Source organism: Vicugna pacos, unplaced genomic scaffold, assembly GCF_048564905.1.
Source record: "Vicugna pacos unplaced genomic scaffold, VicPac4 SAC-SAT, whole genome shotgun sequence".
In the NCBI taxonomy this organism is placed as follows: Eukaryota; Metazoa; Chordata; class Mammalia; order Artiodactyla; family Camelidae; genus Vicugna; species Vicugna pacos.
In genome coordinates this window covers 42,596,245-42,736,610 of record NW_027328721.1, presented here as the reverse complement: position 1 = coordinate 42,736,610, position 140,366 = coordinate 42,596,245, and positions in this window count along the sequence as shown.

Genomic DNA, 140,366 nt, shown 5'->3' with positions numbered 1-140,366 from the left:
TCCTAATGTCTCTGTGCCAGGGAATGCTAGGGGTGATTGCAGGATATCCCAGTGTCAGAGCCTGCCTCCCCAAGGTCAGGGAAGTTATTTCTCGGACTTCCCCGAACAGTGGACACCTGTGACTGAAGAGAGCTTCGTGGAGTTGTCTCTCGAGATCCCCCACGCACTGACAATTGTTCCGGAATCCTGAGCGTGGGGAGGTTCCACCAACGGTCGGCAGCGCGTGGGTTCAAACGGAATGCCTAAGCTCGTCTCCCCTGAGGCTTTTCTTAATGTCTCTGTGCCAGGGAATGCTAGGGGTGATTGCAGGATATCCCAGTGTCAGAGGCTGCCTCCCCAAGTACAGGGAAGATATTTCTCGGACTTCCCCGAACAGGGAACACCTGTGACTGAAGAGAGCTGCGTGGAATTCTCTCTCGAGTTCCCGCACGCACTGACAATGGTTCCGGAATCCTGAGCGTGGGGAGGTTCCACCAACGGTCGGCAGCGCGTGGGTTCTAAAGGAATGCCTAAGCTCGCCTCCCCTGAGGGTTTTCCTAATGTCTCTGTGCCAGGGAATGCTAGGGGTGATTGCAGGATATCCCAGTGTCAGAGGCTGCCTCACCAAGGTCGGGGAAGGTATTTCTCGGACTTCCCCGAACAGTTAACACCTGTGACTGAAGCGAGATGCGTGGAGTTGTCTTTCGAGCTCCCCCACGCACTGACAATGGTTCCGGAATCCTGAGCGTGGGGAGGAACCACCAACGGTCGGCAGCGCGTGGGTTCTTACGGAATGCCTAAGCTCGTCTCCCCTGAGGGTTTTCCTAATGTCTCTGTGCCAGGGAATGCTAGGGGTGATTGCAGGATATCCCAGTGTCAGAGGCTGCCTCCTCAAGGTCAGGGAAGATATTTCTCAGACTTCCCCGAACAGGGAACTCCTGTGACTGAAGAGAGCTGCGTGGAGTTGTCTCTCGAGCTCCCCCACGCACTGACATTGTTTCCGGAATCCTGAGCGTGGGGAGGTTCCACCAACGGTCGGCTGCGCGTGGGTTCTAACGGAATGCCCAAGCTCTTCTCCCCTGAGGGTTTTCCTAATGTCTCTGTGCCAGGGAATGCTAGGGGTGATTACAGGATATCCCAGTGTCAGAGGCTGCCTCCCCAAGGTCAGGGAAGGTATTTCTCGGACTTCCAAGAACAGGGAACACCTGTGACTGAAGAGAGCTGCGTGGAGTTGTCTCTCGAGCTCCCCCACGCACTGACAATGGTTTCGGAATCCTGAGCGTGGGGAGGTTCCACCAACGGTCGGCAGCGCTTGGGTTCTAACGGAATGCCTTAGCTCATCTCCCTTGAGGGTTTTCCTAATGTCTATGTGCCAGGGAAGGCTAGGGGTGACTGCAGGATATCCCAGTGTCAGAGGCTGCCTCACCAAGTAAGGGAAGTTATTTCTCGGACTTCCCCGAACATGGAACACCTGTGATAGAAGAGAGCTGCGTGGAGTTGTCTCTCGAGCTCCCCCACGCACTGAAAATGGTTCCGGAATCCTGAGCGTGGGGAGGTTCCACCAACGGTCGGCAGAGCGTGGGTTCTAACGGAATGCCTAAGCTCGTCTCCCCTGAGGTTTTTCCTAATGTCTCTGTGCCAGGGAATGCTAGGGGTGATTGCAGGATATCCCAGTGTCTGAGGCTGCCTCCCCAAAATCAGGGAAGGTATTTCATGGACTTCCCCGAACAGGGAACACCTGTGACTGAAGAGAACTGCGTGGAGTTGTCTCTCGAGCTCCCCCACGCACTGACAATGGTTCCGGAATCCTGAGCGTGGGGAGGTTCCACCATCGGTCGGCAGCGCGTGGGTTCTAACAGAATGCCTAAGCTCGTCTCCCCTGAGGGTTTTCCTAATGTCTCTGTGCCAGGGAATGCTAGGGGTGATTGCAGGATATCCCAGTGTCTGAGGCTGCCTCCCCAATGTCAGGGAATGTATTTCTCGGACTTCCCCGAACAGGGAACACCTGTGATTGAAGAGAGCTGCGTGGAGTTGTCTCCCGAGCTCCCGCACGCACTAACAATGTTTCCAGAATCCTGAGCGTGGGGAGGTTCCACCAACGGTCGGCAGCGCGTGGGTTCTAACGGAATACCTAAGCTCGTCTCCCCTGAGGGTTTTCCTAATGTCTCTGTGCCAGGGAATGCTAGGGGTGATTGCAGGATATCCCAGTGTCAGAGGCTGCCTCCCCAAGGTCAGGGAAGGTATTTCTCTGACTTCCCCGAACAGGGAACACCTGTGACTGAAGAGAGCTGCGTGGAGTTGTCTCTCGAGCTCCCCCACGCACTGACAATGGTTCCGGAATCCTGAGCGTGGGGAGGTTCACCAACGGTCGTCAGCGCATGGGTTTTAACGGAATGTCTAAGCTCGTCTCCCCTGAGGATTTTCCTAATGTCTCTGTGCCAGGGAATTCTACGGGTGATTGCAGGATATCCCAGTGTCAGAGGCTGCCTCCACACGGTCAGGGAAATTATTTCTCGGACTTCCCTGAACAGGGAACACCTGTGACTGAAGAGAGCTGCGTGGAGTTGTCTCTCGAGTTCCCCACGCACTGACAATGGTTCCGGAATCCTGAGCGTGTGGAGGTTCCACCAACGGTCGGCAGCGCGTGGGTTCTAACGGAATGCCTAAGCTCGTCTTCCCTGAAGTTTTTCCTGATGTCTCTGTGCAAGGGAATGCTAGGGGTGATTGCAGGTTATCTCAGTGTCCGAGGCTGCCTCCCCACGGTCAGGGAAGGTATTTCTCGGACTTCCCCGAACAGGGAACACCTGTGACTGAAGAGAGCTGCGTGGAGTTGTCTCTCGAGCTCCCCCACACACTGACAATTTTTCCGGAATCCTGAGCGTGGGGAGGATCCACCAACGGTCGGCAGCGCGTGGGTTCTAACGGAATGCCTAAGCTCGTCTCCCCTGAGGGTTTTCCTAATGTCTCTGTGCCAGGGAATGCTAGGGGGGTTTGCAGGATATCCCAGTGACAGAGGCTGTCTCCCCAAGGTCAGGGAAGTTATTTCTCGGACTTCCCCAAACAGGGAACACTTGTGACTGAAGAGAGCTGCGTGGAATTGTCTCTAGAGGTCCCCCACGTACTGACAATGGTTCCGGAATACTGCGCGTGGCGAGGTTCCACCAACGGTCGGCAGCGCGTGGGTTCTAACAGAATGCCTAAGCTCGTCTCCCCTGAGGGTTTTCCTAATGTCTCTGTGCCAGGGAATGCTAGGGGTGATTGCAGGATATCCCAGTGTCAGAGGCTGCCTCCCCAAGTTCAGGGAAGATATTTCTCGGACTTCCCCGAACAGGGAACACCTGTGACTGAAGAGAGCTGCGTGGAATTCTCTCTCGAGTTCCCGCACGCACTGACAATGGTTCCGGAATCCTGAGCGTGGGGAGGTTCCACCAACGGTCGGCAGCGCGTGGGTTCTAACGGAATGCCTAAGCTCGTCTCCCCTGAGGATTTTCCTAATGTCTCTGTGCCAGGGAATGCTAGGGGTGATTGCAGAGATATCCCAGTGTCAGAGGCTGCCTCCCCAAGGTCAGGGAAGGTATATCTCGGACTTCCCCGAATAGGGAACACCTGTGACTGAAGAGATCTGCGTGGATTTGTCTCTCGATTTAACCAACGCACTGACAATGGTTCCGGAATCCTGAGCGTGGGGAGGTTCCACCAACGGTCGGCAGCGCGTGGGTTCTAACGGAATGCCTAAGCTCGCCTCCCCTGAGGGTTTTCCTAATGTCTCTGTGCCAGGGAATGCTAGGGGTGATTGCAGGATATCCCAGTGTCAGAGGCTGCCTCACCAAGGTCGGGGAAGGTATTTCTCGGACTTCCCCGAACAGTTAACACCTGTGACTGAAGCGAGATGCGTGGAGTTGTCTCTCGAGCTCCCCCACGCACTGACAATGGTTCCGGAATCCTGAGCGTGGGGAGGAACCACCAACGGTCGGCAGCGCGTGGGTTCTTACGGAATGCCCAAGCTCTTCTCCCCTGAGGGTTTTCCTAATGTCTTTGTGCCAGGGAATGCTAGGGGTGATTGCAGGATATCCCAGTGTCAGAGGCTGCCTCCTCAAGGTCAGGGAAGATATTTCTCAGACTTCCCCGAACAGGGAACTCCTGTGACTGAAGTGAGCTGCGTGGAGTTGTCTCTCGAGCTCCCCCACGCACTGACATTGTTTCCGGAATCCTGAGCGTGGGGAGGTTCCACCAACGGTCGGCAGCGCGTGGGTTCTAACGGAATGCCCAAGCTCTTCTCCCCTGAGGGTTTTCCTAATGTCTCTGTGCCAGGGAATGCTAGGGGTGATTACAGGATATCCCAGTGTCAGAGGCTGCCTCCCCAAGGTCAGGGAAGGTATTTCTCGGACTTCCAAGAACAGGGAACACCTGTGACTGAAGAGAGCTGCGTGGAGTTGTCTCTCGAGCTCCCCCACACACTGACAATGGTTTCGGAATCCTGAGCGTGGGGAGGTTCCACCAACGGTCGGCAGCGCTTGGGTTCTAACGGAATGCCTTAGCTCATCTCCCTTGAGGGTTTTCCTAATGTCTATGTGCCAGGGAAGGCTAGGGGTGACTGCAGGATATCCCAGTGTCAGAGGCTGCCTCCCCAAGGTCACGGAAGTTATTTCTCGGTCTTCCCCGAACAGGAAACACCTGTGACTGAAGAGAGCTCCGTGGAGATGTCTCTCGAGCTCCCCCACGCACTGACAATGGTTCCGGAATCCTGAGCGTGGGGAGGTTCCACCAACGGTCGGCAGCGCGTGGGTTCTAACGGAATGCCTATGCTCGTCTCCCCTGAGGGTTTCCCTAATTTCTCTGTGCCAGGGAATGCTAGGGGTGATTGCAGGATATCCCAGTGTCAGAGGCTGCCTCCCCAAGGTCAGGGAAGGTATTTCTAAGACTTCCCCGAACAGGGAACACCTGTGACTGAAGAGACCTGCGTGGAGTTGTCTCTCGAGCTCCCCCACGCACTGACAATGGTTCCGGAATCCTTAGGTTGGGGAGGTTCCACCAACGGTCGGCAGCGCGTGGGTTCTAACGGAATGCCTAAGCTCGTCTCCCCTGAGGGTTTTCCTAATGTCTCTGTGCCAGGGAATGCTAGGGGTGATTGCAGGATATCCCAGTGTCAGAGGCTGCCTCCCCAAGTAAGGGAAGTTATTTCTCGGACTTCCCCGAACATGGAACACCTGTGATAGAAGAGAGCTGCGTGGAGTTGTCTCTCGAGCTCCCCCACGCACTGAAAATGGTTCCGGAATCCTGAGCGTGGGGAGGTTCCACCAACGGTCGGCAGCGCGTGGGTTCTAACGGAATGCCTAAGCTCGTCTCCCCTGAGGGTTTTCCTAATGTCTCTGTGCCAGGGAATGCTAGGGGTGATTGCAGGATATCCCAGTGTCAGAGGCTGCCTCCCCAAGGTCAGGGAAGGTATTTCTCTGACTTCCCCGAACAGGGAACACCTGTGACTGAAGAGAGCTGCGTGGAGTTGTCTCTAGAGCTCCCCCACGCACTGACAATGGTTCCGGAATCCTGAGCGTGGGGAGGTTCCACCAACGGTCGACAGTGCGTGGGTTCCACGGAATGCCTAAGCTCGTCTCCCCTGAGGATTTTCCTAATGTCTCTGTGCCAGGGAATGCTAGGGGTGATTGCAGGATATCCCAGTGTCAGAGCCTGCCTCCCCAAGGTCAGGGAAGTTATTTCTCGGACTTCCCCGAACAGTGGACACCTGTGACTGAAGAGAGCTTCGTGGAGTTGTCTCTCGAGATCCCCCACGCACTGACAATTGTTCCGGAATCCTGAGAGTGGGGAGGTTCCACCAACGGTCGGCAGCGCGTGGGTTCTAACGGAATGCCTAAGCTCGTCTCCCCTGAGGCTTTTCTTAATGTCTCTGTGCCAGGGAATGCTAGGGGTGATTGCAGGATATCCCAGTGTCAGAGGCTGCCTCCCCAAGTACAGGGAAGATATTTCTCGGACTTCCCCGAACAGGGAACACCTGTGACTGAAGAGAGCTGCGTGGAATTGTCTCTCGAGTTCCCGCACGCACTGACAATGGTTCCGGAATCCTGAGCGTGGGGAGGTTCCACCAACGGTCGGCAGCGCGTGGGTTCTAACGGAATGCCTAAGCTCGCCTCCCCTGAGGGTTTTCCTAATGTCTCTGTGCCAGGGAATGCTAGGGGTGATTGCAGGATATCCCAGTGTCAGAGGCTGCCTCACCAAGGTCGGGGAAGTTATTTCTCGGACTTCCCCGAACAGTTAACACCTGTGACTGAAGCGAGATGCGTGGAGTTGTCTCTCGAGCTCCCCCACGCACTGACAATGGTTCCGGAATCCTGAGCGTGGGAAGGAACCACCAACGGTCGGCAGCGCGTGGGTTCTTACGGAATGCCTAAGCTCGTCTCCCCTGAGGGTTTTCCTAATGTCTCTGTGCCAGGGAATGCTAGGGGTGATTGCAGGATATCCCAGTGTCAGAGGCTGCCTCCTCAAGGTCAGGGAAGATATTTCTCAGACTTCCCCGAACAGGGAACTCCTGTGACTGAAGAGAGCTGCGTGGAGTTGTCTCTCGAGCTCCCCCACGCACTGACATTGTTTCCGGAATCCTGAGCGTGGGGAGGTTCCACCAACGGTCGGCAGCGCGTGGGTTCTAACGGAATGCCCAAGCTCTTCTCCCCTGAGGGTTTTCCTAATGTCTCTGTGCCAGGGAATGCTAGGGTTGATTACAGGATATCCCAGTGTCAGAGGCTGCCTCCCCAAGGTCAGGGAAGGTATTTCTCGGACTTCCAAGAACAGGGAACACCTGTGACTGAAGAGAGCTGCGTGGAGTTGTCTCTCGAGCTCCCCCACGCACTGACAATGGTTTCGGAATCCTGAGCGTGGGGAGGTTCCACCAACGGTCGGCAGCGCTTGGGTTCTAACGGAATGCCTTAGCTCATCTCCCTTGAGGGTTTTCCTAATGTCTATGTGCCAGGGAAGGCTAGGGGTGACTGCAGGATATCCCAGTGTCAGAGGCTGCCTCACCAAGTAAGGGAAGTTATTTCTCGGACTTCCCCGAACATGGAACACCTGTGATAGAAGAGAGCTGCGTGGAGTTGTCTCTCGAGCTCCCCCACGCACTGAAAATGGTTCCGGAATCCTGAGCGTGGGGAGGTTCCACCAACGGTCGGCAGCGCGTGGGTTCTAACGGAATGCCTAAGCTCGTCTCCCCTGAGGTTTTTCCTAATGTCTCTGTGCCAGGGAATGCTAGGGGTGATTGCAGGATATCCCAGTGTCTGAGGCTGCCTCCCCAAAATCAGGGAAGGTATTTCATGGACTTCCCCGAACAGGGAACACCTGTGACTGAAGAGAATTGCGTGGAGTTGTCTCTCGAGCTCCCCCACGCACTGACAATGGTTCCGGAATCCTGAGCGTGGGGAGGTTCCACCATCGGTCGGCAGCGCGTGGGTTCTAACAGAATGCCTAAGCTCGTCTCCCCTGAGGGTTTTCCTAATGTCTCTGTGCCAGGGAATGCTAGGGGTGATTGCAGGATATCCCAGTGTCTGAGGCTGCCTCCCCAATGTCAGGGAATGTATTTCTCGGACTTCCCCGAACAGGGAACACCTGTGATTGAAGAGAGCTGCGTGGAGTTGTCTCCCGAGCTCCCGCACGCACTAACAATGTTTCCAGAATCCTGAGCGTGGGGAGGTTCCACCAACGGTCGGCAGCGCGTGGGTTCTAACGGAATACCTAAGCTCGTCTCCCCTGAGGGTTTTCCTAATGTCTCTGTGCCAGGGAATGCTAGGGGTGATTGCAGGATATCCCAGTGTCAGAGGCTGCCTCCCCAAGGTCAGGGAAGGTATTTCTCTGACTTCCCCGAACAGGGAACACCTGTGACTGAAGAGAGCTGCGTGGAGTTGTCTCTCGATCTCCCCCACGCACTGACAATGGTTCCGGAATCCTGAGCGTGGGGAGGTTCACCAACGGTCGTCAGCGCATGGGTTTTAACGGAATGTCTAAGCTCGTCTCCCCTGAGGATTTTCCTAATGTCTCTGTGCCAGGGAATTCTACGGGTGATTGCAGGATATCCCAGTGTCAGAGGCTGCCTCCACACGGTCAGGGAAATTATTTCTCGGACTTCCCTGAACAGGGAACACCTGTGACTGAAGAGAGCTGCGTGGAGTTGTCTCTCGAGTTCCCCACGCACTGACAATGGTTCCGGAATCCTGAGCGTGTGGAGGTTCCACCAACGGTCGGCAGCGCGTGGGTTCTAACGGAATGCCTAAGCTCGTCTTCCCTGAAGTTTTTCCTGATGTCTCTGTGCAAGGGAATGCTAGGGGTGATTGCAGGTTATCTCAGTGTCCGAGGCTGCCTCCCCACGGTCAGGGAAGGTATTTCTCGGACTTCCCCGAACAGGGAACACCTGTGACTGAAGAGAGCTGCGTGGAGTTGTCTCTCGAGCTCCCCCACACACTGACAATTTTTCCGGAATCCTGAGCGTGGGGAGGATCCACCAACGGTCGGCAGCGCGTGGGTTCTAACGGAATGCCTAAGCTCGTCTCCCCTGAGGGTTTTCCTAATGTCTCTGTGCCAGGGAATGCTAGGGGGGTTTGCAGGATATCCCAGTGACAGAGGCTGTCTCCCCAAGGTCAGGGAAGTTATTTCTCGGACTTCCCCAAACAGGGAACACTTGTGACTGAAGAGAGCTGCGTGGAATTGTCTCTAGAGGTCCCCCACGTACTGACAATGGTTCCGGAATACTGCGCGTGGCGAGGTTCCACCAACGGTCGGCAGCGCGTGGGTTCTAACAGAATGCCTAAGCTCGTCTCCCCTGAGGGTTTTCCTAATGTCTCTGTGCCAGGGAATGCTAGGGGTGATTGCAGGATATCCCAGTGTCAGAGGCTGCCTCCCCAAGTTCAGGGAAGATATTTCTCGGACTTCCCCGAACAGGGAACACCTGTGACTGAAGAGAGCTGCGTGGAATTCTCTCTCGAGTTCCCGCACGCACTGACAATGGTTCCGGAATCCTGAGCGTGGGGAGGTTCCACCAACGGTCGGCAGCGCGTGGGTTCTAACGGAATGCCTAAGCTCGTCTCCCCTGAGGATTTTCCTAATGTCTCTGTGCCAGGGAATGCTAGGGGTGATTGCAGAGATATCCCAGTGTCAGAGGCTGCCTCCCCAAGGTCAGGGAAGGTATATCTCGGACTTCCCCGAATAGGGAACACCTGTGACTGAAGAGATCTGCGTGGAGTTGTCTCTCGATTTAACCAACGCACTGACAATGGTTCCGGAATCCTGAGCGTGGGGAGGTTCCACCAACGGTCGGCAGCGCGTGGGTTCTAACGGAATGCCCAAGCTCTTCTCCCCTGAGGGTTTTCCTAATGTCTCTGTGCCAGGGAATGCTAGGGGTGATTACAGGATATCCCAGTGTCAGAGGCTGCCTCCCCAAGGTCAGGGAAGGTATTTCTCGGACTTCCAAGAACAGGGAACACCTGTGACTGAAGAGAGCTGCGTGGAGTTGTCTCTCGAGCTCCCCCACACACTGACAATGGTTTCGGAATCCTGAGCGTGGGGAGGTTCCACCAACGGTCGGCAGCGCTTGGGTTCTAACGGAATGCCTTAGCTCATCTCCCTTGAGGGTTTTCCTAATGTCTATGTGCCAGGGAAGGCTAGGGGTGACTGCAGGATATCCCAGTGTCAGAGGCTGCCTCCCCAAGGTCACGGAAGGTATTTCTCGGTCTTCCCCGAACAGGAAACTCCTGTGACTGAAGAGAGCTCCGTGGAGATGTCTCTCGAGCTCCCCCACGCACTGACAATGGTTCCGGAATCCTGAGCGTGGGGAGGTTCCACCAACGGTCGGCAGCGCGTGGGTTCTAACGGAATGCCTATGCTCGTCTCCCCTGAGGGTTTCCCTAATTTCTCTGTGCCAGGGAATGCTAGGGGTGATTGCAGGATATCCCAGTGTCAGAGGCTGCCTCCCCAAGGTCAGGGAAGGTATTTCTAAGACTTCCCCGAACAGGGAACACCTGTGACTGAAGAGAGCTGCGTGGAGTTGTCTCTCGAGCTCCCCCACGCACTGACAATGGTTCCGGAATCCTGAGGTTGGGGAGGTTCCACCAACGGTCGGCAGCGCGTGGGTTCTAACGGAATGCCTAAGCTCGTCTCCCCTGAGGGTTTTCCTAATGTCTCTGTGCCAGGGAATGCTAGGGGTGATTGCAGGATATCCCAGTGTCAGAGGCTGCCTCCCCAAGTAAGGGAAGTTATTTCTCGGACTTCCCCGAACATGGAACACCTGTGATAGAAGAGAGCTGCGTGGAGTTGTCTCTCGAGCTCCCCCACGCACTGAAAATGGTTCCGGAATCCTGAGCGTGGGGAGGTTCCACCAACGGTCGGCAGCGCGTGGGTTCTAACGGAATGCCTAAGCTCGTCTCCCCTGAGGTTTTTCCTAATGTCTCTGTGCCAGGGAATGCTAGGGGTGATTGCAGGATATCCCAGTGTCTGAGGCTGCCTCCCCAAAGTCAGGGAAGATATTTCATGGACTTCCCCGAACAGGGAACACCTGTGACTGAAGAGAACTGCGTGGAGTTGTCTCTCGAGCTCCCCCACGCACTGACAATGGTTCCGGAATCCTGAGCGTGGGGAGGTTCCACCATCGGTCGGCAGCGCGTGGGTTCTAACAGAATGCCTAAGCTCGTCTCCCCTGAGGGTTTTCCTAATGTCTCTGTGCCAGGGAATGCTAGGGGTGATTGCAGGATATCCCAGTGTCTGAGGCTGCCTCCCCAATGTCAGGGAATGTATTTCTCGGACTTCCCCGAACAGGGAACACCTGTGATTGAAGAGAGCTGCGTGGAGTTGTCTCCCGAGCTCCCGCACGCACTAACAATGGTTCCAGAATCCTGAGCGTGGGGAGGTTCCACCAACGGTCGGCAGCGCGTGGGTTCTAACGGAATGCCTAAGCTCGTCTCCCCTGAGGGTTTTCCTAATGTTTCTGTGCCAGGGAATGCTAGGGGTGATTGCAGGATATCCCAGTGTCAGAGGCTGCCTCCCCACGGTCAGGGAAATTATTTCTCGGACTTCCCCGAACAGGGAACACCTGTGACTGAAGAGAGCTGCGTGGAGTTGTCTCTCGAGTTCCCCACGCACTGACAATGGTTCCGGAATACTGAGCGTGTGGAGGTTCCACCAACGGTCGGCAGCGCGTGGGTTCTAACGGAATGCCTAAGCTCGTCTTCCCTGAAGTTTTTCCTAATGTCTCTGTGCAAGGGAATGCAAGGGGTGATTGCAGGTTATCTCAGTGTCCGAGGCTGCCTCCCCACGGTCAGGGAAGGTATTTCTCGGACTTCCCCGAACAGGGAACACCTGTGACTGAAGAGAGCTGCGTGGAGTTGTCTCTCGAGCTCCCCCACGCACTGACAATGGTTCCGGAATCCTGAGCGTGGGGAGGTTCCACCAACGGTCGGCAGCGCGTGGGTTCTAACGGAATGCCTAAGCTCGTCTCCCCTGAGGGTTTTCCTAATGTCTCTGTGCCAGGGAATGCTAGGGGTGATTGCAGGATATCCCAGTGTCAGAGGCTGAATCCCGAAGGTCAGGGAAGGTATTTCTCGGACTTCCCCGAACGGATAACACTTGTGACTGAAGAGAGCTGCGTGGAGTTGTCTCTCGAGCTCCCCCACACACTGACAATTTTTCCGGAATCCTGAGCGTGGGGAGGATCCACCAACGGTCGGCAGCGCGTGGGTTCTAACGGAATGCCTAAGCTCGTCTCCCCTGAGGGTTTTCCTAATGTCTCTGTGCCAGGGAATGCTAGGGGTGATTGCAGGTTATCCCAGTGTCAGAGGCTGCCTCCCCAAGGTCAGGGAAGTTATTTCTCGGACTTCCCCGAACTGGGAACACCTGTGACTGAAGAGAGCTGCGTGGAGATATCTCTCGAGTTCCCCCACGCACTGACAATCGTTCCGGAATCCTAGCGTGGGGAGGTTCCACCAACGGTCGGCAGCGCGTGGGTTCTAACGGAATACCTAAACTCGTCTCCCCTGAGGGTTTTCCTAATGTCTCTGTGCCAGGGAATGCTAGGGTTGATTGCAGGATATCCCAGTGTCAGAGGCTGCCTCCCCAAGGTCAGGGAAGGTATTTCTAAGACTTCCCCGAACAGGGAACACCTGTGACTGAAGAGAGCTGCGTGGAGTTGTCTCTCGAGCTCCCCCACGCACTGACAATGGTTCCGGAATCCTGAGGTTGGGGAGGTTCCACCAACGGTCGGCAGCGCGTGGGTTCTAACGGAATGCCTAAGCTCGTCTCCCCTGAGGGTTTTCCTAATGTCTCTGTGCCAGGGAATGCTAGGGGTGATTGCAGGATATCCCAGTGTCAGAGGCTGCCTCCCCAAGTAAGGGAAGTTATTTCTCGGACTTCCCCGAACATGGAACACCTGTGATAGAAGAGAGCTGCGTGGAGTTGTCTCTCGAGCTCCCCCACGCACTGAAAATGGTTCCGGAATCCTGAGCGTGGGGAGGTTCCACCAACGGTCGGCAGCGCGTGGGTTCTAACGGAATGCCTAAGCTCGTCTCCCCTGAGGTTTTTCCTAATGTCTCTGTGCCAGGGAATGCTAGGGGTGATTGCAGGATATCCCAGTGTCTGAGGCTGCCTCCCCAAAGTCAGGGAAGATATTTCATGGACTTCCCCGAACAGGGAACACCTGTGACTGAAGAGAACTGCGTGGAGTTGTCTCTCGAGCTCCCCCACGCACTGACAATGGTTCCGGAATCCTGAGCGTGGGGAGGTTCCACCATCGGTCGGCAGCGCGTGGGTTCTAACAGAATGCCTAAGCTCGTCTCCCCTGAGGGTTTTCCTAATGTCTCTGTGCCAGGGAATGCTAGGGGTGATTGCAGGATATCCCAGTGTCTGAGGCTGCCTCCCCAATGTCAGGGAATGTATTTCTCGGACTTCCCCGAACAGGGAACACCTGTGATTGAAGAGAGCTGCGTGGAGTTGTCTCCCGAGCTCCCGCACGCACTAACAATGGTTCCAGAATCCTGAGCGTGGGGAGGTTCCACCAACGGTCGGCAGCGCGTGGGTTCTAACGGAATGCCTAAGCTCGTCTCCCCTGAGGGTTTTCCTAATGTTTCTGTGCCAGGGAATGCTAGGGGTGATTGCAGGATATCCCAGTGTCAGAGGCTGCCTCCCCACGGTCAGGGAAATTATTTCTCGGACTTCCCCGAACAGGGAACACCTGTGACTGAAGAGAGCTGCGTGGAGTTGTCTCTCGAGTTCCCCACGCACTGACAATGGTTCCGGAATACTGAGCGTGTGGAGGTTCCACCAACGGTCGGCAGCGCGTGGGTTCTAACGGAATGCCTAAGCTCGTCTTCCCTGAAGTTTTTCCTAATGTCTCTGTGCAAGGGAATGCAAGGGGTGATTGCAGGTTATCTCAGTGTCCGAGGCTGCCTCCCCACGGTCAGGGAAGGTATTTCTCGGACTTCCCCGAACAGGGAACACCTGTGACTGAAGAGAGCTGCGTGGAGTTGTCTCTCGAGCTCCCCCACGCACTGACAATGGTTCCGGAATCCTGAGCGTGGGGAGGTTCCACCAACGGTCGGCAGCGCGTGGGTTCTAACGGAATGCCTAAGCTCGTCTCCCCTGAGGGTTTTCCTAATGTCTCTGTGCCAGGGAATGCTAGGGGTGATTGCAGGATATCCCAGTGTCAGAGGCTGAATCCCGAAGGTCAGGGAAGGTATTTCTCGGACTTCCCCGAACGGATAACACTTGTGACTGAAGAGAGCTGCGTGGAGTTGTCTCTCGAGCTCCCCCACACACTGACAATTTTTCCGGAATCCTGAGCGTGGGGAGGATCCACCAACGGTCGGCAGCGCGTGGGTTCTAACGGAATGCCTAAGCTCGTCTCCCCTGAGGGTTTTCCTAATGTCTCTGTGCCAGGGAATGCTAGGGGTGATTGCAGGTTATCCCAGTGTCAGAGGCTGCCTCCCCAAGGTCAGGGAAGTTATTTCTCGGACTTCCCCGAACTGGGAACACCTGTGACTGAAGAGAGCTGCGTGGAGATATCTCTCGAGTTCCCCCACGCACTGACAATCGTTCCGGAATCCTAGCGTGGGGAGGTTCCACCAACGGTCGGCAGCGCGTGGGTTCTAACGGAATACCTAAACTCGTCTCCCCTGAGGGTTTTCCTAATGTCTCTGTGCCAGGGAATGCTAGGGTTGATTGCAGGATATCCCAGTGTCAGAGGCTGCCTCCCCAAGGTCAGGGAAGTTATTTCTCGGACTTCCCCGAACAGGGAACACCTGTGACTGAAGAGAGCTGTGTGGAGTTGTCTCTCGAGCTACCCCACGCACTGACAATTGTTCCGGAATCCTGAGCGTGGGGAGGTTCCACCACGGTCGGCAGAGCGTTGGTTCTAACGGAATGCCTAAGCTCGTCTCCCCTGAGGGTTTTCCTAATGTCTCTGTGCCAGGGAATGCTAGGGGTGATTGCAGGATATCCCAGTGTCAGAGGCTGCCTCCCCAAGATCAGGGAAGGTATTTCTCGGACTTCCCCGAACAGGGAACACCTGTGACTGAAGAGAGCTGCGTGGAGATGTCTCTCGAGCTCCCCCACGCACTGACAATGGTTCCGGAATCCTGAGCGTGGGGAGGTTCCACCAACGGTCGGCAGCGCGTGGGTTCAAACGGTATGCCTAAGCTCGTCTCCCCTGAGGGTTTTCCTAATGTCTCTGTGCCAGGGAATGCTAGGGGTGATTGCAGGATATCCCAGTGTCAGAGGCTGAATCCCGAAGGTCAGGGAAGGTATTTCTCGGACTTCCCCGAACGGATAACACTTGTGACTGAAGAGAGCTGCGTGGAGTTGTCTCTCGAGCTCCCCCACACACTGACAATTTTTCCGGAATCCTGAGCGTGGGGAGGATCCACCAACGGTCGGCAGCGCGTGGGTTCTAACGGAATGCCTAAGCTCGTCTCCCCTGAGGGTTTTCCTAATGTCTCTGTGCCAGGGAATGCTAGGGGTGATTGCAGGTTATCCCAGTGTCAGAGGCTGCCTCCCCAAGGTCAGGGAAGTTATTTCTCGGACTTCCCCGAACTGGGAACACCTGTGACTGAAGAGAGCTGCGTGGAGATATCTCTCGAGTTCCCCCACGCACTGACAATCGTTCCGGAATCCTAGCGTGGGGAGGTTCCACCAACGGTCGGCAGCGCGTGGGTTCTAACGGAATACCTAAACTCGTCTCCCCTGAGGGTTTTCCTAATGTCTCTGTGCCAGGGAATGCTAGGGTTGATTGCAGGATATCCCAGTGTCAGAGGCTGCCTCCCCAAGGTCAGGGAAGTTATTTCTCGGACTTCCCCGAACAGGGAACACCTGTGACTGAAGAGAGCTGTGTGGAGTTGTCTCTCGAGCTACCCCACGCACTGACAATTGTTCCGGAATCCTGAGCGTGGGGAGGTTCCACCACGGTCGGCAGAGCGTTGGTTCTAACGGAATGCCTAAGCTCGTCTCCCCTGAGGGTTTTCCTAATGTCTCTGTGCCAGGGAATGCTAGGGGTGATTGCAGGATATCCCAGTGTCAGAGGCTGCCTCCCCAAGATCAGGGAAGGTATTTCTCGGACTTCCCCGAACAGGGAACACCTGTGACTGAAGAGAGCTGCGTGGAGATGTCTCTCGAGCTCCCCCACGCACTGACAATGGTTCCGGAATCCTGAGCGTGGGGAGGTTCCACCAACGGTCGGCAGCGCGTGGGTTCAAACGGAATGCCTAAGCTCGTCTCCCCTGAGGGTTTTCCTAATGTCTCTGTGCCAGGGAATGCTAGGGGTGATTGCAGGATATCCCAGTGTCAGAGGCTGCTTCCTCAAGGTCAGGGAAGTTATTTCTCGGACTTCCCCGAAGAGGGAACACCTGTGACTGAAGGGAGCTGCGTGGAGTTGTCTCTCGAGCTCCCCCACGCACTGACAATTGTTCCGGAATCCTGAGCGTGGGGAGGTTCCACCAACGGTCGGCAGCGCGTGGGTTCAAACGGAATGCCTAAGCTCGTCTCCCCTGAGGGTTTTCCTAATGTCTCTGTGCCAGGGAATGCTAGGGGTGATTGCAGGATATCCCAGTGTCAGAGGCTGCCTCCCGAAGGTCAGGGAAAGTATTTCTCGGACTTCCCCGAACAGGGAACACCTGTGACTGAAGAGAGCTGCGTGGAGTTGTCTCTCGAGCTCCCCCACGCACTGACAATGGTTCCGGAATCCTGAGCGTGGGAGGTTCCACCAACGGTCGGCAGCGCGTGGGTTCAAACGGGATGCCTATGCTCGACTCCCCTGAGGATTTTCCAAATATCTCTGTGCCAGGGAATGCTAGGGGTGATTGCAGGATATCCCAGTGTCAGAGGCTGCCTCCCGAAGGTCAGGGAAAGTATTTCTCGAACTTCCCCGATCAGGGAACACCTGTGACTGAAGAGAGCTGCGTGGAGTTGCCTCTCGAGCTCCCCCACGCACTGACAATGTTTCCGGAATCCTGAGAGTGGGGAGGTTCCACCAACGGTCGGCAGCGCTTGGGTTCAAATGGAATGCCTAAGCTGTTCTCCCCTGCGTGTTTTCCTAATGTCTCTGTGCCAGGGAATGCTAGGGGTGATTGCAGGATATCCCAGTGTCAGAGGCTGCCTCCCCAAGTTCAGGGAAGGTATTTCTCGGACTTCCCCGAACAGGGAACACCTGTGACTGAAGGGAGCTGCGTGGAGTTGTCTCTCGAGCTCCCCCACGCACTGACAATGTTTCCGGAATCCTGAGCTTGGGGAGGTTCCACCAACGTTCGGCAGCGCGTGGGTTCTAACGGAATGCCTAAGCTCGTCTCCCCTGAGGATTTTCCTAATGTCTCTGTGCCAGGGAATGCTAGGGGTGATTGCAGGTTATCCCAGTGTCAGAGGCTGCCTCCCCAAGGACAGGGAAGGTATTTCTCGGACTTCCCCGAACAGGGAACAACTGTGAATGAAGAGAGCTTCGTGGAGTTGTCTGTCGAGCTCCCCCACACACTGACAATGGTTCCGGAATCCTGAGCGTGTGGAGGTTCCACCAACGGTAGGCAGCAAGTGGGTTCTAACGGAATGCCTAAGCTCGTCTTCCCAGAGTGTTTTCCTAAAATCTCTGTACCAGGGAATGCTAGGGGGGATTGCAGGAGATCCCAGTGTCAGAGACTCTCTCCCCAAGGTCAGGGAAGATATTTCTCGAACTTCCCCAAACAGGGAACACCTGTGACTGAAGAGAGCTGCGTGGAGTTGTCTCTCGAGCTCCCACACGTACTGACAATTGTTCCGGAATCCTGCATGTGGCGAGGTTCCACCAACGGTCGGTAGCGCGTGGGTTCTAACGGAATGCCTAAGCTAGTCTCCCCTGAGGGTTTTCCTAATGTCTCTGTGCCAGGAAATGCTAGGGGTGATTGCAGGATATCCCAGTGTCAGAGGCAGCCTCCCCAAGATCAGGGAAGGTATTTCTCGGACTTCCCCTAACAGGGAACACCTGTGACTGAAGAGAGCTGCGTGGAGTTGTCTCTCGAGTTCCCCCACGCACTGACAATGGTTCCGGAATCCTGAGCGTGGGGAGGTTCCACCAACGGTCGGCAGCGCGTGGGTTCTAACGGAATGCCTAAGCTCGTCTCCCCTGAGGGTTTTCCTAATGTCTCTGTGCCAGGGAATGCTAGGGGTGATTGCAGGATATCCCAGTGTCAGAGGCTGCCTCCCCAAGGTCTGGGAAGGTTTTTCTTGGACTTCCCCGAACAGGGAACACCTGTGACTGAAGGGAGCTGCGTGGAGCTGTCTCTCGAGCTCCCCCACGCACTGACAATGGTTCCGGAATCCTGAGCGTGGGGAGGTTCCACCAACGGTCGGCAGCGCGTGGGTTCTAACGGAATACCTAAACTCGTCTCACCTGAGGGTTTTCCTAATGTCTCTGTGCCAGGGAATGCTAGGGGTGATTGCAGGATATCCCAGTGTCAGAGGCTGCCTCCCCAAGGTCAGGGAAGTTATTTTTCGGACTTCCCCGAACAGGGAACACCTGTGACTGAAGAGAGCTGCGTGGAGTTGTCTCTCGAGCTCCCCCACGCACAGACAAAGTTTCCGGAATCCTGAGCGTGGGAAGGTTCCACCAACGGTCGGCAGCGAGTTGGTTCTAACGGAATGCCTAAGCTCGTCTCCCCTGAGGGTTTTCCTAATTTCTCTGTGCCAGGGAATGCTAGGGGTGATTGCAGGATATCCCAGTGTCAGAGGCTGACTCCCCAAGGTCAGGGAAGCTATTTCTCGGACTTCCCCGAACAGGGAACACCTGTGACTGAAGAGAGCTGCGTGGAGTTGTCTCTCGAGCTCCCTCACGCACTGACAATGGTTCCGGAATCCTGAGCGTGGGGAGGTTCCACCAACGGTCGGCAGCGCGTGGGTTCTAACGGAATGCCTAAGCTCGTCTCCCCTGAGGGTTTTCCTAATGTCTCTGTGCCAGGGAATGCTAGGGGTGATTGCAGGATATCCCAGTGTCAGAGGCTGCCTCCCCAAGGTCAGGGAAGATATTTCACGGACTTCCCCAAACAGGGAACACCTGTGAATGAAGAGAGCTGCGTGGAGTTGTCTCTCGAACTCCCCCACGCACTGACAATTTTTCCGGAATCCTGAGCGTGGGGAGGTTCCACCAACGGTCGGAAGCGCTTGGGTTCTAATGGAATACCTATGCTGTTCTCCCCTGAGGGTTTTCCTAATGTCTCTGTGCCAGGGAATGCTAGGGGTGATTGCAGGATATCCCAGTGTCAGAAGATGCCCCACAAGTTCAGGGAAGGTATTTCTCGGACTTCCCCGAACAGGGAACACCTGTGACTGAAGAGTGCTGCGTGGATTTGTCTCTCGAGCTACCCCACGCACTGACAATGTTTCCGGAATCCTGAGCGTGGGGAGGTCCCACTAACGGTCGGCAGCGCGTGGGTTCTCACGGAATGCCTAAGCTCGTCTCCCCTGAGGATTTTCATAATGTCTCTTTACCAGGGAATGCTAGGGGTGATTGCAGGATATCCCAGTGTCAGAGGCTGCCTCCCCAAGTTTAGGGAAGGTATTTCTCGGACTTCCCCAAACAGGGAACACCTGTGACTGAAGAGAGCTGCGTGGAGTTGTCTCTCGAGCTCCCCCACGCATTGACAATGGTTCCCGAATCCTGAGCGTTGGGAGGTTCCACTTACGGTCGGCAGCGCGTGGGTTCTAATGGAATGCCTAAGCTGGTCTCCCGTGAGTGTTTTCCTAATATCTCTGTGCCAGGGAATGCTAGGGGTGATTGCAGGATATCCCAGTGTCAGAGGCTGCCTCCCCAAGTTCAGGGAAGATATTTGTCGGACTTCCCCGGACAGGGAACACCTGTGACTGAAGAGAGCTGCGTGGATTTGTCTCTCGAGCTCCCCCACGCTCTGACAATGGTTCCGGAATCTTGAGCGTGGGGAGTTTCCACCAACGGTCGGCAGCGCGTGGGTTCTAACGGAATGCCTAAGCTCGTCTCCCCTGAGGGTTTTCCTAATGTCTCTGTGCCAGGGAATGCTAGGGGTGATTGCAGGATATCCCAGTGTCAGAGGCTGCCTCCCCAAGGTCAGGGAAGGTATTTCTCGGACTTCCCCGAACAGGGAACACCTGTGACTGAAGGGAGCTGCGTGGAGTTGTCTCTCGAGCTCCCCCACGCACTGACAATGGTTCCGGAATCCTGAGAGTGGGGAGGTTCTTCCAAAGTCGGCAGCCCGTGGGTTCTAACGAAATGCCTAAGCTCGTCTCCCATGAGGGTTTTCCTAATGTCTCTATGCCAGGGAATGCTAGGGGTGATTGCAGGTTATCCCAGTGTCAGAGGCTTCCTCCCCAAGGTCAGGGAAGTTATTTCTCGGACTTCCCCGAACAGGGAACACCTGTGACTGAAGAGAGCTTCGTGGAGTTTTCTCTCGAGCTCCCCCACGCACTGACAATGTTTCCGGAATCCTGAGCGTGGGGAGGTTCCACCAAATGTCGGCAGCGCGTGGGTACTAATGGAATGCCTAAGCTGTTCTCCCCTGCGTGTTTTCCTAATGTCTCTGTGCCAGGGAATGCTAGGGGTGATTGCAGGTTATCCCAGTGTCAGAGGATGCCCCCCAAGTTCAGGGAAGGTATTTCTCGGACTTCCCCGAACAGGGAACACCTGTGACTGAAGAGAGCTGCGTGGAGTTGTCTCTCGAGCTCCCCCACGCACTGACAATGTTTCCGGAATACTGAGCGTGGGGAGGTCCCATTAACGGTCGGCAGCGCGTGGGTTCTAACGGAATGCCTAAGCTCGTCTCCCCTGAGGATTTCCTTAATGTCTCTTTGCCAGGAAATGCTAGGGGTTATTGCAGGTTATCCCAGTGTCAGAAGCTGCCTCCCCAAGTCAGGGAAGGTATTTCTCGGACTTCCCCGAACAGGGAACACCTGTGACTGAAGAGAGCTGCGTGGAGTTGTCTCTAGAGCTCCCCCACGCACTGACAATGTTTTCGGAATCCTGAGCGTGGGGAGGTTCCACCAACGGTCGGCAGCGCGTGGGTTCTAACGGAATGCCTAAGCTCGTCTCCCCTGAGGGTTTTCCTAATGTCTCTGTGCCAGGGAATGCTAGGGGTGATTGCATGATATCCCAGTGACAGAGGCTGCCTCCCCAAAATCAGGGAAGATTTTTCTCAGACTTCCCCGAACAGGGAACACCTGTGACTGAAGAGAGCTGCGTGGAGTTTTCTCTCGAGCTCCCCCACGCACTGACAATGGTTCCGGAATACTGAGCGTGGGGAGGTTCCACCAACGGTCGGCATCGCGTGGGTTCTAACGGAATGCCAAAGCTCGTCTCCCCTGAGGTTTTTCCTAATGTCTCTGTGACAGGGAATACTAGGGGTGATTGCAGGTTATCCCAGTGTCAGAGTCTGCCTCCCCAAGTTCAGGGAAGGTATTTCTCGGACTTCCCCGAACAGGGAACACCTGTGACTGAAGAGAGCTGCGTGGAGTTGTCTCTCGAGATCCCCCACTCACTGAGAATACTTCCGGAATCCTGAGCGTGGGGAGGTTCCACCAACGGTCGGCAGCGCGTGGGTTCTACCGGAATGCCTAAGCTCGTCTCCCCTGAGGATTTTCCTAATGTCTCTGTGCCAGGGAATGCTAGGGGTGATTGCAGGATATCCCAGTGTCAGAGGCTGCCTCCCCAAGGTCAGGGAAGATATTTCTCGGACTTCCACGTACAGGGAACACCTGTGACTGAAGAGAGCTGCGTGGAGTTGTCTCTCGAGCTCCCCCACGCTCTGACAATGGTTCCGGAATCCTGAGTGTGGGGAGGTTCCACCAAAGTTCGGCAGCGCGTGGGTTCGAACGGAATGCCTAAGCTCGTCTTCCTTGAAGGTTTTCCTAATGTCTCTGTGCCAGGGAATGCTAGGGGTGATTGCAGGATATCCCAGTGTCAGAGGCTGCCTCCCAAAGGTCAGGGAAGGTATTTCTCGAACTTCCCCGAACAGGGAACACCTGTGACTGAAGAGAGCTGCGTGGAGTTTTCTCTCGAGCTCCCCAACGCACTGACAATGTTTCCGGAATCCTGAGCGTGGGGAGGTTCCACCAACGGTCGGCAGCGCGTGGGTTCTAACGGAATGCCTAAGCTCGTCTCCCCTGAGTGTTTTCCTAATGTCTCTCTGCCAGGAAATGCTAGGGGTGATTGCAGGTTATCCCAGTGTCAGAGGCTTCATCCCCAAGGTCAGGGAAGGTATTTCTCGGACTTCCCTGAACAGGGAAAACCTGTGACTGAAGAGAGCTGTGTGGATTTGTTTCTCGAGCTCCCCCACGCACTGACAATGTGTCCGGAATCCTGAGCGTGGGGAGGTTCCACCAACTGTCGGCAGCGCGTGGGTTCTAACGGAATGCCTAAGCTTGTTTCCCCTGAGCGTTTTCCTAATGTCTCTGTGCCAGGGAATGCTAGGGGTGATTGCAGGATATCCCAGTGTCAGAGGCTGCCTCCCCAATGTAAGGGAAGGTATTTCTCCGACTACCCCGAACAGGGAACACCTGTGACTGAAGAGAGCTGCATGGAGTTGTCTCTCGAGCTCCACCACGCACTGACAATGTTTCCGGAATCCTGAGCGTGGGGAGGTTCCACCAACGGTCGTCAGCGCTTGGGTTCTAACGGATTGCTTAAGCTCGTCTCCCCTGAGGGTTTTCCTAAAGTTTCCTTGCCAGGGAATGCTATGGGTGATTGCAGGATATCCCAGTGTCAGAGGCTGCCTCCGCAAGGTCAGGGAATGTCTTTCTTAGACTTCCCCGAACAGGGAACCACTGTGACTGAAGAGAGCTGCGTGGAGTTGTCTCACGAGCTCCCCCACGCACTGACAATAGTTCTGGAATCCTGATTGTGGAGAGGTTCCTCCAACGGTCGGCAGCGCGTGGGTTCTATCGGAAAGCCTAATCTGGTCTCCCCTGAGGCTTTTCCTAATTTCTCTGTGCCAGGGATTGCTAGGGGTGATTGCAGGATATCCCAGTGTCAGAGGCTGCCTCCCCAAGCTCAGAGAAGGTATTTCTCGGACTTCCCCAAACAGGGAACACCTGTGACTGAAGAGAGCTGCGTGGAGTTTTCTCTCGAGCTCCCCCATGCACTGACAGTGGTTCCGCAATCTTGAGCGTGGGGAGGTTCCACCAACGGTCGGCAGCGCGTGGGTTCTAACGGAATGCCTAAGCTCGTCTCCCCTGAGGGTTTTCCTAATGTCTCTGTGCAAGGGAATGCTAGGGGTGATTTCAGGATATCCCAGTGTCAGAGGCTGCATCCCCAAGGTCATGGAAGATATTTCGCGGACTTCCCCGAACAGGGAACACCTGTGACTGAAGAGAGCTGCGTGGAGTTGTCTCTCGAGCTCCCCCACGCACTGACAATGGTTCCGGAATCCTGAGCGTGGGGAGGTTCCACCAACGGTCGGCAGCGCGTGGGTTCTAACGGAATGCCTAAGCTCGTCTCCCCTGAGAGTTTTCCTAATGTCTCTCTACCAGGGAATGCTAGGGGTGATTGCAGGATATCCCAGGGTCAGAGGCTGCCTCCCCAAGGTCAGGGAAGTTATTTCTCGGACTTCCCCGAACAGGGAACACCTGTGACTGATGAGAGCTGCGTGGAGTTGTCTCTCGGGCTCGCCCACGCACTTACAATGGTTCCGGAATCCTGAGCGTGGGGAGCTTCCACCTACGGTCGCCAGCGCGTGGGTTCTAACGGAATGCCTAAGCTCGTCTCCCCTGAGGGTTTTCCTAATATCTCTGTGCCAGGGAATGCTAGGGGTGATTGCAGGATATCCCAGGGTCAGAGGCTGCCTCCCCAAGGTCAGGGAAGGTATTTCTCGGACTTCCCTGAACAGGGAAAACCTGTGACTGAAGAGAGCTGTGTGGAGTTGTTTCTCGAGCTCCCCCACGCACTGACAATGTGTCCGGAATCCTGAGCGTGGGGAGGTTCCACCAACGGTCGGCAGCGCGTGGGTTCTAACGGAATGCCTAAGCTTGTTTCCCCTGAGCGTTTTCCTAATGTCTCTGTGCCAGGGAATGCTAGGGGTGATTGCAGGGTATCCCAGTGTCAGAGGCTGCCTCCCCAAGCTCAGGGAAGGTATTTCTCCGACTACCCCGTACAGGGAACACCTCTGACTGAAGAGAGCTGCATGGAGTTGTCTCTCGAGCTCCCCCACGCACTGACAATGTTTCCGGAATCCTGAGCGTGGGGAGGTTCCACCAACGGTCGTCAGCGCTTGGGTTCTAACGGATTGCCTAAGCTCGTCTCCCCTGAGGTTTTTCCTAATGTCTATGTGCCAGGGAATGCTATGGGTGATTGCAGGATATCCCAGTGTCAGAGGCTGCCTCCGCAAGGTCAGGGAAGTTCTTTCTTGGACTTCCACGAACAGGGAACCACTGTGACTGAAGAGAGCTGCGTGGAGTTGTCTCTCGAGTTCCCCCACGCACTGACAATAGTTCCGGAATCCTGATTGTGGGGAGGTTCCACCAACGTTCGGCAGCGCGTTGGTTCTAACGGAATGCCTAAGCTGGTCTCCCCTGAGTCTTTTCCTAATGTCTCTGTGCCAGGGAATGCTAGGGGTGTTTGCAGGATATCCCAGTGTCAGAGGCTGCCTCCCCATGGTCAGAGAAGGTATTTCTCGGACTTCCCCAAACAGGGAACACCTGTGACTGAAGAGAGCTGCGTGGAGTTGTCTCTCGAGCTCCCCAACGCACTGACAGTGGTTCCGGAATCCAGAGCGTCGGGAGGTTCCACCATCGTTCGGCAGCGCGTGGGTTCTAACGGAATGCCTAAGCTCGTCTCCCCTGAGGGTTTTCCTAATGTCTCTGTGCCAGGGAATGCTAGGGGTGATAGCAGGATATCCCAGTGTCAGAGGCTGCCTCCCCAAGTTCATGGAAGGTATTTCTCGGACTTCCCCGAACAGGGAACACCTGTGACTGAAGAGAGCTTCGTGGAGTTTTCTCTCGAGCTCCCCCACGCACTGACAATGGTTCCGGAATCCTGAGCGTGGGGAGGTTCCACCAACCGTCAGCAGCGCGTGGGTTCTAACGGAATGCCTACGCTCATCTCCCCTGAGAATTTTCCTAGTGTCTCTGTGCCAGGGAATGCTAGGGGTGATTGCAGGATATCCCAGTGTCAGAGAATGCCTCCACAAGTTCAGGGAAGGTATTTCTCGGACTTCCCCGAACAGGGAACACCTGTGACTGAAGAGAGCTGCGTGGAGTTGTCTCTCGAGCTCCCCCACGCACTGACAATGGTTCCGGATTCCTGAGCGTGGGAAGGTTCCAACAACGGTCGGCAGTGCGTGAGTTCTAACGGAATGCCTAAGCTCGACTCCCCTGAGGGTTTTCCTAATTTCTCTGTGCCAGGGAATGCTAGGGGTGATTGCAGGATATCCCAGTGACAGAGGCTACTTCCCCAAGGTCAGGGAAGGTATTTCTCGGGCTTCCCCAAAAATGGAACACCTGTGAATGAAGAGAGCTGCGTGGAGTTGCCTCTCGAGCTCCCCCACGCACTGACAATGGTTCCGGATTCCTGAGCGTGGGGAGGTTCCACCAACGGTCGGCAGCGCGTGGGTTCTAACGGAATGCCTAAGCTCGTCTCCCCTGAGTGTTTTCCTAATTTCTCTGTGCCAGGGAATGCCAGGGGTGATTGCAGGATAACCCAGTGTCAGATGCTGCCTCCCCAAAGACAGGAAAGGTATTTCTCGGACTTCCTCGAACAGGGAACACCTGTGACTAAAGAGAGCTGTGTGGAGTTGTTTCTCGGGCTCCCCATCGCACTGACAATGTGTCCGGAATCCTGAGCGTGGGGAGTTTCCACCAACGGTCGGCAGCGAGTTGGTTCTAACGGAATGCCTAAGCTTGACTCCCCTGAGGGTTTTCCTAATGTCTCTGTGCCAGGGAATGCTAGGGGTGATTGCAGGATATCCCAGTGTCAGAGGCTGCCTCCCCAAGGTCAGGGAAGTTATTTCTCGGACTTCCCCGAACAGGGAACACCTGTGACTGAAGAGAGCTGCGTGGAGTTGTCTCTCGAGCTCCCCCACTCACTGACAGTGATTCCGGAATCCTGAGCGTGGGGAGGTTTCACCAACGGTCTACAGCGCGTGCGTTTAAAGGAATGCCTAAGCTCGTCTCCCCTGAGGGTTTTCCTAATGTCTCTGTGCCAGGGAATGCTAGGGGTGTTTGCAGGATATCCCAGTGTCAGAGGCTGCCTCCGCAAGGTCAGAGAAGGTATTTCTCGGACTTCCCCAAACAGGGAACACCTGTGACTGAAGAGAGCTGCGTGGAGTTGTCTCTCGAGCTCCGCCACACACTGACAGTGGTTCCGCAATTCTGAGCGTGGGGAGGTTCCACCAACGGTCGGCAGCGCCTGGGTTCTAACGGAATGCCTAAGCTCGTCTCCCCTGAGGGTTTTCCTAATGTCTCTGTGCCAGGGAATGCTAGGGGTGATTTCAGGATATCCCAGTGTCAGAAGCTGCCTCCCCAAGGTCAGGGAAGATATTTCTCGGACTTCCCCGAACAGGGAACACCTGTGACTGAAGAGAGCTGCGTGGAGTTGTCTCTCGAGCTCCCCTACGCACTGACAATGGTTCCGGAATCCTGAGCTTGGGGAGGTTCCAACAACGGTCGACAGCGCGTGGGTTCTAACGGAGTGCCTAAGCTCGTCCCCCTGAGGGTTTTCCTAATGTCTCTGTGCCAGGGAATGCTAGGGGTGACTGCAGGATATCCCAGTGTCAGATACTGCCTCCCCAAGGTCAGGGAAGGTATTTCTCGGACTTCCCCGAACAGGGAACACCTGTGGCTGAAGAGAGCTGCGTGGAGTTGTCTCTCGTGCTCCCCCACGCACTGACAATGGTTCCGGAACCCTGAGCGTGGGGAGGTTCCACCAACGTTCGGCAGCGCGTGGGTTTAACGGAATGCCTAAGCTCGTCTCCCCTGAGGGCTTTCCTATTCTCTCTGTGCCAGGGAATGCTAGGGGTGATTGCAGGATATCCCAGTGTCAGAGGCTGCCTCCCTAAGGTCAGGGAAGGTATTTCTCGGACTTCCCCGAACAGGGAACATATGTGACTGAAGAGAGCTGCGTGGAGTTGACTCTCGAGCTCCCCCACGCACTGACAATGGTTCCGGAATCCTGAGCGTGGGAAGGTTCCAACAACGGTCGGCAGTGCGTGAGTTCTAACTGAATGCCTAAGCTCGTCTCCCCTGAGGGTTTTCCTAATTTCTCTGTGCCAGGGAATGCTAGGGGTGATTGCAGGATATCCCAGTGTCAGAGGCTACCTCCCCAAGGTCTGGGAAGGTATTTCTCGGGCTTCCCCGAAAATAGAACACCTGTGAGTGAAGAGAGCTGCGTGGAGTTGCCTCTCGAGCTCCCCCACGCACTGACAATGGTTCCGGAATCCTGAGCGTGGGGAGGTTCCACCAACGGTCGGCAGCGCGTGGGTTCTAACGGAATGCCTAAGCTCGTCTCCCCTGAGTGTTTTCCTAATTTCTCTGTGCCAGGGAATGCTAGGGGTGATTGCAGGATATCCCAGTGTCAGAGGCTGCCTCCCCAAGGTCAGGGAAGTTATTTCTCGGACTTCCCCGAACAGGGAACACCTGTGGCTGAAGAGAGCTGCGTGGAGTTGTCTCTCGTGCTCCCCCACGCACTGACAATTGTTCCGGAACCCTGAGCGTGGGGAGGTTCCACCAACGGTCGGCAGCGCGTGGGTCTAACGGAGTGCCTAAGCTCGTCTCCCCTGAGGTCTTTCCTATTCTCTCTGTGCCAGGGAATGCTAGCGGTTATTTCAGGATATCCCAGTGTCAGAGGCTGCCTCCCCAAGTTCAGGGAAGGTATTTCTCGGACTTCCCTGAACAGGGAACACCTGTGACTGAAGAGAGCTGCGTGGAGTTGTCTCTCGAGCTCCCCCACGCACTGACAATGGTTCCGGAATCCTGAGCGTGGGAAGGTTCCAACAACGGACGGCAGTGCGTGGGTTCTAACGGAATGCCTAAGCTCGTCTCACCTGAGGGTTCTCCTAATGTCTCTGTGCCAGGGAATGCTAGGGGTGATTGCAGGATATCCCAGTGTCAGATGCTGCCTCCCCAAGGTCAGTGAAGTTATTTCTCGGACTTCCCGGTACAGGGAACACCTGTGACTGAAGAGAGCTGTGTGGAGTTTTTTCTCGAGCTCCCCCACGCACTGACAATGTGTCCGGAATCCTGAGCGTGGGGAGGTTCCACCAACGGTCGGCAGCGCGTGGGTTCTAACGGAATGCCTAAGCTTGTTTCCCCTGAGCGTTTTCCTAATGTCTCTGTGCCAGGGAATGCTAGGGGTGATTGCAGGATATCCCAGTGTCAGAGGCTGCCTCCCCAATGTAAGGGAAGGTATTTCTCCGACTACCCCGAACAGGGAACACCTGTGACTGAAGAGAGCTGCATGGAGTTGTCTCTCGAGCTCCACCACGCACTGACAATGTTTCCGGAATCCTGAGCGTGGGGAGGTTCCACCAACGGTCGTCAGCGCTTGGGTTCTAACGGATTGCTTAAGCTCGTCTCCCCTGAGGGTTTTCCTAAAGTTTCCTTGCCAGGGAATGCTATGGGTGATTGCAGGATATCCCAGTGTCAGAGGCTGCCTCCGCAAGGTCAGGGAATGTCTTTCTTAGACTTCCCCGAACAGGGAACCACTGTGACTGAAGAGAGCTGCGTGGAGTTGTCTCACGAGCTCCCCCACGCACTGACAATAGTTCTGGAATCCTGATTGTGGAGAGGTTCCTCCAACGGTCGGCAGCGCGTGGGTTCTATCGGAAAGCCTAATCTGGTCTCCCCTGAGGCTTTTCCTAATTTCTCTGTGCCAGGGATTGCTAGGGGTGATTGCAGGATATCCCAGTGTCAGAGGCTGCCTCCCCAAGCTCAGAGAAGGTATTTCTCGGACTTCCCCAAACAGGGAACACCTGTGACTGAAGAGAGCTGCGTGGAGTTTTCTCTCGAGCTCCCCCATGCACTGACAGTGGTTCCGCAATCTTGAGCGTGGGGAGGTTCCACCAACGGTCGGCAGCGCGTGGGTTCTAACGGAATGCCTAAGCTCGTCTCCCCTGAGTGTTTTCCTAATGTCTCTGTGCAAGGGAATGCTAGGGGTGATTTCAGGATATCCCAGTGTCAGAGGCTGCATCCCCAAGGTCATGGAAGATATTTCGCGGACTTCCCCGAACAGGGAACACCTGTGACTGAAGAGAGCTGCGTGGAGTTGTCTCTCGAGCTCCCCCACGCACTGACAATTGTTCCGGAATCCTGAGCGTGGGGAGGTTCCACCAACGGTCGGCAGCGCGTGGGTTCTAACGGAATGCCTAAGCTCGTCTCCCCTGAGAGTTTTCCTAATGTCTCTCTACCAGGGAATGCTAGGGGTGATTGCAGGATATCCCAGGGTCAGAGGCTGCCTCCCCAAGGTCAGGGAAGTTATTTCTCGGACTTCCCCGAACAGGGAACACCTGTGACTGATGAGAGCTGCGTGGAGTTGTCTCTCGGGCTCGCCCACGCACTTACAATGGTTCCGGAATCCTGAGCGTGGGGAGCTTCCACCTACGGTCGCCAGCGCGTGGGTTCTAACGGAATGCCTAAGCTCGTCTCCCCTGAGGGTTTTCCTAATATCTCTGTGCCAGGGAATGCTAGGGGTGATTGCAGGATATCCCAGGGTCAGAGGCTGCCTCCCCAAGGTCAGGGAAGGTATTTCTCGGACTTCCCTGAACAGGGAAAACCTGTGACTGAAGAGAGCTGTGTGGAGTTGTTTCTCGAGCTCCCCCACGCACTGACAATGTGTCCGGAATCCTGAGCGTGGGGAGGTTCCACCAACGGTCGGCAGCGCGTGGGTTCTAACGGAATGCCTAAGCTTGTTTCCCCTGAGCGTTTTCCTAATGTCTCTGTGCCAGGGAATGCTAGGGGTGATTGCAGGGTATCCCAGTGTCAGAGGCTGCCTCCCCAAGCTCAGGGAAGGTATTTCTCCGACTACCCCGTACAGGGAACACCTCTGACTGAAGAGAGCTGCATGGAGTTGTCTCTCGAGCTCCCCCACGCACTGACAATGTTTCCGGAATCCTGAGCGTGGGGAGGTTCCACCAACGGTCGTCAGCGCTTGGGTTCTAACGGATTGCCTAAGCTCGTCTCCCCTGAGTTTTTTCCTAATGTCTATGTGCCAGGGAATGCTATGGGTGATTGCAGGATATCCCAGTGTCAGAGGCTGCCTCCGCAAGGTCAGGGAAGTTCTTTCTTGGACTTCCACGAACAGGGAACCACTGTGACTGAAGAGAGCTGCGTGGAGTTTTCTCTCGAGTTCCCCCACGCACTGACAATAGTTCCGGAATCCTGATTGTGGGGAGGTTCCACCAACGTTCGGCAGCGCGTTGGTTCTAACGGAATGCCTAAGCTGGTCTCCCCTGAGTCTTTTCCTAATGTCTCTGTGCCAGGGAATGCTAGGGGGGTTTGCAGGATATCCCAGTGTCAGAGGCTGCCTCCCCATGGTCAGAGAAGGTATTTCTCGGACTTCCCCAAACAGGGAACACCTGTGACTGAAGAGAGCTGCGTGGAGTTGTCGCTCGAGCTCCCCAACGCACTGACAGTGGTTCCGGAATCCTGAGCGTCGGGAGGTTCCACCATCGTTCGGCAGCGCGTGGGTTCTAACGGAATGCCTAAGCTCGTCTCCCCTGAGGGTTTTCCTAATGTCTCTGTGCCAGGGAATGCTAGGGGTGATAGCAGGATATCCCAGTGTCAGAGGCTGCCTCCCCAAGTTCATGGAAGGTATTTCTCGGACTTCCCCAAACAGGGAACACCTGTGACTGAAGAGAGCTGCGTGGAGTTTTCTCTCGAGCTCCCCCACGCACTGACAATGGTTCCGGAATCCTGAGCGTGGGGAGGTTCCACCAACCGTCAGCAGCGCGTGGGTTCTAACGGAATGCCTACGCTCATCTCCCCTGAGAATTTTCCTAGTGTCTCTGTGCCAGGGAATGCTAGGGGTGATTGCAGGATATCCCAGTGTCAGAGAATGCCTCCACAAGTTCAGGGAAGGTATTTCTCGGACTTCCCCGAACAGGGAACACCTGTGACTGAAGAGAGCTGCGTGGAGTTGTCTCTCGAGCTCCCCCACGCACTGACAATGGTTCCGGATTCCTGAGCGTGGGAAGGTTCCAACAACGGTCGGCAGTGCGTGAGTTCTAACGGAATGCCTAAGCTCGACTCCCCTGAGGGTTTTCCTAATTTCTCTGTGCCAGGGAATGCTAGGGGTGATTGCAGGATATCCCAGTGTCAGAGGCTACTTCCCCAAGGTCAGTGAAGGTATTTCTCGGGCTTCCCCAAAAATGGAACACCTGTGAATGAAGAGAGCTGCGTGGAGTTGCCTCTCGAGCTCCCCCACGCACTGACAATGGTTCCGGAATCCTGAGCGTGGGGAGGTTCCACCAACGGTCGGCAGCGCGTGGGTTCTAACGGAATGCCTAAGCTTGTCTCCCCTGAGGGTTTTCCTAATGTCTCTGTGCCAGGGAATGCTAGGGGTGATTGCAGGATATCCCAGTGTCAGAGGCTGCCTCCCCAAGGTCAGGGAAGTTATTTCTCGGACTTCCCCGAACAGGGAACACCTGTGACTGAAGAGAGCTGCGTGGAGTTGTCTCTCGAGCTCCCCCACTCACTGACAGTGATTCCGGAATCCTGAGCGTGGGGAGGTTTCACCAACGGTCTACAGCGCGTGCGTTTAAAGGAATGCCTAAGCTCGTCTCCCCTGAGGGTTTTCCTAATGTCTCTGTGCCAGGGAATGCTAGGGGTGTTTGCAGGATATCCCAGTGTCAGAGGCTGCCTCCGCAAGGTCAGAGAAGGTATTTCTCGGACTTCCCCAAACAGGGAACACCTGTGACTGAAGAGAGCTGCGTGGAGTTGTCTCTCGAGCTCCGCCACACACTGACAGTGGTTCCGCAATCCTGAGCGTGGGGAGGTTCCACCAACGGTCGGCAGCGCCTGGGTTCTAACGGAATGCCTAAGCTCGTCTCCCCTGAGGGTTTTCCTAATGTCTCTGTGCCAGGGAATGCTAGGGGTGATTTCAGGATATCCCAGTGTCAGAAGCTGCCTCCCCATGGTCAGGGAAGATATTTCTCGGACTTCCCCGAACAGGGAACACCTGTGACTGAAGAGAGCTGCGTGGAGTTGTCTCTCGAGCTCCCCTACGCACTGACAATGGTTCCGGAATCCTGAGCTTGGGGAGGTTCCAACAACGGTCGACAGCGCGTGGGTTCTAACGGAGTGCCTAAGCTCGTCCCCCTGAGGGTTTTCCTAATGTCTCTGTGCCAGGGAATGCTAGGGGTGATTGCAGGATATCCCAGTGTCAGATACTGCCTCCCCAAGGTCAGGGAAGGTATTTCTCGGACTTCCCCGAACAGGGAACACCTGTGGCTGAAGAGAGCTGCGTGGAGTTGTCTCTCGTGCTCCCCCACGCACTGACAATGGTTCCGGAACCCTGAGCGTGGGGAGGTTCCACCAACGTTCGGCAGCGCGTGGGTTTAACGGAATGCCTAAGCTCGTCTCCCCTGAGGGCTTTCTTATTCTCTCTGTGCCAGGGAATGCTAGGGGTGATTGCAGGATATCCCAGTGTCAGAGGCTGCCTCCCTAAGGTCAGGGAAGGTATTTCTCGGACTTCCCCGAACAGGGAACATATGTGACTGAAGAGAGCTGCGTGGAGTTGTCTCTCGAGCTCCCCCACGCACTGACAATGGTTCCGGAATCCTGAGCGTGGGAAGGTTCCAACAACGGTCGGCAGTGCGTGAGTTCTAACTGAATGCCTAAGCTCGTCTCCCCTGAGGGTTTTCCTAATTTCTCTGTGCCAGGGAATGCTAGGGGTGATTGCAGGATATCCCAGTGTCAGAGGCTACCTCCCCAAGGTCTGGGAAGGTATTTCTCGGGCTTCCCCGAAAATAGAACACCTGTGAGTGAAGAGAGCTGCGTGGAGTTGCCTCTCGAGCTCCCCCACGCACTGACAATGGTTCCGGAATCCTGAGCGTGGGGAGGTTCCACCAACGGTCGGCAGCGCGTGGGTTCTAACGGAATGCCTAAGCTCGTCTCCCCTGAGTGTTTTCCTAATTTCTCTGTGCCAGGGAATGCTAGGGGTGATTGCAGGATATCCCAGTGTCAGAGGCTGCCTCCCCAAGGTCAGGGAAGTTATTTCTCGGACTTCCCCGAACAGGGAACACCTGTGGCTGAAGAGAGCTGCGTGGAGTTGTCTCTCGTGCTCCCCCACGCACTGACAATGGTTCCGGAACCCTGAGCGTGGGGAGGTTCCACCAACGGTCGGCAGCGCGTGGGTCTAACGGAGTGCCTAAGCTCGTCTCCCCTGAGGTCTTTCCTATTCTCTCTGTGCCAGGGAATGCTAGCGGTTATTTCAGGATATCCCAGTGTCAGAGGCTGCCTCCCCAAGTTCAGGGAAGGTATTTCTCGGACTTCCCTGAACAGGGAACACCTGTGACTGAAGAGAGCTGCGTGGAGTTGTCTCTCGAGCTCCCCCACGCACTGACAATGGTTCCGGAATCCTGAGCGTGGGAAGGTTCCAACAACGGTCGGCAGTGCGTGGGTTCTAACGGAATGCCTAAGCTCGTCTCACCTGAGGGTTCTCCTAATGTCTCTGTGCCAGGGAATGCTAGGGGTGATTGCAGGATATCCCAGTGTCAGATGCTGCCTCCCCAAGGTCAGGGAAGTTATTTCTCAGACTTCCCGGTACAGGGAACACCTGTGACTGAAGAGAGCTGTGTGGAGTTTTTTCTCGAGCTCCCCCACGCACTGACAATGTGTCCGGAATCCTGAGCGTGGGGAGGTTCCACCAACGGTCGGCAGCGAGTTGGTTCTAACGGAATGCCTAAGCTTTTCTCCCCTGAGGGTTTTCCTAATGTCTCTGTGCCAGGGAATGCTAGGGGTGTTTGCAGGATATCCCAGTGTCAAAGGCTGCCTCCCCAAGGTCAGGGAAGTTATTTCTCGGAATTCCCCGAACAGGAAACACCTGTGACTGAAGAAAGCCTTGTGGAGTTGTCTCTCGAGCACCCCCACGCCCTGACTTTGGTTCCGGAATCCTGAGCGTGGGGAGGTTCCAGCAACGGTCGGCAGCGCGTGTGTTCTAACGGAATGCCTAAGCTCGTCTCCCCTGAGGTTTTTCCTAATGTCTCCTTGCCAGGGAATGCTATGGGTGATTTCAGGATATCCCAGTGTCAGAGGCTGCCTCCGCAAGGTCAGGAAAGGTCTTTCTTGGACTTTCCCGTACAGGGAACCACTGTGACTGAAGAGAGCTGCGTGGCGTTGTCTCTCGAGCTCCCCCACGCACTGACAATTGTTCCGGAATCCTGATTGTGAAGAGGTTCCACCAACGGTCGGCAGCGCGTGGGTTCTAACGGAATGCATAAGCTCGTCTCCCCTGAGGGTTTTCCTAATTTCTCTGTGCCAGGGAATGCTAAGTGTGATTGCAGGCTATCCTAGTGTCAGAGGCTGCCTCCCCAAGGTCAGAGAAGTTATTTCTCGGACTTCCCCAAACAGGGAACACCTGTGACTGAAGAGAGCTGCGTGGAGTTGTCTCTCGAGCTCCCCTACGCACTGACAATGATTCCGTAATCCTGAGCGTGGGGAGGTTCCACCAACGGTCGGCAGCGCGTGGGTTCTAACGGAGTGCCTAAGCTCGTCTCCCCTGAGGATTTTCCTAATGCCTCTGTGCCAGGGAATGCAAAGTGTGATTGCAGGCTATCCTAGTGTCAGAGGCTGCCTCCCCAAGTTCAGGGAAGGTATTTCTCGGACTTCTCCGAACAGGGAACACCTGTGACTGAAGAGAGCTGCGTGGAGTTGTCTCTCGAGCTCCCCCACGCACTGACAATGGTTCCGGAATCCTGAGCGTGGGGAGGTTCCACCAACGGTCGGCAGCGTGTGGGTTCAAACGGAATGCCAAAGCTCGTCTCCCCTGAAGTTTTTCCTAATTTCTCTCTGCCAGGGAATTCTAGCGGTGATTGCAGGATATCCCAGTGTCAGAAGCTGCCTCCCCAAGGTCAGGGAAGGTATTTCTCGGACTTCCCCGAACAGGGAACACCTGTGACTTAAGAGAGCTACGTGGAGTTTTCTCTCGGGTTCCCCACGCACTGAAAATGTTTCCGGAATCCTGAGCGTGGGGAGGTTCCACCAACGGTCGGCAGCGAGTGGGTTCTAACGAAATGCCTAAGCTCGTCTCCCCTGAGAGTTTTCCTAATGTCTCTGTGCCAGGGAATGCTAGCGGTGATTGCAGGATATCCCAGTGTCAAAGGCTGCCTCCCCAAGGTCAGAGAAGGTATGTCTCGGACTTCCCCGAACAGGGAACACCTGTGACTGAAGTGAGCTGCGTGAAGTTCTCTCTCGAGCTCCCCCACGCACTGACAATGGTTCCGGAATCCTGAGCGTGGGGAGGTTCCATCAAAGGTCGGCAGCGCGTGGGTTCTAACGGAATGCTTAAGCTCGTCTCCCCTGAGGGTTTTCCTAATGTCTCTGTGCCAGGGAATGCTAGGGGTGATTGCAGGATATCCCCGTGTCAGAGTCTGCCTCCCCAAGGTCAGGGAAGGTATTTCTCGGACTTCCCCGAACAGGGAACACCTGTGACTGAAGAGAGCTGTGTGGAGTTGTCTCTCGAGCTCCCCCACGCACTGACAATGTTTCCGGAATCCTGAGCATGCGGAGGTTCCACCAACGGTCGGCAACGCGTGGGTTCTAACGGAATGCCTAAGCTCGTCTCCCCTGAGGGTTTTCCTAATATCTCTGTGCCAGGGAATGTTAGGGTGATTGCAGGATATCCCAGTGTCCGAGGCTGCCTCCCCAAGGTCAGGGAAGGTATTTCTCGGACTTCCCCGAACAGGGAACACCTGTGACTGAAGAGAGCTGTGTGGAATTGTCTCTCGAGCTCCCCCACGCACTGACAATGTTTCCGGAATCCTGAGCGTGGGGAGGTTCCACCAACGGTCGGCAGCGCGTGGGTTCTAACGGAATGCCTAAGCTCGTCTCCCCTGAGGGTTTTCTTAATATCTCTGTGCCAGGGAATGCTAGGGGTGATTGCAGGATATCCCAGTGTCAGAGGCTGCCTCCCCAAGGTCAGGGAATGTATTTCTCGGACTTCCCCGAGCAGGGAACACCTGTGACTGAAGAGAGCTGCGTGGAGTTTTCTCTCGAGCTCCCCCACGCACTGACAATGTTTACGGAATCCTGAGCGTGGGGAGGTTCCACCAACGGTCGACAGCCCGTGGGTTCTAACGGAATGCCTAAGCTCGTCTCCCCTGAGGCTTTTCCTAATATCTCAGTGCCAGGGAAAGCTAGGGGTGATTGCAGGATATCCCAGTGTCAGAGGCTGCCTCGCCAAAGTCAGGGAAGTTATTTCTCGGATTTCCCCGAACAGGGAACACCTGTGACTGAAGAGAACTTCGTGGAGTTGTCTCTCGAGCTAACCCACGCACTGACAATGGTTCCGGAATCCTGAGAGTGGGGAGGTTCCACCAACGGTCGGCAGCGCGTGGGTTCTAACGGAATGCCTAAGCTCGTCTACCCTGAGGGTTTTCCTTATGTCTCTGTGCCAGGGAATGCTAGGGGTGATTGCAGGATATCCCAGTGTCAGAGGCTGCCTCCCCAAGGTCAGGGAAGGTATTTCTCGGACTTCTCCGAACAGATAACACCTGTGACTGAAGAGAGCTGCGTGGAGTTGTCTCTCGAGCTCCCCCACGCACTGACAATGGTTCCGGAATCCTGAGAGTGGGGAGGTTCCAACAACGGTCGGCAGCGGGTCGGTTCTAACGGAATGCCTATGCTCATCTCGCCTGAGAATTTTCCTAGTGTCTCTGTGCCAGGGAATGCTAGGGGTGATTGCAGGTTATCCCCGTGTCCGAGGCTGCCTCCCCAAGGTCAGGGAAGGTATTTCTCGGACTTCCCCGAACATGGAACACCTGTGACTGAAGAGAGCTGCATGGAGTTGTCTCTCGAGCTCCCCCGCGCACTGACAATGGTTCCGGAATCCTGAGCGTGGGGAGGTTCCACCAACGGTCGGCAGCGCGTGGGTTCTAATGGAATGCCTAATCTCGTCTACCCTGAGGGTTTTCCTTATGTCTCTGTGCCAGGGAAAGCTAGGGGTCATTGCAGGTATCCCAGTGTCAGGGGCTGCCTCCCCAAGGTCAGGGAAGGTATTTCTCGGACTTCCCCGAACAGGGAACACCTGTGACTTAAGAGAGCTACGTGGAGTTTTCTCTCGGGTTCCCCACGCACTGAAAATGTTTCCGGAATCCTGAGCGTGGGGAGGTTCCACCAACGGTCGGCAGCGAGTGGGTTCTAACGAAATGCCTAAGCTCGTCTCCCCTGAGAGTTTTCCTAATGTCTCTGTGCCAGGGAATGCTAGCGGTGATTGCAGGATATCCCAGTGTCAAAGGCTGCCTCCCCAAGGTCAGAGAAGGTATGTCTCGGACTTCCCCGAACAGGGAACACCTGTGACTGAAGTGAGCTGCGTGAAGTTCTCTCTCGAGCTCCCCCACGCACTGACAATGGTTCCGGAATCCTGAGCGTGGGGAGGTTCCATCAAAGGTCGGCAGCGCGTGGGTTCTAACGGAATGCTTAAGCTCGTCTCCCCTGAGGGTTTTCCTAATGTCTCTGTGCCAGGGAATGCTAGGGGTGATTGCAGGATATCCCCGTGTCAGAGTCTGCCTCCCCAAGGTCAGGGAAGGTATTTCTCGGACTTCCCCGAACAGGGAACACCTGTGACTGAAGAGAGCTGTGTGGAGTTGTCTCTCGAGCTCCCCCACGCACTGACAATGTTTCCGGAATCCTGAGCATGCGGAGGTTCCACCAACGGTCGGCAACGCGTGGGTTCTAACGGAATGCCTAAGCTCGTCTCCCCTGAGGGTTTTCCTAATGTCTCTGTGCCAGGGAATGTTAGGGTGATTGCAGGATATCCCAGTGTCCGAGGCTGCCTCCCCAAGGTCAGGGAAGGTATTTCTCGGACTTCCCCGAACAGGGAACACCTGTGACTGAAGAGAGCTGTGTGGAATTGTCTCTCGAGCTCCCCCACGCACTGACAATGTTTCCGGAATCCTGAGCGTGGGGAGGTTCCACCAACGGTCGGCAGCGCGTGGGTTCTAACGGAATGCCTAAGCTCGTCTCCCCTGAGGGTTTTCTTAATATCTCTGTGCCAGGGAATGCTAGGGGTGATTGCAGGATATCCCAGTGTCAGAGGCTGCCTCCCCAAGGTCAGGGAATGTATTTCTCGGACTTCCCCGAGCAGGGAACACCTGTGACTGAAGAGAGCTGCGTGGAGTTTTCTCACGAGCTCCCCCACGCACTGACAATGTTTACGGAATCCTGAGCGTGGGGAGGTTCCACCAACGGTCGACAGCCCGTGGGTTCTAACGGAATGCCTAAGCTCGTCTCCCCTGAGGCTTTTCCTAATATCTCAGTGCCAGGGAAAGCTAGGGGTGATTGCAGGATATCCCAGTGTCAGAGGCTGCCTCGCCAAAGTCAGGGAAGTTATTTCTCGGATTTCCCCGAACAGGGAACACCTGTGACTGAAGAGAACTTCGTGGAGTTGTCTCTCGAGCTAACCCACGCACTGACAATGGTTCCGGAATCCTGAGAGTGGGGAGGTTCCACCAACGGTCGGCAGCGCGTGGGTTCTAACGGAATGCCTAAGCTCGTCTACCCTGAGGGTTTTCCTTATGTCTCTGTGCCAGGGAATGCTAGGGGTGATTGCAGGATATCCCAGTGTCAGAGGCTGCCTCCCCAAGGTCAGGGAAGGTATTTCTCGGACTTCTCCGAACAGATAACACCTGTGACTGAAGAGAGCTGCGTGGAGTTGTCTCTCGAGCTCCCCCACGCACTGACAATGGTTCCGGAATCCTGAGCGTGGGGAGGTTCCAACAACGGTCGGCAGCGGGTCGGTTCTAACGGAATGCCTATGCTCATCTCGCCTGAGAATTTTCCTAGTGTCTCTGTGCCAGGGAATGCTAGGGGTGATTGCAGGTTATCCCCGTGTCCGAGGCTGCCTCCCCAAGGTCAGGGAAGGTATTTCTCGGACTTCCCCGAACATGGAACACCTGTGACTGAAGAGAGCTGCATGGAGTTGTCTCTCGAGCTCCCCCGCGCACTGACAATGGTTCCGGAATCCTGAGCGTGGGGAGGTTCCACCAACGGTCGGCAGCGCGTGGGTTCTAATGGAATGCCTAATCTCGTCTACCCTGAGGGTTTTCCTTATGTCTCTGTGCCAGGGAAAGCTAGGGGTCATTGCAGGTATCCCAGTGTCAGGGGCTGCCTCCCCAAGGTCAGGGAAGGTATTTCTCGGACTTCTCTGAACAGATAACACCTGTGACTGAAGAGAGCTGCGTGGAGTTGTCTCTCGAGCTCCCCCACGCACTGACAATGGTTCCGGAATCCTGAGCGTGGGGAGGTTCCACCAACGGTCGGCAGCGCGTGGTTTCTAACGAAATGCCTAAGCTCGTCTCCCCTGAGATTTTTTCTAATGTCTCTGTGCCAGGGAATGCTAGGGGTGATTGCAGGATATCCCAGTGTCAGAGGCTGCCTCCCCAAGGTCAGGGAAGGTATTTCTCGGACTTCCCCGAACAGGGAACACCTGTGACTGAAGTGAGCTGCGTGGAATTCTCTCTCGAGCTCCCCTACGCACTGACAATGGTCCCGGAATACTGAGCGTGGGAAGGTTCCACCAAAGGTCGGCAGGGCGTGGGTTCTAACGGAATGCTTAAGCTCGTCTCCCCTGAGGCTTTTCCTAATGTCTCTGTGCCAGGGAATGCTAGGGGGGATTGCAGGATATCCCCGTGTCAGAGTCTGCCACCCCAAGGTCAGGGAAGGTATTTCTCGGACTTCCCCGAACAGGGAACACCTGTGACTGAAGAGAGCTGCGTGGAGTTGTCTCTCGAGTTCCCCCACGCACTGACCATGTTTCCGGAATCCTGAGCGTGGGGAGGTTCCACCAACGGTCGGCAGCGCGTGGGTTCTAACGGAATGCCTAAGCTCGTCTCCCCTGAGGGTTTTCCTAATGTCTCTGTGCCAGGGAATGCTAGGGGTGATTGCAGGATATCCCAGTGTCAGAGGCTGCCTCGCCAAGGTCAGGGAAAGTATTTCTCGGACTTCCCCGAACAGGGAACACCTGTGACTGAAGAGAGCTGCGTGGAATTGTCTCTCGAGCTCCCCCACGCACTGACAATGTTTCCGGAATCCTGAGCGTGGGGAGGTTCCACCAACGGTCGGCAGCGCGTGGGTTCTAATGGAATGCCTAAGCTCGTCTCCCCTGAGGGTTTTCCTAATGTCTCTGTGCCAGGGAATGCTAGGGGTGATTGCAGGATATCCCAGTGTCAGAGGCTGCCTCCACAAGGTTAGGGAAGGTGTTTCTCGGACTTCCCCGAACAGGGAACACCTGTGACTGAAGTGAGCTGCGTGGAGTTGTCTCTCGAGCTCCCCCACGCACTGACAATGGTTCCGGAATCCTGAGCGTGGGGAGGTTCCAACAACGGTCGACAGCGCGTGGGTTCTAACGGAATGCCTACGCTCATCTCGCCTGAGAATTTTCCTAGTGTCTCTGTGCCAGGGAATGCTAGGGGTGATTGCAGGTTATCCCCGTGTTCTAGGCTGCCTCCCCATGGTCAGGGAAGGTATTTCTCGGACTTCCCCGAACATGGAACACCTGTGACTGAAGAGAGCTACGTGGAGTTGTCTCTCGAGCTCCCCCGTGTACTGACAATGGTTCCGGAATCCTGAGCGTGGGGAGGTTCCACCAACGGTCGGCAGCGCGTGTGTTCTAACGGAATGCCTAAGCTCGTTTCCCCTGCGGGTTTTCCTAACGTCTCTGTGCCAGGGAATGCTAGGGGTGATTGCAGGATATCCCAGTGACAGAGGCTGCCTCCCCAAGGTCAGGGAAGGTATTTCTCAGACTTTCCCGAACAGGGAACACCTGTGAATGAAGAGAGCTGCGTGGAGTTGTCTCTCGAGCTCCCCCACGCACTGACAATGGTTCCGGAATCCTGAGGGTGGGGATGTTCCACCAACGGTCGGCAGCGCGTGGGTTCTAACGGAATGCCTAAGCTCGTCTCCCCTGAGGGTTTTCCTAATGTCTCTGTGCCAGGGAATGCTAGCGGTGATTGCAGGATATCCCAGTGTCAGAGGCTGCCTCCCCAAGGTCAGGGAAGTTATTTCTCGGACTTCCCCGAACAGGGAACACCTGTGACTGAAGTGAGCTGCGTGGAATTGTCTCTCGAGCTTCCCCACGCACTGACAATGGCTCCCGATCCTGAGCGTGGGGAGGTTTCAACAACGGTCGGCAGCGCGTGGATTCTAACGGAATGCCTAAGCTCGTCTACCCTGAGGGTTTTCCTAATGTCTCTGTGCCAGGGAATGCTAGGGGTCATTGCAGGATATCCCAGTGTCAGAGGTGCCTCCCCAATGTCAGGGAAGGTATTTCTCGGACTTCTCCGAACAGATAACACCTGTGACTGAAGAGAGCTGCGTGGAGTTGTCTCTCGAGCTCCCCCACGCACTGACAATGGTTCCGGTATCCTGAGCGTGGGGAGGTTCCACCAACGGTCGGCAGCGAGTGGGTTCTAACGAAATGCCTAAGCTCGTCTCCCCTGAGGCTTTTCCTAATGTCTCTGTGCCAGGGAATGCTAGCGGTGATTGCAGGATATCCCAGTGTCAGAGGCTGCCTCCCCAAGTTCAGGGAAGTTATTTCTCGGACTTCCCCGAACAGGGAACACCTGTGACTGAAGTGAGCTGCGTGGAGTTCTCTCTCGAGCTCCCCTACGCACTGACAATGGTTCCGGAATCCTGAGCTTGGGGAGGTTCCACCAAAGGTCGGCAGAGCGTGGGATATAACGGAATGCTTAAGCTCGTCTCCCCTGAGGGTTTTCCTAATGTCTCTGTGCCAGGGAATGCTAGGGGGGATTGCAGGATATCCCCGTGTCAGAGTCTTCCTCCCCAAGGTCAGGGAAGGTATTTCTCGGACTTCCCCGAACAGGGAACACCTGTGACTGAAGAGAGCTGCGTGGAGTTGTCTCTCGAGCTCCCCCACGCACTGACAATGTTTCCGGAATCCTGAGCGTGGGGAGGTTCCACCAACGGTCGGCAGCGCGTGGGTTCTAACGGAATGCCTAAGCTCGTCTCCCCTGAGGGTTTTCCTAATGTCTCTGTGCCAGGGAATGCTAGGGGTGATTGCAGGATATCCCAGTGTCAGAGGCTGCCTCCCCAAGGTCAGGGAAGGTATTTCTCGGACTTCCCCGAACAGGGAACACCTGTGACTGAAGAGAGCTGCGTGGAATTGTCTCTCGAGCTCCCCCAAGCACTGACAATGTTTTCGGAATCCTGAGCGTGGGGAGGTTCCACCACCGGTCGGCAGCGCGTGGGTTCTAACGGAATGCCTAAGCTCGTCTCCCCTGAGGGTTTTCCTAATGTCTCTGTGCCAGGGAATGCTAGGGGTGATTGCAGGATATCCCAGTGTCAGAGGCTGCCTCCCCAAGGTCAGGGAAGGTATTTCTCGGACTTCCCCGAACAGGGAACACCTGTGACTGAAGAGAGCTGCGTGGAATTGTCTCTCGAGCTCCCCCACGCACTGACAATGGTTCCGGAATCCTGAGCGTGGGGAGGTTCCAACAACGGTCGGCAGCGCGTCGGTTCTAACGGAATGCCTACGCTCATCTCGCCTGAGAATTTTCCTAGTGTCTCTGTGCCAGGGAATGCTAGGGGTGATTGCAGGTTATCCCCGTGTCCGAGGCTGCCTCCCCAAGGTCAGGGAAGGTATTTCTCGGACTTCCCCGAACATGGAACACCTGTGACTGAAGAGAGCTGCGTGGAGTTGTCTCTCGAGCTCCCCCGCGCACTGACAATGGTTCCGGAATCCTGAGCATGGGGAGGTTCCACCAACGGTCGGCAGCGCGTGGGTTCTAATGGAATGCCTAATCTCGTCTACCCTGAGGGTTTTCCTTATGTCTCTGTGCCAGGGAAAGCTAGGGGTCATTGCAGGTATCCCAGTGTCAGAGGCTGCCTCCCCAAGGTCAGGGAAGGTATTTCTCGGACTTCTCTGAACAGATAACACCTGTGATTGAAGAGAGCTGCGTGGAGTTGTCTCTCGAGCTCCCCCACGCACTGACAATGGTTCCGGAATCCTGAGCGTGGGGAGGTTCCACCATCGGTCGGCAGCGCGTGGTTTCTAACGAAATGCCTAAGCTCGTCTCCCCTGAGAGTTTTTCTAATGTCTCTGTGCCAGGGAATGCTAGGGGTGATTGCAGGATATCCCAGTGTCAGAGGCTGCCTCCCCAAGGTCAGGGAAGGTATTTCTCGGACTTCCCCGTACAGGGAACACCTGTGACTGAAGTGAGCTGCGTGGAATTCTCTCTCGAGCTCCCCTACGCACTGACAATGGTCCCGGAATACTGAGCGTGGGGAGGTTCCACCAAAGGTCGGCAGCGCGTGGGTTCTAACGGAATGCTTAAGCTCGTCTCCCCTGAGGGTTTTCCTAATGTCTCTGTGCCAGGGAATGCTAGGGGGGATTGCAGGATATCCCCGTGTCAGAGTCTGCCTCCCCAAGGTCAGGGAAGGTATTTCTCGGACTTCCCTGAACAGGGAACACCTGTGACTGAAGAGAGCTGCGTGGAGTTGTCTCTCGAGTTCCCCCACGCACTGACAATGTTTCCGGAATCCTGAGCGTGGGGAGGTTCCACCAACGGTCGGCAGCGCGTGGGTTCTAACGGAATGCCTAAGCTCGTCTCCCCTGAGGGTTTTCCTAATGTCTCTGTGCCAGGGAATGCTAGGGGTGATTGCAGGATATCCCAGTGTCAGAGGCTGCCTCCCCAAGGTCAGGGAAAGTATTTCTCGAACTTCCCCGAACAGGGAACACCTGTGACTGAAGAGAGCTGCGTGGAATTGTCTCTCGAGCTCCCCCACGCACTGACAATGTTTCCGGAATCCTGAGCGTGGGGAGGTTCCACCAACGGTCGGCAGCGCGTGGGTTCTAATGGAATGCCTAAGCTCGTCTCCCCTGAGGGTTTTCCTAATGTCTCTGTGCCAGGGAATGCTAGGGGTGATTGCAGGATATCCCAGTGTCAGAGGCTGCCTCCACAAGGATAGGGAAGGTATTTCTCGGACTTCCCCGAACAGGGAACACCTGTGACTGAAGTGAGCTGCGTGGAGTTGTCTCTCGAGCTCCCCCACGCACTGACAATGGTTCCGGAATCCTGAGCGTGGGGAGGTTCCAACAACGGTCGACAGCGCGTGGGTTCTAACGAAATGCCTACGCTCATCTCGCCTGAGAATTTTCCTAGTGTCTCTGTGCCAGGGAATGCTAGGGGTGATTGCAGGTTATCCCCGTGTTCGAGGCTGACTCCCCAAGGTCAGGGAAGGTATTTCTCGGACTTCCCCGAACATGGAACACCTGTGACTGAAGAGAGCTGCGTGGAGTTGTCTCTCGAGCTCCCCCGTGCACTGACAATGGTTCCGGAATCCTGAGCGTGGGGTGGTTCCACCAACGGTCGGCAGCGCGTGTGTTCTAACGGAATGCCTAAGCTCGTCTCCCCTGCGGGTTTTCCTAACGTCTCTGTGCCAGGGAATGCTAGGGGTGATTGCAGGATATCCCAGTGACAGAGGCTGCCTCCCCAAGGTCAAGGAAGGTATTTCTCAGACTTTCCCCAACAGGGAACACCTGTGAATGAAGAGAGCTGCGTGGAGTTGTCTCTCGAGCTCCCCCACGCACTGACAATGGTTCCGGAATCCTGAGGGTGGGGATGTTCCACCAACGGTCGGCAGCGCGTGGGTTCTAACGGAATGCCTAAGCTCGTCTCCCCTGAGGGTTTTCCTAATGTCTCTGTGCCAGGGAATGCTAGCGGTGATTGCAGGATATCCCAGTGTCAGAGGCTGCCTCCCCAAGGTCAGGGAAGGTATTTCTCGGACTTCCCCGAACAGGGAACACCTGTGATTGAAGTGAGCTGCGTGGAATTGTCTCTCGAGCTCCCCCGCGCACTGACAATGGCTCCGGAATCCTGAGCGTGGGGAGGTTCCACCAACGGTCGGCAGCGCGTGGATTCTAACGGAATGCCTAAGCTCGTCTACCCTGAGGGTTTTCCTAATGTCTCTGTTCCAGGGAATGCTAGGGGTCATTGCAGGGTATCCCAGTGTCAGAGGCTGCCTCCCCAATGTCAGGGAAGGTATTTCTCGGACTTCTCCGAACAGATAACACCTGTGACTGAAGAGAGCTGCGTGGAGTTGTCTCTCGAGCTCCCCCACGCACTGACAATGCTTCCGGTATCCTGAGCGTGGGGAGGTTCCACCAACGGTCGGCAGCGAGTGGGTTCTAACGAAATGCCTAAGTTCGTCTCCCCTGAGGCTTTTCCTAATGTCTCTGTGCCAGGGAATGCTAGCGGTGATTGCAGGATATCCCAGTGTCAGAGGCTGCCTCCCCAAGTTCAGGGAAGTTATTTCTCGGACTTCCCAGAACAGGGAACACCTGTGACTGAAGTGAGCTGCGTGGAGTTCTCTCTCGAGCTCCCCTACGCACTGACAATGGTTCCGGAATCCTGAGCGTGGGGAGGTGCCACCAAAGGTCGGCAGAGCGTGGGATCTAACGGAATGCTTAAGCTCGTCTCCCCTGAGGGTTTTCCTAATGTCTCTGTGCCAGGGAATGCTAGGGGGGATTGCAGGATATCCCAGTGTCAGAGTCTGCCTCCCCAAGGTCAGGGAAGGTATTTCTCGGACTTCCCCGAACAGGGAACACCTGTGACTGAAGAGAGCTGCGTGGAGTTGTCTCTCGAGCTACCCCACGCACTGACAATGTTTCCGGAATCCTGAGCGTGGGGAGGTTCCACCAACGGTCGGCAGCGCGTGGGTTCTAACGGAATGCCTAAGCTCGTCTCCCCTGAGGGTTTTCCTAATGTCTCTGTGCCAGGGAATGCTAGGGGTGATTGCAGGATTTCCCAATGTCAGAGGCTGCCTCCCCAAGGTCAGGGAAGGTATTTCTCGGACTTCCCCGAACAGGGAACACCTGTGACTGAAGAGAGCTGCGTGGAATTGTCTCTCGAGCTCCCCCACGCACTGACAATGTTTCCGGAATCCTGAGCGTGGGGAGGTTCCACCAACGGTCGGCAGCGCGTGGGTTCTAACGGAATGCCTAAGCTCGTCTCCCCTGAGGGTTTTCCTAATGTCTCTGTGCCAGGGAATGCAAGGGGTGATTGCAGGATATCCCAGTGTCAGAGGCTGCCTCCCCAAGTTCAGGGAAGGTATTTCTCAGACTTCCCCGAACAGGGAACACCTGTGACTGAAGAGAGCTGCGTCGAGTTGTCTCTCGAGCTCCCCCACGCACTGACAATGGTTCCGGAATTCTGAGCGTGGGGAGGTTCCACCAACGGTCGGCAGCGCGTGGGTTCTAACGAAATGCTTAAGCTCGTCTCCCCTGAGGGTTTTCCTAGTGTCTCTGTGCCAGGGAATGCTAGGGGAGATTGCAGGATATCCCAGTGTCAGAGGCTGCCTCCCAAAAGGTCAGGGAAGTTATTTCTCGGGCTTCCCCGAACAGGGAACTCCTGTGACTGAAGAGAGCTGCGTGGAGTTGTCTCTCGAGCTCCCTCATGCACTGACAATGTTTCCGGAATCCTGAGCGTGGGGAGGTTCCACCAAAGGTCGGCAGCGCGTGGGTTCTAACGGAATGCCTAAGCTCGTCTCCCCTGAGGGTTTTCCTTATGTCTCTGTGCCAGGGGATTCTAGGGGTGATTGCAGGATATCCCAGTGTCAGAGGCTGCCTCCCCAAGGTCAGGGAAGATATTTCTCGGACTTCCCCGAACAGGGAACACCTGTGACTGAAGAGAGCTGCATGGAGTTGTCTCTCGAGCTCCCCCACGCACTGACAATGATTCCGGAATCCGGAGCGTGGGGAGGTTCCACCAACGTTCGGCAGCGCGTGGGTTCTTACGGAATGCCTAAGCTCGTCTCCCCTGAGGGTTTTCCTAATGTCTCTGTGCCAGGGAATGCTAGGGGTGATTGTAGGATATCCCAGTGTCAGACGGTGCCTCCCCAAGGTCAGGGAAGGTATTTCTCAGACTTCCCCGAACAGGGAACACCTGTGACTGAAGAGAGCTGCGTGGAGTTTTCTCTCGAGCTCCCCCGCGCACTGACAATGATTCCGGAATCCTGAGCGTGGGGAGGTTCCACCAACGGTCGGCAGCGCGTGGGGTCTAACGGAATGCCTAAGCTCGTCTCCCCTGCGTGTTTTCCTAATATCTCTGTGCTAGGGAATGCTAGGGGTGATTGCAGGATATCCCAGTGTCAGAGGCTGCCTCCCCAAGGTCAGGGAAGGTATTTCTCGGACTTCCCCGAACAGGGAACACCTGTGACTGAAGGGAGCTGCGTGGAGTTGTCTCTCGAGCTCCCCCACGCACTGACAATGGTTCCGGAATCCTGAGCGTGGGGAGGTTCCACCAACGGTCGGCAGCGCGTGGGTTCTATCGGAATGCCTAAGCTCCTCTCCCCTGAGGGTTTTCCTAATGTCTCTGTGCCAGGGAATGCTAGGGGTGATTGTAGGATATCCCAGTGTCAGAGGCTGCCTCCCCAAGGTCAGGGAGGTATTTCTCGGACTTCACCTAACAGGGAACACCTGTGAATGAAGAGAGCTGCGTGGAGTTGTCTCTCGAGCTCCCCCACGCACTGACAATGGTTCCGGATTCCAGAGAGTGGGGAGGTTCCACCAACGGTCGACAGCGCTTGGGTTCTAACGGAATGCCTAAGAATGCCTTATATCGTCTCCCCTGAGGGTTTTCCTAATGTCTCTGTGCCAGGGAATGCTAGGGGTGATTGCAGGATATCCCAGTGTCAGAGGCTGCCTCCCCAAGGTCAGGGATGTTATTTCTCGGACTTCCCGGAACAGGGAACACCTGTGACTGAAGAGAGCTACGTGGAGTTGTCTCTCGAGCTCCCCCACGCACTGACAATGGTTCCGGAATCCTGAGCGTGGGGAGGTTCCACCAACGGTCGGCAGCGCGTGGGTTCTAACGGAATGCCTAAGCTCGTCTCCCCTGAGGTTTTTCCTAATGTCTCTGTGCCAGGGAATGCTAGGGGTGATTGTAGGATATCCCAGTGTCAGAGGCTGCCTCCCCAAGATCAGGGAAGGTATTTCTCGGACTTCACCTAACATGGAACACCTGTGAATGAAGAGAGATGCGTGGAGTTGTCTCTCGAGCTCCCCCAAGCACTGACAATGGTTCCGGATTCCAGAGCGTGTGGAGGTTCCACCAACGGTCGGCAGCGCTTGGGTCCTAACGGAATGCCTAAGCTCGTCTCCCCTGAGGGTTTTCCTAATGTCTCTGTGCCAGGGAATGCTAGGGGTGATTGCAGGATATCCCAGTGTCAGAGGCTGCCTCCCCATGTTCAGTGAAGGTATTTCTCGGACTTCCCCGAACAGGGAACACCTGTGACTGAAGACAGCTGCGTGGAGTTGTCTCTCGAGGTCCCCCACGCACTGACAATGGTTCCGGAATCCTGAGCGTGGGGAGGTTCAACCAACGGTCGGCAGCGCGTGGGTTCTAACGGAATGCCTAAGCTCGTCTCCCCTGAGGGTCTTCCTAATGTCTCTGTGCCAGGGAATGCTAGGGGTGATTGCAGGATATCCCAGTGTCAGAGGCTGCCTCCCCAAGGTCAGGGAAGGTATTTCTCGGACTTCCCCGAGCAGGGAACACCTGTGAATTAAAAGAACCGCGTGGAATTGTCTCTCGAGCTCCCCCACGCACTGACAATGTTTCCGGAATCCTGAGCGTGGGGAGGTTCCACCAACGGTCGTCAGCGCGTGGGTTCTAACGGAATGCCTAAGCTCGTCTCCCCTGAGTGTTTTCCTAATCTCTCTGTGCCAGGGAATGTTAGGGGTGATTGCAGGATATCCCAGTGTCAGAGGCTGCCTCCCCAAGGTCAGGGAAGGTATTTCTCGGACTTCCCCGAACAGGGAACACCTGTGACTGAAGAGAGCTGCGTGGAGTTGTCTCTCGAGCTCCCCCACGCACTGACAATGTTTCCGGAATCCTGAGCGTGGGGAGGTTCCACCAACGGTCGGCAGCGCGTGGGTTCTAACGGAATTCTTAAGTTCATCTCCCCTGAGGGTTTTCCTAATGTCTCTGTGCCAGGGAATGCTAGGGGTGATTGCAGGATATCCCAGTGTCAGAGGCTGCCTCCCCAAGATCAGGGAAGGTATTTCTCGGACTTCCCCGAACCGGGAACTCCTGTGAATGAAGAGAACTGCGTGGAGTTGTCTCTCGAGCTCCCCCACGCACTGACAATGGTTCCGGAATCCTGAGCGTGGGGAGGTTCCACCAACGGTCGGCAGCGCGTGGGTTCTAACGGAATGCCTAAGCTCGTCTCCCCTGAGGATTTTCCTAATCTCTCTGTGCCAGGGAATGCTAGGGGTGATTGCAGGATATCCCAGTGTCAGAGGCTGCCTCCCCAAGGTCAGGGAAGATATTTCACGGACTTCCCCGAACAGGGAACACCTGTGACTGAAGAGAGCTGCGTGGAGTTGTCTCTCGAGCTCCCCCACGCACTGACAATGTTTCCGGAATCCTGAGCGTGGGGAGGTTCCACCAACGGTCGGCAGCGCGTGGGTTCTAACGGAATGCTTAAGCTCATCTCCCCTGAGGGTTTTCCTAATGTCTCTGTGCCAGGGAATGCTAGGGGTGATTGCAGGATATCCCAGTGTCAGAGGCTGCCTCCCCAAGATCAGGGAAGGTATTTCTCGGACTTCCCCGAACCGGGAACTCCTGTGAATGAAGAGAACTGCGTGGAGTTGTCTCTCGAGCTCCCCCACGCAGTGACAATGGTTCCGGAATCCTGAGCGTGGGGAGGTTCCACCAACGGTCGGCAGCGCGTGGGTTCTTACGGAATGCCTTAGCTCGTCTCCCCTGAGACTTTTCCTAATGTCTCTGTGCCAGGGAATACTAGGTGTGATTGCAGGATATCCCAGTGTCAGAGGCTGCCTCCTCAAGGTCAGGGAAGGTATTTCTCCGACTTCCCCGAACAGGGAACACCTGTGACTGAAGAGAGGTGCGTGGAGTTGTCTCTCGAGCTCCCCCACGCACTGACAATGATTCCGGAATCCTGAGCTTGGGGAGGTTCCACCAACGGTCGGCAGCGCGTGGGTTCTAACGGAATGCCTAAGCTCGTCTCCCCTGAGGGTTTTCCTAATGTCTCTGTGCCAGGGAATTCTAGGGGTGATTGTAGGATATCCCAGTGCCAGAGGCCGCCTCCCCAAGGTCAGGGAAGGTATTTCTCGGACTTCCCCGAACAGGGAACACCTGTGACTGAAGAGAGCTGCGTTGAGTTGTCTCTCGATCTCACCCACGCACTGACAATGGTTCCGGAATCCTGAGCGTGGGGAGGTTCCACCAACTGTCGGCAGCGCGTGGGATCTAACGGAATGCCTAAGCTCGTCTCCCCTGAGGTTTTTCCTAATGTCTCTGTGCCAGGGAATTCAAGGGGTGATTGCAGGATATCCCAGTGTCAGAGGCTGCCTACCCAAGTTCAGGGAAGGTATTTCTCGGACTTCCCCGAACAGGGAACACCTGTGACTGAAGAAAGCTGCGTGGATTTGTCTCTCGAGCTCCCCCACGCACTGACAATGTTTCCGGAATCCTGAGCGTGGGGAGGTTCCACCAACGGTCGGCAGCGCGTGGGTTCTAACGGAATGCCTAAGCTCGTCTCCCCTGAGGGTTTTCCTAATGTCTCTGTGCCAGGGAATTCTAGGGGTGATCGCAGGATATCCCAGTGTCAGAGGCTGCCTCCCCAAGGTCAGGGAAGTTATTTCTCAGACTTCCCCGAAGAGGGAACACCTGTGACTGAAGAGAGCTGCGTGGAGTTGTCTCCCGAGCTCCCCCACGCACTGACAATTGTCCCGGGATCCTGAACGTGGGGAGGTTCCACCAACGGTCGGCAGCGCGTGGGTTCTAACGGAATGCCTAAGCTCGCTTCTTCTGAGGGTTTTCCTAATGTCTCTGTGCCAGGGAATGCTTGGGGTGATTGCAGGATATCCCAGTGTCAGAGGCTGCCTTCCCAAGGTCAGGGAATGTATTTCTCTGACTTCCCCGAACAGGGAACACCTGTGACTGAAGAGAGCTGCGTGGAGTTGTCTCTCGAGCTCCCCCACGCACTGACAATGTTTCCGGATTCCTGAGCGTGGGGAGGTTCCACCAACGGTCGGCAGCGCGTGGGGTCTAACGGAATGCATAAGCTCGTCTCCCCTGAGGGTTTTCCTAATGTCTCTGTGCCAGGGAATGCTAGGGGTGATTGCAGGATATCCCAGTGTCAGTGGCTGCCTCCCCAAGGTCAGGGAAAGTTTTTCATGGACTTCCCCGAACAGGGAACACCTGTGACTGAAGAGAGCTGCGTGGAGTTGTCTCTCGAGCTGCCCCACGCACTGACAACGGTTCCGGAATCCTGAGCGTGGGGAGGTTCCACCAACGGTCGGCAAAGCGTGGGTTCTAACGGAATGCCTAAGCTCGTCTCCCCTGAGGGTTTTCCTAATGTCTCTGTGCCAGGGAATGCTAGTTTGATTGCAGGATATCCCAGTGTCAGAGGCTGCCTCCCCAAGGTCAGGGAAGTTATTTCTCGGACTTCCCCGAACAGGGAACACCTGTGACTGAAGAGAGCTGCGTGGAGTTGTCTCTCGATCTCCCCCACGCACTGACAATTTTTCCGGAATCCTGAGCGTGGGGAGGTTCCACCAAAGGTCGGCAGCGCGTGGGTTCAAACGGAATGCCTAAGCTCGTCTCCCCTGAGGGTTTTCCTAATGTCTCTGTGCCAGGGAATGCTAGGGGTGATTGCAGGATATCGCAGTGTCAGAGGCTGCCTCCCCAAGGTCTGGGAAATTATTTCTCGGACTTCCCCGTACAGGGAACACCTGTGACTGAAGAGAGCTGCGTGGAGTTGTCTCTCGAGCTCCCCCACGCACTGACAATGGTTCCGGAATCCTGAGCGTGTGGAGGTTCCACCAACGTTCGGCAGCGCGTCGGTTTTAACGGAAAGCCTAAGCTCGTCTCCCCTGAGGATTTTCCTAATGTCTCTGTGCTTGGGAATGCTAGGGTTGATTGCAGGGTATCCCAGTGTCAGAGGCTGCCTCCCCAAGGTCAGGGAAGTTATTTCTCGGACTTCCCCGTACAGGGAACACCTGTGACTGAAGAGAGCTACGTGGAGTTGTCTCTCGAGCTCCCCCACGCACTGACAATGGTTCCGGAATCCTGAGCGTTGGGAGGTTCCACCAACGGTCGGCAGCGCGTGGGTCCTAACGGAATGCCTAAGCTCGTCTCCCCTGAGGGTTTTCCTAAAGTCTCTGTGCCAGGGAATGCTAGGGGTGATTGCAGGATATCCCAGTGTCAGAGGCTGCCTCCCCAAGGTCACGGAAGTTTTTTCTCGGTCTTCCCCGAACAGGGAACACCTGTGACTGAAGAGAGCTGCGTGGAATTGTCTCTCGTGCTCCCACACGCACTGACAATGGTTCCGGAATCCTGTGCGTAGGGAGGTTCCACCAACGGTCGGCAGAGCGTGGGTTCTAACGGAATACCTAAGCTCGTCTCCCCTGAGACTTTTCCTAATGTCTCTGTACCAGGGAATGCTGGGATTGATTGCAGGATATCCCAGTGTCAGAGGCCGCCTCCCCAAGGTCAGGGAAGATATTTCTCGGACTTCTCCGAACAGGGAACCCCTGTGACTGAAGAGAGCTGCGTGGAGTTGTCTCTCGAGCTCCCCCACGTGCTGACATTGGTTCCGGAATCCTGAGCGTGGGGAGGTTCCACCAACGGTCGGCAGCGCGTGGGTTCTAACGGAATGCCTAAGCTCGTCTCCCCTGAGGGTTTTCCTAATGTCTCTGTACCAGGGAATGCTAGTTTGATTGCAGGATATCCCAGTGTCAGAAGCTGCCTCCCCAAGGTCAGGGAAGGTATTTCTCGGACTTCCCCGAACAGGGAACACCTGTGACTGAAGAGAGCTGCGTGGAGTTGTCTCTCGAGCTCCCCCACGCACTGACAATGGTTCCGGAATCCTGAGCGTGGGGAGGTTCCACCAAAGGTCGGCAGCGCGTGGGTTCTAACGGAATGCCTAATCTCGTCTCCCCTGAGGGTTTTCCTAATATCTCTGTGCCAGGGAATGATAGGTTTGATTGCAGGATATCCCAGTGTCACAGGCTGCCTCCCCAAGGTCTGGGAAATTATTTCTCGGACTTCCCCGTACAGGGAACACCTGTGACTGAAGAGAGCTACGTGGAGTTGTCTCTCGAACTCCCCCAGGCACTGACAATGGTTCCATAATCCTGAGCGTGTGGAGGTTCCACCAACGTTCGGCAGCGCGTCGGTTTTTACGGAATGCCTAAGCTCGTATCCCCTGAGGGTTTTCCTAATGTCTCTGTGCCAGGGAATGCTAGGGTTGATTGCAGGATATCCCAGTGTCAGAGGCTGCCACCCCAAGGTCAGGGAAGTTATTTCTCGGGCTTCCCCGAACAGGGAACACCTGTGACTGAAGAGAGCTACGTGGAGTTGTCTCTCGAGCTCCCCCACGCACTGACAATGGTTCCGGAATCCTGAGCGTGGGGAGGTTCCACCAACGGTCGGCAGCGCGTGGGTTCTAACGGAATGCCTAAGCTCGTCTCCCCTGAGGGTTTTCCTAATGTCTCTGTGCCAGGGAATGCTAGGGGTGATTGCAGGATATCCCAGTGCCAGAGGCTGCCTCCCCAAGGTCAGGGAAGGTATTTCTCGGACTTCCCCGAACAGGGAACACCTGTGACTGAAGAGAACTGCGTGGAGTTGTCTCTCGAGCTCCCCCACGCACTGAAAATGGTTCCGGAATCCTGAGCGTGGGGAGGTTCCACCAACGTTCGGCAGCGCTTGGGTTCTAACGGAAAGCCTAAGCTCGTCTCCCCTGAGGATTTTCCTAATGTATCTGTGCCTGGGAATGCTAGGGTTGATTGCAGGGTATCCCAGTGTCAGAGGCTGCATCCCCAAGGTCAGGGAAGTTATTTCTCGGACTTCCCCGTACAGGGAACACCTGTGACTGAAGAGAGCTACGTGGAGTTGTCTCTCGAGCTCCCCCACGCACTGACAATGGTTCCGGAATCCTGAGCCTGGGGAGGTTCCACCAACGGTCGGCACCGCGTGGGTCCTAACGGAATGCCTAAGCTCGTCTCCCCTGAGGTTTTTCCAAATGTCTCTGTGCCAGGGAGTGCTGGGGTGATTGCAGGTTATCCCAGTGTCAGAGGCTGCCTCCCCATGGTCAGGGAAGGTATTTCTCGGACTTCCCCGAACAGGGAACACCTGTGACTGAAGAGAGCTGCGTGGAGTTGTCTCTCGAGCTCCCCCACGCACTGACAATATTTCCGGAATACTGAGCGTGGGGAGGTTCCACCAACGGTCGGCAGCGCGTGGGTTCTAACGGAATGCCTAAGCTCGTCTCCCCTGAGGGTTTTCCTAATGTCTCTGTGCCAGGGAATGCTAGGGGAGATTGAAGGATATCCCAGTGTCAGAGGTTGCCTCCCCAAGTTCAGGGAAGTTATTTCTCGGGCTTCCCCGAAAAGGGAACAACTGTGACTGAAGAGAGCTACGTGGAGATGTCTCTCGAGCTCCCCCACGCACTGACAATGGTTCCGGAATCCTGAGCGTGGGAGGTTCCACCAACGATCGGCAGCGCGTGGGTTCTAACGGAATGCCTAAGCTCGTCTCCCCTGAGGTTTTTCCTAATGTCTCTGTGCCAGGGAATGCTAGGGGTGATTGCAGGATATCCCAGTGTCAGAGGCTGCCTCCCCAAGGTCAGGGAAGTTATTTCTCGGACTTCCCCGAACAGGGAACACCTGTGACTGAAGAGAGCTGCGTGGAGTTGTCTCTCGAGCTCCCCCACGCACTGACAATGGTTCCGGAATCTTGAGCGTGGGGAGGTTCCACCAACGGTCGGCAGCGCGTGGTTTCTAACTAAATGCCTAAGCTCGTCTCCCCTGCGGGTTTTCCTAATATCTCTGTGCCAGGGAATGCTAGGATTGATTGCAGGTTATCCCAGTGTCAGAGGCTGCCTCCCCAAGTTCAGGGAAGTTATTTCTCGGACTTCCCCGAACAGGGAACACCTGTGACTGAAGAGAGCTGCGTGGAGTTTTCTCTCGAGCTCCCCCACGCACTGACAATGGTTCCGGAATCCTGAGCGTGGGGAAGTTCCACCAACGGTCGGCAGCGCGTGGGTTCGAACGGAATGCCTATGCTCGTCTCCCCTCAGGTTTTTCCTAATATCTCTGCGCGACGGAGTGCTAGGGTTGATTGCAGGATATCCCAGTGCCAGAGGCTGCCTCCCCAAGGTCAGGGAAATTATTTCTCGGACTTCCCCGAAAAGGGAACACCTGTGACTGAAGAGAGCTGCGTGGAGTTGTCTCTCGAGCTCCCCCACGCACTGACAATTTTTCCGGAATCCTGAGCGTGGGGAGGTTCCACCAACGGTCGGCAGCGCGTGGGTTCTAACGGAATGCCTAAGCTCGTCTCCCCTGAGTGTTTTCCTAATGTCTCAGTGCCAGTGAATGCTAGGGGTGATTTCAGGATATCCCACTGTCAGAGGCTTCCTCCCCAAGGTCAGGGAATGTATTTCTCGGACTTCCCCGAACAGGGAACACCAGTGACTGAAGAGAGCTGCGTGGAGTTGTCTCTCGAGCTCCCCCACGCACTGACAATGTTTCCGGAATCCTGAGAGTGGGGAGGTTCCACCAACGGTCGGCAGCGCGTGGGTTCTAACGGAATGCCTAAGCTCGTCTCCCCTGAGGGTTTTCCTAATGTCTCTGTGCCAGGGAATGCTAGGGGTGATTGCAGGATATCCCAGTGTCAGAGGCTGCCTCCCCAAGTTCAGGGAAGGTTTTTGTCGGACTTCCCCGAACAGGGAACACCTGTGACTGAAGAGAGCTGCGTGGAGTTGTCTCTCGAGCTCCCCCACGCACTGACAATGGTTCCGGAATCCTGAGCGTGGGGAGGTTCCACCAACGGTCGGCAGCGCGTGGGTTCTAACGGAATGCGTAAGCTCGTCTCCCCTGAGGGTTTTCCTAATGTCTCTGTGCCAGGGAATGCTAGGGGTGATTGCAGGATATCCCAGTGTCAGAGGCTGCCTCCCCAAGGTCAAGGAAGGTATTTCTCGGACTTCCCCGAACAGGGAACACCTGTGACTGAAGAGAGCTGCGTGGAGTTGTCTCTCGAGCTCCCCCACGCACTGACAATGGTTCCGGAATCCTGAGCGTGGGGAGGTTCCACCAACGGTCGGCAGCGCGTGGGTTCTAACGGAATGCCTAAGCTCGTCTCCCCTGAGTGTTTTCCTAATGTCTCTGTGCCAGGGTATGCTAGGGGTGATTGCAGGATATCCCAGTGTCAGAGGCTGCCTCCCCAAGGTCAGGGAAGTTATTTCTCGGACTTCCCCGAACAGGGAACACCACTGACTGAAGAGAGCTGTGTGGAGTTTTCTCTCGAGTTCCCCCACGCACTGACAATTTTTCCGGAATCCTGAGCGTGGGGAGGTTCCACCAACGGTCGGCAGCGCGTGGGTTCTAACGGAATGCCTAAGCTCGTCTCCCCTGAGGATTTTCCTAATGTCTCTGTGCCAGGGAATGCTAGGGGTGATTGCAGGATTTCCCAGTGTCAGAGGCTGCCTCCCCAAGTTCAGGGAAGGTGTTTGTCGGACTTCCCCGAACAGGGAACACCTGTGACTGAAGAGAGCTGCGTGGAGTTGTCTCTCGAGGTCCCCCACGCACTGACAATGGTTCCGGAATCCTGAGCGTGGGGAGGTTCCACCAACTGTCGGCAGCGCGTGGGTTCTAACGGAATGCGTAAGCTCGTCTCCCCTGAGGGTTTTCCTAATGTCTCTGTGCCAGGGAATGCTAGGGGTGATTGCAGGATATCCCAGTGTCAGAGGCTGCCTCCCCAAGTTCAGGGAAGTTATTTCTCGGACTTCCCCGAACAGGGAACACCTGTGACTGAAGAGAGCTGCGTGGAGTTTTCTCTCGAGCTCCCCCACGCACTGACAATGGTTCCGGAATCCTGAGCGTGGGGAAGTTCCACCAACGGTCGGCAGCGCGTGGGTTCGAACGGAATGCCTATGCTCGTCTCCCCTGAGGGTTTTCCTAATATCTCTGCGCGACGGAGTGCTAGGGTTGATTGCAGGATATCCCAGTGCCAGAGGCTGCCTCCCCAACGTCAGGGAAATTATTTCTCGGACTTCCCCGAAAAGGGAACACCTGTGACTGAAGAGAGCTGCGTGGAGTTGTCTCTCGAGCTCCCCCACGCACTGACAATTTTTCCGGAATCCTGAGCGTGGGGAGGTTCCACCAACGGTCGGCAGCGCGTGGGTTCTAACGGAATGCCTAAGCTCGCCTTCCCTGAGTGTTTTCCTAATGTCTCAGTGCCAGTGAATGCTAGGGGTGATTGCAGGATATCCCAGTGTCAGAGGCTTCCTCCCCAAGGTCAGGGAATGTATTTCTCGGACTTCCCCGAACAGGGAACACCAGTGACTGAAGAGAGCTGCGTGGAGTTGTCTCTCGAGCTCCCCCACGCACTGACAATGTTTCCGGAATCCTGAGAGTGGGGAGGTTCCACCAACGGTCGGCAGCGCGTGGGTTCTAACGGAATGCCTAAGCTCGTCTCCCCTGAGGGTTTTCCTAATGTCTCTGTGCCAGGGAATGCTAGGGGTGATTGCAGGATATCCCAGTGTCAGAGGCTGCCTCCCCAAGTTCAGGGAAGGTTTTTGTCGGACTTCCCCGAACAGGGAACACCTGTGACTGAAGAGAGCTGCGTGAAGTTGTCTCTCGAGCTCCCCAACGCACTGACAATGGTTCCGGAATCCTGAGCGTGGGGAGGTTCCACCAACGGTCGGCAGCGCGTGGGTTCTAACGGAATGCGTAAGCTCGTCTCCCCTGAGGGTTTTCCTAATGTCTCTGTGCCAGGGAATGCTAGGGGTGATTGCAGGATATCCCAGTGTCAGAGGCTGCCTCCCCAAGGTCAAGGAAGGTATTTCTCGGACTTCCCCGAACAGGGAACACCTGTGACTGAAGAGAGCTGCGTGGAGTTGTCTCTCGAGCTCCCCCACGCACTGACAGTGGTTCCGGAATCCTGAGCGTGGGGAGGTTCCACCAACGGTCGGCATCGCGAAGGTTCTAACAGATTGCGTAAGCTCGTCTCCACTGAGGCTTTTCCGAAATTCTCTGTGCCAGGGAATGCTAGGGGTGATTGCAGGATATCCCAGTGACAGAGGCTGCCTCCCCAAGTTCAGGGAACGTATTTCTCGGACTTCCCCGAACAGGGAACACCTGTGACTAAAGAAAGCTGCGTGGAGTTGTCTCTCGGGTTCCCCACGCACTGACAATGGTTCCGGAATCCTGAGCGTGGGGAGGTTCCACCAACGGTCGGCAGCGCGTGGGTTCTAACGGAATGCCTAAGCTCGTCTCCCCTGAGGATTTTCCTAATGTCTCTGTGCCAGGGAATGCTAGGGGTGATTGCAGGATTTCCCAGTGTCAGAGGCTGCCTCCCCAAGTTCAGGGAAGGTGTTTGTCGGACTTCCCCGAACAGGGAACACCTGTGACTGAAGAGAGCTGCGTGGAGTTGTCTCTCGAGCTCCCCCACGCACTGACAATGGTTCCGGAATCCTGAGCGTGGGGAGGTTCCACCAACGGTCGGCAGCGCGTGGGTTCTAACGGAATGCGTAAGCTCGTCTCCCCTGAGGGTTTTCCTAATGTCTATGTGCCAGGGAATGCTAGGGGTGATTGCAGGATATCCCAGTGTCAGAGGCTGCCTCCCCAAGGTCAGGGAAGGTATTTCTCGGACTTCCCCGAACAGGGAACACCACTGACTGATTAGAGCTGCGTGGAGTTTTCTCTCGAGATCCCCCACGCACTGACAATTGTTCCGGAATCCTGAGCGTGGGGAGGTTCCACCAACGGTCGGCAGCGCGTGGGGTCTAACAGAATGCCTAAGCTCGTCTCCCCTGAGGGTTTTCCTAATATCTCTGTGCCAGGGAATGCTAGGGGTGATTGCAGGATATCCCAGTGTCAGAGGTTGCCTCGCCAAGGTCAGGGAAGGTTTTTCATGGACTTCCCCGAACAGGGAACACCTGTGACTGAAGAGAGCTGCGTGGAGTTGTCTCTCGAGTTCCCCACGCACTGACAATGGTTCCGGAATCCTGAGCGTGGGGAGGTTCCACCAACGGTCGGCAGCGCGTGGGTTCTAACGGAATGCCTAAGCTCGTCTCCCCTGAGGGTTTTCCTAATGTCTCTGTGCCAGGGAATGCTAGGGGTGATTGCAGGATATCCCAGTGTCAGAGGCTGCCTCCCCAAGGTCACGGAAGGTATTTCTCGGACTTCCCCGAACAGGAAACACCTGTGACTGAAGAGAGCTACGTGGAGTTGTCTCTCGAGCTCCCCCACGCACTGACAATTGTTCCGGAATCCTGAGCGTGGGGAGGTTCCACCAACGGTCGGCAGGGCGTGGGTTCTAACGGAATGCCTAAGCTCGTCTCCCCTGAGGGTTTTCCTAATGTCTCTGTGCCAGGGAATGCTAGGGGTGATTGCAGGATATCCCAGTGTCAGAGGCTGCCTCCACAAGGTCAGGGAAAGTTTTTCCCGGATTTCCCCGAACAGGGAACACCTGTGACTGAAGAGAGCTTCGTGCAGTTGTCTCTAGAGCTCCCCCACGCACTGACAATGGTTCCGGAATCCTGAGCGTGGGGAGGTTCCACCAACGGTCGGCAGCGCGTGGGTTCTAACGGAATGCCTAAGCTCGTCTCCCCTGAAGATTTTCCTAATGTCTCTGTGCCAGGGAATGCTAGGTGTGATTGCAGGATATCCCAGTGTCAGAGGCTGCCTCCCCAAGGTCAGGGAAAGTATTTCTCGGATTTCCCCTAACAGGGAACACCTGTGACTGAAGAGAGCTCCGTGGAGTTGTCTCTCGAGCTCCCCAACGCACTGACAATGGTTCCGGAATCCTGAGCGTGGGGAGGTTCCACCAACGGTCGGTAGCACGTGGGTTCTAACGGAATGCCTAAGCTCGTCTCCCCTGAGGTTTTTCTTAATGTCTCTGTGCCAGGGAATGCTAGGGGTGATTGCAGGATATCCCAGTGTCAGAGGCTGCCTCCCCAAGGTCAGGGAAGTTATTTCTCGGACTTCCCCGAACAGGGAACACCTGTGACTGAAGAGAGCTGCGTGGAGTTGTCTCTCGAGCACCCCCACGCACTGACAATGGTTCCGGAATCCTGAGCGTGGGGAGGTTCCACCAACGGTCGGCAGCGCGTGGGTTCTAACGGAATGCAAAAGCTCGCCTCCCCTGAGGGTTTTCCTAATATCTCTGTGCCAGGGAATGCTAGGGGTGATTGCAGGATATCCCAGTGTCAGAGGCTGCCTCCCCAAGGTCAGGGAAGGTATTTCTCGGACTTCCCCGAACAGGGAACACCTGTGACTGAAGTGAGCTGCGTGGAGTTGTCTCTCGTGCTCCCCCACGCACTGACAGTGGTTCCGGAATCCTGAGCGTGGGGAGGTTTCACCATCGGTCAGCAGCGCGCGGGTTCTAACGGAATGCCTAAGCTCGTCTCCCCTGAGAGTTTTCCTAATGTCTCTGTGCCAGGGAATGCTAGGGGTGATTGCAGGATATCCCAATGTCAGAAGCTGCCTCCCCAAGTTCAGAGAAGGTATTTCTCGCACTTCCAAGAACAGGGAACTCCTGTGACTGAAGAGAGCTGCCTCGAGTTGTCTCTCGAGCTCCCCCACGCACTAACAATGGTTCCGGAATCCTGAGCGTGGGGAGGTTCCACCAACGGTCAGCAGCGCGTGGGTTCTAACGGAATGCCTAAGCTTGTCTCCCCTGAGTGTCTTCCTAATGTCTCTGTGCCAGGGAATGCTAGGGGTGATTGCAGGATATCCCAGTGTCAGAGGCTGCCTCGCCAAGGTCAGGGAAGTTATTTCTCGGACTTCCCCGAACAGGGAACACCTGTGACTGAAGAGAGCTGCGTGGAGTTGTCTCTCGAGCTCCCCCACGCACTGACAATGGTTCCGAAATCCTGAGCGTGGGGAGGTTCCACCAACGGTCGGCAGCGCTTGGGGTCTAACGGAATGCCTAAGCTCGTCTCCCCTGAGTCTTTTCCTAATGTCTCTGTGCCAGGGAATGCTAGGGGTGATTGCATGATATCCTAGTGTCAGTGGCTGCCTCCCTAAGGTCAGGGAAGTTATTTCTCGGACTTCCCCGAACAGGGAACACCTGTGACTGAAGAGAGCTGCGTGGAGTTGTCTCTCGAGCTCCCCCACGCACTGACAATGGTTCCGGAATCCTGAGCGTGGGGAGGTTCCACCAACGGTCGGCAGCGCGTGGGTTCTATCGGAATGCCTAAGCTCGTCTCCCCTGAGGGTTTTCCTAATGTCTCTGTGCCAGGGAATGCTAGGGGTGATTGCAGGATATCCCAGTGTCAGAGGCTGCCTCCCCAAGGTCAGGGAAGTTATTTTTCGGACTTCCCCAACAGGGAACACCTGTGACTGAAGAGAGCTGCGTGGAGATGTCTCTCGAGCTCCCCCACGCACTGACAATGGTTCCGGAATCCTGAGCGTGGGGAGGTTCCACCAACGGTCGGCAGCGCGTGGGTTCTATCGGAATGCATAAGCTCGTCTCCCCTGAGGATTTTCCTAATGTCTCTGTGCCAGGGAATGCTAGGGGTGATTGCAGGATATCCCAGTGTCAGAGGCTGCCTCCCCAAGGTCAGGGAAGGTATTTCTCGGACTTCCCCGAACAGGGAACACCTGTGACTGAAGAGAGCTGCGTGGAGTTGTCTCTCGAGGTCCCCCACGCACTGACAATGGTTCCGGAATCCTGAGCGTGGGGAGGTTCCACCAACGGTCGGCAGCGCGTGGGTTGTAACGAAATGCATAAGCTCGTCTCCCCTGAGGGTTTTCCTAATGTCTCTGTGCCAGGGAATGCTAGGGGTGATTGCAGGATATCCCAGTGTCAGAGGCTGCCTCCCAAAGGTCAGGGAAGGTATTTCTCGGACTTCCCTGAACAGGGAACACCTGTGACTGAAGAGAGCTGCGTGGATTTTTCTCTCGAGCTCCCCCACGCACTGACAATTGTTCCGGAATCCTGAGCGTGGGGAGGTTCCACCAACGGTCGGCAGAGCGTGGGTTCTAACGGAATGCCTAAGCTCGTCTCCCCTGAGGGTTTTCCTAATGTCTCTGTGCCAGGGAATGCTAGGGGTGATTGCAGGATATCCCAGTGTCAGAGGCTGCCTCCCCAAGGTCAGGGAAGGTATTTCTCGGACTTCTCCGAGCATCGAACACCTGTGACTGAAGAGAGCTGCGTGGAATTTTATCTCAAGCTCCCCCACGCACTGAGAATGTTTCCGGAATCCTGAGCGTGGGGAGGTTCCACCAACGGTCGGCAGCGCGTGGGTTCTAACGGAATGCCTAATCTCGTCTGCCCTGAGGGTTTTCCTAATGTCTATGTTCCCGGGAATGCTACGGGTGATTACAGGATATCCCAGTGTCAGAGTCTGCGTCCCCAAGGTCAGGGAAGGTGTTTCTCCGACTTCCCCGAGCAGGGAACACCTGTGACTGAAGAGAGCTGCGTGGAGTTGTCTCTCGAGCTCCCCCACGCACTGACAATGGTTCCGGAATCCTGAGCTTGTGGAGGTTCCACCAACGGTTGGCAGCGCGTGGGTTCAAACGGAATGCCTAAGCTCGTCTCCCCTGAGGTTTTTCCTAATGTCTCTGTGCCAGGGAATGCTAGGGGAGATTACAGGATATCCCAGTGTCAGAGGCTGCCTCCCCAAGATCAGGAAAGTTATTTCTCGGACTTTCCCGAACAGGGAACACCTGTGACTGAAGAGAGCTGCGTGGAGTTGTCTCTCGAGCTCCCCCACGCACTGACAATGTTTCCGGAATCCTGAGCTTGGGGAGGTTCCACCAACGGTCGGCAGCGCGTGTGTTCTAACGGATTGCCTAAGCTCGTCTCCCCTGAGTGTTTTCCTAATGTCTCTGTGCCAGGGAATGCTAGGGGTGATTGCAGGATATCCCAGTGTCAGAGGCTGCCTCCCCAAGGTCAGGAAAGGTATTTCTCGGACTTCCCCGAGCATCGAACACCTGTTACTGAAGAGAGCTGCGTGGAGTTTTTTCTCGAGCTCCCCCACGCACTGACAATTGTTCCGGAATCCTGAGCATGGGGAGGTTCCACCAACGGTCGGCAGCGCGTGGGTTCTAACGGAATGCCTAAGCTCGTCTCCCCTGAGGGTTTTCCTAATGTCTCTGTGCCAGGGAATGCTAGGGGTGATTGCAGGATATCCCAGTGTCAGAGGCTGCCTCCCCAAGGTCAGGGAAGGTATTTCTCGGACTTCCCCGACCAGGGAACACCTGTGACTGAAGAGAGCTGCGTGGAGTTGTCTCTCGAGCTCCCCCACGCACTGACATTTGTTCCGGAATCCTGAGCGTGGGGAGGTTCCACCAACGGTCGGCAGCGCGTGGGTTCTAACGGAATGCCTAAGCTCGTCTCCCCTGAGGGTTTTCCTAATGTCTCTGTGCCAGGGAATGCTAGGGGTGATTGCAGGATATCCCAGTGTCAGAGGCTGCCTCCCCATGGTCAGGGAAGGTATTTTTCGGACTTCCCCGAGCAGGGAACACCTGTGACAGAAGAGAGCTGCGTGGAGTTGTCTCTCGAACTCCCCCACCCACTGACAATGGTTGCGGAATCCTGAGCGTGGGGAGGTTCCACCAACGGTCGGCAGCGCGTGGGTTCTAACGGAATGCTTAAGCTCGTCTCCCCTGAGGGTTTTCCTAATGTCTCTGTGCCAGGGAATGCTAGGGGTGATTGCAGGATATCCCAGTGTCAGAGGCTGCCTCCCCAAGGTCAGGGAAGGTATTTCTCGGACTTCCCCGAACAGGGAACACCTGTGACTGAAGAGAGCTGCGTGGAGTTGTCTCTCGAGCTCCCCCACGCACTGACAATTGTTCCGGAATCCTGAGCGTGGGGAGGTTCCACCAACGGTCGGCAGAGCGTGGGTTCTAACGGTATGCCTTAGCTCGTCTCCCCTGAGGGTCTTTCTAATGTCTCTGTGCCAGGGAATCCTAGGGGTGATTACAGGATATCCCAGTGTCAGAGGCTGCCTCCCCAAGATCAGGGAAGGTATTTCTCGGACTTCGCCGAGCAGGGAACACCTGTGACTGAAGAGAGCTGCGTGGAGTTGTCTCTCGAGCTCCCCCACGCACTGACAATGGTTCCGGAATCCTGAGCGTGGGGAGGTCCACAAACGGTCGGCAGCGCGTGGGTTCTAACGGAATGCCTACGCTCGTCTCCCCTGAGGGTTTTCCTAATGTCTCTGTGCCAGGGAATGATAGGGGTGATTGCAGGATATCCCAGTGTCAGAGGCTGCCTCCCCAAGGTCAGGGAAGATATTTCTCGGACTTCCCCGAACAGGGAACACCTGTGACTGAAGAGAGCTGCGTGGAGTTGTCTCTCGAGCTCCCCCACGCACTGACAATGGTTCCGGAATCCTGAACGTGCGTAGGTTCCACCAACGGTCGGCAGCGCGTGGGTTCTAACGAAATGCCTAAGCTCGTCTCCCCTGAGGGTTTTCCTAATGTCTCTGTGCCAGGGAATGCTAGCGGTGATTGCAGGATATCCCAGTGTCAGAGGCTGCCTCCCCAAGGTCAGGGAAGGTATTTCTCGGACTTCCCTGAACAGGGAACACCTGTGACTGAAGAGAGCTGCGTGGATTTGTCTCTCGAGATCCCCCACGCACTGACAATTGTTCCGGAATCCTGAGCGTGGGGAGGTTCCACCAACGGTCGGCAGAGCGTGGGTTCTAACGGAATGCCTAAGCTCGTCTCCCCTGAGGGTTTTCCTAATGTCTCTGTGCCAGGGAATGCTAGGGGTGATTGCAGGATATCCCAGTGTCAGAGGCTGCCTCCCCAACGTCAGGGAAGGTATTTCTCGGACTTCTCCGAGCATCGAACACCTGTGACTGAAGAGAGCTTCGTGGAATTTTATCTCAAGCTCCCCCACGCACTGAGAATGTTTCCGGAATCCTGAGCGTGGGGAGGTTCCACCAACGGTCGGCAGCGCTTTGGGTCTAACGGAATGCCTAAGCTCTTCTTCCCTGAGGCTTTTCCTAATGTCTCTGTGCCAGGGAATGCTAGGGGTGATTGCAGGTTATCCCAGTGTCAGAGGCTACCTCCCCAAGTTAAGGGAAGGTATTTCTAGGACTTCCCCGAACAGGGATCACCTGTGACTGAAGAGAGCTGCGTGGAGTTGTCTCTCGTGATCCCCCACGCACTGACAATGGTTCCGGAATCCTCAGCGTGGGGAGGTTCCACCAACGTTCGGCAGCTCGTGGGTTACAACGGAATGCCTAAGCTCGTCTCCCTTGAGGGTTTTCCTAATGTCTCTGTGCCAGGGAATGCTAGGGGTGATTGCAGGATATCCCAGTGTCAGAGGCTGCCTCCCCAAGGTCAGGGAAGTTATTTCTCGGACTTCCCCGAACAGGGAACACCTGTGACTGAAGAGAGCTGCGTGGAATTGTCTCTCGAGCTCCCCCACGCCCTGACAATTGTTCCGGAATACTGAGCGTGGGGAGGTTCCACCAACGGTCGGCAGCGCGTGGGTTCTAACGGAATGCCTAAGCTCGTCTCCCCTGAGAGTCTTCCTAATGTCTCTGTGCCAGTGAATGCTAGGGATTATTGCAGGATATCCTAGTGTCAGAGGCTGCCTCCCCAAAGTCAGGGAAGTTATTTCTCGGACTTTCCCGAGCAGCGAACACCTGTGACTGAAGAGAGCTGCGTGGAGTTGTCTCTCGATCTCCCCAACGCACTGACAATGGTTCCGGAATCCTGAGCGTGGGGAGGTCCACAAACGGTCGGCAGCGCTTGGGTTCTAACGGAATGCCTAAGCTCGTCTCCCCTGAGGGTTTTCCTAATGTCTCTGTGCCAGGGAATGCTAGGGGTGATTGCAGGATATCCCAGTGTCAGAGGCTGCCTCCCCAAGGTCAGGGAAGATATTTCTCGGACTTCCCCGAACAGGGAACACCTGTGACTGAAGAGAGTTGCGTGGATTTGTCTCTCGAGCTCCCCCACGCACTGACAATGGTTCCGGAATCCTGAGCGTGGGGAGCTTCCACCAACGGTCCGCAGCGCGTGGGTTCTAACGGAATGCCTAAGCTCGTCTCCCCTGAGGGTTTTCCTAATGTCAATGTGCCAGGGAATGCTAGGTGTGATTGCAAGATATCCCAGTGTCAGAGGCTGCCTCACCAAGGTCAGGGAAGTTATTTCTCTGACTTCCCCATGCAGGGAACACCTGTGACTGAAGAGAGCTGCGTGGAGTTGTCTCTCGAGCTCCCCCACGCTCTGACAATGGTTCCGGAATCCTGAGCGTGGGGAGGTCCACAAACGGTCGGCAGCGCGTGGGTTCTAACGGAATGCATAAGCTCGTCTCCCCTGAGGGTTTTCCTAATGTCTCTGTGCCAGGGAATGCTAGGGGTGATTGCAGGATATCCCAGTGTCAGAGGATGCCTCCCCAAGGTCAGGGAAGATATTTCTCGGACTTCCCCGAACAGGGAACACCTGTGACTGAAGAGAGCTGCGTGGAGTTGTCTCTCGAGCTCCCCCACGCACTGACAATGGTTCCGGAATCGTCAGCGTGGGGAGGTTCCACCAACGTTCGGCAGCGCGTGGGTTACAACGGAATGCCTAAGCTCGTCTCCCTTGAGGGTTTTCCAAATGTCTCTGTGCCAGGGAATGCTAGGGGTGATTGCAGGATATCCCAGTGTCAGAGGCTGCCTCCCCAAGGTCAGGGAAGGTATTTCTCGGACTTCCCCGAACAGGGAACACCTGTGACTGAAGAGATCTGCGTGGAATTGTCTCTCGAGCTCCCCCACGCACTGACAATGGTTCCGGAATCCTGAGCGTGGGGAGGTTCCACCAACGGTCGGCAGTGCGTGGGTTCTAACGGAAAGCCTAAGCTCGTCTCCCCTGAGGGTCTTCCTAATGTCTCTGTGCCAGGGAATGCTAGGGGTGATTGCAGGATATCCCAGTGTCAGAGGCTGCCTCCCCAAAGTCAGGGAAGGTATTTCTCGGACTTCCCCTAGCAGGGAACACCTGTAAACGAACAGAGCTGCGTGGAGTTGTCTCTCGAGCTCCCCCACGCACTGACAATGTTTCCGGAATCCTGAGCGTGGGGAGGTTCCACCAACGGTCGGCAGCGCGTGGGTTCTAACGGAATGCCTAAGCTCGTCTCCCCTGAGGGTTTTCCTAATGTCTCTGTGCCAGGAAATGCTAGGGGTGATTGCAGGATATCCCAGTGTCAGAGGCTGCCTCCCCAAAGTCAGGGAAAGTATTTCTCGGACTTCCCCAAACAGGGAACACCTGTGACTGAAGAGAGCTGCGTGGAGTTGTCTCTCGAGCTCCCCCAAGCACTGACAATGGTTCCGGAATCCTGAGCGTTGGGAGGTTCCACCAACGGTCGGCAGCGCGTGGGTTCTAACGGAATGCCTAAGCTCGTCTCCCCTGAGACTTTTCCTAATGTCTCTGTGACAGGGAATGCTAGGGGTGATTGCAGGATATCCCAGTGTCAGAGGCTGCCTCCCCAACGTCAGGGAAGTTATTTCTCGGACTTCCCGGAACAGGGAACACCTGTGACTGAAGAGAGCTGCGTGGAGTTGTCTCTCGAGCTCCCCCACGCACTGACAATGTTTCCTGAATCCTGAGCGTGGGGAGGTTCCACCAACGGTCGGCAGAGCGTGGGTTCTAACGGAATGCCTAAGCTCGTCTCCCCTGAGGGTTTTCCTAATATCTCTGTGCAAGGGAATGCAAGGGGTGATTGCAGGATATCCCAGTGTCAGAGGCTGCCTCCCCAAGGTCAGGGAAGGTATTTCTCGGACTTCCCCGAACAGGGAACACCTGTGACTGAAGAGAGCTGCGTGGAATTGTCTCTCGTGCTCCCCCACGCACTGACAATTGTTCCGGAATCCTGAGCGTGGGGAGGTTCCACCAACGGTCGGCAGTGCGTGGATTCTAACGGAATGCCTAAGCTCGTCTCCCCTGAGGGTCTTCCTAATGTCTCTGTGCCAGGGAATGCTAGGGGTGATTGCAGGATATCCCAGCGTCAGAGGCTACCTCCCCAAGGTCAGGGAAGGTATTTCTCGGAATTCCCCTAGCAGGGAACACCTGTGACTGAACAGAGCTTCGTGGAGTTGTCTCTCGATCTCCCCCACGCACTGACAATTGTTCCGGAATACTGAGCGTGGGGAGGTTCCACCAACGGTCGGCAGCGCGTGGGTTCTAACGGAATGCCTAAGCTCGTCTCCCCTGAGAGTCTTCCTAATGTCTCTGTGCCAGTGAATGCTAGGGATTATTGTAGGATATCCTAGTGTCAGAGGCTGCCTCCCCAAAGTCAGGGAAGGTATTTCTCGGACTTTCCCGAGCAGCGAACACCTGTGACTGAAGAGAACTGCGTGGAGTTGTCTCTCGATCTCCCCAACGCACTGACAATGGTTCCGGAATCCTGAGCGTGGGGAGGTCCACAAACGGTCGGCAGCGCATGGGTTCTAACGGAATGCCTAAGCTCGTCTCCCCTGAGGTTTTTCCTAATGTCTCTGTGCCAGGGAATGCTAGGGGTGATTGCAGGATATCCCAGTGTCAGAGGCTGCCTCCCCAAGGTCAGGGAAGATATTTCTCGGACTTCCCCGAACAGGGAACACCTGTGACTGAAGAGAGTTGCGTGGATTTGTCTCTCGAGCTCCCCCACGCACTGACAATGGTTCCGCAATCCTGAGCGTGGGGAGCTTCCACCAACGGTCCGCAGCGCGTGTGTTCTAACGGATTGCATAAGCTCGTCTCCCCTGAGTGTTTTCCTAATGTCTCTGTGCCTGGGAATGCTAGGGGTGATTGCAGGATATCCCAGTGTCAGAGGCTGCCTCCCCAAGGTCAGGGAAGCTATTTCTCGGACTTCCCCGTGCATCGAACACCTGTTACTGAAGAGAGCTGCGTGGAGTTTTTTCTCGAGCTCCCCCACGCACTGACAATTGTTCCGGAATCCTGAGCGTGGGGAGGTTCCACCAAAGGTCGGCAGCGCGTGGGTTCTAACGGAATGCCTAAGCTCGTCTCCCCTGAGGGTTTTCCTAATGTCTCTGTGCCAGGGAATGCTAGGGGTGATTGCAGGATATCCCAGTGTCAGAGGCTGCCTCCCCAAGGTCAGGGAAGGTATTTCTCGGACTTCCCCGAACAGGGAACACCTGTGACTGAAGAGAGCTGCGTGGAATTTTCTCTCAAGCTCCCCCACACACTGACAATATTTCCGGAATCCTGAGCGTGGGGAGGTTCCACCAACGGTCGGTAGCGCGTGGTTTCTAACGGAATGCCTAAGCTCGTCTCCCCTGAGGCTTTTCCTAATGTCTCTGTGCCAGGGAATGCTAGGGTTGATTGCAGGATATCCCAGTGTCAGAGGCTGCTTTCCCAAGATCAGGGAAGGTATTTCTCGGACTTCCCCGAACAGGGAACACCTGTGACTGAAGAGAGCTGCGTGGAGTTGTCTCTCGAGCTCCCCCACGCACTGACAATGGTTTCGGAATCCTGAGCGTGGGGAGGTTCCACCAACGGTCGGCAGCGCGTGGTTTCTAACGGAATGCCTAAGCTCGTCTCCCCTGAGTGTTTTCCAAAAGTCTCTGTGCCAGGGAATGCTAGGGGTGATTGCAGGATATCCCAGGGTCAGAGGCTGCCTCCCCAAGGTCAGGGAAGTTATTTCTCGGACTTCCCCGAGCAGGGAACACCTGTGACTGAAGAGAGCTGCGTGGAGTTTTCTCTCGAGCTCCCCCACGCACTGACAGTGTTTCCGGAATCCTGAGCGTGGGGAGGTTCCACCAACGGTCGGCAGCGCTTGGGTTCTAACGGAATGCCTAAGCTCGTCTCCCCTGAGTGTTTTCCTAATGTCTCTGTGCCAGGGAATGCTAGGGGTGATTGCAGGAAATCCCAGTGTCAGAGGCTGCCTCCCCAAGGTCAGGGAAGGTGTTTCTCGGACTTCCCCGAACAGGGAACACCTGTGACTGAAGAGAGCTGCGTGGAGTTGTCTCTCGAGCTCCCCCACGCACTGACAATGGTTCCGGAATCCTAAGCGTGGGGAGGTTCCACCAAAGGTCGGCAGCGGGTGGGTTCTAACGGAATGCCTAAGCTCGTCTCCCCTGAGGGTTTTCCTAATATCTCTGTGCCAGGGAATGCTAGGGTTGATTGCAGGATATCCCACTGTCAGAGGCTGCCTCCCCAAGGTCAGGGAAGTTATTTCTCGGACTTCCCCGAGCAGGGAACACCTGTGAATGAAGAGAGCTGCGTGGAGTTGTCTCTCGAGCTCCCCCACGCACTGACAATGGTTCCGGAATCCTGAGCGTGGGGAGGTTCCACCAACGGTCGGCAGCGCGTGGGTTCTAACGGAATGCCTAAGCTCGTCTCCCCTGAGTGTTTTCCTAATGTCTCTGTGCCAGGGAATGCTAGGGGGGTTTGCAGGATATCCCAGTGTCAGAGGCTGCCTCCCCAAGTTCAGGAAAGGTATTTCTCGGACTTCCCCGAACAGGGAACACCTGTGACTGAAGAGAGCTGCGTGGAGTTTTCTCTCGAGCTCCCCCACGAACTGACAATGGTTCCGGAATCCTGAGCTTGGGGAGGTTCCACCAACAGTCGGCAGCGCGTGGGTTCTAACGTAATGCCTAAGCTTGTCTCCCCTGAGTGTTTTCAAAAGTCTCTCTGCCAGGGAATGCTTGGGTTGATTGCAGGATATCTCAGGATCAGAGGCTGCCTCCCCAAGGTCAGGGAAGGTATTTCTCGGACTTCCCCGTACAGGGAACACCTGTGACCGAAGAGAGCTCCGTGGAGTTGTCTCTCGGGCTCCCCCACGCACTGACAATGGTTCCGGAATCCTGAGCGTGGGGAGGTTCAACCAACGGTCGGCAGCGCGTGGGTTCTAACGGAATGCCTAAGCTCGTCTCCCCTTAGGGTTTTCCTAATGTCTCTGTGCCAGGGAATGCTAGGGGTGATTGCAGGGTATCCAAGGGTCAGAGGCTGCCTCCCCAAGGTCAGGGAATGTATTTCTCGGACTTCCCCGAAAAGGGAACACCTGTGACTGTAGAGAGCTGCGTGGAGTTTTCTCTCGAGCTCCCCCACGCACTGACAATGGTTCCGGAATCCTGAGCGTGGGGAGTTTCCACCACCGGTCGGCAGCGCTTGGGTTCTAACGGAATGCCTAATCTCTTCTCCCCTGAGGCTTTTCCTAATGTCTCTGTGCCAGGGAATGCTAGGGGTGATTGCAGGATATCCCAGTGTCAGAGGCTGCCTCCCCAAGTTCAGGGAAGGTATTTCTCGGACTTCCCCGAACAGGGAACACCTGTGACTGAAGAGAGCTGCGTGGAGTTGTCTCTCGAGCTCCCCCACGCACTGACAATGTTTCCGGAATCCTGAGCGTGGGGAGGTTCCACCAACGGTCGGCAGTGCTTGGTTTCTAACGGAATGCCTAAGGTCGTCTCCCCTGAGGCTTTTCCAAATATCTCTGTGCCAGGGAATGCTAGGGGTGATTGCAGGATATCCCAGTGTCAGAGGCTGCCTTCCCAAGATCAGGGAACGTATTTCTCGGACTTCCCCGAGCAGGGAACACCTGTGACTGAAGAGAGCTGCGTGGAGTTGTCTCTCGAGCTCCCCCAAGCACTGACAATAGTTCCGGAATCCTGAGCGTGGGGAGGTTCCACCAACGGTCGGCATCGCGTGGGTTCTAACGGAATGCCTAAGCTCGTCTCCCCTGAGTGTTTTCCTAATGTCTCTGTGCCAGGGAATGCTAGGGGTGATTGCAGGATATCCCAGTGTCAGAGGCTGCCTCCCCAAGGTCAGGGAAGGTATTTATCGGACTTCCCCGAGCATCGAACACCTGTGACTGAAGAGAGCTGCGTGGAATTTTCTCTCAAGCTCCCCCACGCACTGACAATGTTTCCGGAATCCTGAGCGTGGGGAGGTTCCACCAACGGTCGGCAGCGCGTGGTTTCTAACGAAATGCCTAAGCTCGTCTCCCCTGAGGCTTTTCCTAATATCTCTGTGCCAGGGAATGCTAGGGGAGATTGCAGGATATCCCAGTGTCAGAGGCTGCCTCGCAAAGATCAGGGAAGGTATTTCTTGGACTTCCCCGAACAGGGAACACCTGTGACTGAAGAGAGCTGCGTGGAGTTGTCTCTCGAGTTCCCCACGCACTGACAATGGTTCCGGATTCCTGAGCGTGGGGAGTTTCTACCAACGGTCGGCAGCGCGTGGGTTCTAACGGAATGCCTAATCTCATCTGCCCTGAGGGTTTTCCTAATGTCTCTGTTCCCGGGAATGCTAGGGGTGATTACAGGATATCCCAGTGTCAGAGTCTGCCTCCCCAAGTTCAGGGAAGGTATTTCTCGGACTTCCCCGAACAGGGAACACCTGTGACTGAAGAGAGCTGCGTGGAGTTGTCTCTCGAGCTCCCCCACGCACTGACAATGTTTCCGGAATCCTGAGCGTGGGGAGGTTCCACCAACGGTCGACAGCGCGTGGGTTCTAACGGAATGCCTAAGCTCGTCTCCTCTGAGGGTATTCCTAATGTCTCTGTGCCAGGGAATGCTAGGGGTGATTGCAGGAAATCCCAGGGTCAGAGGCTGCCTCCCCAAGGTCAGGGAAGATGTTTCTCGGACTTCCCCGAACAGGGAACACCTGTGACTGAAGAGAGCTCCGTGGAGTTGTCTCTCGGGCTCCCCCACGCACTGACAATGGTTCCGGAATCCTGAGCGTGGGGAGGTTCCACCAACGGTCGGCAGCGCGTGGGTTCTAACGGAATGCCTAACCTCGTCTCCCCTTAGGCTTTTCCTAATGTCTCTGTGCCAGGGAATGCTAGGGGTGATTGCAGGAAATCCCAGTGTCAGAGGCTGCCTCCCCAAGGTCAGGGAAGTTATTTCAAGGACTTCCCCGAACAGGGAACACCTGTGACAGAAGAGAGTTTCGTGGAGTTTTCTCTCGAGCTCCCCCACGCACTGACAATGTTTCCGGAATCCTGTGCGTGGGGAGGTTCCACCAACTGTCGACAGCGCGTGTGTTCTAACGGATTGCCTAAGCTCGTCTCCCCTGAGTGTTTTCCTAATGTCTCTTTGCCAGGGAATGCTAGCGGTGATTGCAGGATATCCCAAAGTCAGAGGCTGCCTCCCCAAGTTCAGGGAAGGTATTTCTCGGACTTCCCCGAACAGGGAAAACCTGTGACTGAAGAGAGCTGCGTGGAGTTGTCTCTCGAGCTCCCCCACGCACTGACAATGATTCCGGAATCCTGAGCGTGGGGAGGTTCCAACAACGGTCGGCAGCGCGTGGGTTCTAACGGAATGACTAAGCTCGTCTCCCCTGAGGGTTTTCCAAAAGTCTCTGTGCCAGGGAATGCTTGGGTTGATTGCAGAATATCTCAGGGTCAGAGGCTGCCTCCCCAAGGTCAGGGAAGGTATTTCTCGGACTTCCCCGTACAGGGAACACCTGTGACTGAAGACAGCTGCGTGGAGTTGTCTCTCGAGTTCCCCGACGCACTTACAGTGGTTCCGGAATCCTGAGCGTGGGGAGGTTCCACCAACGGTCGGCAGCCCGTGGGTTCTAAAGGAATGCCTAAGCTCGTTTCCCCTGAGGGTTTTCCTAATGTCTCTGTGCCAGGGAATCCTAGGGGTGATTGCAGGAAATCCCAGTGTCAGAGGCTGCCACCCCAAGGTCAGGGAAATTATTTCTCGGACTTCCCCGAACAGGGAACACCTGTGACTGAAGAGAGCTCCGTGGAGTTGTCTCTCGGGCTCCCCCACGCACTGACAATGGTTCCGGAATCCTGAGCGTGGGGAGGTTCCACCAACGGTCGGCAGCGCGTGGGTTCTAACGGAATGACTAAGCTCGTCTCCCCTTAGGGTTTTCCTAATGTCTCTGTGCCAGGGAATGCTAGGGGTGATTGCAGGATATCCAAGGGTCAGAGGCTGCCTCCCCAAGGTCAGGGAATGTATTTCTCGGACTTCCCCGAACAGGGAACACCTGTGACTGAAGAGAGCTCCTTGGAGTTGTCTCTCGAGCTCCCCCACGCACTGACAATGTTTCCGGAATCCTGAGCGTGGGGAGGTTCCACCAACGGTCGGCAGCGCGTGGGTTCTAACGGAATGCCTAAGCTCGTCTCCTCTGAGGGTATTCCTAATGTCTCTGTGCCAGGGAATGCTAGGGGTGATTGCAGGAAATCCCAGTGTCAGAGGCTGCCTCCCCAAGGTCAGGGAAGATGTTTCTCGGACTTCCCCGAACAGGGAACACCTGTGACTGAAGAGAGCTGCGTGGAGTTGTCTCTCGAGCTCCCCCACGCACTGACAATGGTTCCGGAATCCTGAGCGTGGGGAGGTGCCACCAACGGTCGGCAGCGCGTGGGTTCTAACAGAATGCCTAATCTCGTCTCCCCTGAGGATTTTCCTAATGTCTCTGTGCCAGGGAATGCTAGGGGTGATTACAGGATATCCCATTGTCAGAGTCTGCCTCCCCAAGGTCAGGGAAGGTATTTCTCGGACTTCCCCGAGCAGGGAACACCTGTGACTGAAGAGAGCTGCGTGGAGTTGTCTCTCGAGCTCCCCCACGCACTGACAATGGTTGCGGAATCCTGAGCGTGGGGAGGTTCCAACAACGGTCGGCAGCGCGTGGGTTCTAACGGAATGCCTAAGCTCGTCTCCCCTGAGGGTTTTCCAAAAGTCTCTGTGCCAGGGAATGCTTGAGTTGATTGCAGGATACCTCAGGGTCAGAGGCTGCCTCCCCAAGGTCAGGGAAGGTATTTCTCGGACTTCCCCGTACAGGGAACACCTGTGACTGAAGACAGATGCGTGGAGTTGTCTCTCGAGTTCCCCGACGCACTGACAGTGGTTCCGGAATCCTGAGCGTGGGGAGGTTCCACCAACGGTCGGCAGCCCGTGGGTTCTAAAGGAATGCCTAAGCTCGTTTCCCCTGAGGGTTTTCCTAATGTCTCTGTGCCAGGGAATGCTAGGGGTGATTGCAGGATATCCCAGTGTCAGAGGCTACCACCCCAAGGTCAGGGAAAGTATTTCTCGGACTTCCCCGAACAGGGAACACCTGTGACTGAAGAGAGCTCCGTGGAGTTGTCTCTCGGGCTCCCCCACGCACTGACAATGGTTCCGGAATCCTGAGCGTGGGGAGGTTCCACCAACGGTCGGCAGCGCGTGGGTTCTAACGGAATGCCTAAGCTCGCCTCCCCTTAGGGTTTTCCTAATTTCTCTGTGCCAGGAAATGCTAGGGGTGATTGCAGGATATCCAAGGGTCAGAGGCTGCCTCCCCAAGGTCAGGGAATGTATTTCTCGGACTTCCCCGAACAGGGAACACCTGTGACTGAAGAGAGCTCCGTGCAGTTGTCTCTCGAGCTCCCCCACGCACTGACAATGTTTCCGGAATCCTGAGCGTGGGGAGGTTCCACAAACGGTCGGCAGCGCGTGGGTTCTAACGGAATGCCTAAGCTCGTCTCCTCTGAGGGTATTCCTAATGTCTCTGTGCCAGGGAATGCTAGGGGTGATTGCAGGAAATCCCAGTGTCAGAGGCTGCCTCCCCAAGGTCAGGGAAGATGTTTCTCGGACTTCCCCGAACAGGGAACACCTGTGACTGAAGAGAGCTGCGTGGAGTTGTCTCTCGAGCTCCCCCACGCACTGACAATGGTTCCGGAATCCTGAGCGTGGGGAGGTTCCACCAACGGTCTGCAGCGCGTGGGTTCTAACGGAATGCCTAAGCTCGTCTCCCCTGATGGTTTTCCTAATGTCTCTGTGCCAGGGAATGCTCGGGGTGATTGTAGGAAATCCCAGTGTCAGAGGCTGCCTCCCCAAGGTCAGGGAAGTTATTTCAAGGACTTCCCCGAACAGGGAACACCTGTGACTGAAGAGAGCTGCGTGGAGTTTTCTCTCGAGTTCCCCACGCACTGACAATGGTTCCGGAATCCTGAGAGTGGGGAGGTTCCAGCAACGGTCGTCAGAGCATGGGTTCTAACGGAATGCCTAATCTCGTCTCCCCTGAGGGTTTTCCAATGTCTCTGTTCCCGGGAATGCTAGGGGTGATTACAGGATATCCCAGTGTCAGAGTCTGCCTCCCAAAGTTCAGGGAAGGTATTTCTCTGACTTCTCCGAGCAGGGAAAACCTGTGACTGAAGAGAGCTGCGTGGAGTTGTCTCTCGAGCTCCCCCACGCACTGACAATGATTCCGGAATCCTGAGCGTGTGGAGGTTCCACCAACGGTCGGCAGCGCGTTTGTTCTAACGGAATGCCAAAGCTCGTCTCCCCTGAGGGTCTTCCTAATGTCTCTGTACCAGGGAATGCTAGGGGTGATTGCACGATATCCCAGTGTCAGAGGCTGCCTCCCCAAGATCAGGGAAGTTATTTCAAGGACGTCCCCGTACAGGGAACACTTGTGACTGAAGAGAGCTGCGTGGAGTTGTCTCTCGAGCTCCCCCACGCACTGACAATGGTTCCGGAATCCTGAGCGTGGGGAGGTGCCACCAACGGTCGGCAGCACGTGGGTTCTAACAGAATGCCTAATCTCGTCTCCCCTGAGGATTTTCCTAATGTCTCTGTGCCAGGGAATGCTAGGGGTGATTACAGGATATCCCATTGTCAGAGTCTGCATCCCCAAGGTCAGGGAAGGTATTTCTCGGACTTCCCCGAGCAGGGAACACCTGTGACTGAAGAGAGCTGCGTGGAGTTGTCTCTCGAGCTCCCCCACGCACTGACAATGGTTGCGGAATCCTGAGCGTGGGGAGGTTCCACCAACGGTCGGCAGCGCGTGGGTTCTAACGGAATGCCTAAGCTCGTCTCCCCTGAGGATTTTCCTTATGTCTCTGTGCCAGGGAATGCTAGGGGTGATTGCAGGATATCCCAGTGTCAGAGGCTGCCTCCCCAAGGTCAGGGAAGGTATTTCTCGGACTTCCCCGAGCATCGAACACCTGTGACTGAAGAGAGCTGCGTGGAATTTTCTCTCAAGCTCCCCCACGCACTGACAATGTTTCCGGAATCCTGAGCGTGGGGAGGTTCCACCAACGGTCGGCAGCGCTTGGGTTCTAACGGAATGCCTAAGCTCTTCTCCCCTGAGGCTTTTCCTAATGTCTCTGTGCCAGGGAATGCTTGGGGTGATTGCAGGATATCCCAGTGTCAGAGGCTGCCTCCCCAAGTTCAGGGAAGGTATTTCTCGGACTTCCCCGAACAGGGAACACCTGTGACTGAAGAGAGCTGCGTGGAGTTGTCTCTCGAGCTCCCCCACGCACTGACAATGGTTCCGGAATCCTGAGCGTGGGGAGGTTCCACCAACGGTCGGCAGCGCGTGGTTTCTAACGGAATGCCTAAGGTCGTCTCCCCTGAGGCTTTTCCAAATGTCTCTGTGCCAGGGAATGCTAGGGGTGATTGCAGGATATCCCAGTGTCAGAGGCTGCCTTCCCAAGATCAGGGAAGGTATTTCTCGGACTTCCCCGAGCAGGGAACACCTGTGACTGAAGAGAGCTGCGTGGAGTTGTCTCTCGAGCTCCCCCAAGCACTGACAATTGTTCCGGAATCCTGAGCGTGGGGAGGTTCCACCAACGGTCGGCAGCGCGTGGGTTCTAACGGAATGCCTAAGCTCGTCTCCCCTGAGGGTTTTCCTAATGTCTCTGTGCCAGGGAATGCTAGCGGTGATTGCAGGATATCCCAGGGTCAGAGGCTGCCTCCCCAAGGTCAGGGAAGGTGTTTCTCGGACTTCCCCGAACAGGGAACACCTGTGACTGAACAGAGCTGCGTGGAGTTGTCTCTCGAGCTCCCGCACGCACTGACAATGGTTCCGGAATCCTGAGCGTGGGGAGGTTCCACCAACGGTCGGCAGCGCGTGGTTTCTAACGGAATGCATAAGCTCGTCTCCCTGAGGCTTTTCCTAATGTCTCTGTGCCAGGGAATGCTAGGGGTGATTGCAGGGTATCCCAGTGTCAGAGGCTGCCTCCCCAAGATCAGGGAAGGTATTTCTCGGACTTCTCCGAACAGGGAACACCTGTGACTGAAGAGAGCTGCGTGGAGTTGTCTCTCGAGTTCCCCACGCACTGACAATGGTTCCGGAATCCTGAGCGTTGGGAGGTTCCACCAACGGTCGGCAGCGCGTGGGTTCTAACGGAAAGCCTAAGCTCGTCTCTCCTGAGGGTTTTCCTAATGTCTCTGTGCCAGGGAATGCAAGGGGTGATTGCAGTATATCCCAGTGTCAGAGGTTGCTTCCCAAGGTCAGGGAAGTTATTTCTCGGACTTCCCTGAACAGGGAACAGCTGTGACTGAAGAGAGCTGCGTGAGTTGTCTCTCGAGCTCCCCCACGCACTGACAAATGTTCCGGAATCCTGAGCGTGGGGAGGTTCCACCAACGGTCGGCAGTGCGTGGGTTCTAACGGAATGCCTATGCTCTTCTCCCCTGAGGGTCTTCCTAATGTCTCTGTGCCAGGAAATGCTAGGGGTGATTGCAGGATATCCCAGTGTCAGTGGCTGCCTCCCCAAGGTCAGGGAAGTTATTTCAAGGACTTCCCCGAACAGGGAACACTTGTGACTGAAGAGAGCTGCGTGGAGTTGTCTCTCGAGTTCCCCACGCACTGACAATGTTTCCGGAATCCTGAGCGTGGGGAGGTTCCACCAACGGTCGGCAGCGCGTGGGTTCTAACGGAATGCCTAATCTCGTCTCCCCTGAGGGTTTTCCTAATGTCTCTGTCCCAGGGAATGCTTGGGGTGATTACAGGATATCCCAGTGTCAGAGTCTGCCTCCCCAAGGTCAGGGAAGGTATTTCTCGGACTTCCCCGAGCAGGGAACACCTGTGACTGAAGAGAGCTGCGTGGAGTTGTCTCCCGAACTCCCCCACGCACTGACAATTGTTCCGGAATCCTGAGCGTGGGGAGGTTCCACCAACGGTCGGCAGCGCGTGGGTTCTAACGGAATGCCTAAGCTCGTCTCCCCTGAGGGTTTTCCTAATGTCTCTGTGCCAGGGAATGCAAGGGGTGATTGCAGGATATCCCAGTGTCACAGGCTGCCTCCCCAAGGTCAGGGAAAGTATTTCTCCGACTTTCCCGAATAGGGAACACCTGTGACTGAAGAGAGCTGCGTGGAATTGTCTCTCGAGCTCCCCCACGCACTGACAATTGTTCCGGAATCCTGAGCGTGGGGAGGTTCCACCAACGGTCGGCAGCGCGTGGGTTCTAATGGAATGCCTAAGCTTGTCTCCCCGAGGGTTTTCCTAACGTCTCTGTGCCAGGGAATGCTAGGGGTGATTGCAGGATATCCCAGTGTCAGAGGTTGCCTCCCCAAGGTCAGGGAAGGTATTTCTCGGACTTCCCCGAACAGGGAACAGCTGTGACTGAAGAGAGCTGCGTGAGTTGTCTCTCGAGCTCCCCCACGCACTGACAATGGTTCCGGAATCCTGAGCGTGGGGAGGTTCCACCAACGGTCGGCAGCGCGTGGGTTCTAACGGAATGCCTAAGCTCGTCTCCCCTGAGGGTTTTCCTAATGTCTCTGTGCCAGGGAATGCTAGGGTTGATTGCAGGATATCCCAGTGTCAGAGGCTGCCTCCCAAAGGTCAGGGAAGGTATTTCTCGGACTTCCCCGAACAGGGAACACCTGTGACTGAAGAGAGCTGCGTGGAGATGTCTCTCGAGCTCCCCCACGCACTGACAATTGTTCCGAAATCTTGAGGGTGGGGAGGTTCCACCAACGGTCGGCAGCGCGTGGGTTCAAACGGAATGCCTAAGCTCGTCTCCCCGAGGGTTTTCCTAATGTCTCTGTGCCAGGGAATGCTAGGGGTGATTGCAGGATATCCCAGTGTCAGAGGTTGCCTCCCCAAGGTCAGGGAAGGTATTTCTCGGACTTCCACGAACAGGGAACACCTGTGACTGAAGAGAGCTGCGTGGAGTTTTCTCTCGAGCTCCCCCACGCACTGACAATTGTTCCGGAATCCTGAGCGTGGGGAGGTTCCACCAACTGTCGGCAGCGCGTGGGTTCTTACGGAATGCCTAAGCTCGTCTCCCCTGAGGGTTTTCCTAATATCTCTGTGCCAGGGAATGCTAGGGGTGATTGCAGGATATCCCAGTGTCAGAGGCTGCCTCCCCAAGGTCAGGGAAGGTATTTCTCGGACTTCCTCGAACAGGGAAAACCTGTGACTGAAGAGAGCTGCGTGGAGTTTTCTCTCGAGCTCCCCCACGCACTGACAATTGTTCCGGAATCCTGAGCGTGGGGAGGTTCCACCAACTGTCGGCAGTGCGTGGGTTCTAACGGAATGCCTAAGCTCGTCTCCCCTGAGGGTTTTCCTAATATCTCTGTGCCAGGGAATGCTAGGGGTGATTGCAGGATATCCCAGTGTCAGAGGCTGCCTCCCCAAGTTCAGGGAAGGTATTTCTCGGACTTGCCAGAACAGGGAACACCTGTGACTGAAGAGAGCTGCGTGGAGTTGTCTCTCGAGCTCCCCCACGCACTGACAATGGTTCCGGAATCCTGAGCGTGGGGAGGTTCCACCAACGGTCGGCAGCGCGTGGGTTCTAACGGAATGCCTAAGCTCGTCTCCCCTGAGGATCTTCTTAATGTCTCTGTACCATGGAATGCTAGGGGTGATTGCAGGATATCCCAGTGTCAGAGGCTGCCTCCCCAAGGTCAGGGAAGGTATTTCTCGGACTTCCCCGAACAGGGAACACCTGTGACTGAAGAGAGCTGCGTAGAATTGTCTCTCGAGCTCCCCCACGCACTGACAATTTTTCCGTAATCCTGAGCGTGGGGAGGTTCCACCAACGGTCGTCAGCGCGTGGGTTCTAACGAAATGACTGAGCTCGTCTCCCCTGAGGGTTTTCCTAATGTCTCTGTGCCAGGGAATGCTAGGGGTGATTGCAGGATATCCCACTGTCAGAGGCTGCCTCCCCAAGGTCAGGGAAGTTATTTCTCGGACTTCCCCGAACAGGGAACACCTGTGACTGAAGAGAGCTGCGTGGAGTTGTCTCTCGAACTTCCCCACGCACTGACAATGGTTCCGGAATCCTGAGCGTGGGGAGGTTCCACCAAAGGTCGGCAGCGCGTTGGTTCTAACGGAATGCCTAAGCTCGTCTCCCCTGATGGTCTTCCTAATGTCTCTGTGCCAGGGAATGCTAGGGGTGATTGCAGGATATCCCAGTGTCAGAGGCTGCCTCCCCAAGCTCAGGGAAGTTATTTCAAGGACTTCCCCGAACAGGGAACACTTGTGACTGAAGAGAGCTGCGTGGAGTTGTCTCTCGAGTTCCCCACGCACTGACAATGTTTCCGGAATCCTGAGCGTGGGGAGGTTCCACCAACGGTCGGCAGCGCGTGGGTTCTAATGGAATGCCTAATCTCGTCTCCCCTGAGGGTTTTCCTAATGTCTCTGTGCCAGGGAATGCTAGGGGTGATTACAGGATATCCCAGTGTCAGAGTCTGCCTCCCCAAGTTCAGGGAAGGTATTTCTCGGACTTCCCCGAGCAGGGAACACCTTTGACTGAAGAGAGCTGCGTGGAGTTGTCTCTCGAGTTCCCCCACGCACTGACAATGGTTCCGGAATCCTGAGCGTGGGGAGGTTCCACCAACGGTCGGCAGCGCGTGGGTTCTAACGGAATGCCTAAGCTCGTCTCCCCTGAGGGATTTCCTAATGTCTCTGTGCCAGGGAATGCAAGGGGTGATTGCAGGATATCCCAGTGTCAGAGGCTGCCTCCCCAAGGTCAGGGAAGGTATTTCTCGGACTTCCCCGAACAGGGAACACCTGTGACTGAAGAGAGCTGCGGGGAATTGTCTCTCGAGCTCCACCACGCACTGACAATTATTCCGGAATCCTGAGCGTGGGGATGTTCCACCAACGGTCGGCAGCGCGTGGGTTCTAACGGAATGCCTAAGCTCGTCTCCCCGAGGGTTTTCCTAATGTCTCTGTGCCAGGGAATGCTAGGGGTGATTGCAGGATATCCCAGTGTCAGAGGTTGCCTCCCCAAGGTCAGGGAAGGTATTTCTAGGACTTCCCCGAGCATCGAACACCTGTTACTGAAGAGAGCTGCGTGGAGTTGTCTCTCGAGCTCCCCCACGCACTGACAATGGTTCCGGAATCCTGAGCGTGTGGAGGTTCCACCAACGGTCGGCAGCGCGTGGGTTCTAACGGAATGCCTAAGCTCGTCTCCCCTGAGGGTTTCCTAATGTCTCTGTGCCAGGGAATACTAGGGGTGATTGCAGGATATCCCTGTGTCAGAGGCTGCCTCCCCAAGGTCAGGGAAGGTATTTCTCGGACTTCCCCGAGCATCGAACACCTGTGACTGAAGAGAGCTGCGTGGAATTTTCTCTCAAGCTCCCCCGCGCACTGACAATGTTTCCGGAATCCTGAGCGTGGGGAGGTTCCAACAACGGTCGGCAGCGCGTGGTTTCTAACGGAATGCCTAAGCTCGTCTCCCCTGAGGCTTTTCCTAATGTCTCTGTGCCAGGGAATGCTAGGGGTGATTGCAGGATATCCCAGTGTCAGAGGTTGCCTCCCCAAGGTCAGGGAAGGTATTTCTCAGACTTCCCCGAACAGGGAACAGCTGTGACTGAAGAGAGCTGCGTGAGTTGTCTCTCGAGCTCCCCCACGCACTGACAACGTTTCCGGAATCCTGAGCGTGGGGAGGTTCCACCAACGGTCGGCATCGCGTGGGTTCTAACGGAATGCCTAAGCTCGTCTCCCCTGAGGGTTTTCCTAATGTCTCTGTGCCAGGGAATGCTAGGGTTGATTGCAGGATATACCAGTGTCAGTGGCTGCCTCCCAAAGGTCAGTGAAGCTATTTCTCGGACTTCCCCGAACAGGGAACACCTGTGACTGAAGAGAGCTGCGTGGAGTTGTCTCTCGAGCTCCCCCACGCACTGACAATTGTTTCGAAATCCTGAGGGTGGGGAGGTTCCACCAACGGTCGGCAGCGCGTGGGTTCAAACGGAATGCCTAAGCTCGTCTCCCCGAGGGTTTTCCTAATGTCTCTGTGCCAGGGAATGCTAGGGGTGATTGCAGGATATCCCAGTGTCAGAGGTTGCCTCCCCAAGGTAAGGGAAGTTATTTCTCGGACTTCCACGAACAGGGAACACCTGTGACTGAAGAGAGCTGCGTGGAGTTGTCTCTCGAGCTCCCCCACGCACTGACAATTGTTCCGGAATCCTGAGCGTGGGGAGGTTCCACCAACTGACGGCAGCGCGTGGGTTCTAACGGAATGCCTAAGCTCGTCTCCCCTGAGGGTTTTCCTAATGTCTCTCTGCCAGGGAATGCTAGGGGTGATTGCAGGATATCCCAGTGTCAGAGGCTGCCTCCCCAAGGTCAGGGAAGGTTTTTCTCGGACTTCCCCGAACAGGGAAAACCTGTGACTGAAGAGAGCTGCGTGGAGTTTCCTCTCGAGCTCCCCCATGCACTGACAATGGTTCCGGAATCCTGAGCGTGGGGAGGTTCCACCAACGGTCGGCAGCGCGTGGGTTCAAACGGAATGCCTAAGCTCGTCTCCCCTGAGGGTTTTCCTAATGTCTCTGTGCCAGGGAATGCTAGGGGTGATTGCAGGATATCCCAGTGTCAGAGGCTGCCTCCCCAAGTTCAGGGAAGGTATTTCTCGGACTTGCCAGAACAGGGAACACCTGTGACTGAAGAGAGCTGCGTGGAGTTGTCTTTCGAGCTCCCCCACGCACTGACAATGGTTCCGGAATCCTGAGCGTGGGGAGGTTCCACCAACGGTCGGCAGCGCGTGGGTTCTAACGGAATGCCTAAGCTCGTCTCCCCTGAGGATCTTCTTAATGTCTCTGTGCCATGGAATGCTAGGGGTGATTGCAGGATATCCCAGTGTCAGAGGCTGCCTCCCCAAGGTCAGGGAAGGTATTTCTCGGACTTCCCCGAACAGGGAACACCTGTGACTGAAGAGAGCTGCGTGGAATTGTCTCTCGAGCTCCCCCACGCACTGACAATGGTTCCGGAATCCTGAGCGTGGGGAGGTTCCACCGACGGTCGTCAGCGCGTGGGTTCTAACGGAATGCCTGAGCTCGTCTCCCCTGAGGGTTTTCCTAATGTCTCTGTGCCATGGAATGCTAGGGGTGATTGCAGGATATCCCACTGTCAGAGGCTGCCTCCCCAAGGTCAGGGAAGGTATTTCTCGGACTTTCCCGAAGAGGGAACACCTGTGACTGAAGAGAGCTGCGTGGAGTTGTCTCTCGAGCTTCCCCACGCACTGACAATGGTTCCGGAATCCTGAGCGTGGGGAGGTTCCACCAAAGGTCGGCAGCGCGTGGGTTCTAACGGAATGCCTAAGCTCGTCTCCCCTGAGGGTCTTCCTAATGTCTCTGTGCCAGGGAATGCTAGGGGTGATTGCAGGATATCCCAGTGTCAGAGGCTGCCTCCCCAAGCTCAGGGAAGTTATTTCAAGGACTTCCCCGAACAGGGAACACTTGTGACTGAAGAGAGCTGCGTGGAGTTGTCTCTCGAGTTCCCCACGCACTGACAATGTTTCCGGAATCCTGAGCGTGGGGAGGTTCCACCAACGGTCGGCAGCGCGTGGGTTCTAACGGAATGCCTAAGCTCGTCTCCCCTGAGGGTTTCCTAATGTCTCTGTGCCAGGGAATGCTAGGGGTGATTGCAGGATATCCCAGTGTCAGAGGCTGCCTCCCCAAGGTCAGGGAAGTTATTTCAAGGACTTCCCCGAGCATCGAACACCTGTGACTGAAGAGAGTTGCGTGGAATTTTCTCTCAAGCTCCCCCGCGCACTGACAATGTTTCCGGAATCCTGAGCGTGGGGAGGTTCCAACAACGGTCGGCAGCGCGTGGTTTCTAACGGAATGCCTAAGCTCGTCTCCCCTGAGGCTTTTCCTAATGTCTCTGTGCCAGGGAATGCAAGGGGTGATTGCAGGATATCCCAGTGTCAGAGGCTGCCTCCCCAAGATCAGGGAAGGTATTTCTCGGACTTCCCCTAACAGGGAACACCTGTGACTGAAGAGAGCTGCGTGGAGTTGTCTCTCGAGCTCTCCCACGCACTGACAATGGTTCCGGAATACTGAGCGTGGGGATTTTCCACCAACGGTCGGCAGCGCGTGGGTTCTAACGGAATGCCTAAGCTCGTCTCCCCTGAGTGTTTTCCTGATGTCTCTTTGCCAGGGAATGCTACGGGTGATTGCAGGATATCCCACTGTCAGAGGCTGCCTCCCCAAGGTCAGGGAAGGTATTTCTCGGACTTCCCCGAACAGGGAACACTTGTGACTGAAGAGAGCTGCGTGGAGTTGTCTCTCGAGCTTCCCCACGCACTGACAATGGTTCCGGAATCCTGAGCGTGGGGAGGTTCCACCAAAGGTCGGCAGCGCGTGGGTTCTAACGGAATGCCTAAGCTCGTCTCCCCTGAGGGTCTTCCTAATGTCTCTGTGCCAGGGAATGCTAGGGGTGATTGCAGGATATCCCAGTGTCAGAGGCTGCCTCCCCAAGGTCAGGGAAGTTATTGCAAGGACTTCCCTGAACAGGGAACACTTGTGACTGAAGAGAGCTGCGTGGAGTTGTCTCTCGAGTTCCCCACGCACTGACAATGTTTCCGGAATCCTGAGCGTGGGGAGGTTCCACCAACGGTCGGCAGCGCGTGGGTTCTAACGGAATGCCTAATCTCGTCTCCCCTGAGGGTTTTCCTAATGTCTCTGTGCCAGGGAATGCTAGGGGTGATTACAGGATATCCCAGTGTCAGAGTCTGCCTCCCCAAGGTCAGGGAATGTATTTCTCGGACTTCCCCCAGCAGGGAACACCTGTGACTGAAGAGAGCTGCGTGGAGTTGTCTCTCGAGCTCCCCCACGCACTGACAATTATTCCGGAATCCTGAGCGTGGGGAGGTTCCACCAAAGGTCGGCAGCGCGTGGGTTCTAACGGAATGCCTAAGCTCGTCTCCCCAAGTGTTTTCCTAATGTCTCTGTGCCAGGGAATGCTAGGGGTGATTTCAGGATATCCCAGTGTCAGAGTCTGCCTCCCCAAGATCAGGGAAGGTATTTCTCGGACTTCCCCGGACAGGGAACACCTGTGACTGAAGAGAGCTGCGTGGAGTTGTCTCTCGAGCTCCCCCACGCACTGACAATGGTTCCGGAATCCTGAGCGTGGGGAGGTTCCACCAACGGTCGGCAGCGCGTGGGTTCTAACGGAATGCCTAAGCTCGTCTCCCCTGAGGGTTTTCCTAATGTCTCTGTGCCAGGGAATGCTAGGGGTGATTGCAGGATATCCAAGTGTCAGAGACTGCCTCCCCAAGGTCAGGGAAGGTATTTCTCGGACTTCCCCGAACAGGGAACACCTGTGACTGAAGAGAGCTGCGTGGAGTTGTCTCTCGAGCTCCCCCACGCACTGACAATGGTTCCGGAATCCTGAGCGTGGGGAGGTTCCACCAACGGTCGGCAGCGCGTGGGTTCTAACGGAATGCCTAAGCTCGTCTCCCCTGAGGGATTTCCTAATGTCTCTGAGCCAGGGAATGCTACGGGTGATTGCAGGATATCCCAGTGTCAGAGGCTGCCTCCCCAAGGTCAGGGAAGTTATTGCAAGGACTTCCCTGAACAGGGAACACTTGTGACTGAAGAGAGCTGCGTGGAGTTGTCTCTCGAGTTCCCCACGCACTGACAATGTTTCCGGAATCCTGAGCGTGGGGAGGTTCCACCAACGGTCGGCAGCGCGTGGGTTCTAACGGAATGCCTAATCTCGTCTCCCCTGAGGGTTTTCCTAATGTCTCTGTGCCAGGGAATGCTAGGGGTGATTACAGGATATCCCACTGTCAGAGTCTGCCTCCCCAAGGTCAGGGAAGGTATTTCTCGGACTTCCCCGAGCAGGGAACACCTGTGACTGAAGAGAGCTGCGTGGAGTTTTCTCTCGAGCTCCCCCACGCACTGACAATTATTCCGGAATCCTGAGCGTGGGGAGGTTCCACCAATGGTCGGCAGCGCGTGGGTTCTAACGGAATGCCTAAGCTCGTCTCCCCTGAGGGTTTTCCTAATATCTCTGTGCCAGGGAATGCTAGGGGTGATTGCAGGATATCCCAGTGTCAGAGGCTGCCTCCCCAAGTTCAGGGAAGGTATTTCTCGGACTTCCCCGAGCAGGGAACACCTGTGACTGAAGAGAGCTGCGTGGAGTTGTCTCTCGAGTTCCCCAACGCACTGACAATGGTTCCGGAATCCTGAGCTTGGGGAGGTTCCACCAACGGTCGGCAGCTCGTGGGTTCTAACGGAATGCCTAAGCTCGTCTCCCCTGAGGGTTTTCCTAATGTCTCTGTGCCAGGGAATGCAAGGGGTGATGCAGGATATCCCAGTGTCAGAGGCTGCCTCCCCAAGGTCAGGGAAGGTATTTCTCGGACTTCCCCGAACAGGGAACACCTGCGACTGAAGAGAGCTGCGGGGAATTGTCTCTCGAGCTCCACCACGCACTGACAATTATTCCGGAATCCTGAGCGTGGGGAGGTTCCACCAACGGTCGGCAGCGCGTGGGTTCTAACGGAATGCCTAATCTCGTCTCCCCTGAGGGATTTCCTAATGTCTCTGTGCCAGGGAATGCTAGGGGTGATTACAGGATATCCCAGTGTCAGAGTCTGCCTCCCCAAGGTCAGGGAAGGTATTTCTCGGACTTCCCCGAGCAGAGAACAACTGTGACTGAAGAGAGCTGCGTGGAGTTGTCTCTCGAGCTCCCCCACGCACTGACAATTATTCCGGAATCCTGAGCGTGGGGAGGTTCCACCAACGGTCGGCAGCGCGTGGGTTCTAACGGAATGCCTAAGCTCGTGTCCCCAAGGGTTTTCCTAATGTCTCTGTGCCAGGGAATGCTAGGGGTGATTGCAGGATATCCCAGTGTCAGAGGCTGCCTCCCCAAGATCAGGGAAGGTATTTCTCGGACTTCCCCGGACAGGGAACGCCTGTGATTGAAGAGAGCTGCGTGGAGTTGTCTCTCGAGCTCCCCCACGCACTGACAATGGTTCCGGAATCCTGAGCGTGGGGAGGTTCCACCAACGGTCGGCAGCGCGTGGGTTGTAACGGAATGCCTAAGCTCGTCTCCCCTGAGGGTTTTCCTAATGTCTCTGTGTCAGGGAATGCTAGGGGTGATTGCAGGATATCCCAGTGTCAGAGACTGCCTCCCCAAGGTCAGGGAAGGTATTTCTCGGAATTCCCCGAACAGGGAACACCTGTGACTGAAGAGAGCTGCGTGGAGTTGTCTCTCGAGCTCCCCCACGCACTGACAATTGTTCCGGAATCCTGAGCGTGGGGAGGTTCCACCAACGGTCGTCAGCGCGTGGGTTCTTACGGAATGCCTAAGCTCGTCTCCCCTGAGGGTTTTCCTAATGTCTCTGTGCCAGGGAATGCTAGGGGTGATTGCAGGATATCCCAGTGTCAGAGGCTGCCTCCCCAAAGTCAGGGAAGGTTTTTCTCGGACTTCCCCGAACAGGGAACACCTTTGACTGAAGAGAGCTGCGTGGAGTTTTCTCTCGAGCTCCCCCACGCACTGACAATGGTTCCGGAATCCTGAGCGTGGGGAGGTTTCACCAACGGTCAGCAGCGCGTGGGTTCTAACGGAATGCCTAAGCTCATCTCCCCTGAGGGTTTTCCTAATTTCTCTGTGCCAGGGAATGCTAGGGTTGATTGCAGGGTATCCCACTGTCAGAAGCTGACTCCCCAAGGTCAGGGAAGGTATTTCTCGGACTTCACCGAGCAGGGAACCCCTGTGAAAGAAGAGAGCTGCGTGGAGTTGTCTCTCGAGCTCCCCCACGCACTGACAATGGTTCCGGAATCCTGAGCGTGGGGAGGTTCCACCAACCGTCGGCAGCGCGTGGGTTCTAACGGAATGCCTAAGCTCGTCTCCCCTGAGGGTTTTCCTAATGTCTCTGTGCCAGGGAATGCTAGGGGTGATTGCAGGATATCCCAGTCTCAGAGGCTGCCTCCCCAAGTTCAGGCAAGGTATTTCACGGACTTCCCCGAACAGGGAACACCTGTGACTGAAGAGAGCTGCGTGGAGTTGTCTCTCGAGCTCCCCCACGAACTGACAATGGTTCCGGAATCCTGAGCGTGGGGAGGTTCCTCCAACAGTCGGCAGCGTGTGGGTTCTAACGGAATGCCTAAGCTTGTCTCCCCTGAGGGTTTTCCTAATGTCTCTGTGCCAGGGAATGCTAGGGGTGATTGCAGGTTATCCCAGTGTCAGAGGCTGCCTCACCAAGGTCAGGGAAGGTATTTCTCGGACTTCCCCGAGCAGGGAACACCTGTGACTGACGAGAGCTTCGTGGAGTTGTCTCTCGAGCTCCCCCACGCACTGACAATGGTTCCGGAATCCTGAGCGTGGGGAGGTTCCACCAAAGGTCGGCAGTGCGTGGGTTCTAACGGAATGCCTATGCTCTTCTCCCCTGAGGGTCTTCCTAATGTCTCTGTGCCAGGAAATGCTAGGGGTGATTGCAGGATATCCCAGTGTCAGAGGCTGCCTCCCCAAGGTCAGGGAAGTTATTTCAAGGACTTCCCCGAACAGGGAACACTTGTGACTGAAGAGAGCTGCGTGGAGTTGTCTCTCGAGTTCCCCACGCACTGACAATGTTTCCGGAATCCTGAGCGTGGGGAGGTTCCACCAACGGTCGGCAGCGCGTGGGTTCTAACGGAATGCCTAATCTCGTCTCCCCTGAGGGTTTTTCTAATGTCTCTGTCCCAGGGAATGCTTGGGGTGATTACAGGATATCCCAGTGTCAGAGTCTGCCTCCCCAAGGTCAGGGAAGGTATTTCTCGGACTTCCCCGAGCAGGGAACACCTGTGACTGAAGAGAGCTGCGTGGAGTTGTCTCTCGAGCTCCCCCACGCACTGACAATGGTTCCGGAATCCTGAGCGTGGGGAGGTTCCACCAACGGTCGGCAGCACGTGGGTTCTAACGGAATGCCTAAGCTCGTCTCCCCTGAGGCTTTTCCTAATGTCTCTGTGCCAGGGAATGCAAGGGGTGATTGCAGGATATCCCAGTGTCAGAGGCTGCCTCCCCAAGATCAGGGAAGGTATTTCTCGGACTTCCCCTAACAGGGAACACCTGTGACTGAAGAGAGCTGCGTGGAGTTGTCTCTCGAGCTCTCCCACGCACTGACAATGGTTCCGGAATACTGAGCGTGGGGATTTTCCACCAACGGTCGGCAGCGCGTGGGTTCTAACGGAATGCCTAAGCTCGTCTCCCCTGAGTGTTTTCCTGATGTCTCTTTGCCAGGGAATGCTACGGGTGATTGCAGGATATCCCACTGTCAGAGGCTGCCTCCCCAAGGTCAGGGAAGGTATTTCTCGGACTTCCCCGAACAGGGAACACTTGTGACTGAAGAGAGCTGCGTGGAGTTGTCTCTCGAGCTTCCCCACGCACTGACAATGGTTCCGGAATCCTGAGCGTGGGGAGGTTCCACCAAAGGTCGGCAGCGCGTGGGTTCTAACGGAATGCCTAAGCTCGTCTCCCCTGAGGGTCTTCCTAATGTCTCTGTGCCAGGGAATGCTAGGGGTGATTGCAGGATATCCCAGTGTCAGAGGCTGCCTCCCCAAGGTCAGGGAAGTTATTGCAAGGACTTCCCTGAACAGGGAACACTTGTGACTGAAGAGAGCTGCGTGGAGTTGTCTCTCGAGTTCCCCACGCACTGACAATGTTTCCGGAATCCTGAGCGTGGGGAGGTTCCACCAACGGTCGGCAGCGCGTGGGTTCTAACGGAATGCCTAATCTCGTCTCCCCTGAGGGTTTTCCTAATGTCTCTGTGCCAGGGAATGCTAGGGGTGATTACAGGATATCCCAGTGTCAGAGTCTGCCTCCCCAAGGTCAGGGAATGTATTTCTCGGACTTCCCCCAGCAGGGAACACCTGTGACTGAAGAGAGCTGCGTGGAGTTGTCTCTCGAGCTCCCCCACGCACTGACAATTATTCCGGAATCCTGAGCGTGGGGAGGTTCCACCAAAGGTCGGCAGCGCGTGGGTTCTAACGGAATGCCTAAACTCGTCTCCCCAAGTGTTTTCCTAATGTCTCTGTGCCAGGGAATGCTAGGGGTGATTTCAGGATATCCCAGTGTCAGAGTCTGCCTCCCCAAGATCAGGGAAGGTATTTCTCGGACTTCCCCGGACAGGGAACACCTGTGACTGAAGAGAGCTGCGTGGAGTTGTCTCTCGAGCTCCCCCACGCACTGACAATGGTTCCGGAATCCTGAGCGTGGGGAGGTTCCACCAACGGTCGGCAGCGCGTGGGTTCTAACGGAATGCCTAAGCTCGTCTCCCCTGAGGGTTTTCCTAATGTCTCTGTGCCAGGGAATGCTAGGGGTGATTGCAGGATATCCAAGTGTCAGAGACTGCCTCCCCAAGGTCAGGGAAGGTATTTCTCGGACTTCCCCGAACAGGGAACACCTGTGACTGAAGAGAGCTGCGTGGAGTTGTCTCTCGAGCTCCCCCACGCACTGACAATGGTTCCGGAATCCTGAGCGTGGGGAGGTTCCACCAACGGTCGGCAGCGCGTGGGTTCTAACGGAATGCCTAAGCTCGTCTCCCCTGAGGGATTTCCTAATGTCTCTGAGCCAGGGAATGCTACGGGTGATTGCAGGATATCCCAGTGTCAGAGGCTGCCTCCCCAAGGTCAGGGAAGTTATTGCAAGGACTTCCCTGAACAGGGAACACTTGTGACTGAAGAGAGCTGCGTGGAGTTGTCTCTCGAGTTCCCCACGCACTGACAATGTTTCCGGAATCCTGAGCGTGGGGAGGTTCCACCAACGGTCGGCAGCGCGTGGGTTCTAACGGAATGCCTAATCTCGTCTCCCCTGAGGGTTTTCCTAATGTCTCTGTGCCAGGGAATGCTAGGGGTGATTACAGGATATCCCACTGTCAGAGTCTGCCTCCCCAAGGTCAGGGAAGGTATTTCTCGGACTTCCCCGAGCAGGGAACACCTGTGACTGAAGAGAGCTGCGTGGAGTTTTCTCTCGAGCTCCCCCACGCACTGACAATTATTCCGGAATCCTGAGCGTGGGGAGGTTCCACCAATGGTCGGCAGCGCGTGGGTTCTAACGGAATGCCTAAGCTCGTCTCCCCTGAGGGTTTTCCTAATATCTCTGTGCCAGGGAATGCTAGGGGTGATTGCAGGATATCCCAGTGTCAGAGGCTGCCTCCCCAAGTTCAGGGAAGGTATTTCTCGGACTTCCCCGAGCAGGGAACACCTGTGACTGAAGAGAGCTGCGTGGAGTTGTCTCTCGAGTTCCCCAACGCACTGACAATGGTTCCGGAATCCTGAGCTTGGGGAGGTTCCACCAACGGTCGGCAGCTCGTGGGTTCTAACGGAATGCCTAAGCTCGTCTCCCCTGAGGGTTTTCCTAATGTCTCTGTGCCAGGGAATGCAAGGGGTGATGCAGGATATCCCAGTGTCAGAGGCTGCCTCCCCAAGGTCAGGGAAGGTATTTCTCGGACTTCCCCGAACAGGGAACACCTGCGACTGAAGAGAGCTGCGGGGAATTGTCTCTCGAGCTCCACCACGCACTGACAATTATTCCGGAATCCTGAGCGTGGGGAGGTTCCACCAACGGTCGGCAGCGCGTGGGTTCTAACGGAATGCCTAATCTCGTCTCCCCTGAGGGATTTCCTAATGTCTCTGTGCCAGGGAATGCTAGGGGTGATTACAGGATATCCCAGTGTCAGAGTCTGCCTCCCCAAGGTCAGGGAAGGTATTTCTCGGACTTCCCCGAGCAGAGAACAACTGTGACTGAAGAGAGCTGCGTGGAGTTGTCTCTCGAGCTCCCCCACGCACTGACAATTATTCCGGAATCCTGAGCGTGGGGAGGTTCCACCAACGGTCGGCAGCGCGTGGGTTCTAACGGAATGCCTAAGCTCGTGTCCCCAAGGGTTTTCCTAATGTCTCTGTGCCAGGGAATGCTAGGGGTGATTGCAGGATATCCCAGTGTCAGAGGCTGCCTCCCCAAGATCAGGGAAGGTATTTCTCGGACTTCCCCGGACAGGGAACGCCTGTGATTGAAGAGAGCTGCGTGGAGTTGTCTCTCGAGCTCCCCCACGCACTGACAATGGTTCCGGAATCCTGAGCGTGGGGAGGTTCCACCAACGGTCGGCAGCGCGTGGGTTGTAACGGAATGCCTAAGCTCGTCTCCCCTGAGGGTTTTCCTAATGTCTCTGTGTCAGGGAATGCTAGGGGTGATTGCAGGATATCCCAGTGTCAGAGACTGCCTCCCCAAGGTCAGGGAAGGTATTTCTCGGAATTCCCCGAACAGGGAACACCTGTGACTGAAGAGAGCTGCGTGGAGTTGTCTCTCGAGCTCCCCCACGCACTGACAATTGTTCCGGAATCCTGAGCGTGGGGAGGTTCCACCAACGGTCGTCAGCGCGTGGGTTCTTACGGAATGCCTAAGCTCGTCTCCCCTGAGGGTTTTCCTAATGTCTCTGTGCCAGGGAATGCTAGGGGTGATTGCAGGATATCCCAGTGTCAGAGGCTGCCTCCCCAAAGTCAGGGAAGGTTTTTCTCGGACTTCCCCGAACAGGGAACACCTTTGACTGAAGAGAGCTGCGTGGAGTTTTCTCTCGAGCTCCCCCACGCACTGACAATGGTTCCGGAATCCTGAGCGTGGGGAGGTTTCACCAACGGTCAGCAGCGCGTGGGTTCTAACGGAATGCCTAAGCTCATCTCCCCTGAGGGTTTTCCTAATTTCTCTGTGCCAGGGAATGCTAGGGTTGATTGCAGGGTATCCCACTGTCAGAAGCTGACTCCCCAAGGTCAGGGAAGGTATTTCTCGGACTTCACCGAGCAGGGAACCCCTGTGAAAGAAGAGAGCTGCGTGGAGTTGTCTCTCGAGCTCCCCCACGCACTGACAATGGTTCCGGAATCCTGAGCGTGGGGAGGTTCCACCAACCGTCGGCAGCGCGTGGGTTCTAACGGAATGCCTAAGCTCGTCTCCCCTGAGGGTTTTCCTAATGTCTCTGTGCCAGGGAATGCTAGGGGTGATTGCAGGATATCCCAGTCTCAGAGGCTGCCTCCCCAAGTTCAGGCAAGGTATTTCACGGACTTCCCCGAACAGGGAACACCTGTGACTGAAGAGAGCTGCGTGGAGTTGTCTCTCGAGCTCCCCCACGAACTGACAATGGTTCCGGAATCCTGAGCGTGGGGAGGTTCCTCCAACAGTCGGCAGCGTGTGGGTTCTAACGGAATGCCTAAGCTTGTCTCCCCTGAGGGTTTTCCTAATGTCTCTGTGCCAGGGAATGCTAGGGGTGATTGCAGGTTATCCCAGTGTCAGAGGCTGCCTCACCAAGGTCAGGGAAGGTATTTCTCGGACTTCCCCGAGCAGGGAACACCTGTGACTGACGAGAGCTTCGTGGAGTTGTCTCTCGAGCTCCCCCACGCACTGACAATGGTTCCGGAATCCTGAGCGTGGGGAGGTTCCACCAAAGGTCGGCAGTGCGTGGGTTCTAACGGAATGCCTATGCTCTTCTCCCCTGAGGGTCTTCCTAATGTCTCTGTGCCAGGAAATGCTAGGGGTGATTGCAGGATATCCCAGTGTCAGAGGCTGCCTCCCCAAGGTCAGGGAAGTTATTTCAAGGACTTCCCCGAACAGGGAACACTTGTGACTGAAGAGAGCTGCGTGGAGTTGTCTCTCGAGTTCCCCACGCACTGACAATGTTTCCGGAATCCTGAGCGTGGGGAGGTTCCACCAACGGTCGGCAGCGCGTGGGTTCTAACGGAATGCCTAATCTCGTCTCCCCTGAGGGTTTTTCTAATGTCTCTGTCCCAGGGAATGCTTGGGGTGATTACAGGATATCCCAGTGTCAGAGTCTGCCTCCCCAAGGTCAGGGAAGGTATTTCTCGGACTTCCCCGAGCAGGGAACACCTGTGACTGAAGAGAGCTGCGTGGAGTTGTCTCTCGAGCTCCCCCACGCACTGACAATGGTTCCGGAATCCTGAGCGTGGGGAGGTTCCACCAACGGTCGGCAGCACGTGGGTTCTAACGGAATGCCTAAGCTCGTCTCCCCTGAGGGTTTTCCTAATGTCTCTGTGCCAGGGAATGCAAGGGGTGATTGCAGGATATCCCAGTGTCACAGGCTGCCTCCCCAAGGTCAGGGAAGGTATTTCTCCGACTTCCCCGAATAGGGAACACCTGTGACTGAAGAGAGCAGCGTGGAATTGTCTCTCGAGATCCCCCACGCACTGACAATTGTTCCGGAATCCTGAGCGTGGGGAGGTTCCACCAACGGTCGGCAGCGCGTGGGTTCTAACGGAATGCCTAAGCTTGTCTCCCCGAGGGTTTTCCTAACGTCTCTGTGCCAGGGAATGCTAGGGGTGATTGCAGGATATCCCAGTGTCAGAGGTTGCCTCCCCAAGGTCAGGGAAGGTATTTCTCGGACTTCCCCGAACAGGGAACAGCTGTGACTGAAGAGAGCTGCGTGAGTTGTCTCTCGAGCTCCCCCACGCACTGACAATGGTTCCGGAATCCTGAGCGTGGGGAGGTTCCACCAACGGTCGGCAGCGCGTGGGTTCTAACGGAATGCCTAAGCTCGTCTCCCCTGAGGTTTTTCCTAATGTCTCTGTGCCAGGGAATGCTAGGGTTGATTGCAGGATATCCCAGTGTCAGAGGCTGCCTCCCAAAGGTCAGGGAAGGTATTTCTCGGACTTCCCCGAACAGGGAACACCTGTGACTGAAGAGAGCTGCGTGGAGTTGTCTCTCGAGCTCCCCCACGCACTGACAATGGTTCCGGAATCCTGAGCGTGGGGAGGTTCCACCAACCGTCGGCAGCGCGTGGTTTCTAACGGAATGCCTAAGCTTGTCTCCCCTGAGGCTTTTCCTAATGTCTCTGTGCCAGGGAATGCTAGGGGTGATTGCAGGATATCCCAGTGTCAGAGGCTGCCTCCCCAATGTCAGGGAAGGTATTTCTCGGACTTCCCCGAACAGGGAACACCTGTGACTGAAGAGAGCTGCGTGGAATTGTCTCTCGAGCTCCCCCACGCACTGACAGTGGTTCCGGAATCCTGAGCGTGGGGAGGTTCCACCAACGGTCGGCAGCGCGTGGGTTCTAACGGAATGCCTAAGCTCGGCTCCCCTGAGCCTTTTCGTAATATCTCTGTGCCAGGGAATGCTAGGGGTGATTGCAGGATATCCCAGTGACAGAGGCTGCCTCCCCAAGGTCAGGGAAGGTATTTCTCGGACTTCCCCGAACAGGGAACACCTGTGACTGAAGAGAGCTGCGTGAAGTTGTCTCTCGAGCTCCCCCACGCACTGACAGTGGTTCCGGAATCCTGAGCGTGGGGAGGTTCCACCAACGGTCGGCAGCGCGTGGATTCTAACGGAATGCCTAAGCTCGTCTCCCCTGAGGGTCTTCCTAATGTCTCTGTGCCAGGGAATGCTAGGGGTGATTGCAGGATATTCCAGTGTCAGAGGCTGCCTCCCCAAGGCAGGGAAGGTATTTCTCGGACTTCCCCGAGCATTGAACACCTGTGACTGAAGAGAGCTGCGTGGAGTTGTCTCTCGAGCTCCCCCACGCACTGACAATTGTTCCGGAATCCTGAGCGTGGGGAGGTTCCACCAACGGTCGGCAGCGCGTGGGTTCTAACGGAATGCCTAAGCTCGTCTCCCCTGAGGGTTTTCCTAATGTCTCTGTGCCAGGGAATGCTAGGGGTGATTGCAGAATATCCCAGTGTCAGAGGCTGCCTCCCCAAGGTCAGGGAAGTTATTTCTCGGACTTCCCCGAACAGGGAAAACCTGTGACTGAAGAGAGCTGCGTGGAGTTTTCTCTCGAGCTCCCCCACGCACTGACAATGGTTCCGGAATCCTGAGCGTGGGGAGGTTCCACCAACGGTCGGCAGCGCGTGGGTTCAAACGGAATGCCTAAGCTCGTCTCCCCTGAGGGTTTTCCTAATGTCTCTGTGCCAGGGAATGCTAAGGGTGATTGCAGGATATCCCAGTGTCACAGGCTGCCTCCCCAAAGTCAGGGAATTTATTTCTCGGACTTCCCCGAACAGGGAACACCTGTGACTGAAGAGAGCTGCGTGGAGTTGTCTCTCGAGCTCCCCCACGCACTGACAATTGTTGCGGAATCCTGAGCGTGGGGAGGTTCCACCAACGGTCGGCAGCGCGTGGGTTCTAACGGAATGCCTAAGCACGTCTCACCTGAGTTTCTTCCTAATGTCTCTGTGCCATGGAATGCTAGGGGTGATTGCAGGATATCCCAGTGTCAGAGGCTGCCTCCCCAAGGTCAGGGAAGGTATTTCTCGGACTTCCCCGAACAGGGAACACCTGTGACTGAAGAGAGCTGCGTGGAGTTGTCTCTCGAGCTCCCCCACGCACTGAAAATGGTTCCGGAATACTGAGTGTGGGGAGGTTCCACCAACGGTGGGCAGCGCGTGGGTTCTAACGGAATGCCTAAGCTCGTCTCCCCTGAGGGTCTTCCTAATGTCTCTGTGCCAGGGAATGCTAGGGGTGATTGCAGGATATCCCAGTGTCAGGGGCTGCCTCCCCAAGGTCAGGGAAGGTATTTCTCGGACTTCCCTGAGCAGGGAACCCCTGTGACTGAAGAGAGCTGCGTGGAGTTCTCTCTCGAGCTCCCCCACCACTGACAATTGTTCCGGAATCCTGAGCGTGGGGAGGTTCCACCAACGGTCGGCAGCGCGTGGGTTCTAACGGAATGCCTAAGCTCGTCTCCCCTGAGGCTTTTCCTAATGTCTCTGTGCCAGGGAATGCAAGGGGTGATTACATGACATACCAGTGTCAGAGGCTGCCTCCCCATGGTCAGGGAAGTTATTTCTCGGACTTCCCCGAACAGGGAACACCTGGGACTGAAGAGAGCTGCGTGGAGTTGTCTCTCGAGCTCCCCCACGCACTGACAATTTTTCCGGATTCCTGAGCGTGGTTAGGTTCCACCAACGGTCGGCAGCGCGTGGGTTCTAACCGAATCCATAAGCTCGTCTCCCCTGAGGGTTTTCCTAATGTATCTGTGCCAGGGAATGCTAGGGGTGATTGCAGGATATCCCAGTGTCAGAGGCTGCCTCCCCAAGGTCAGGGAAGCAATTTCTCGGACTTCCCCGAACAGGGAACACCTGTGACTGAAGAGAGCTGCGTGGAGTTGTCTCTCGAGCTCCCCCACGCACTGACAATGTTTCCGGAATTCTGAGAGTGGGGAGGTTCCACCAACGGTCGGCAGCGCGTGGGTTCTAACGGAATGCCTAAGCTCGTCTCCCCTGAGGGTTTTCCTAATGTCTCTGTGCCAGGGAATGCTAGGGGTTATTGCAGGATATCCCAGTGTCAGAGGCTGCCTCCCCAAAGTCAGGGAAGTTATTTCTCGGACTTCCCCGAACAGGGAACACCTGTGACTGAAGAGAGCTGCGTGGAGTTGTCTCTCGAGCTCCCCCACGCACTGACAATGATTCCGGAATCCTTAGAGTGGGGAGGTTCCACCAACGATCGGCAGCGCGTGGGTTCAAACGGAATGCCTAAGCTCGTCTACCCTGAGGATTTTCCTAATGTCTCTGTGCCAGGGAATGCTAGGGGTGATTGCAGGATATCCCAGTGTCAGAGGCTGCCTCCCCAAGGACAGGGAAGGTATTTCTCGGACTTCCCCGAACAGGGAACACCTGTGACTGAAGAGAGCTGCGTGGAGTTGTCTCTCGAGCTCCCCCACGCACTGACAGTGGTTCCGGAATCCTGAGTGTGGGGAGGTTCCACCAACGGTCGGAAGCGCGTGGGTTCAAACGGAATGCCTAAGCTCGTCTCCCCTGAGCCTTTTCCTAATATCTCTGTGCCAGGGAATGCTAGGGGTGATTGCAGGATATCCCAGTGTCAGAGGCTGCCTCCCCAAGGTCAGGGAAGGTATTTCTCGGACTTCCCCGAACAGGGAACACCTGTGACTGAAGAGAGCTGCGTGGAGTTGTCTCTCGAGCTCCCCCACGCACTGACAATGGTTGCGGAATCCTGAGCGTGTGGAGGTTTCACCAACGGTCGGCAGCGCGTGGGTTCTAACGGAATGCCTAATCTCGTCTCCCCTGAGTGTCTTCCTAATGTCTCTGTGCCATGGAATGCTAGGGGTGATTGCAGGATATCCCAGTGTCAGAGGCTGCCTCCCCAAGGTCAGGGAAGGTATTTCTCGGACTTCCCCGAGCAGGGAACACCTGTGAATGAAGATAGCTGCGTGGAGATGTCTCTCGAGCTCCCCCACGCACTGACAATGGTTCCGGAATCCTGAGCGTGGGGAGGTTCCACCAACGGTCGGCAGCACGTGGGTTCTAACCGAATGCCTAAGCTCGTCTCCCCTGAGGGTCTTCCTAATGTCTCTGTGCCAGGGAATGCTAGGGGTGATTGCAGGATATCCCAGTGTCAGAGGCTGCCTCCCCAAGTTCAGGGAAGGTATTTCTCGGTCTTCCCCGAACAGGGAACACCTGTGACTGAAGAGAGCTGCGTGGAGATGTCTCTCGAGCTCCCCCACGCACTGACAATGGTTCCGGAATCCTGAGCGTGGGGAGGTTCCAACAACGGTCGGCAGCGCGTGGGTTCTAACGGAATGCCTAAGCTCGTCTCCCCTGAGGCTTTTCCTAATGTCTCTGTGCCAGGGAATGCTAGGGGTGATTGCAGGATATCGCAATGTCAGAGGCTGCCTCCCCAAGGTGAGGGAAGGTATTTCTCGGACTTCCCCGAACAGGGAACACCTGTGACTGAAGAGAGCTGCGTGGAGTTGTCTCTCGAGCTCCCCCACGCACTGACAATGGTTCCGGAATCCTGAGCTTGGGGAGGTTCCACCAACGGTCGGCAGCGCGTGGGTTCTAACGGAATGCCTAAGCTCGTCTCCCCTGAGGTTCTTCCTAATGTCTCTGTGCCAGGGAATGCTAGGGGTGATTGCAGGATATCCCAGTGTCAGAGGCTGCCTCCCCAAGTTCAGGGAAGGTATTTCTCGGACTTCCCCGAACAGGGAACACCTGTGACTGAAGAGAGCTGCGTGGAGTTGTCTCTCGAGCTCCCCCACGCAGTGACAATGGTTCCGGAATCCTGAGCATGGGGAGGTTCCACCAACGGTCGGCAGCGCGTGGGTTCTAACGGAATGCCTAAGCTTGTCTCCCCGAGGGTTTTCCTAACGTCTCTGTGCCAGGGAATGCTAGGGGTGATTGCAGGATATCCCAGTGTCAGAGTTTGCCTCCCCAAGGTCAGGGAAGGTATTTCTCGGACTTCCCCGAACAGGGAACAGCTGTGACTGAAGAGAGCTGTGTGAGTTGTCTCTCGAGCTCCCCCACGCACTGACAATGTTTCCGGAATCCTGAGCGTGGGGAGGTTCCACCAACGGTCGGCAGCGCGTGGGTTCTAACGGAATGCCTAATCTCGTCTCCCCTGAGGGTTTTCCTAATGTCTCTGTGCCAGGGAATGCAAGGGGTGATTACAGGATATCCCAGTGTCAGAGTCTGCCTCCCCAAGGTCAGGGAAGGTATTTCTCGGACTTCCCCGAGCAGGGAACACCTGTGACTGAAGAGAGCTGCGTGGAGTTGTCTCTCCAGCTCCCCCACGCACTGACAATGGTTCCGGAATCCTGAGCGTGGGGAGGTTCCACCAACGGTCGGCAGCGCGTGGGTTCTAACGGAATGCCTAAGCTCGTCTCCCCTGAGGGTTTTCCTAATGTCTCTGTGCCAGGGAATGCTAGGGTTGATTGCAGGATATCCCAGTGTCAGAGGCTGCCTCCCAAAGGTCAGGGAAGTTATTTCTCGGACTTCCCCGAACAGGGAACTCCTGTGACTGAAGAGAGCTGCGTGGAGTTGTCTCTCGAGCTCCCCCACGCACTGACAATGGTTCCGGAATCCTGAGCGTGGGGAGGTTCCACCAACGGTCGGCAGCGCGTGGTTTCTAACGGAATGCCTAAGCTTGTCTCCCCTGAGGCTTTTCCTAATGTCTCTGTGCCAGGGAATGCTAGGGGTGATTGCAGGATATCCCAGTGTCAGAGGCTGCCTCCACAATGTCAGGGAAGGTATTTCTCGGACTTCCCCGAACAGGGAACACCTGTGACTGAAGAGAGCTGCGTGGAGTTGTCTCTCGAGCTCCCCCACACACTGACAATGGTTCCGGAATCCTCAGAGTGGGGAGGTTCCACCAACGGTCGGCAGCGCGTGGGTTCAAACGGAATGCCTAAGCTCGTCTACCCTGAGGATTTTCCTAATGTCTCTGTGCCAGGGAATGCTAGGGGTGATTGCAGGATATCCCAGTGTCAGAGGCTGCCTCCCCAAGGTCAGGGAAGGTATTTCTCGGACTTCTCCGAACAGGGAACACCTGTGACTGAAGAGAGCTGCGTGGAGTTGTCTCTCGAGCTCCCCCACGTACTGACAGTGGTTCCGGAATCCTGAGTGTGGGGAGGTTCCACCAACGGTCGGAAGCGCGTGGGTTCTAACGGAATGCCTAAGCTCGTCTCCCCTGAGCCTTTTCCTAATATCTCTGTGCCAGGGAATGCTAGGGGTGATTGCAGGATATCCCAGTGTCAGAGGCTGCCTCCCCAAGGTCAGGGAAGGTATTTCTCGGACTTCCCCGAACAGGGAACACCTGTGACTGAAGAGAGCTGCGTGGAGTTGTCTCTCGAGCTCCCCCACGCACTGACAATGGTTGCGGAATCCTGAGCGTGTGGAGGTTTCACCAACGGTCGGCAGCGCGTGGGTTCTAACGGAATGCCTAAGCTCGTCTCCCCTGAGTGTCTTCCTAATGTCTCTGTGCCATGGAATGCTAGGGGTGATTGCAGGATATCCCAGTGTCAGAGGCTGCCTCCCCAAGGTCAGGGAAGGTATTTCTCGGACTTCCCCGAGCAGGGAACACCTGTGAATGAAGAGAGCTGCGTGGAGATGTCTCTCGAGCTCCCCCACGCACTGACAATGGTTCCGGAATCCTGAGCGTGGGGAGGTTCCACCAACGGTCGGAAGCGCGTGGGTTCTAACGGAATGCCTAAGCTCGTCTCCCCTGAGGGTTTTCCTAATGTCTCTGTGCCAGGGAATGCTAGGGGTGATTGCAGGATATCCCAATGTCAGAGGCTGCCTCCCCAAGGTGAGGGAAGGTATTTCTCGGACTTCCCCGAACAGGGAACACCTGTGACTGAAGAGAGCTGCGTGGAGTTGTCTCTCGAGCTCCCCCACGCACTGACAATGGTTCCGGAATCCTGAGCTTGGGGAGGTTCCACCAACGGTCGGCAGCGCGTGGGTTCTAACGGAATGCCTAAGCTCGTCTCCCCTGAGGTTCTTCCTAATGTCTCTGTGCCAGGGAATGCTAGGGGTGATTGCAGGATATCCCAGTGTCAGAGGCTGCCTCCCCAAGGTCAGGGAAGGTATTTCTGGGACTTCCCCGAACAGGGAACACCTGTGACTGAAGAGAGCTCCGTGGAGTTGTCTCTCGAGCTCCCCCACGCACTGAAAATGGTTCAGGAATCCTCAGCGTGGGGAGGTTCCACCAACGTTCCGCAGCGCGTGGGTTCAAACGGAATGCCTAAGCTCGTCTCCCCTGAGTGTTTTCCTAATGTCTCTGTGCCAGGGAATGCTAGGGGTGATTGCAAAATATCCCAGTGTCCGAGGCTGCCTCCCCAAGGTCAGGGAAGGTATTTCTCGGACTTCCCCGAACAGGGAACACCTGTGACTGAAGAGAGCTCCGTGGAGTTGTCTCACGAGCTCCCCCACGCACTGACAATGGTTGCGGAATCCTGAGCGTGGGGAGGTTCCACCAACGGTCGGCAGCGCGTGGGTTCTAACGGAATGCCTAAGCTCGTCTCCCCTGAGTGTCTTCCTAATGTCTCTGTGCCATGGAATGCTAGGGGTGATTGCATGATATTCCAGTGTCAGAGGCTGCCTCCCCAAGTTCAGGGAAGGTATTTCTAGGACTTCCCCGAGCAGGGAACACCTGTGAATGAAGAGAGCTGCGTGGAGTTGTCTCTCGAGCTCCCCCACGCACTGACAATGGTTGCGGAATGCTGAGCGTGGGGAGGTTCCACCAACGGTCGGCAGCGCGTGGGTTCTAACCGAATGCCTGAGCTCGTCTCCCCTGAGGGTTTTCCTAATGTCTCTGTGCCAGGGAATGCTAGGGGTGATTGCAGGATATCCCAGTGTCCGAGGCTGCCTCCCCAAGGTCAGGGAAGGTATTTCTCGGACTTCCCCGAACAGGGAACACCTGTGACTGAAGAGAGCTGCGTGGAGTTTTCTCTCGAGCTCCCCCACGCACTGACAATGGTTCCGGAATCCTGAGCTTGGGGAGGTTCCACCAACGGTCGGCAGCGCGTGGGTTCTAACGGAATGCCTAAGCTCGTCTCCCCTGAGGTTCTTCCTAATGTCTCTGTGCCAGGGAATGCTAGGGGTGATTGCAGGATATCCCAGTGTCAGAAGCTGCCTCCCCAAGGTCAGGGAAGGTATTTCTCGGACTTCCCCGAATAGGGAACACCTGTGACTGAAGAGAGCTACGTGGAATTGTCTCTCGAGCTCCCCCACGCACTGACAATGGTTCCGGAATCCTGAGCGTGGGGAGGTTCCACCAACGGTCGGCAGCGCGTGGGTTCTAACGGAATGCCTAAGCTCGTCTCCCCTAAGTGTTTTCCTAATGTCTCTGTGCCAGGGAAAGCTAGGGGTGATTGTAGGATACCCCAGTGTCAGAGGCTGCTTCCCCAAGTTCAGGGAAGGTATTTCTGGGACTTCCCCGAACAGGGAACACCTGTGACTGAAGAGAGCTCCGTGGAGTTGTCTCTCGGGCTCCCCCACGCACTGAAAATGGTTCAGGAATCCTCAGCGTGGGGAGGTTCCACCAACGTTCCGCAGCGCGTGGGTTCAAACGGAATGCCTAAGCTCGTCTCCCCTGAGTGTTTTCCTAATGTCTCTGTGCCAGGGAATGCTAGGGGTGATTACAAAATATCCCAGTGTCAGTGTCTGCCTCCCCAAGATCAGGGAAGGTATTTCTCGGACTTCCCCGAACAGGGAACACCTGTGACTGAAGAGATCTGCGTGGAGTTGTCTCTCGTGCTCCCCCACGCACTGACAATGGTTCCGGAATCCTGAGCGTGGGGAGGTTCCACCAACGGTCGGCAGCGCGTGGGTTCTAACGGAATGCCTAAGCTCGTCTCCCCTGAGGCTTTTCCTAATGTCTCTGTGCCAGGGAATGCTAGGGGTGATTGCAGGATATCCCAGTGTCAGAGGCTGCCTCCCCAAGATCAGGGAAGGTATTTCTCGGACTTCCCCGAACAGGGAACACCTGTGACTGAAGAGAGCTGCGTGGAGTTGTCTCTCGAGCTTCCCCACGCACTGACAATAGTTCCGGAATCCTGAGCGTGGGGAGGTTCCACCAACGGTCGGCAGCGCGTGGGTTCTAACGGAATGCCAAAGCTCGTCTCCCCTGAGGGTTTTCCTAATGTCTCTGTGCCAGGGAATGCTAGGGGTGATTGCAGGATATGCCAGTGTCAGAGGCTGCCTCCCCAAGGTCAGGGAAGGTATTTCTCGGACTTCCCCGAACAGGGAACACCTGTGACTGAAGAGAGCTGCGTGGAGTTTTCTCTCGAGCTCCCCCACGCACTGACAATGGTTCCGGAATCCTGAGCGTGGGGAGGTTCCACCAACGGTCGGCAGCGCGTGGGTTCATACGGAATGCCTAAGCTCGTCTACCCTGAGGGTTTTCCTAATGTCTCTGTGCCAGGGAATGCTCGGGGTGATTGCAGGATATCCCAGTGTCAGAGGCTGCCTCCCCAAGGTCATGGAAGGTATTTCTCGGACTTCCCCGAACAGGGAACACCTGTGACTGAAGAGAGCTGCGTGGAGTTTTCTCTCGAGCTCCCTCACGCACTGACAGTGGTTCCAGAATCCTGAGCATGGGGAGGTTCCACCAACGGTCGGCAGCGCGTGGGTTCTAACGGAATGCCTAAGCTCGTCTCCCCTGAGCCTTTTCCTAATATCTCTCTGCCAGGGAATGCTAGGGGTGATTGCAGGTTATCCCAGTGTCAGAGGCTGACTCCCCAAGTTCAGGGAAGGTATTTCTCGGACTTCCCCGAACAGGGAACACCTGTGACTGAAGAGAGCTGCGTGGAGTTTTCTCTCGAGCTCCCCCACGCACTGACAATGGTTGCGGAATCCTGAGCGTGGGGAGGTTCCACCAACGGTCGGCAGCGCGTGGGTTCTAACGGAATGCCTAAGCTCGTATCCCCTGAGTGTCTTCCTAATGTCTCTGTGCCATGGAATGCTAGGGGTGATTGCAGGATATCCCAGTGTCAGAGGCTGCCTCCCCAAATTCAGGGAAGGTATTTCTCGGACTTCCCCGAGCAGGGAACACCTGTGACTGAAGAGAGCTGCGTGGAGTTGTCTCTCGAGCTCCCCCACGCACTGATAATGGTTCCGGAATCCTGAGCGTGGGGAGGTTCCACCAACGGTCGGCAGCGCGTGGGTTCTAACGGAATGCCTAAGCTCGTCTCCCCTGCGGGTTTTCCTAATGTTTCTGTGCCAGGGAATGCTAGGGGTGATTGCAGGTTATCCCAGTGTCAGAGGCTGCCTCCCCAAGGTCAGGGAAGTTATTTCTCGGACTTCCCCGAACAGGGAACACCTGTGACTGAAGAGAGCTGCGTGGAGTTGTCTCTCGAGCTCCCCCACACACTGACAATTGTTCCGGAATTCTGAGCGTGGGGAGGTTCCACCAACGGTCGTCAGCGCGTGGGTTCTAACGGAATGCCTAAGCTCGTCTCCCCTGAGGGTTTTCCTAATGTCTCTGTGCCAGGGAATGCTAGGGGTGATTGCAGGATATCCCAGTGTCAGAGGCTGCCTCCACAAGTTCAGGGAAGGTACTTCTCTGACTTCCCCGAGCAAGGAACACCTGTGACTGAAGAGAGCTGCGTGGAGTTGTCTCTCGAGCTCCCCCACGCACTGACAATGTTTCCGGAATCCTGAGCGTGGGGAGGTTCCACCAACGGTCGGTAGCGCGTGGGTACTAACGGATTACCTAAGCTCATCTCCCCTGCTGGTTTTCCTAATGTCTCTGTGCCAGGGAATGCTAGGGGTGATTGCAGGATATCCCAGTGTCAGAGGCTGCCTCCCCAAGGTCAGGGAAGATATTTCTCGGACTTCCCCGAACAGGGAACACCTGTGACTGAAGAAAGCTGCATGGATTTGTCTCTCGAGATCCCCCACGCACTGACAATTGTTCCGGAATCCTGAGCGTGGGGAGGTTCCACCAACGGTCGGCAGCGCGTGGGTTCTAACGGAATGCCTAAGCTCGTCTCCCCTGAGGGTCTTCCTAATGTCTCTGTGCCAGGGAATGCAAGGGGTGATTGCAGGATATCCCAGTGTCAGAGGCTGCCTCCCCAAGTTCAGGGAAGTTATTTCAAGGACTTCCCCGAACAGGGAACACCTGTGACTGAAGAGAGCTGCGTGGAGTTGTCTTTCGTGTTCCCCACGCACTGACAATGGTTCCGGAATCCTAAGCGTGGGGAGGTTCCACCAACGGTCGGCAGCGCGTGGGTTCTAACGGAATGCCTCAGCTCGTCTCCCCTGAGGGTTTTCCTAATGTCTCTGTGCCATGGAAAGCTAGGGGGGATTGCAGGATATCCCAGTGTCAGAGGCTGCCTCCCCAAGGTCACGGAAGGTATTTCTCGGACTTCCCCGAACAGGGAACACCTGTGACTGAAGAGAGCTTCGTGGAGTTGTCTCTCGAGCTCCCCCACGCACTGACAATGGTTCCGGAATCCTGAGCGTGGGGAGGTTCCACCAAAGTTCGGCAGCGCGTGGGTTCTAACGGAATGCCTAAGCTCGTCTCCCCTGAGGCTTTTCCTTATGTCCCTGTGCCAGGGAATGCTAGGGGTGATTGCATGATATCCCAGTGTCAGAAGCTGCCTCCCCAAGGTCAGGGAAGGTATTTCTCGGACTTCCCCGAACAGGGAACACCTGTGACTGAAGAGAGCTGCGTGGAGTTGTCTCTCGAGCTCCCCCACGCACTGACAATTTTTCCGGATTCCTGAGCGTGGGGAGGTTCCACCAACGGTCGGCAGCGCGTGGGTTCTTACCGAATCCCTAAGCTCGTCTCCCCTGAGGGTTTTCCTAATGTATCTCTGCCAGGGAATGCTAGGGGTGATTGCAGGATATCCCAGTGTCAGAGGCTGCCTCCCCAAGGTCAGGGAAGCTATTTCTCGGACTTCCCCGAACAGGGAACACCTGTGACTGAAGAGAGCTGCGTGGAGTTGTCTCTCGAGCTCCCCCATGCACTGACAATGTTTCCGGATTTCTGAGAGTGGGGAGGTTCCACCAACGGTCGGCAGCGCGTGGGTTCTAACGGAATGCCTAAGCTCGTCTCCCCTGAGGGTTTTCCTAATGTCTCTGTGCCAGGGAATGCTAGGGGTTATTGCAGGATATCCCAGTGTCAGAGGCTGCCTCCCCAAAGTCAGGGAAGGTATTTCTGGGACTTCCCCGAACATGGAACACCTGTGACTGAAGAGAGCTGCGTGGAGTTGTCTCTCGAGCTCCCCCACGCACTGACAATGGTTCCGGAATCCTCAGAGTGGGGAGGTTCCACCAACGGTCGGCAGCGCGTGGGTTCAAACGGAATGCCTAAGCTCGTCTACCCTGAGGATTTTCCTAATGTCTCTGTGCCAGGGAATGCTAGGGGTGATTGCAGGATATCCCAGTGTCAGAGGCTGCCTCCCCAAGGTCAGGGAAGCTATTTCTCGGACTTCCCCGAACAGGGAACACCTGTGACTGAAGAGAGCTGCGTGGAGTTGTCTCTCGAGCTCCCCCACGCACTGACAGTGGTTCCGGAATCCTGAGTGTGGGGAGGTTCCACCAACGGTCGGAAGCGCGTGGGTTCTAACGGAATGCCTAAGCTCGTCTCCCCTGAGGCTTTTCCTAATATCTCTGTGCCAGGGAATGCTAGGGGTGATTGCAGGATATCCCAGTGTCAGAGGCTGCCTCCCCAAGGTCAGGGAAGGTATTTCTCGGACTTCCCCGAACAGGGAACACCTGTGACTGAAGAGAGCTGCGTGGAGTTGTCTCTCGAGCTCCCCCACGCACTGACAATGGTTGCGGAATCCTGAGCGTGTGGAGGTTTCACCAACGGTCGGCAGCGCGTGGGTTCTAACGGAATGCCTAAGCTCGTCTCCCCTGAGGTTCTTCCTAATGTCTCTGTGCCATGGAATGCTAGGGGTGATTGCAGGATATCCCAGTGTCAGAGGCTGCCTCCCCAAGGTCAGGGAAGGTTTTTCTCGGACTTCCCCGAGCAGGGAACACCTGTGAATGAAGAGAGCTGCGTGGAGTTGTCTCTCGAGCTCCCCCACGCACTGACAATGGTTACGGAATCCTGAGCGTGGGGAGGTTCCACCAACGGTCGGCAGCGCGTGGGTTCTAACCGAATGCCTGAGCTCGTCTCCCCTGAGGGTCTTCCTAATATCTCTGTGCCAGGGAATGCTAGGGGTGATTGCAGGATATCCCAGTGTCAGAGGCTGCCTCCCCAAGGTCAGGGAAGGTATTTCTCGGACTTCCCTGAACAGGGAACACCTGTGACTGAAGAGAGCTGCGTGGAGTTGTCTCTCGATCTCCCCCACGCACTGACAATGGTTCCGGAATCCTGAGCGTGGGGAGGTTCCACCAACGGTCGGCAGCGCGTGGGTTCTAACGGAATGCCTAAGCTCGTCTCCCCTGCGGGTTTTCCTAATGTCTCTGTGCCACGGAATGCTAGGGGTGATTGCAGGATATCCTAGTGTCCGAGGCTGACTCCCCAAATTCAGGGAAGGTATTTCTCGGGCTTCCCCGAACAGGGAACACCTGTGACTGAAGAGAGCTGCGTGGAGTTGTCTCTCGAGCTCCCCCACGCACTGACAATGGTTGCGGAATCCTGAGCGTGGGGAGGTTCCACTAACGGTCGGCAGCGCGTGGGTTCTAACGTAATGCCTAAGCTCGTCTCCCCTGAGCCTTTTCCTAATGTCTCTGTGCCAGGGAATGCTAGGGGTGATTGCAGGATTCCCCAGTGTCAGAGGCTGCCTCCCCAAGGTCAGGGAAGATATTTCTCGGGCTTCGCCGAACAGGGAACACCTGTGACTGAAGAGAGCTGCGTGGAGTTGTCTCTCGAGCTCCCCCACGCACTGACAATGGTTCAGGAATAATCAGCGAGGGGAGGTTCCACCAACGGTCTGCAGCGCGTGGGTTCAAACGTATTGCCTAAGCTCGTCTCCCCTGAGGGTTTTCCTAATGTCTCTGTGCCAGGGAATGTTAGGGGTGATTGCAGGATATCCCAGTGTCAGAGTCTGCCTCCCCAAGGTCAGGGAAGGTATTTCTCGGACTTCCCCGAACAGGGAACACCTGTGACTGAAGAGAGCTGCGTGGAGTTGTCTCTCGAGCTCCCCCACGCACTGACAATGGTTCCGGAATCCTGAACGTGGGGAGGTTCCACCAACGGTCGTCAGCGCGTCGGTTCTAACGGAATGCCTAAGCTCGTCTCCCCTGCGGGTTTTCCTAATGTCTCTGTGCCATGGAATGCTAGGGGTGATTGCAGGATATCCCAGTGTCAGAGGCTGCCTCCCCAAGATCAGGGAAGGTATTTCTCGGTCTTCCCCGAGCAGGGAACACCTGTGACTGAAGAGAGCTGCGTGGAGTTGTCTCTCGAGCTCCCCCACGCACTGACAATGGTTCCGGAATCCTGAGCGTGGGGAGGTTCCACCAACGGTCGGCAGCGCGTGGGTTCTAACGGAATGCCTAAGCTTGTCTCCCCTGAGGGTTCTCCTAATGTCTCTGTGCCAGGGAATGCTTGGGGTGATTGCAGGATATCCCAGTGTCAGAGGCTGCCTCCCCAAGTTCAGGGAAGGTATTTCTCGGACTTCCCAGAGCAGGGAACACCTGTGACAGAAGAGAGCTGCGTGGAGTTGTCTCTCGAGCTCCCCCACGCACTGAAAATGGTTCCGGAATCCTGAGCGTGGGGAGGTTCCACCAACGTTCGGCAGCGCTTGGGTTCTAACGGAATGCCTAAGCTCGCCTCCCCTGAGGGTTCTCCTAATATCTCTGTGCCAGGGAATGCTAGGGGTGATTGCAGGATATCCCAGTGTCAGAGGCTGCCTCCCCAAGGTCAGGGAAGGTATTTCTCGGACTTCCCCGAGCAGGGAACACCTGTGACTGAAGAGAGCTGCGTGGATTTGTCTATCGAGCTCCCCCACACACTGACAATGTTTCCGGAATCCTGAGCGTGGGGAGGTTCCACCAGCGGTCTGCAGCGCGTGGGTTCTAACGGAATGACTTAGCGCGTCTCCCCTGAGACTTTTCAAAATGTCTCTGTGCCAGGGAATGCTAGGGGTGATTGCAGGATATCCCAGTGTCAGAGGCTGCCTCCCCAAGGTCAGGGAAGGTATTTCTCGGTCTTCCCCTAGCAGGGAACACCTGTGACTGAAGAGAGCTGCGTGGATTTGTCTATCGAGTTCCACCACGCACTGACAATGGTTCCGGAATCCTGAGCGTGGGGAGGTTCCACCAGCGGTCTGCAGCGCGTGGGTTCTAACGGAATGCCTAAGCGCGCCCCCCCTGAGACTTTTCAAAATGTCTCTGTGCCAGGGAATGCTAGGGGTTTTTGCAGGATATCCCAGTGTCAGAGGCTGCCTCCCCAAGGTCAGGGAAGGTATTTCTCGGACTTCCCCGAACAGGGAACACCTGTGACTGAAGAGAGCTGCGTGGAGTTGTCTCTCGAGCTCCCCGACGCACTGACAATGGTTCCGGAATCCTGAGCGTGGGGAGGTTCCACCAACGTTCGGCAGCGCGTGGGTTCTAACGGAATGCCTAAGCTCGTCTCCCCTGAGGGTTTTCCTAATGTCTCTGTGCCAGGGAATGCTAGGGGTGATTGCAGGATATCCTAGTGTCAGAGGCTGCCTCCCCAAGGTCAGGGAAGGTATTTCTCGGACTTCCCAGAGCAGGGAACACCTGTGACAGAAGAGAGCTGCGTGGAGTTGTCTCTCGGGCTCCCCCACGCACTGACAATGTTTCCGGAATCATGAGCGTGGGGAGGTTCCCCCAACGGTCGGCAGCGCGTGGGTTCTAACGGAATGCCTAAGCTTGTCTCCCCTGAGGGTTTTCCTAATATCTCTGTGCCAGGGAATGCTAGGGGTGATTACAGGATATCCCAGTGTCAGAGGCTGCCTCCCCAAGATCAGGGAATGTATTTCTCGGTCTTCCCCGAACAGGGAACACCTGTGACTGAAGAGAGCTGCGTGGAGTTGTCTCTCGAGCTCCCCCACGCACTGACAATGGTTCCGGAATCCTGAGCGTGGGGAGGTTCCACCAACGGTCGGCAGCGCGTGGGTTCTAACGGAATGCTTAAGCTTGTCTCCCCTGAGGGTTTTCCTAATATCTCTGTGCCAGGGAATGCTAGGGGTGATTGCAGGATATCCCAGTGTCAGAGGCTGCCTCCCCAAGATCAGGGAAGGTATTTCTCGGTCTTCCCTGAGCAGGGAACACCTGTGACTGAAGAGAGCTGCGTGGATTTGTCTATCGAGCTCCCCCACGCACTGACAATGTTTCCGGAATCCTGAGCGTGGGGAGGTTCCACCAGCGGTCTGCAGCGCGTGGGTTCTAACGGAATGCCTTAGAGCGTCTCCCCTGAGGGTTTTCCTAATGTCTCTGTGCCAGGGAATGCTAGGGGTGATTGCAGGATATCCCAGTGTCAGAGGCTGCCTCCCCAAGTTCAGGTAAGTTATTTCTCGGACTTCCCCGAACAGGGAACACCTGTGACTGAAGAGAACTGCGTGGAGTTGTCTCTCGAGCTCCCCCACGCACTGACAATGGTTCCGGAATCCTGAGCGTGGGGAGGTTCCACCAACGGTCGGCAGCGCGTGGGTTCTAACAGAATGCGTAAGCTCGTCTCCCCTGAGGTTTTTCCAAATGTCTCTCTGCCAGGGAATGCTAGGGGTGATTGCAGGATATCCCAGTGTCAGAGGCTGCCTCCCCAAGGTCAGGGAAGGTATTTCTCGGACTTCCCAGAGCAGGGAACACCTGTGACAGAAGAGAGCTGCGTGGAGTTGTCTCTCGAGCTCCCCCACGCACTGACAATGTTTCCGGAATCCTGAGCGTGGGGAGGTTCCACCAGCGGTCTGCAGTGCGTGGGTTCTAACGGAATGCCTAAGCGCGTCTCCCCTGAGGGTTTTCCTAATGTCTCTGTGCCAGGGAATGCTTGGGGTGATTGCAGGATATCCCAGTGTCAGAGGCTGCCTACCCAGGGTCAGGGAAGGTATTTCTCGGACTTCCCCGAACAGGGAACACCTGTGACTGAAGAGAGCTGCGTGGAGTTGTCTCTCGAGCTCCCCCACGCACTGACAATGGTTCAGGAATCCTCATCGTGGGGAGGTTCCACCAACGGTCGGCAGTGCGTGGGTTCAAACGGAATGCCTAAGCTCGTCTCCCCTGAGGTTTTTCCTAATATCTCTGTGCCAGGGAATGCTAGGGGTGATTGCAGGATATCCCAGTGTCAGAGGCTGCCTCCCCAAGGTCAGGGAAGTTATTTCTCGGACTTCCCCGAACAGGGAACACCTGTGACTGAAGAGAGCTGCGTGCAGTTGTCTCTCGAGCTCCCCCACGCACTGACAATGGTTCCGGAATCCTGAGCGTGGGGAGGTTCCACCAACGGTCGGCAGCGCGTGGGTTCTAACGGAATGCCTAAGATCGTCTCCCCTGAGGGTCTTCCTAATATCTCTGGCCAGGGAATGCTAGGGGTGATTGCAGGATATCCCAGTGTCAGAGGCTGCCTCCCCAAGGTCAGGGAAGGTATTTCTCGGACTTCCCCGAACAGGGAACACCTGTGACTGAAGAGAGCTGCGTGGATTTGTCTCTCGAGCTCCCCCACGCACTGACAATGTTTCCGGAATCCTGAGCGTGGGGAGGTTCCACCAACGGTCGGCAGCACGTGGGTTCTAACGGAATGCCTAAGCTCGTCTCCCCTGAGAGTTTTCCTAATGTCTCTGTGCCAGGGAATGCTAGGGGTGATTGCAATATATCCCAGTGTCAGAGGCTGCCTCCCCAAGGTCAGGGAAGGTACTTCTCTGACTTCCCCGAGCAAGGAACACCTGTAACTGAAGAGAGCTGCGTGGAGTTGTCTCTCGAGCTCCCCCACGCACTGACAATGTTTGCGGAATCCTGAGCGTGGGGAGGTTCCACCAACGGTCGGCAGCGCGTGGTTTCTAACGGAATGCCTTAGCTCGTCTCCCCTGAGTGTTTTCCTAATGTCTCTGGCCAGGGAATGCTAGGGGTGATTGCAGGATATCCCAGTGTCAGAGGCTGCCTCCCCACGTTCAGGGAAGGTATTTCTCGGACTTCCCCGAACAGGGAACACCTGTGACTGAAGAGAGCTGCGTGGAGTTGTCTCTCGAGCTCCCCGATGCACTGACAATGGTTCCGGAATCCTGAGCGTGGGGAGGTTCCACCAACGGTCGGAAGCGCGTGGGTTCTAACGGAATGCCTATGCTCGTCTCCCCTGAGCCTTTTCCTAATGTCTCTGTGCCAGGGAATGCTAGGGGTGATTGCAGGATATCCCAGTGTCAGAGGCTGCCTCCCCAAGGTCAGGGAATGTATTTCTCGGTCTTCCCCGAACAGGGAACACCTGTGACTGAAGAGAGCTGCGTAGAGTTGTCTCTCGAGCTCCCCCACGCACTGACAATGGTTCCAGAATCCTGAGCGTGGGGAGGTTCCACCAACGGTCGGCAGCGCGTGGGTTCTAACGGAATGCCTAAGCTCATCACCCATAAGGGTTTTCCTAATGTCTCTGTGCCAGGGAATGCTAGCGGTGATTGCAGGAAATCCCAGTGTCAGAGGCTGCCTCCCCAAGGACAGGAAAGATATTTCTCGGACTTCCCCGAACAGGGAACACCTGTGACTGAAGAGAGCTGCGTGGAATTGTCTCTCGAGCTCCCCCACGCACTGACAATGTTTCCGGAATCCTGAGCGTGTTGAGGTTCCACCAACGGTCGGCAGCGCGTGGGTTCTAACGGAATGCCTAAGCTCGTCTCCCCTGAGGGTTTTCCTAATGTCTCTGTGCCAGGGAAAGCTAGGGGTGTTTGCAGGATATCCCAGTGTCAGAGGCTGCCTCCCCAAGATTAGGGAAGTTATTTCAAGGACTTCCCCGAACAGGTAACACCTGTGACTGAAGAGAGCTGCGTGGAGTTGTCTCTCGAGTTCCCCACGCACTGACAATGGTTCCGGAATCCTGAGCGTGGGGAGGTTCCACCAACGGTCGGCAGCGCGTGGGTTCTAACGGAATGCCTAATCTCGTCTCCCCTGGGGGTTTTCCTAATGTGTCTGTGCCAGGGAATGCTAGGGGTGTTTACAGGATATCCCAGTGTCAGAGTCTGCATCCCCAAGGTCAGGGAAGGTATTTCTCGGACTTCCCCGAGCAGGGAACACCAGTGACTTAAGAGAGCTGCGTGGAGTTGTCTCTCGAGCTCCCCCACGCACTGACAATATTTCACGAATCCTGAGCGTGGGGAGGTTCCACCAATGGTCGGCAGCGCGTGGGTTCTAACGGAATGCTTATACTCGTCTCCCCTGAGGGTTTTCCTAATATCTCTGTGTCAGGGAATGCTAGGGGTGATTGCAGGATATCCCAGTGTCAGAGGCTGCCTCCCCAAGGTCTGGGAAGGTATTTCTCTGACTTCCCCGAGCAGGGAACCCCTGTGACTGAAGAGAGCTGCGTGGAGTTGTCTCTCGATCTCCCCCACGCACTGACAATGGTTCCGGAATCCTGAGCGTGGGGAGTTTCCACCAACGGTCGGCAGCGCGTGGGTTCTAACGGAATGCCTAAGCTGGTCTCCCCTGAGGGTTTTCCAAATGTCTCTGTGCCAGGGAATGCTAGGGGTGATTGCAGGATATCCCAGGGTCAGAGGCTGCCTCCCCAAGGTCAGGGAAGTTATTTCTCCGACTTCCCCGAACAGGGAACACCTGTGACTGAAGAGAGCTGCGTGGAGTTGTCTCTCGAGCTCCCCCACGCACTGACAGTGGTTCCGGAATCCTGAGCGTGGGGAGGTTCCACCAACGGTCGGCAGCGCGTGGGTTCTAACGGAATGCCTAAGCTCGTCTCCCCTGAGGGTTTTCCAAATGTCTCTGTGCCAGGGAATGCTAGGGGTGATTGCAGGATATCCCAGGGTCAGAGGCTGCCTCCCCAAGGTCAGGGAAGGTATTTCTCGGACTTCCCCGAACAGGGAACACCTGTGACTAAAGAGAGCTGCGTGGAGTTGTCTCTCGAGCTCCCCCACGCACTGACAGTGGTTCCGGAATACTGAGCGTGGGGAGGTTCCACCAACGGTCGGCAGCGCGTGGGTTCTAACGGAATGCCTAAACACGTCTCCTCTGAGGGTTTTCCTAATGTCTCTGTGCCAGGGAATGCTAGGGGTGATTGCAGGAAATCCCAGTGTCAGAGGCTGCCTCCCCAAGGTCAGGGAAGGTTTTTCTCGGACTTCCCCGAACAGGGAACACCTGTGACTGAAGAGAGCTGCGTGGAGTTGTCTCTCGAGCTCCCCCACGCACTGACAATGGTTCCGGAATCCTGAGCGTGGGGAGGTTCCCCAACGGTCGGCAGCGCGTGGGGTCTAACGGAATGCCTAAGCTCGTCTCCCCTGAGGGTTTTCCTAATGTCTCTGTGCCAGGAAATGCTAGGGGTGATTTCAGGATATCCCAGGGTCAGAGGCTGCCTCCCCAAGGTCAGGGAAGGTATTTTTCGAACTTCCCCAAACAGGGAACACCTGTGACTGAAGAGAGCTGCGTGGAGTTGTCTCTCGAATTTCCCACGCACTGACAATGGTTCCGGAATCCTGAACTTGGGGGGGTTCCACCAACGGTCGGCAGCGCGTGGGTTCTAACGGAATGCCTAATCTCGTCTCCCCTGGGTGTTTTCCTTATGTGTCTGTGCCAGGGAATGCTAGGGGTGATTACAGGATATCCCAGTGTCAGAGTCTGACTCCCCAAGGTCAGGGAAGGTATTTCTCGGACTTCCCCGAACAGGGAACACCTGTGACTGAAGAGAGCTGCGTGGAGTTGTCTCTCGAGCTCCCACACGCACTGACAATGGTTCCGGAATCCGGAGCGTGTGGAGGTTCCACCAACGGTCGGCAGCGCGTGGGTTCTAACGGAATGCCTAAGCTCGTCTCCCCTGAGGGTTTTCCTAATGTCTCTGTGCCAGGGAATGCTAGGGGTGATTGCAGGATATCCCAGTGTCAGAGGCTGCCTCCCCAAGGTCAGGGAAGGTATTTCTCGGACTTAACAGAGCAGGGAACACCTGTGACTGAAGAGAGCTGCGTGGAGTTGTCTCTCGAGCTCCCCCATGCACTGACAATGGTTCCGGAATCCTGAGCGTGGGGAGGTTCCACCAACGGTCGGCAGCGCGTGGGTTCTAACGGAATGCCTAAGCTCGTATCCCCTGAGTGTTTTCGTAATGTCTCTGTGCCAGGGAATGCTAGGGGTGATTGCAGGATATCCCAGTGTCAGAGGCTGCCTCCCCATGGTCAGAGAAGGTATTTCTCGGACTTCCCCGAACAGGGAACACCTGTGACTGAAGAGAGCTGCGTGGAGTTGTCTCTCGAGCTCCCCCACGCACTGACAATGGTTCCGGAATCCTGAGCGTGGGGAGGTTCCACCAACGGTCGGCAGCGCGTGGGTTCTAACGGAATGCCTAAGCTCCTCTCCCCTGAGACTTTTTTTAATATCTCTGTGCCAGGGAATGCTAGGGTTGATTGCAGGTTATCCCAGTGTCAGAGGCTGCCTCCCCAAGGTCAGGGAAGGTATTTCTCGGACTTCCCCGAACAGGGAACACCTGTGACTGAAGAGAGCTGCGTGGATTTTTCTCTCGAGCTCCCCCACGCACTGACAATGATTCCGGAATCCTGAGCGTGGGGAGGTTCCACCAACGGTCGGCAGCGCGTGGGTTCTAACTGAATGCCTAAGCTCGTCTCCCCTGAGGGTTTTCCAAATGTCTCTGTGCCAGGGAATGCTAGGGGTGATTGCAGGATATCCGAGTGTCAGAGGCTGCCTCCCCAAGGTCTGGGAAGGAATTTCTCGGACTTTCCCGAACAGGGAACACCTGTGACTGAAGAGAGCTTCGTGGAGTTGTCTCTCGAGCTCCCCAATGCACTGACAATGGTTCCGGAATCCTGAGCGTGGGGAGGTTCCACCAACGGTCGGCAGCGCGTGGGTTCTAACGGAATGCCTAAGATCGTCTCCCCTGCGGCTTTTCCTAATGTCTCTGTGCCAGGGAATGCTAGGGGTGATTGCAGGATATCCCAGTGTCAGAGGCTGCCTCCCCAAGGTCAGGGAAGGTATTTCTCGGACTTCCCCGAACAGGGAACACCTGTGACTGAAGAGAGCTGCGTGGAGTTGTCTCTCGAGTTCCCCACGCACTGACAATGGTTCCGGAATCCTGAGCGTGGGGAGCTTCCACCAACGGTCGGAAGCGCGTGGGTTCTAACGGAATGCCTAATCTCGTCTCCCCTGGGGGTTTTCCTAATGTGTCTGTGCCAGGGAATGCTAGGGGTGATTACAGGATATCCCAGTGTCAGAGTCTGCCTCCCCAAGGTCAGGGAAGATATTTCTCGGACTTCCCCGAGCAGGGAACAACTGTGACTGAAGAGAGCTGCGTGGAGTTCTCTCTCGAGCTCCCACACGCACTGACAATGTTTAACGAATCCTTAGCGTGGGGAGGTTCCACCAACGGTCGGCAGCGCGTGGGATCTAACGGAATGCTTAAGCTCGTCTCCCCTGAGAGTTTTCCTAATGTCTCTGTGCCAGGGAATGCTAGGGGTGATTGCAGGATATCCCAGTGTCAGAGGCTGCCTCCCAAAGGTCAGGGAAGGTATTTCTCGGACTTCCCCGAACAGGGAACACCTGTGACTGAAGAGAGCTGCGTGGAGTTGTCTCTCGAGCTCCCCCACGCACTGACAATGGTTCCGGAATCCTGAGCGTGGGGATGTTCCACCAACGGTCGGCAGCGCGTGGGTTCTAACGGAATGCCTAAGCTCAACACCCATGAGGGTTTTCATAATGTCTCTGTGCCAGGGAATGCTAGCGGTGATTGCAGTAAATCCCAGTGTCAGAGGCTGCCTCCCCAAGGTCAGGGAAGGTATTTCTCGGACTTCCCCGAACAGGGAACACCTGTGACTGAAGAGAGCTGCGTGGAGTTGTCTCTCGAGCTCCCCCACGCACTGACAATGGTTCCGGAATCCTGAGCGTGGGGAGGTTCCACCAACGGTCGGCAGCGCGTGGGTTCTAACGGAATGCCTAAGCTCGTCTCCCCTGAGGGTTTTCCTAATGTCTCTGTGAAAGGGAAATCTAGGGGTGATTGCAGGATATCCCAGTGTCAGAGGCTGCATCCACAAGGTCAGGGAAGTTATTTCAAGGACTTCCCAGAACAGGGAACACCTGTGACTGAAGAGAGCTGCGTGGAGTTGTCTCTCGAGTTCCCCACGCACTGACAATGGTTCCGGAATCCTGAGCGTGGGGAGGTTCCACCAACGGTCGGCAGCGCGTGGGTTCTAACGGAATGCCTAATCTCGTCTCCCCTGGGGGTTTTCCTTATGTGTCTGTGCCAGGGAATGCTAGGGGTGATTACAGGATATCCCAGTGTCAGAGTCAGCCTCCCCAAGGTCAGGGAAGGTATTTCTCGGACTTCCCCGAACAGGGAACACCTGTGACTGAAGAGAGCTGCGTGGAGTTGTCTCTCGTGCTCCCACACGCACTGACAATGTTTCACGAATCCTGAGCGTGGGGAGGTTCCTCCAACGGTCGGCAGCGCGTGGGTTCTAACGGAATGCCTAAGCTCGTCTCCCCTGAGGGTTTTCCTAATGTCTCTGTGCCAGGGAATGCTAGGGGTTATTGCAGGATATCCCAGTGTCTGAGCCTGCCTCCCCAAGTTCAGGGAATGTATTTCTAGGACTTCCCAGAACAGGGAACACCTGTGACTGAAGAGAGCTGCGTGGAGTTGTCTCTCGAGCTCCCCCACGCACTGACAATGGTTCCGGAATCCTGAGTGTGGGGAGGTTCCACCAACGGTCGGCAGCGCGTGGGTTCTAACGGAATGCCTAAGCTCGTCACCCATGAGTGTTTTCCTAATGTCTCTGTGCCAGGGAATGCTAGGGGTGACTGCAGGAAATCCCAGTGTCAGAGGCTGCATCCCCAAGGTCAGGGAAGGTATTTCTCGGACTTCCCCGAACAGGGAACACCTGTGACTGAAGAGAGCTGCGTGGAGTTGTCTCTCGAGCTCCCCCACGCACTGACAATGGTTCCGGAATCCTGAGCGTGGGGAGGATCCACCAACGGTCGGCAGCGCGTGGGTTCTAACGGAATGCCTAAGCTCGTCTCCCCTTAGTGTTTTCCTAATGTCTCTTTGCCAGGGAATGCAAGGGGTGATTGCAGGATATCCCACTGTCAGAGGCTGCCTCCCCAAGGTCAGGGAAGGTATTTCTCGGACTTCCCCGAACAGGGAACACCTGTGACTGAAGAGAGCTGCATGGAGTTGTCTCTCGAGCTCCCCCACGCATCGACAATTTTTCCGGAATCCTGAGCGTGGGGAGGTTCCACCAACGGTCGGCAGCGCGTGGGTTCTAACGGAATGCATAAGCTCGTCTCCCCTGAGGGTTTTCCTAATGTCTCTGTGCCAGGGAATGCTAGGGGTGTTTGCAGGATATCCCAGTGTCAGAGGTTGCCTCCCCAAGGACAGGGAAGGTATTTCTCGGACTTCCCCGAAGAGGGAACACCTGTGACTGAAGAGAGCTGCGTGGAGTTGTCTCTCGAGCTCCCCCACGCACTGCCAATTGTTCCGGAATCCTGAGCGTGGGGAGGTTCCACCAACGGTCGGCAGCGCGTGGGTTCTAACGGAATGCCTAAGCTCGTCTCCCCTGAAGGTTTTCCTAATGTCTCTGGCCATGGAATGCTAGGGGTTATTGCAGGAAATCCCACTGTCAGATGCTGCCTCCCCAAGGTCAGGGAAGTTATTTCTCGGACTTCCCCGAGCATCGAACACCTGTGACTGAAGAGAACTGCGTGGAGTTTTCTCTCGATCTCCCCCACGCACTGACAATTGTTCCGGAATCTTGAGCATGGGGAGGTTCCACCAACGGTCGGCAGCGCGTGGGTACTAATGGAATGCCTAAGATCGTCTCCCCTGAGGGTTTTCCAAATGTCTCTGTGCCAGGGAATGCTAGGGGTGATTGCAGGATATCCCAGTGTCAGAGGCTGCCTCCCCAAGGTCAGGGAAGGTATTTCTCGGACTTCCCCGAACAGGGAACACCTGTGACTGAAGAGAGCTGCGTGGAGTTGTCTCTCGAGTTCCCCACGCACTGACAATGGTTCCGGAATCCTGAGCGTGGGGAGGTTCCACCAACGGTCGGCAGCGCGTGGGTTCTAACGGAATGCCTAATCTCGTCTCCCCTGGGGGTTTTCCTTATGTGTCTGTGCCAGGGAATGCTAGGGGTGATTACAGGATATCCCAGTGTCAGAGTCTGCCTCCCCAAGGTCAGGGAAGGTATTTCTCGGACTTCCCCGAGCAGGGAACAACTGTGACTGAAGAGAGCTGCGTGGAGTTGTCTCTCGAGCTCCCACACGCACTGACAATGTTTCACGAATCCTTAGCGTGGGGAGGTTCCACCAACGGTCGGCAGCGCGTGGGATCTAACGGAATGCTTAAGCTCGTCTCCCCTGAGAGTTTTCCTAATGTCTCTGTGCCAGGGAATGCTAGGGGTGATTGCAGGATATCCCAGTGTCAGAGGCGGCCTCCCCAAGGTCAGGGAAGGTATTTCTCGGACTTCCTTGAACAGGGAACACCTGTGACTGAAGAGAGCTGCGTGGAGTTGTCTCTCGAGCTCCCCCACGCACTGACAATGGTTCCGGAATCCTGAGCGTGGGGAGGTTCCACCAACGGTCGGCAGCGCGTGGGTTCTAACGGAATGCCTAAGCTCAACACCCATGAGGGTTTTCATAATGTCTCTGTGCCAGGGAATGCTAGCGGTGATTGCAGGAAATCCCAGTGTCAGAGGCTGCCTCCCCAAGGTCAGGGAAGGTATTTCTCGGACTTCCCCGAACAGGGAACACCTGTGACTGAAGAGAGCTGCGTGGAGTTGTCTCTCGAGCTCCCCCACGCACTGACAATGTTTCCGGAATCCTGAGCGTGGGGAGGTTCCACCAACGGTCGGCAGCGCGTGGGTTCTAACGGAATGCCTAAGCTCGTCTCCCCTGAGGGTTTTCCTAATGTCTCTGTGCCAGGGAAATCTAGGGGTGATTGCAGGATATCCCAGTGTCAGTGGCTGCCTCCCCAAGGTCAGGGAAGTTATTTCAAGGACTTCCCCGAACAGGGAACACCTGTGACTGAAGAGAGCTGCGTGGAGTTGTCTCTCGAGTTCCCCACGCACTGACAATGGTTCCGGAATCCTGAGCGTGGGGAGGTTCCACCAACGGTCGGCAGCGCGTGGGTTCTAACGGAATGCCTAATCTCGTCTCCCCTGGGGGTTTTCCTTATGTGTCTGTGCCAGGGAATGCTAGGGGTGATTACAGGATATCCCAGTGTCAGAGTCAGCCTCCCCAAGGTCAGGGAAGGTATTTCTCGGACTTCCCCGAACAGGGAACACCTGTGACTGAAGAGAGCTGCGTGGAGTTGTCTCTCGAGCTCCCACACGCACTGACAATGTTTCACGAATCCTGAGCGTGGGGAGGTTCCTCCAACGATCGGCAGCGCGTGGGTTCTAACGGAATGCTTAAGCTCGTATCCCCTGAGGGTTTTCCTAATGTCTCTGTGCCAGGGAATGCTAGGGGTGATTGCAGGATATCCCAGTGTCTGAGCCTGCCTCCCCAAGTTCAGGGAAAGTATTTCTCGGACTTCCCAGAACAGGGAACACCTGTGACTGAAGAGAGCTGCGTGGAGTTGTCTCTCGAGCTCCCCCACGCACTGACAATGGTTCCGGAATCCTGAGTGTGGGGAGGTTCCACCAACGGTCGGCAGCGCGTGGGTTCTAACGGAATGCCTAAGCTCGTCACCCATGAGGGTTTTCCTAATGTCTCTGTGCCAGGGAATGCTAGGGGTGATTGCAGGAAATCCCAGTGTCAGAGGCTGCATCCCCAAGGTCAGGGAAGGTATTTCTCGGACTTCCCCGAACAGGGAACACCTGTGACTGAAGAGAGCTGCGTGGAGTTGTCTCTCGAGCTCCCCCACGCACTGACAATGTTTCCGGAATCCTGAGCGTGGGGAGGATCCACCAACGGTCGGCAGCGCGTGGGTTCTAACGGAATGCCTAAGCTCGTCTCCCCTTAGTGTTTTCCTGATGTCTCTTTGCCAGGGAATGCAAGGGGTGATTGCAGGATATCCCACTGTCAGAGGCTGCCTCCCCAAGGTCAGGGAAGGTATTTCTCGGACTTCCCAGTGCAGGGAACACCTGTGACTGAAGAGAGCTGCGTGGAGTTGTCTCTCGAGCTCCCCCACGCACTGACAATGGTTCCGGAATCCTGAGCTTGGGGAGGATCCACCAACGGTCGGCAGCGCGTTGGTTCTAACGGAATGCCTAAGCTCGTCTCCCCTGAAGGTTTTCCTAATGTCTCTGGCCATGGAATGCTAGGGGTTATTGCAGGAAATCCCAGTGTCAGATGCTGCCTCCCCAAGGTCAGGGAAGATATTTCTCGGACTTCCCCGAGCATCGAACACCTGTGACTGAAGAGAGCTGCATGGAGTTGTCTCTCGAGCTCCCCCACGCATCGACAATTTTTCCGGAATCCTGAGCGTGGGGAGGTTCCACCAACGGTCGGCAGCGCGTGGGTACTAACGGAATGCATAAGCTCGTCTCCCCTGAGGGTTTTCCTAATGTCTCTGTGCCAGGGAATGCTAGGGGTGTTTGCAGGATATCCCAGTGTCAGAGGTTGCCTCCCCAAGGACAGGGAAGGTATTTCTCGGACTTCCCCGAAGAGGGAACAACTGTGACTGAAGAGAGCTGCGTGGAGTTGTCTCTCGAGCTCCCCCACGCACTGCCAATTGTTCCGGAATCCTGAGCGTGGGGAGGTTCCACCAACGGTCGGCAGCGCGTGGGTTCTAACGGAATGCCTAAGCTCGTCTCCCCTGAAGGTTTTCCTAATGTCTCTGGCCATGGAATGCTAGGGGTTATTGCAGGAAATCCCAGTGTCAGATGCTGCCTCCCCAAGGTCAGGGAAGATATTTCTCGGACTTCCCCGAGCATCGAACACCTGTGACTGAAGAGAACTGCGTGGAGTTTTCTCTCGATCTCCCCCACGCACTGACAATTGTTCCGGAATCTTGAGCATGGGGAGGTTCCACCAACGGTCGGCAGCGCGTGGGTACTAATGGAATGCCTAAGATCGTCTCCCCTGAGGGTTTTCCAAATGTCTCTGTGCCAGGGAATGCTAGGGGTGATTGCAGGATATCCCAGTGTCAGAGGCTGCCTCCCCAAGTTCAGGGAAGGTATTTCTCGGACTTCCCCGAACAGGGAACACCTGTGACTGAAGAGAGCTGCGTGGAGTTGTCTCTCGATCTCCCCCACGCACTGACAATGTTTCCGGAATCCTGAGCGTGGGGAGGTTCCACCAGCGGTCTGCAGCGCGTGGGTTCTAACGGAATGCCTAAGCGCGTCTCCCCTGAGGGTTTTCCTAATGTCTCTGTGCCAGGGAATGCTTGGGGTGATTGCAGGATATCCCAGTGTCAGAGGCTGCCTCCCCAAGGTCAGGGAAGGTATTTCTCGGACTTCCCCGAACAGGGAACACCTGTGACTGAAGAGAGCTGCGTGGAGTTGTCTCTCGAGCTCCCCCACGCACTGACAATTGTTTCGGAATCCTGAGCGTGGGGAGGTTCCACCAACGGTCGGCAGCGCGTGGTTTCTAACGGAATGCCTTAGCTCGTCTCCCCTGAGTGTTTTCCTAATGTCTCTGGCCAGGGAATGCTAGGGGTGATTGCAGGATATCCCAGTGTTAGAGGCTGCCTCCCCAAGTTCAGGGAAGGTATTTCTCGGACTTCCCCGAACAGGGAACACCTGTGACTGAACAGAGCTGCGTGGAGTTGTCTCTCGAGCTCCCCCACGCACTGACAATGGTTCCGGAATCCTGAGCGTGGGGAGGTTCCACCAACGGTCGGCAGCACGTGGGTTCGAACGGAATGCCTGAGCTCGTCTCCCCTGAGGGTTTTCCTAATGTCTCTGTGCCAGGGAATGCTAGGGGTGATTGCAGGATATCCCAGTGTCAGAGGCTGCCTCCCCAAGTTCAGGGAAGGTAATTCTCGGACTTCTGAGAACAGGGAACACCTGTGACTGAAGAGAGCTGCGTGGAGTTGTCTCTCGAGCTCCCCCACGCACTGACAATTTTTCCGGAATCCTGAGCGTGGGGAGGTTCCACCAACGGTCGGCAGCGCATGGGTTCTAACGGAATGCCTAAGCTCGTCTCCCCTGAGTTTTTTCCAAATGTCTCTGTGCCAGGGAATGCTAGGGGTGATTGCAGGATATCCCAGTGTCAGAGGCTGCCTCCCCAAGTTCAGGAAAGGTATTTCTCGGACTTCCCCGAACAGGGTACACCTGTGACTGAAGAGAGCTGCGTGGAGTTGTCTCTCGAGCTCCCCCACGAACTGACAATGTTTGCGGAATCCTGAGCGTGGGGAGGTTCCACCAACGTTCGGCAGCGCGTGGTTTCTAACGGAATGCCTTAGCTCGTCTCCCCTGAGTGTTTTCCTAATGTCTCTGGCCAGGGAATGCTAGGGGTGATTGCAGGATATCCCAGTGTCAGAGGCTGCCTCCCCAAGTTCAGGGAAGGTATTTCTCGGACTTCCCCGAACAGGGAACACCTGTGACTGAAGAGAGCTGCGTGGAGTTGTCTCTCGAGCTCCCCCATGCACTGACAATGGTTCCGGAATCCTGAGCGTGGGGAGGTTCCACCAACGGTCGGCAGCGCGTGGGTTCTAACGGTATGCCTAAGCTCATCACCCATGAGGGTTTTCCTAATGTCTCTGTGCCAGGGAATGCTAGCGGTCATTGCAGGAAATCCCAGTGTCAGAGGCTGCCTCCCCAAGGTCAGGAAAGATATTTCTCGGACTTCCCCGAACAGGGAACACCTGTGACTGAAGAGAGCTGCGTGGAGTTGTCTCTCGAGCTCCCCCACGCACTGACAATGTTTCCGGAATCCTGAGCGTGGGGAGGTTCCACCAACTGTCGGCAGCGCGTGGGTTCTAACGGAATGCCTAATCTCGTCTCCCCTGAGGGTTTTCCTAATGTCTCTGTGAAAGGGAAAGCTAGGGGTGATTGCAGGATATCCCAGTGTCAGAGGCTGCCTCCCCAAAGTCAGGGAAGTTATTTCAAGGACTTCCCCGAACAGGGAACACCTGTGACTGAAGAGAGCTGCGTGGAGTTGTCTCTCGAGTTCCCCACGCACTGACAATGGTTCCGGAATCCTGAGCGTGGGGAGGTTCCACCAACGGTCGGCAGCGCTTGGGTTCTAACGGAATGCCTAATCTCGTCTCCCCTGGGGGTTTTCCTAATGTGTCTGTGCCAGGGAATGCTAGGGGTGTTTACAGGATATCCCAGTGTCAGAGTCTGCATCCCCAAGGTCAGGGAAGGTATTTCTCGGACTTCCCCGAGCAGGGAACACCAGTGACTTAAGAGAGCTGCGTGGAGTTGTCTCTCGAGCTCCCCCACGCACTGACAATATTTCACGAATCCTGAGCGTGGGGAGGTTCCACCAATGGTCGGTAGCGCGTGGGTTTTAACGGAATGCTTATACTCGTCTCCCCTGAGGGTTTTCCTTATGTCTCTGTGCCAGGGAATGCTAGGGGTGATTGCAGGATATCCCAGTGTCAGAGGCTGCCACCCCAAGGTCTGGGAAGGTATTTCTCGGACTTCCCCGAGCAGGGAACCCCTGTGACTCAAGAGAGCTGCGTGGAGTTGTCTCTCGAGCTCCCCCACGTACTGACAATGGTTCCGGAATCCTGAGCGTGGGGAGGTTCCACCAACGGTCGGCAGCGCGTGGGTTCTAACGGAATGCCTAAGCTCGTCTCCCCTGAGGTTTTTCCAAATGTCTCTGTGCCAGGGAATGCTAGGGGTGATTGCAGGATATCCCAGGGTCAGAGGCTGCCTCCCCAAGGTCAGGGAAGTTATTTCTCCGACTTCCCCGAACAGGGAACACCTGTGACTGAAGAGAGCTGCGTGGAGTTGTCTCTCGAGCTCCCCCACGCACTGACAGTGGTTCCGGAATCCTGAGCGTGGGGAGGTTCCACCAACGGTCGGCAGCGCGTGGGTTCTAACGGAATGCCTAAGCTCGTCTCCCCTGAGGTTTTTCCAAATGTCTCTGTGCCAGGGAATGCTAGGGGTGATTGCAGGATATCCCAGTGTCAGAGGCTGCCTCCCCAAGGTCAGGGAAGGTATTTCTCGGACTTCCCCGAACAGGGTACACCTGTGACTGAAGAGAGCTGCGTGGAGTTGTCTCTCGAGCTCCCCCACGAACTGACAATGTTTGCGGAATCCTGAGCGTGGGGAGGTTCCACCAACGTTCGGCAGCGCGTGGTTTCTAACGGAATGCCTTAGCTCGTCTCCCCTGAGTGTTTTCCTAATGTCTCTGGCCAGGGAATGCTAGGGGTGATTGCAGGATATCCCAGTGTCAGAGGCTGCCTCCCCAAGTTCAGGGAAGGTATTTCTCGGACTTCCCCGAACAGGGAACCCCTGTGACTGAAGAGAGCTGCGTGGAGTTGTCTCTCGAGCTCCCCCATGCACTGACAATGGTTCCGGAATCCTGAACGTGGGGAGGTTCCACCAACGGTCGGCAGCGCGTGGGTTCTAACGGAATGCCTAAGCTCGTCTCCCCTGAGGGTTTTCCAAATGTCTCTGTGCCAGGGAATGCTAGGGGTGATTGCAGGATATCCCAGGGTCAGAGGCTGCCTCCCCAAGGTCAGGGAAGTTATTTCTCCGATTTCCCCGAACGGTAAACACCTGTGACTGAAGAGAGCTGCGTGGAGTTGTCTCTCGAGCTCCCCCACGCACTGACAGTGGTTCCGGAATCCTGAGCGTGGGGAGGTTAAACCAACGGTCGGCAGCGCGTGGGTTCTAACGGAATGCCTAAGCTCGTCTCCCCTGAGGGTTTTCCAAATGTCTCTGTGCCAGGGAATGCTAGGGGTGATTGCAGGATATCCCAGGGTCAGAGGCTGCCTCCCCAAGGTCAGGGAAGGTATTTCTCGGACTTCCCCGAACAGGGAACACCTGTGACTGAAGAGAGCTGCGTGGAGTTGTCTCTCGAGCTCCCCCACGCACTGACAGTGGTTCCGGAATACTGAGCGTGGGGAGGTTCCACCAACGGTCGGCAGCGCGTGGGTTCTAACGGAATGCCTAAGCTCGTCTCCTCTGAGGGTTTTCCTAATGTCTCTGTGCCAGGGAATGCTAGGGGTGATTGCAGGAAATCCCAGTGTCAGAGGCTGCCTCCCCAAGGTCAGGGAAGGTTTTTCTCGGACTTCCCCGAACAGGGAACACCTGTGACTGAAGAGAGCTGCGTGGAGTTGTCTCTCGAATTTCCCACGCACTAACAATGGTTCCGGAATCCTGAGCATGGGGGGGTTCCACCAACGGTCGGCAGCGCGTGGGTTCTAACGGAATGCCTAATCTCGTCTCCCCTGGGGGTTTTCCTTATGTGTCTGCGCCAGGGAATGCTAGGGGTGATTACAGGATATCCCAGTGTCAGAGTCTGCCTCCCCAAGGTCAGGGAAGGTATTTCTCGGACTTCCCCGAACAGGAAACACCTGTGACTGAAGAGAGCTGTGTGGAGTTGTCTCTCGAGCTCCCACACGCACTGACAATGGTTCCGGAATCCTGAGCGTGTGGAGGTTCCACCAACGGTCGGCAGCGCGTGGGTTCTAACGGAATGCCTAAGCTCGTCTCCCCTGAGGGTTTTCCTAATGTCTCTGTGCCAGGGAATGCTAGGGGTGATTGCAGGATATCCCAGTGTCAGAGGCTGCCTCCCCAAGGTCAGGGAAGGTATTTCTCGGACTTCCCAGAGCAGGGAACACCTGTGACTGAAGAGAGCTGCGTGGAGTTGTCTCTCGAGCTCCCCCATGCACTGACAATGGTTCCGGAATCCTGAGCGTGGGGAGGTTCCACCAACGGTCGGCAGCGCGTGGGTTCTAACGGAATGCCTAAGCACATATCCCCTGAGTGTTTTCCTAATGTCTCTGTGCCAGGGAATGCTAGGGGTGATTGCAGGATATCCCAGTGTCAGAGGCTGCCTCCCCAAGGTCAGAGAAGGTATTTCTCGGACTTCCCCGAACAGGGAACACCTGTGACTGAATAGAGCTGCGTGGAGTTGTCTCTCGAGGTCCCCCACGCACTGAAAATGGTTCCGGAATCCTGAGCGTGGGGAGGTTCCACCAATGGTCGGCAGCGCGTGGGTTCTAACGGAATGCCTTATCTCGTCTCCCCTGAGACTTTTTTTAATATCTCTGTGCCAGGGAATGCTCGGGTTGATTGCAGGATATCCCAGTGTCAGAGGCTGCCTCCCCAAGATCAGGGAAGGTATTTCTCGGACTTCCCCGAACAGGGAACACCTGTGAATGAAGAGAGCTGCGTGGATTTTTCTCTCGAGCTCCCCCACGCACTGACAATGATTCCGGAATCCTGAGCGTGGGGAGGTTCCACCAACGGTCGGCAGCGCGTGGGTTCTAACGGAATGCCTAAGCTCGTCTCCCCTGAGGCTTTTCCTAATGTCTCTGTGCCAGGGAATGCTAGGGGTGATTGCAGGATATCCCAGTGTCAGAGGCTGCCTCCCCAAGATCAGGGAAGGTATTTCTCGGACTTCCCTGAACAGGGAACACCTGTGACTGAAGAGAGCTGCGTGGAGTTGTCTCTCGAGTTCCCCACGCACTGACAATGGTTCCGGAATCCTGAGCGTGGGGAGGTTCCACCAACGGTCGGCAGCGCGTGGGTTCTAACGGAATGCCTAATCTCGTCTCCCCTGGGGGTTTTCCTAATGTGTCTGTGCCAGGCAATGCTAGGGGTGATTACAGGATATCCCAGTGTCAGAGTCTGCCTCCCCAAGGTCAGGGAAGGTATTTCTCGGACTTCCCCGAACAGGGAACAACTGTGACTGAAGAGAGCTGCGTGGAGTTGTCTCTCGAGCTCCCACACGCACTGACAATGTTTCACGAATCCTTAGCGTGGGGAGGTTCCACCAACGGTCGGCAGCGAGTGGGATCTAACGGAATGCTTAAGCTCGTCTCCCCTGAGAGTTTTCCTAATGTCTCTGTGCCAGGGAATGCTAGGGGTGATTGCAGGATATCCCAGTGTCAGAGGCTGCCTCCCCAAGGTCAGGGAATGTATTTCTCGGACTTCCCCGAACAGGGAACACCTGTGACTGAAGAGAGCTGCGTGGAGTTGTCTCTCGAGCTCCCCCACGCACTGACAATGTTTCCGGAATCCTGAGCGTGGGGAGGTTCCACAAACGGTCGGCAGCGCGTGGGTTCTAACGGAATGCCTAAACTCGTCTCCCCTGAGGGTTTTCCATATGTCTCTGTGCCAGGGAAATCTAGGGGTGATTGCAGGATATCCCAGTGTCAGAGGCTGCCTCCCCAAGGTCAGGGAAGTTATTTCAAGGACTTCCCCGAACAGGGAACACCTGTGACTGAAGAGAGCTGCGTGGAGTTGTCTCTCGAGTTCCCCACGCACTGACAATGGTTCCGGAATACTGAGCGTGGGGAGGTTCCACCAACGGTCGGCAGCACGTGGGATCTAACGGAATGCCTAATCTCGTCTCCCCTGGGGGTTTTCCTAATGTGTCTGTGCCAGGGAATGCTAGGGGTGTTTACAGGATATCCCAGTGTCAGAGTCTGCATCCCCAAGGTCAGGGAAGGTATTTCTCGGACTTCCCCGAGCAGGGAACACCAGTGACTTAAGAGAGCTGCGTGGAGTTGTCTCTCGAGCTCCCCCACGCACTGACAATGTTTCACGAATCCTGAGCGTGGGGAGGTTCCACCAATGGTCGGCAGCGCGTGGGTTCTAACGGAATGCTTATACTCGTCTCCCCTGAGGGTTTTCCTAATGTCTCTGTGCCAGGGAATGCTAGGGGTGATTGCAGGATATCCCAGTGTCAGAGGCTGCCTCCCCAAGGTCTGGGAAGGTATTTCTCGGACTTCCCCGAGCAGGGAACCCCTGTGAATGAAGAGAGCTGCGTGGAGTTGTCTCTCGAGCTCCCTCACGCACTGACAATGGTTCCGGAATACTGAGCGTGGGGAGGTTCCACCAACGGTCGGCAGCGCGTGGGTTCTTACGGAATGCCTAAGCTCGTCTCCTCTGAGGGTTTTCCTAATGTCTCTGTGCAAGGGAATGCTAGGGGTGATTGCAGGAAATCCCAGTGTCAGAGGCTGCCTACCCAAGGTCAGGGAAGGTTTTTCTCGGACTTCCCGGAACAGGGAACACCTGTGACTGAAGAGAGCTGCGTGGAGTTGTCTCTCGAGCTCCCCCACGCACTGACAATGTTTCCGGAATACTGAGCGTGGGGAGGTTCCCCAACGGTCGGCAGCGCGTGGGGTCTAACGGAATGCCTAAGCTCGTCTCCCCTGAGGGTTTTCCTAATGTCTCTGTGCCAGGAAATGCTAGGGGTGATTTCAGGATATCCCAGGGTCAGAGGCTGCCTCCCCAAGGTCAGGGAAGGTATTTCTCGGACTTCCCCGAACAGGGAACACCTGTGACTGAAGAGAGCTGCGTGGAGTTGTCTCTCGAGCTCCCCCACGCACTGACAGTGGTTCCGGAATCCTGAGCGTGGGGAGGTTCCACCAACGGTCGGCAGCGCGTGGGTTCTAACGGAAAGCCAAAGCTCGTCTCCCCTGAGGGTTTTCCTAATATCTCTGTGCCAGGGAATGCTAGGGGTGATTGCAGGAAATCCCAGTGTCAGAGGCTGCCTCCCCAAGGTCAGGGAAGTTATTTCAAGGACTTCCCCGAACAGGGAACACCTGTGACTGAAGAGAGCTGCGTGGAGTTGTCTCTCGAATTTCCCACGCACTGACAATGGTTCCGGAATCCTGAGGGTGAGGGGGTTCCACCAACGGTCGGCAGCGCGTGGGTTCTAACGGAATGCTAATCTCGTCTCCCCTGGGGTTTTTCCTTATGTGTCTGTGCCAGGGAATGCTAGGGGTGATTACAGGATATCCCAGTGTCAGAGGCTGCCTCCCCAAGGTCAGGGAAGGTATTTCTCGGACTTCCCCGAACGGGGAACACCTGTGACTGAAGAGAACTGCGTGGAGTTGTCTCTCGAGCTCCCCCACGCACTGACAATGGTTCCGGAATCCTGAGCGTGGGGAGGTTCCACCAACGGTCGGCAGAACGTGGGTTCTAACGGAATGCCTAAGCTCGTCTCCCCTGAGGGTTTTCCTAATGTCTCTGTGCCAGGGAATGCTAGGGGTGATTGCAGGATATCCCAGTGTCAGAGGCTGCCTCCCCAAGGTCAGGGAAGGTATTTCTCGGACTTCCCCGAACAGGGAACACCTGTGACTGAAGAGAGCTGCGTGGAGTTGTCTCTCGAGCTCCCACACGCACTGACAATGGTTCCGGAATCCTGAGCGTGGGGAGGTTTCACCAACGGTCGGAAGCGCGTGGGTTTTAACGGAAAGCCTAAGATCGTCTCCCCTGAGCGTTTTCCTAATGTCTCTGTGCCAGGGAATGCTAGGGGTGATTGCAGGATATCCCAGTGTCAGAGGCTGCCTCCCCAAGTTCAGGGAAGGTATTTCTCGGACTTCCCCGAACAGGGAACACCTGTGACTGAAGAGAGCTGCGTGGAGTTGTCTCTCGAGCTCCCCCACGCACTGACAATGTTTCCGGAATCCTGAGCGTGGGGAGGATCCACCAACGGTCGGCAGCGCGTGGGTTCTAACGGAATGCCAAAGCTCATCTCCCCTGAGGGTTTTCCTAATGTCTCTGTGCCAGGGAATGCTATGGGTGATTGCAGGATATCCCAGTGTCAGAGGCTGCTTCCCCAAGGTCAGGGAAGGTATTTCTTGGACTTCCCCGAACAGGGAACACCTGTGACTGAAGAGAGCTGCGTGGAGTTGTCTCTCGAGCTCCCCCACGCACTGACAATATTTCCGGAATCCTGAGCGTGGGGAGGTTCCACCAACGGTCGGCAGCGCGTGTGTTCTAACGGAATGCCTAAGCTCGTCTCCCCTGAGGATCTTCCAAATGTCTCTGTGCCAGGGAATGCTTGGGGTGATTGCAGGATATCCCAGTGTCAGAGGCTGCCTCCCCAAGGTCAGGGAAGGTATTTCTCGGACTTCCCCGAGCAGGGAACACCTGTGAATGAAGAGAGCTGCGTGGAGTTGTCTGTCGAGCTCCCCCACGCTCTGACAATGGTTCCGGAATCCTGAGCGTGGGGAGGTTCCACCAACGGTCGGCAGCGCGTGGGTTCTAACGGAATGCCTGAGCTCGTCTCCCCTGAGTGTTTTCCTAATGTCTCTGTGACAGGGAATGCTAGGGGTGATTGCAGGATATCCCAGTGTCAGAGGCTGCCTCCCCAAGGTCAGGGAAGGTATTTCTCGGTCTTCCCAGAGCAGGGAACACCTGTGACTGAATAGAGCTACGTGGAGTTGTCTCTCGAGCTCCCCCACGCACTGAAAATGGTTCCGGAATCCTGAGCGTGGGGAGGTTCCACCAACGGTCGGCAGCGTGTGGGTTCAAACGGAATGCCTAAGCTCGTCTCCCCTGAGGGTTTTCCTAATGTCTCTGTGCCAGGGAATGCTAGGGGTGATTGCAGGATATCCCAGTGTCAGAGGCTGCCTCCCCAAGGTCAGGGAAAGTATTTCTCGGACTTCCCCGAACAGGGAACACCTGTGACTGAAGAGAGCTGCATGGATTTGTCTCTCGAGCTCCCCCACGCACTGACAATGGTTCCGGAATCCTGAGCGTGGGGAGGTTCCACCAACGGTCGGCAGCGCGTGGGTTCAAACGGAATGCCTAAGCTCGTCTCCCCTGAGGGTTTTCCTAATGTCTCTGTGCCAGGGAATGCTAGGGGTGATTGCAGGATATCCCAGTGTCAGAGGCTGCCTCCCCAAGGTCAGGGAAGGTATTTCTCGGACTTCCCCGAACAGGGAACACCTGTGACTGAAGAGAGCTGCGTGGAGTTGTCTCTCGAGCTCGCCCACGCACTGACAATGGTTCTGGAATCCTGAGCGTGGGGAGGTTCCACCAACGGTCGGCAGCGCGTGGGTTCTAACGGAATGCCTAAGCACGTCTCCCCTGAGGGTTTTCCTAATATCTCTGGCCAGGGAATACTAGTGGTGATTTCAGGATATCCCAGTGTCAGAGGCTGCCTCCCCAAGGTCAGGGAAGGTATTTCTCGGACTTCCCCAAACAGGGAACACCTGTGACTGAAGAGAGCTGCGTGGAGTTGTCTATCGAGTTCCCCACGCACTGACAATGGTTCCGGAATCCTGAGCGTGGGGAGGTTCCACCAACGGTCGGCAGCGCGTGGGTTCTAACGGAATGCCTAAGCTCGTCTCCCCTGAGGGTTTTCCTAATGTCTCTGTGCCAGGGAATGCTAAGGGTGATTGCAGGTTATCCCAGTGTCAGAGGCTGCCTCCCCAAGGTCAGGGAAGGTATTTCTCGGACTTCCCCGAGCAGGGAACACCTGTGACTGAAGAGAGCTGCGTGGAGTTTTCTCTCGAGCTCCCCCACGCACTGAAAATGGTTCCGGAATCCTGAGCGTGGGGAGGTTCCACCAACGGTCGGCAGCGCGTGGGTTCTAACGGAATGCCTAAGCTCGTCTCCCCTGAGGGTTTTCCTAATGTCTCTGTGCCAGGGAATGCTAGGGGTGATTGCAGGATATCCCAGTGTCAGAGGCTGCCTCCCCAAGGTCAGGGAAGGTATTTCTCGGACTTCCCCGAGCAGGGAACCCCTGTGACAGAAGAGAGATGCGTGGATATGTCTCTCGAGCTCCCCCACGCACTGACAATGTTTCCGGAATCCTGAGCGTGGGGAGGTTCCACCAACGGTCGGCAGCGCGTGTGTTCTAACGGATTGCCTAAGCTCGTCTCCCCTGAGTGTTTTCCTAATGTCTCTTTGCCAGGGAATGCTAGGGGCGATTGCAGGATATCCCAATGTCAGAGGCTGCCTCCCCAAGGTCAGGGAAGGTAGTTCTCGGACTTCCCCGAACAGGGAACACCTGTGACTGAAGAGAGCTGCGTGGAGTTGTCTCTCGAGCTCCCCCACGCTCTGACAATTGTTCCGGAATCCTCAGCGTGGGGAGGTTCCACCAACGGTAGGCAGCGCGTGGGTTCTAACGGAATTCCTAAGCTCGTCTCCCCTGAGTGTTTAACTAATGTCTCTGTGCCAGGGAATTCTAGGGGTGATTGCAGGATATCCCAGTGTCAGAAGCTGCCTCCCCAAGGTCAGGGAATGTATTTCTCGGACTTCCCCGAGCAGGGAACACCTGTGACTGAAGAGAGCTGCGTGGAGTTGTCTCTCGACCTAACCCACGCCTGAAAATGGTTCCGGAATCCTGAGCGTGGGGAGTTTCCACCAACGGTCGGCAGCGCGTGGGTTCTAACGGAATGCCTAAGCTCGTCTCCCATGAGGATTTTCCTTATGTCTCTGTGCCAGGGAATGCTAGGGGTGATTGCAGGATATCCCAGTGTCAGAGGCTGCCTCCCCAAGGTCAGGGAAGGTATTTCTCGGACTTCCCCGAACAGGGAACACCTGTGACTGAAGAGAGCTGCGTGGAGTTGTCTCTCGAACTCCCCCATGCACTGACAATTGTTCCGGAATCCTGAGCGTGGGGCGGTTCCACCAACGGTCGGCAGCGCGTGGGTTCTAACGGAATGCCTAAGCTCGTCTCCCCTGAGGGTTTTCCTAATGTCTCTGTGCCAGGGAATGCTAGGGGTGATTGCAGGATATCCCAGTGTCAGAGGCTGCATCCCCAAGGACAGGGAAGGTATTTCTCGGACTTCCCCGAACAGGGAACACCTGTGACTGAAGAGAGCTGCGTGGAGTTGTCTCTCGAGCTCCCCCACGCACTGACAATGGTTCCGGAATCCTCAGCGTGGGGAGGTTCCACCAACGGTAAGCAGCGCGTGGGTTCTAACGGAATGCCTAAGCTCGTCTCCCCTGAGGGTTTTCCTAATGTCTCTGTGCCAGGGAATGCTTGAGGTGATTGCAGGATATCCCAGTGTCAGAGGCTGCCTCCCCAAGGTCAGGGAATGTATTTCTCGGACTTCCCCGAGCAGGAAACACCTGTGACTGAAGAGAGCTGCGTGGAGTTGTCTCTCGACCTCCCCCACGCCTGAATATGGTTCCGGAATCCTGAGCGTGGGGAGATTCCACCAACGGTCGGCAGCGCGTGGGTTCTAACGGAATGCCTAAGCTCGTCTCCCATGAGGATTTTCCTTATGTCTCTGTGCCAGGGAATGCTAGGGGTGATTGCAGGATATCCCAGTGTCAGAGGCTGCCTCCCCAAGGTCAGGGAAGGTATTTCTCGGACTTCCCCTAACAGGGAACACCTGTGACTGAAGAGAGCTGCGTGGAGTTGTCTCTCGAGATTCCCCACGCACTGACAATGGTTCCGGAATCCTGAGCGTGGGGAGGTTCCACCAACGGTCGTCAGAGCGTGGGTTCTAACAGAATGCCTAAGCTCGTCTCCCCTGAGTATCTTCCTAATGTCTCTGTGACAGGTAAAGCTAGGGGTGATTGCAGGATATCCCAGTGTCAGAGGCTGCCTTCCCAAGGTCAGGGAAGGTATTTCTCGGACTTCTCCGAGCAGGGAACACCTGTGACTGAAGAGAGCTGCGTGGAGTTGTCTCTCGAACTCCCCCACGCCCTGACAATGGTTCCGGAATCCTGAGCGTGTGGATTTTCCACCAACGGTCGGCAGCGCGTCGGTTCTAACGGAATGCCTAAGCTCGTCTCCCCTGAGGTTCTTCCTAATTTCTCTGTGCCAGGGAATGCTAGGGGTGATTGCATGATATCCCAGTGTCAGAGGCTGCCTCCTCAAGGTCAGGGAAGCTATTTCTCTGACTTCCCCAAGCAGGGAACACCTGTGACTGAAGAGAGCTGCGTGGAGTTGTCTCTCGAACTCCCCCACGCACTGACAATGTTTCCGGAATCCTGAGCGTGGGGAGGTTCCACCAACGGTCGACAGCGCGTGGGTTCTAACGGAATGCATAAGCTCGTCTCCCCTGAGGGTTTTCCTAATACCTCTTTGCCAGGGAATGCTAGGGGTGATTGCAAGATATCCCACTGTCAGAGGCTGCCTCCCCAAGCTCAGGGAAGGTATATCTCGGACATCCCCGAACAGGGAACACCTGTGACTGAAGAGAGCTCCGTGGAGTTGTCTCTCAAGCTCCCCCACGCACTGACAATGGTTCCGGAATCCTGAGCGTGGGGAGGTTCCACCAACGGTCGGCAGCGCGTGGGTTCTAACGGAATGCCTAAGCTCGTCTCCCCTGAGAGTCTTCCTAATGTCTCTGTGCCAGGGAATGCTAGGGGTGATTGCAGGATATCCCAGAGTCAGAGGCTGCCTCCCCAAGATCAGGGAAGGTATTTCTCGGTCTTCCCCGAACAGGGAACACCTGTGACTGAAGAGAGCTGCGTGGAGTTGTCTCTCGAGCTCCCCCACGCACTGACAATGGTTCCGGAATCCTGAGCGTGGGGAGGTTCCACCAACGGTCGGCAGCACGTGGGTTCTAACGGAATGCATAAGTTCGTCTCCCCTGAGGGTTTTTCTAATTTCTCTGTGCCAGGGAATGCTAGGGGTGATTGCAGAATATCCCAGTGTCAGAGGCTGCCTCCCCAAGGTCAGGGAAGGTATTTCTCGGACTTCCCCGAACAGGGAACACCTGTGACTGAAGAGAGCTGCGTGGAGTTTACTCTCGAGCTCCCCCTCGCACTGACAATGGTTCCGGAATCCTGAGCGTGTGGATGTTCCACCAACGGTCGGCAGCGAGTGGTTTCTAACGGAATGCCTAAGCTCGTCTCCCCTGAGGCTTTTCCTAATGTCTCTGTGCCAGGGAATGCTAGGGGTGATTGCAGGATATCCCAGCGTCAGAGGCTGCCTCCCCAAGGTCAGGGAAGGTGTTTCTCAGACTTCCCTGAACAGGGAACACCTGTGACTGAAGAGAGCTGCGTGGAGTTGTCTCTCGAGCTCCCCCACGCACTGACAATGGTTCCGGAATCATGAGGGTGGGGAGGTTCCACCAACGGTCGGCAGCGCGTGGGTTATAACGGAATGCCTAAGCTCGTCTCCCCTGCGGGTTTTCTTAATGTCTCTGTGCCAGGGAATGCTAGGGGTGATTGCAGGATATCCCAGTGTCAGAGGCTGCCTCCCCAACGTCAGGGAAGATATTTCTCGGACTTACCCGAACAGGGAACACATGTGACTGAAGAGAGCTGCGTGGAGTTGTCTCTCGAGCTCCCCCACGCACTGACAATGGTTCCGGAATCCTGAGCGTGGGGAGGTTCCACCAACGGTCGGCAGCGCATGGGTTCTAATGGAATGCCTAAGCTCGTCTCCCCTGAGGGTTTTCCTAATGTCTCTGTGCCGGGGAATGCTAGGGGTGATTGCAGGATATCCCAGTGTCAGAGGCTGCCTCCCCAAGGTCACGGAAGGTATTTCTCGGACTTCCCCGAACAGGGAACACCTGTGACTGAAGAGAGCTGCGTGGAGTTGTCTCTCGAGCTCCCCCACGCACTGACAATGGTTCCGGAATCCTGAGCGTGGGGAGGTTCCACCAAAGGTCGGCAGCGCGTGGGTTCTAACGGAATGCCTATGCTCGTCTCCCCTGAGGCTTTTCATAATGTCTCTGTGCCAGGGAATGCTAGGGGTGATTGCAGGATATCCCACTGTCAGAGCCTGCCTCCCCAAGGTCAGGGAAGTTATTTCTCGGACTTCCCCGAACAGGGAACACCTGTGATTGAAGAGAGCTGCGTGGAGTTGTCTCTCGAGCTCCCCCACGCACTGACAATGGTTCCGGAATCCTGAGCGTGGGGAGGTTCCAGCAAAGGTCGGTAGCGCGTCGGTTCTTACGGATTGCCTAAGCTCGTCTCCCCTGAGTGTTTTCCTAATGTCTCTTTGCCAGGGAATGCTAGGGGCGATTGCAGGATATCCCAATGTCAGAGGCTGCCACCCCAAGGTCAGGGAAGGTAGTTCTCGGACTTCCCCGAACAGGGAACACCTGTGACTGAAGAGAGCTGCGTGGAGTTGTCTCTCGAGCTCCCCCACGCACTGACAATGGTTCCGGAATCCTGAGCGTGGGGAGGTTCCAACAACGGTCGGCTGCGCGTGGGTTCTAACGGAATGCCTATGCTCGTCTCCCCTGAGGGTTTTCCTAATATCTCTGTGCCAGGGAATGCTAGGGGTGATTGCAGGATATCCCAGTGTCAGAGTCTGCCTCCCCAAGGTAAGGGAAGGTATTCCTCGGACTTCCCCGAACAGGGAACACCTGTGACTGAAGAGAGCTGCGTGGAGTTGTCTCTCGAGCTCCCCCACGCACTGAAAGTGGTTCCGGAATCCTGAGCGTGGGGAGGTTCCACCAATGGTCGGCAGCGCGTGGGTTCTAACGGAATGCCTAAGCTCGTCTTCCCTGAGGGTTTTCCTAATGTCTCTGTGCCAGGGAATGCTAGGGGTGATAGCAGGATATCCCAGAGTCAGATGCTGCCTCCCCAAGGTCAGGGAAGGTATTTCTCGGACTTCCCCGAACAGGGAACACCTGTGACTGAAGAGAGCTGCGTGGAGTTGTCTCTCGATATCCCTCACGCACTGACAATGGTTCCGGAATCCTGAGCGTGGGGAGGTTCCACCAACGGTCGGCAGCGCGTGGGTTCTAAAGGAATGCGTAAGCTCGTCTCCCCTGAGTGTTTTCCTAATTTCTCTGTGCCAGGGAATGCTAGGGGTGATTGCAGGATATCCCAGTGTCAGAGGCTGCCTCCACAAGGTCAGGGAAGGTATTTCTCGGACTTCCCCGAACAGGGAACACCTGTGACTGAAGAGAGCTGCGTGGAGTTGTCTCTCGAGGTCCCCCACGCACTGACAGTGGTTCCGGAATCCTGAGCGTGGGGAGGTTCCACCAATGGTCGGCAGCGTGTGGGTTCTAACGGAAAGCCTAAACTCGTCTCCCCTGAGGGTTTTCCTAATATCTCTGTGCCAGGGAATGCTAGGTGTGATTGCAGGATATCCCAGTGTCAGAGGCTGCCTCCCCAAGGTCAGGGAAGGTATTTCTCGGACTTCCCTGAAAAGGGAACACCTGTGACTGAAGAGAGCTGGGTGGAGTTGTCTCTCGAGCTCCCCCACGCACTGACAATGGTTCCGGAATCCTGAGCGTGGGGAGGTTCCACCAACGTTCGGCAGCGCGTGGGTTCTAACGGAATGCCTAAGCTCGTCTCCCCTGAGGGTTTTCCTAATGTCTCTGTGCCAGGGAATGCTAGGGGTGATTGCAGGATATCCCAGTGTCAGAGGCTGCCTCCCCAAGGTCAGGGAAGGTATTTCTCGGACTTCCCTGTACAGGGAACACCTGTGACTGAAGAGAGCTGCGTGGAGTTATCTCTCGAGCTCCCCCACGCACTGACAATGGTTCCGGAATCCTGAGCGTGGGGAGGATCCACCAACGGTCGGCAGCGCGTGGGTTCTAACGGAATGCCTAAGCTCGTCTCCCCTGAGGGTTTTCCTAATGTCTCTGTGCCAGGGAATGCTAGGGGTGATTGCAGGATATCCCAGTGTCAGAGGCTGCCACCCCAAGGTCAGGGAAGGTATTTCTCGGACTTCCCCGAGCAGGGAACACCTGTGACTGAAGAGAGCTGCGTGGAGTTGTCTCTCGAGCTCCCCCACGCACTGACAATGGTTCCGGAATCCTGAGAGTGGGGAGGTTCCACCAACGGTCGGCAGCGCTTGGGTTCTTACAGAATGCCTAAGCTCGCCTCCCCTGAGGGTTTTCCTAATGTCTCTGTGCCAGGGAATGCTAGGGGTGATTGCAGGATATCCCAGTGTCAGAGACTGCCTCCCCAAGGTCAGGGAAGGTATTTCTCGGACTTCCCTGAACAGGGAACACCTGTGACTGAAGAGAGCTGCGTGGAGTTGTCTCTCGATCTCCCCCACGCACTGACAATGGTTCCGGAATCCTGAGCGTGGGGAGGTTCCACCAACGGTCGGCAGCGCGTCGGTTCTAACGGAATGCCTAAGCTCGTCTCCCCTGAGTGTTTTCCAAATGTCTCTGTGCCAGGGAATGCTAGGGGTGATTGCAGGATATCCCAGTGTCAGAGGCAGCCTCCCCAAGGACAGGGAAGGTATTTCTCGGACTTCCCCGAGCATGGAACACCTGTGACTGAAGAGAGCTGCGTGGAATTTTCTCTCGAGCTCTCCCACGCACTGACAATAGTTCCGGAATCCTGAGCGTGTGGAGGTTCCACCAACGGTCGGCAGCGACTGGTTTCAAACGGAATGCCTTAGCTCGTCTCCCCAGAGGCTTTTCCTAATGTCTCTGTGCCAGGGAATGCTAGGGGTGATTGCAGGATATCCCAGTGTCTGAGGCTGCCTCCCCAAGGTCAGGGAAGGTATTTCTCAGACTTCCCTGAACAGGGAACACCTGTGACTGAAGAGAGCTGCGTGGAGTTGTCTCTCGAGCTCCCCCACTCACTGTCAATGGTTCCGGAATCCTGAGCGTGGGGAGGTTCCACCAACGGTCGGCAGCGCGTCGGTTCTAAAGAAATGCCTAAGCTCGTCTCCCCTGAGGCTTTTCCTAATGTCTCTGTGCCAGGGAATGCTAGGGGTGATTGCAGGATATCCCAGTGTCCGAGGCTGCCTCCCCAAGGTCAGGGAAGGTATTTCTCGGACTTCTGAGAACAGGGAACACCTGTGACTGAAGAGAGCTGCGTGGAGTTGTCTCTCGAGCTCCCCCACGCACTGACAATGATACCGGAATCCTGAGCGTGGGGAGGTTCCACCAACGGTTGGCAGCGCGTGGGTTCTAACGGAATGCCTAAGCTCGTCTCCCCTGAGGGTTTTCCTAATGTCTCTGTGCCAGGGGATG